The 121,854-nt window shown below is 43.9% G+C and overlaps 28 protein-coding genes across 28 annotated transcripts; 14 read left to right on the top strand and 14 right to left on the bottom strand.

Annotated features, from left to right (window-relative positions):
• Window positions 1–27,604: 27,604 nt before the first annotated feature.
• BDZ99DRAFT_466415 (uncharacterized protein) lies at window positions 27,605–28,644 on the bottom strand. The gene has a single exon (XM_033720765.1). The coding sequence runs from the start codon at window positions 28,337–28,339 to the stop codon at window positions 27,941–27,943; it is 399 nt and encodes a 132-aa protein (XP_033573112.1). The 5' UTR covers window positions 28,340–28,644; the 3' UTR covers window positions 27,605–27,940.
• A 1,094-nt stretch (window positions 28,645–29,738) lies between these two features.
• BDZ99DRAFT_395319 (uncharacterized protein) lies at window positions 29,739–31,069 on the top strand (the record flags this gene model as incomplete). Its single annotated transcript, XM_033715942.1, has 2 exons — window positions 29,739–30,368; window positions 30,452–31,069. 2 exons carry the CDS (start codon window positions 29,739–29,741, stop codon window positions 31,067–31,069), a joined length of 1,248 nt encoding a protein of 415 aa, XP_033573111.1.
• Window positions 31,070–31,127: 58 nt separating this feature from the next.
• On the bottom strand, window positions 31,128–32,416 carry BDZ99DRAFT_395153 (putative oxidoreductase; the record flags this gene model as incomplete). The annotated part of the gene is made up of 3 exons (XM_033715935.1): window positions 31,128–31,515; window positions 31,572–31,749; window positions 31,804–32,416. The coding sequence occupies 3 exons, from the start codon at window positions 32,414–32,416 to the stop codon at window positions 31,128–31,130; spliced, it is 1,179 nt and encodes a 392-aa protein (XP_033573110.1).
• Window positions 32,417–32,952: 536 nt separating this feature from the next.
• BDZ99DRAFT_395199 (putative lactonohydrolase) lies at window positions 32,953–34,392 on the bottom strand (the record flags this gene model as incomplete). Its single annotated transcript, XM_033715937.1, has 3 exons — window positions 32,953–33,210; window positions 33,272–33,591; window positions 33,645–34,392. 3 exons carry the CDS (start codon window positions 34,390–34,392, stop codon window positions 32,953–32,955), a joined length of 1,326 nt encoding a protein of 441 aa, XP_033573109.1.
• Window positions 34,393–34,995: 603 nt separating this feature from the next.
• BDZ99DRAFT_466411 (uncharacterized protein) lies at window positions 34,996–36,352 on the bottom strand. Its single transcript, XM_033720764.1, has 2 exons — window positions 35,962–36,352; window positions 34,996–35,909 (listed from the first exon to the last, which is right to left on the bottom strand). Exons 1-2 carry the CDS (start codon window positions 36,176–36,178, stop codon window positions 35,212–35,214), a joined length of 915 nt encoding a protein of 304 aa, XP_033573108.1. The 5' UTR covers window positions 36,179–36,352; the 3' UTR covers window positions 34,996–35,211.
• Window positions 36,353–36,490: 138 nt separating this feature from the next.
• BDZ99DRAFT_423609 (uncharacterized protein) lies at window positions 36,491–38,262 on the top strand. Its single transcript, XM_033717037.1, has 2 exons — window positions 36,491–36,534; window positions 36,601–38,262. The coding sequence occupies exon 2, from the start codon at window positions 36,605–36,607 to the stop codon at window positions 37,952–37,954; it is 1,350 nt and encodes a 449-aa protein (XP_033573107.1). The 5' UTR covers window positions 36,491–36,534; window positions 36,601–36,604; the 3' UTR covers window positions 37,955–38,262.
• A 20-nt stretch (window positions 38,263–38,282) lies between these two features.
• BDZ99DRAFT_423608 (uncharacterized protein) lies at window positions 38,283–42,710 on the top strand. The gene is made up of 8 exons (XM_033717036.1): window positions 38,283–38,911; window positions 38,961–39,931; window positions 39,983–40,783; window positions 40,833–41,041; window positions 41,099–41,313; window positions 41,364–41,783; window positions 41,841–42,264; window positions 42,320–42,710. The coding sequence occupies exons 1-8, from the start codon at window positions 38,349–38,351 to the stop codon at window positions 42,704–42,706; spliced, it is 3,990 nt and encodes a 1,329-aa protein (XP_033573106.1). The 5' UTR covers window positions 38,283–38,348; the 3' UTR covers window positions 42,707–42,710.
• BDZ99DRAFT_539676 (class II DAHP synthetase family protein) lies at window positions 42,286–44,165 on the bottom strand. Its single transcript, XM_033726680.1, has 2 exons — window positions 43,624–44,165; window positions 42,286–43,566 (listed from the first exon to the last, which is right to left on the bottom strand). The coding sequence occupies exons 1-2, from the start codon at window positions 44,145–44,147 to the stop codon at window positions 42,759–42,761; spliced, it is 1,332 nt and encodes a 443-aa protein (XP_033573105.1). The 5' UTR covers window positions 44,148–44,165; the 3' UTR covers window positions 42,286–42,758.
• Window positions 44,166–44,819: 654 nt separating this feature from the next.
• Window positions 44,820–46,803, top strand: BDZ99DRAFT_539668 (AMP-binding enzyme domain protein; the record flags this gene model as incomplete). Its single annotated transcript, XM_033726679.1, has 2 exons — window positions 44,820–45,125; window positions 45,265–46,803. 2 exons carry the CDS (start codon window positions 44,820–44,822, stop codon window positions 46,762–46,764), a joined length of 1,806 nt encoding a protein of 601 aa, XP_033573104.1. The 3' UTR covers window positions 46,765–46,803.
• A 425-nt stretch (window positions 46,804–47,228) lies between these two features.
• On the bottom strand, window positions 47,229–47,633 carry BDZ99DRAFT_524364 (uncharacterized protein; the record flags this gene model as incomplete). The annotated part of the gene is made up of 1 exon (XM_033725895.1): window positions 47,229–47,633. One exon carries the CDS (start codon window positions 47,631–47,633, stop codon window positions 47,229–47,231), a length of 405 nt encoding a protein of 134 aa, XP_033573103.1.
• Window positions 47,634–48,074: 441 nt separating this feature from the next.
• Window positions 48,075–50,000, bottom strand: BDZ99DRAFT_510987 (PTR2-domain-containing protein; the record flags this gene model as incomplete). The annotated part of the gene is made up of 3 exons (XM_033724512.1): window positions 48,075–49,206; window positions 49,260–49,694; window positions 49,742–50,000. 3 exons carry the CDS (start codon window positions 49,998–50,000, stop codon window positions 48,269–48,271), a joined length of 1,632 nt encoding a protein of 543 aa, XP_033573102.1. The 3' UTR covers window positions 48,075–48,268.
• Window positions 50,001–50,915: 915 nt separating this feature from the next.
• On the bottom strand, window positions 50,916–52,531 carry BDZ99DRAFT_490499 (alkanesulfonate monooxygenase; the record flags this gene model as incomplete). The annotated part of the gene is made up of 5 exons (XM_033723059.1): window positions 50,916–51,223; window positions 51,299–51,696; window positions 51,777–52,127; window positions 52,182–52,380; window positions 52,438–52,531. The coding sequence occupies 5 exons, from the start codon at window positions 52,529–52,531 to the stop codon at window positions 50,916–50,918; spliced, it is 1,350 nt and encodes a 449-aa protein (XP_033573101.1).
• Window positions 52,532–53,378: 847 nt separating this feature from the next.
• BDZ99DRAFT_490498 (SSS family solute:Na+ symporter) lies at window positions 53,379–55,648 on the top strand (the record flags this gene model as incomplete). Its single annotated transcript, XM_033723058.1, has 7 exons — window positions 53,379–53,472; window positions 53,521–53,584; window positions 53,642–53,734; window positions 53,792–54,429; window positions 54,489–54,557; window positions 54,609–54,915; window positions 54,979–55,648. 7 exons carry the CDS (start codon window positions 53,379–53,381, stop codon window positions 55,646–55,648), a joined length of 1,935 nt encoding a protein of 644 aa, XP_033573100.1.
• Window positions 55,649–57,811: 2,163 nt separating this feature from the next.
• Window positions 57,812–58,608, top strand: BDZ99DRAFT_539651 (uncharacterized protein; the record flags this gene model as incomplete). Its single annotated transcript, XM_033726678.1, has 1 exon — window positions 57,812–58,608. The coding sequence occupies one exon, from the start codon at window positions 57,812–57,814 to the stop codon at window positions 58,493–58,495; it is 684 nt and encodes a 227-aa protein (XP_033573099.1). The 3' UTR covers window positions 58,496–58,608.
• Window positions 58,609–59,337: 729 nt separating this feature from the next.
• BDZ99DRAFT_104613 (uncharacterized protein) lies at window positions 59,338–60,181 on the top strand. Its single transcript, XM_033712346.1, has one exon. The coding sequence runs from the start codon at window positions 59,396–59,398 to the stop codon at window positions 60,032–60,034; it is 639 nt and encodes a 212-aa protein (XP_033573098.1). The 5' UTR covers window positions 59,338–59,395; the 3' UTR covers window positions 60,035–60,181.
• A 2,582-nt stretch (window positions 60,182–62,763) lies between these two features.
• On the top strand, window positions 62,764–63,018 carry BDZ99DRAFT_372777 (uncharacterized protein; the record flags this gene model as incomplete). Its single annotated transcript, XM_033714844.1, has 1 exon — window positions 62,764–63,018. A coding segment is annotated over one exon (255 nt), but the record flags the coding sequence as incomplete, so codon positions are not given.
• A 654-nt stretch (window positions 63,019–63,672) lies between these two features.
• BDZ99DRAFT_466406 (uncharacterized protein) lies at window positions 63,673–67,664 on the top strand. Its single transcript, XM_033720763.1, has 7 exons — window positions 63,673–63,847; window positions 63,915–64,423; window positions 64,472–65,715; window positions 65,764–66,670; window positions 66,739–67,246; window positions 67,381–67,538; window positions 67,598–67,664. Exons 1-5 carry the CDS (start codon window positions 63,696–63,698, stop codon window positions 67,215–67,217), a joined length of 3,291 nt encoding a protein of 1,096 aa, XP_033573096.1. The 5' UTR covers window positions 63,673–63,695; the 3' UTR covers window positions 67,218–67,246; window positions 67,381–67,538; window positions 67,598–67,664.
• On the bottom strand, window positions 67,062–69,127 carry BDZ99DRAFT_466404 (uncharacterized protein). The gene is made up of 4 exons (XM_033720762.1): window positions 68,191–69,127; window positions 67,598–68,112; window positions 67,382–67,538; window positions 67,062–67,247 (listed from the first exon to the last, which is right to left on the bottom strand). Exons 1-3 carry the CDS (start codon window positions 68,921–68,923, stop codon window positions 67,509–67,511), a joined length of 1,278 nt encoding a protein of 425 aa, XP_033573095.1. The 5' UTR covers window positions 68,924–69,127; the 3' UTR covers window positions 67,062–67,247; window positions 67,382–67,508.
• Window positions 69,128–70,029: 902 nt separating this feature from the next.
• BDZ99DRAFT_466403 (dTDP-D-glucose 4,6-dehydratase) lies at window positions 70,030–71,853 on the bottom strand. Its single transcript, XM_033720761.1, has 6 exons — window positions 71,720–71,853; window positions 71,524–71,668; window positions 70,903–71,435; window positions 70,285–70,854; window positions 70,169–70,229; window positions 70,030–70,120 (listed from the first exon to the last, which is right to left on the bottom strand). The coding sequence occupies exons 1-5, from the start codon at window positions 71,778–71,780 to the stop codon at window positions 70,189–70,191; spliced, it is 1,350 nt and encodes a 449-aa protein (XP_033573094.1). The 5' UTR covers window positions 71,781–71,853; the 3' UTR covers window positions 70,030–70,120; window positions 70,169–70,188.
• Window positions 71,854–73,443: 1,590 nt separating this feature from the next.
• Window positions 73,444–74,175, top strand: BDZ99DRAFT_501636 (uncharacterized protein; the record flags this gene model as incomplete). The annotated part of the gene is made up of 3 exons (XM_033723836.1): window positions 73,444–73,841; window positions 73,907–74,040; window positions 74,091–74,175. A coding segment is annotated over one exon (319 nt), but the record flags the coding sequence as incomplete, so codon positions are not given.
• Window positions 74,176–75,369: 1,194 nt separating this feature from the next.
• BDZ99DRAFT_466402 (uncharacterized protein) lies at window positions 75,370–76,264 on the bottom strand. The gene is made up of 2 exons (XM_033720760.1): window positions 75,854–76,264; window positions 75,370–75,691 (listed from the first exon to the last, which is right to left on the bottom strand). The coding sequence occupies exons 1-2, from the start codon at window positions 75,860–75,862 to the stop codon at window positions 75,419–75,421; spliced, it is 282 nt and encodes a 93-aa protein (XP_033573092.1). The 5' UTR covers window positions 75,863–76,264; the 3' UTR covers window positions 75,370–75,418.
• A 1,394-nt stretch (window positions 76,265–77,658) lies between these two features.
• BDZ99DRAFT_539640 (uncharacterized protein) lies at window positions 77,659–79,193 on the top strand. Its single transcript, XM_033726677.1, has one exon. It carries the CDS (start codon window positions 77,776–77,778, stop codon window positions 78,736–78,738), a length of 963 nt encoding a protein of 320 aa, XP_033573091.1. The 5' UTR covers window positions 77,659–77,775; the 3' UTR covers window positions 78,739–79,193.
• BDZ99DRAFT_574335 (uncharacterized protein) lies at window positions 79,191–80,144 on the top strand (the record flags this gene model as incomplete). The annotated part of the gene is made up of 2 exons (XM_033728366.1): window positions 79,191–79,373; window positions 79,422–80,144. 2 exons carry the CDS (start codon window positions 79,191–79,193, stop codon window positions 80,142–80,144), a joined length of 906 nt encoding a protein of 301 aa, XP_033573090.1.
• A 278-nt stretch (window positions 80,145–80,422) lies between these two features.
• On the bottom strand, window positions 80,423–81,875 carry BDZ99DRAFT_524350 (uncharacterized protein; the record flags this gene model as incomplete). Its single annotated transcript, XM_033725894.1, has 4 exons — window positions 80,423–80,616; window positions 80,700–81,136; window positions 81,190–81,599; window positions 81,693–81,875. 4 exons carry the CDS (start codon window positions 81,873–81,875, stop codon window positions 80,423–80,425), a joined length of 1,224 nt encoding a protein of 407 aa, XP_033573089.1.
• A 5,051-nt stretch (window positions 81,876–86,926) lies between these two features.
• On the bottom strand, window positions 86,927–88,857 carry BDZ99DRAFT_490494 (uncharacterized protein; the record flags this gene model as incomplete). Its single annotated transcript, XM_033723057.1, has 5 exons — window positions 86,927–86,953; window positions 87,006–87,214; window positions 87,268–87,529; window positions 87,580–88,766; window positions 88,797–88,857. 5 exons carry the CDS (start codon window positions 88,855–88,857, stop codon window positions 86,927–86,929), a joined length of 1,746 nt encoding a protein of 581 aa, XP_033573088.1.
• Window positions 88,858–89,159: 302 nt separating this feature from the next.
• BDZ99DRAFT_423588 (DNA glycosylase) lies at window positions 89,160–90,664 on the top strand. The gene is made up of 3 exons (XM_033717035.1): window positions 89,160–89,286; window positions 89,339–90,117; window positions 90,167–90,664. Exons 1-3 carry the CDS (start codon window positions 89,192–89,194, stop codon window positions 90,535–90,537), a joined length of 1,245 nt encoding a protein of 414 aa, XP_033573087.1. The 5' UTR covers window positions 89,160–89,191; the 3' UTR covers window positions 90,538–90,664.
• A 370-nt stretch (window positions 90,665–91,034) lies between these two features.
• On the top strand, window positions 91,035–91,715 carry BDZ99DRAFT_466394 (uncharacterized protein; the record flags this gene model as incomplete). Its single annotated transcript, XM_033720759.1, has 1 exon — window positions 91,035–91,715. One exon carries the CDS (start codon window positions 91,035–91,037, stop codon window positions 91,314–91,316), a length of 282 nt encoding a protein of 93 aa, XP_033573086.1. The 3' UTR covers window positions 91,317–91,715.
• A 28,330-nt stretch (window positions 91,716–120,045) lies between these two features.
• On the bottom strand, window positions 120,046–120,329 carry BDZ99DRAFT_466393 (uncharacterized protein; the record flags this gene model as incomplete). The annotated part of the gene is made up of 2 exons (XM_033720758.1): window positions 120,046–120,156; window positions 120,280–120,329. Coding segments are annotated over 2 exons (161 nt in total), but the record flags the coding sequence as incomplete, so codon positions are not given.
• Window positions 120,330–121,854: the final 1,525 nt, after the last annotated feature.

Raw genomic sequence — 121,854 nt, 5'->3', positions numbered from 1 at the left:
ATACACCCGGTCTTCTATATATTACTACTAGAACCCGCACTACCTAACGCTAAGCTAGAAAATAATATAGAGGTCGACGATAATAATAAATATAAAGTTAAGTAAATCCTAGATTTCTAATAGCACGGTTAGTAAAAGAAGTACCTAATTAAGTAGAAAGGATACAGCACTTCTAAAAATATATAGGAACTGGTTAAAAGTTTAGTAAACTATTAGGAACTCCTGTAGCAGTTTTACCGCCAGAATCCGGAATAGTCTAGAAAAATAGTAATAGTGCACTATTTAACTAGAAAGGATTAAAGGGATCTAAAAATAGATTATAACTATTATATAATTAGAATACACGGCTTTAAAAGAGATAACTAGGAATACCTAGTACACCTAAAAAGAAAAAAGAGTACCTAATAACCTTTAAGGCAGAAGGTAAGCCTTTCTACTTAGTATGCTTTTATTTTTTCTACTTAGCCTTCTTTTAATCTACTTCCTTAAGTTCTTTAAAAAACTTTAGACTACGCTAAAGCATTTTATTACTATAATAATAGAGTAGCTCCTCCTAAAACTCTAAACGTTTAATCTTTGCTATAGCAGCCCGAAAAGCAGTATAAGCGGCGGATTTCTCCGCGCGCAACCGCTCTTCCTTATAAGATAGTTTCCGCCCTAGAAAACTTAGTAATAATAAAAATAGTAAGGAACTACACTAACTTATAATCCGCGGCCGAGGTACTATATACATTGCAACGCGCTTACTATACGCGCACGCACTCTAAATAACGGTTCGAGTTAGCTTGCAAAATAATATAAAAAAGGTTGTAAAACAGGTAATAAGAATAAGAAACTATTTTTATACTAACGTTGTTAATATAAAAGGCAAGGATAAAACAGTTTTCGCGTTTTTTAGCCTTTAATATATTAGATATAGTAAAGAAAAAAACAGAGTAGTATAATAACGGCCTAATAGATAAGGTATTGCTAGCTACTTATCTAAAACTCTACTACAGAAGTATTTTCGGGCCGAAAGCTTTAAAAGGGGAAGCGAGTATTATAACCTGTAATATAAACAACCTAAGCGTAGAGGTACTTACAGAGATAAGTAAGTAAATAAAACTAATTATATAGGACCAGGTTATAGGACTAAAAGGGTTATATATAGGATATATAGGGATCCTAGATTCCCCTATAGACTGCTAGTAGATAGGAATAATCTAAGAGCAGGATATTATAAAAATAGGGTTATATAATAGCTTATTAGGCTCCTAGTAAGCAGGGATAAGCTGGCTTAAGGAACTTATAGAAAAGCAGGTAAAGAGGATAAGCTCGCCCGGCTTAAAAATAAGTATATTAAGTATAGAGGTTTCTTAGAACAGAGCTTTTATATAAAGGGACGCTTCTTTATATAGATAAGAACCTTATATTTAACTTAAGACTTTAATACTACCTATTAGAAGTAATAACCCCGTCTTATACCTAAGATTAATTTTACCTTACCTTTTAAAAACTATTACACCCCGATAACAACTTGCCTATACCCTGCTGTAGTGTAAGACACTTAGAAGGTATAAAAGAGACGACCTGTTATAATACTATTACTCTATATCTGCGGATAGAATACTCTAATACTTATACGTTTTATAATAAGAATATATTTTAATATTTCCAGAAGTACTTAAAAAACGGAAATAGAGCGCAGGAGAGCAAGTAGTAAGTAAAACTAAAAGATTCCGAAAGTAAAGAGAAGGATATTAAAAAGTTAGTATTAAAAATATATTCCTTATATAATATATTTAACAACTTTTTCCTATTTATTAGCTTATAGGCAATACTTTAACTTAGCACTTTTTACTGCTATTTAATATTAAAATACAAATAGGTAGGCTTACCTAGATTTTAAAATAAGCTGCTTATATTATTTTTAGGAACTTATTTACTACCTATTATATATCCGTACTATATAGTTATTTATTTTTTTAGATAATATAAGGCTATTTGCACTACTAGACCTTTAAACTGTTTTCTTTTTAAAGCTTTTTTTACCTTTTTATTTATCCGCAGATTAGGTAGAAATTAAAAAGTTAATAGGTAGCTAGTACCTCTTTCTAGCAATTATAGACTAGGAAGTTAGAAATAATATTCTTCCTAAATTAAAGTTTTAAAGCCGAATTCTGTTATTATATACCTTTTCTAAGAATACTAAATACTTAGAGCCTTGTATAAAGGTTATAAAAGGGCTATTATAACTAAAGTTTAAAGAAAGTATTTTTCACGCCTTTAGAAAAGGTTTTAATCCCTCTCCCTAATTATCCGTGTAGTGCGCCGAAAAAGTATTTAAAAACACCTTAACTAACTTATAACCTAGGGTTTAATTTTAACTTAAATATTTTAAGGTTTAGCTTTTTTCTATACGCTATTTCCCAAAACTAATAAAGTATAATCCGCGTAAAGACTATAGTAAAATAAAGCCTAAAACGAAACTTTATAATATACTATAGAGTAATTTTAGTCTCTTAGTAGAGACTAAGGGCTTTAACTTACTAGAGGCTTTATAACTAGCAAATATAAACTATCTAGAAAATATAGTTAAAGATTTTATAGTTAGAGTCTATTTAGGTAATATCTATAATATTTAAAAGGCGGATATAAGGGCTGTAGTTAGGAGTATCTATAATAGTATTATTAGTATCGGCTTAACTTTGCGGATTATAATAAGCCCCCTGCTTACTATTAATAATATTTAATAATTAAAGTTACAGTAATATAGTTATCTATATAAGAAATCCTATCTATTAAATTAAAAGTTCCTATTTATTATAAATATAGGCAACCTTAGGCCGGAAAAAGTTAGAGAGTATATTACTTTATTTAGTATTAAAAAAGAGATATTTCAAGCGTTCTTTAATATTCCCTTATTCGAAATTATAGATAATAATTTATAATATTTCCTAGAGTTACCGGACTTAGGCCTATTTATAGTATACCTAATACTTTTTTAAGTAAGCTATAGTAAGGCTACGCAAAATTAAGGCGAAGATCCTAACCTAAGAAAGTAAAGTAGAATAAAATAGTAAGGCAAAAGTTCTAGAAAAGGTTTTTAGTAAAGAGATAGTAATATAGGTAGTATATTAAAGGAGCGGTATAGTATAGCATCTATCGGACCACTAATATACGGTCTATTAATAGTAAAAATAGAGGAAGACTATAAAGTATTTATATAGAGGATTATTTATAAACTTATTATACTTTATATTATTAAAAGTCGTAATATATATATATTTCTGTCCGCTAATCCTAATTTATAACGGCTTACTCTTTAATACCTTTTTAATTATAGAAAGTATACCTTTAGTATCCTAAATATAGAGGAAAAAAGTATTAATTAAAAAGGGATTTAGAACGTATTAACCGTAGAAAACGGTATTATTTTTGCTATAGCAAATCTTAGATTAGTATCTTTACTCTCTGCGCGTGCTAAGGTCGGCGTAGAAGTACTAGCTAATATACGACGACTATATAGATTAATTCTAAAAATAGATATAGAAATATTTTTAGCAATATTTCTATTTAACGGATAAATAGAAATCCTATTTTAAAATATAGCTATTTCTCCGAACTATATATATAAATATAAAGGCTAGTAAAAGGGTATAAATTTAAAATAACTTCTATATAAGCTAATAGGTTACTAAAAGCTTATATATACTAACTAGTAAATAGGGATTTAGCCCGGAAAAATTATACTAAGCCTACTAGCTTTAGTAGTTATAGTAGTACTATAATCGCTACTATTATAGTAGTTATTATTATCTTATTTATAGCTACTATTCTATACTTTTAATATCGGCTAAGCTAATACTAAAAGCTAAGAACCGAGAATATAAATAAAGGCAGTTCTATTAGGTAGTATAGTTAACGAGCTTAAAGCTAAAAATACTTTTAATAGTCCTATCTATAATCTATTTATAGATCTATATATATATATAAAGCTTATTCTTTCTTTTAATATTATCTATTACAATTTATTATAGCAGCGAGTAATAAACGTAATACGCTTTTCCCTTAGTCGGAAATTAGTATGCTAAGTCCTAAGCCCGAATTATCCTAGGGTTCTAATATACTATAAAAACGGAAATTTATTTATAAGCATGGCAACTCTACCTAGAAATTTCTAGTAAGAGCTTCTATAAATCCGGGACTATTTCCGCAATTTACTTCTTTTACTTTATTAAAAGGCTTACTATAAGTAAAGTATTAAAGAGTGCTTAAAAAGGATTAAAAAGGCCCGTCTACTGTTGCCTTTAAAAAGAACTTAATATTTCTAATTATAGTTATAAAGAGTTATCTCGCAACTAATTCTTCTAAAGTCTAAGACATTTTTAGAACTTAATATCTAAATATTATTAATATATTAGATGCTTTCTATAAAGATAATACTATATATATTATCTATAAATATATAACTAGATTAATTGCTAAGGTCTAGGCTACCCTATTAGGAAAATTTAAGAAGTTTAAAATTGCTGTAATATATAAAAAGGTATAAGTATTAAGTATAATTATTATTATATACTTATATATTGCAGGTTATTAAGGGACTTTTATTTCTACACGATCTAGATATTATTTATAGGTTCTTTACTAGTAGTATAGTACTTTTAAATAGAAAAGGAAATATAAAGATTAGTAAGCTCTTATATTCTATAATATATAAAATACTAAACAGAACTATAGCTAATATTAGAGAAAGTATCCTAATATCGAGCCTAATTAGCAAAGGTATAGATATTTAAGTATTAGGTCACTTTATCCTGCAATTAATAGAGCTAAGCTCTATTCTCTAGTAAACGTTAACTTTTAGCCTTAAATACCCTAAATATTAGTTTATTACTTTAAAAAAGTTTCTATTATAAGTAAAATCTAAAGTATTAATTAGTTTAAAAAATATGCGTATTTTTCCCCTTTTTATTATTTAGGTTAGACTAAGGAGATAAGTATAATTTTCTATAAATATTACCGGGTCCAGTATGCTTAAAACCTTACGTTTTAGTAGCAGAATAAGCTATAAGGCTAAACTGGAAAATCTTTAATACGCTATTTTAATAATAGTATTAAGGCTATATAAAAAGAATATTATATATAAGGGGCGGAAGGATTATAAAGTAAGGTTTCTATAAAAGGAAAGTGTATAGCAGGGAGCTTATAAATAAAATTAACTATATTTATATATTAAAAGACGAATTCTTAAGAAATTATAATATATAGCCTAGGGCTATATATACCCCGGCCTAAGCGAGTATATAACTTATAGAGGCCTTATAGGCTATACGCCTGCGCAGGCGGCTATATAATTTAGAAAAAATATATTTATATCCTATCCGATAGCTATATACTATAGGTGCTCTAGTTATCTTATACTACCTACCCCCTTTTTAAAAAGGGTTTAACCCTATTATAATAGTGCTATAAGCAGAAGTTTAAAAGCTTAGAAGAAAGCTTTAATTAGATACTAAATACGTTACTATATAGGGAATTAAGATATTATATAAGAAATAGGAAATCGAGAGCGCCGGCGAAGAAAATATGCTGGCGGAATATATATATAGTATAAGCTCGCGAGCTCTATATAAGATTAGGTAATAATACTATATAATTTAGTCTATAACCTAAACTATAACCTAGACTAGGTTATATAATCTAGATTAGGAGCTAGACTAGATATATAATTAGCGAATTATAGTAGGTAAGGTATTATAGGTAGTTACTATAATAGACCCTAAACCTATACAGCCTTATTAAATAAACTCTATAACTTTATAGGGAAAAAATAAAGGAACTAAAAGTAACGTTTATTAACCTATAGGTAAAATATATTATAAGATATCTTATATTATAATTTAAAAGTAAACTGTGCGGTTTAATAATATAATTTAGAAACGAAAATTAAACTATACTAACGTATTCTATAAGCGAGCCGTCTACCTAAGTAAGCCGTCTACTTTATTATAAAAACCGGCTTTAAACGTTAATTGCTCTACAACGCTAATAGATATTAACTATATATAACTTATAGCCTAATCTGCAGCAACCTTTGCATTATTTTTGCACGTATAAATATTATACCCTAGCTCGCCGCAGCGTCTATAGTACTGCGCGCTCCCGCTAGAATCTGCCCTGCTTTGCTGCCTTTTACTTTAGGCGTTCTTATTAAGCCTTTAAGCAGCTATTTAAGAGCCTGCTTCTATTATTAGAGTTCCTTTTCTCTAGATCCGCTTTTTTTTACGCGCCTTGCGCTTTATAGCGGCTTTATTTACCTTTTAAAGGCTAGTAACTATATTATATAGTAGTATAGCTTAATATATTATCGTTGCAGCACCTTTAGAAAGGCTGCTAAGCGCATTAAGAATTGCTATAGGCGAGCTATTTTAATACCTTTAAATACGATTATAAATTAAAGCTAATTAAGAGCCTAGCTTATAAGCGTTGCTTAGTATTTTTAATTCCTATTAAGCCTCTACTATAGCAAGAGGCAACAGCGTACGAAGCCGAATATTAAGCTTTAAAAGCACTGCCTTTGGATTAAGCAGTATAAGGCCTGCGCCTTAAAAGCCTGCGCAAATATTACTTTTTATAATTAAGTTATAGAAGGCTGCTTTAAATACTAGTAAAAACTCTAGCTTTATATCGTGGTTAATATAGTGGCGTATTAAGTCCTTAATTTAGCGCCTGTATACCTTTTTTAACGGCGCAAAGCAGCTAATATTAAGCGGCTGCAGCAGGTGCGATAAATACGCTGGCATGCAGAGAGTAATAATATTATTCTCCTTGCAAATCTTTTTAAATTTAAGCGAGCGGTAGCTCTTATAGCTATTAATAATTAGCAGCTAATACGTGCCTATAGTGCGATCCTTTATATACTTATTAAAATACTATAGCTAGGCAATACTAAGCTTATTCGTCGTCCAACTATTATTACTTACTACTATAACCTAGTCTAGTAGTATATTATTACCCTTATACTATATAGAAAAGTAGTACTTACCCGAAAAGATAATAAATAGCGGGATAGCCTATCTATAGGTATTAACTTCTTAGATTATCGTCGTCTATTCGCGATCGCCTGGCTGTATTAATTTTGGATAATTGCACCGCTTAGAGCCTATTATAACCACGCTAGTTAAGATAACGCTTATTTAGAAGCTAGCTTTATTAAAATTGTGTATATTTTTATTTAGGATGCTATACTTTGCTTTTATATTGCGTATAAGCTTAAACTAATCGCTAATTACCTTTAAATCCTCGTATAAAGCTTTCTAATAATTATACTTTCAATTAAATTATATTTTAAGCTTAGGTGTTTACTTAATAAAGTTTTTTAGCCAGTTCTTACTAACGTGGCCGGCGGCGCGCTTAGTAAGTAATTTATTGGCCATTTCTTATACAGTATATAGGTTAGGCGGAAATCCTTATAAATCTAGGTTAAGTATATATTAAATAACAACTAATTCCTCTAGCTTAGAAAGCTTCTTCAAATTAGGCTTAGAATCGCGTCGTGGGGTTATTCTAGCGCGTCGATTTTAAAGTATGCTTTTAGGTACGTTATATATCGTAATAGCGCGCCGTTTGCTTTTAAATTGCTGCTAATTAATTACTGCAATAGCTATATATATTCGACCTTTATTTTATATTAATTGCATATTATATTGTCGACGTATAGTAGTTAGAAGTTAACGCATCGCGTTTTTATAATAAAGTAGACGGCTTACTTAGGTAGATAGCTTACTTATAGAATACGTTATAGGGAACCCTAATAGATTTTGCTAGAAGCACTGCTGCAGGCAGGTTATTAACTATTGCGTATTTAATATACTATTTAGAATTAGTATACAACCGCAGTATAGTATTATTATTAGAGGTTAGGGTTATATTAGTAATATCGGTATTTATAGCCGTGCACAGCAGCCAGAATACTCTATAAAAGAAGGTTCTCCGTAAATCGGGCGCAAAAGCGATAATATAAACGTAATTTCTTAGTATAAGTTATTCTAAGTATTTAGGAGTAGCTAAATTACACGAGTTATATAGAACTATAGGAAATCTCGATATTTATATAGAGTTTAAGTTGTTTAAAGCTAATATACCCCTTATATTATACGGTATAGTAGGTTATATATAACCTAGAAACGGATATTAGAACAGCTTTTACGCTTTATATACTAAACTTAACACTAACCCGTTCCTTATTATAGACTAGACGCAAAGTAGAGCTAGAAAGTTAGTAAAGTTAGGATTAGAATTAAGGTTAAGTATATAAGTACTAAGTTATATAAGTTTTAAGCAGGAGTAATTTAGGCTAAGCTACTTAGATAGGTGCGTTAAGACTATAAAGCGTAGTTAGGAGGGTAATTATCTAGAAGTATACTAACTTATATATCTTTCTATACTATATTTCTATATTATTAAATACCTTTATATTACTTAGGGCTAAAACTCGCTATTAATTAATTTTATTCCTAAATCTTTATTCTTAAGTATAAAGTCCTAAATTTAGTTTTATATTAAGTTATTTGCAGATACTAATAGCAATTAGTGTAAATAATATAATAAAATCTCTCTAAACCTACTATTTACTACTATCCTCCTTTTATAGTTACCGCTTTATTCGGTTAGAAGCTCTTAAATATTAACAGCGCCTTTTTTAACTTTAAAAAAATCTTTTCTTTTTTCTTTTCTAGATTTGCTTATTAATAAACTGTTATAGAGTAAAACTTTTAAAATAAATATTTTATCGATTTTAATTATTTTATTTATCCAGTTCTTAATCTAATCTAGATTAGCTATATTAGCTAGTTAGTACCTATCTACTAAATTTCGAAAAAAAGAAAGTAACGTACTTTTATTGCAGAATTGCTAAATAAAAACCAACTTCCAGGTTAAGGTAGTATATTGCTGGCAAGCCTAAAAAATCTATTTTACGTAGGGCAGTTATATAGCTATACTAATATCCGAAGCAATTAAAAAAACGGTTCTAAATTTACTAAAATCCTGTAGTAATCTATATAGGCTATTAATCTAAGTTAAGAACTTAAACTTTTTTTAGTTTCTTATTTTTTAAATAAAACCTCTATAGCTTTACTTTTATAAAAGTAAATAGATTTTAGTCTATTTATAATTCCACTATAATACTATAAATAGATAACTTTATACGAAAGCTTAAAAACTTATACCTAGGGCCTAAAGCTAGATATATTAACCTGCGCTAATAGGTATATAATAAGAAAGGCGGATTATAAGTCTAGATACCTATAGGTAGTATTTTAATTCGAAGTTCCTCTAATTATTTAACCTAATATTTAGGTAAATAATTCTAAAAAGCCGATAAAAATTTATAGCTACTAGAAATCCTATAGTAACTAGAATATATATCTAGTTAAAGCCTTTAGTAGATTTTACGTGCTGCTATAAATATTTAGTAGCTAGAAGAGCAAGAGCGTAGTAGGTTTTTAGAAATATTTTATACTATATCTTCCTAAATAATAGTAGAAGTAAAAGTAGGCTAAGGCAGTAAGCTAAGAGAGCGCTTAAAGAGCTTAAGGCTATAAGCTAGAATAGAGCTTATAGGGCTTAAGGCTGCGAGCTAGATAAGTAGATAGATTTCTTAGGGCAGAGCTTTTATATATAAGGACGCTCTTTTATATAAATAGGAACCTTATATTTAACTTAAGACTTTAATACTACCTATTAGAAATAATAACCCTGTTTTATACCTAAGATTAATCTTATCTTACCTTTTAAAGACTATTACACCCTAATAATAACTTAACCTATACCCTGCCTTAGTATATAATAGAAGGAAGGTATAGAAGAAATAACCTATTATACTTTAAATATTGCTATATTAAAGGAGTTGCATATAAACAATTAATTAAAATAGCCCTACTAACCTTTTTAGGCAGTATAACTGCTAGACTAACTCTAACTATAACTAAAGTAGTAATATATATACAGGTATTGCTTACACGGCTATAAGTACTAGAAGAAGCTAGTAATACTAAAAATAAGGAGATTGCGGCCCTATAGGGAAATCTCTAGACTATTTAAAAAAAGCTTACTACTAGCAGAGCGGTTAGCTATAGAAGCTATAAAATAAATAAACCTAAAGAGTTTACTAGTAATAAAGGAACTTTGCAAGCGTTTATAATACAGATAAGGCTATACCTACGTATAAACTAGAGCAACCTTAAATTTAAATTAGATAAGGTCTATATAGCAGCTACCTTCTTAAAAAAAGAAGTATTTAACTAGTTTAACCTAATACTTATAGACTGGCTCGGCAACGCTAATATAAATAGTTGGAAACTAGAAACTAATATTATATTTAGCAATTATAAAAACTTTAAAGCAGTATTCTAGATAACCTTTAGAGATACTAATAAGAAACGGATAGCAGAATAAAAAATTGCAGTTCTAAAGCAGAAGGGCTTAACTAGCTGCTATACTTTAGAATTTATATAAATCGCGTCTAAGCTATTATAGAAAAATAAAGCTCTGCAAGTATAGTACTATAAAGGTCTTAAAGAAAACGTTAAAAGTAAAATTATATAAGGCGAGAGGCTTCTAATACTCTATAAACTTAAAAAAATAGCTATATAGATTAATAGTAATAGTATAAGCAATAACTAGAACAGGTAGATAAAAAAGGACTTTATTCCTACGCCCAACTAGCTAGACTAAAGCTAAAAGTAACTAACCGCAACTATAGAGATTATATAGAGATTAATATTATAAAATAACGTAATAACTAAAGAGGTAAACTAATTACTAATAAAAAGAGGTAAAATAGAAAGCGCAGCAGCGCATGCCTATTATATAGAGAATAGGGATACTTCGCGAATAAGTGCTCTAGAAACACCCGAATAGTAGCAGTTATAGTATAGCCGAATATAAACCGCTATAATTCTATATTATAGACCGCGTGCTATAATAATAACTGCTTTACCTATTAGTTAAATAAGCAGGTAATAGAGTACTATTTAACCTAAAGCAGGGGAAAACGCACTATTACTATAATAAGGAATAAAGAGTATAATAGCAATTCTATAGACAACTACTATATAGATATAAAAGTTAAAAGTATAGAAATTAATTACCTATTAGAAACGGATAAGGCGTTCTAAATAATTAAGCCGCGATTAGAACCCTAAACTAACGTACCCGAGCTATAAAATAATAGTAAAACCGAACTACTAGATATAGAAGTATAGGTTAACAGGGTTATAGCTATATATAAATAGAGCGTAAGAGAAATTCTTATACGCCTTAGTAAAGAATAAAAAGCGTAAAAGGCTAAAAACGCCACAGCGGGCGTAGAGCTAAGAGCACTAGCTAGTTACTAATTCCTAAAAGCTATAGAAAGAGTTATAGAACAGCTTACTAGAAAAAAGAAAGTAAAAATAGCTGCAGCCGCAGGAATATTAACAACAGCAACTATTAACACAGAAACCCGCGCGAGATTAGATATATTAGAAGGCTTAAGCCGTAATATCTAGTAAGAACTAGATAATAAATTACCTATTAAGAATAGTAAGAACTAGATAATAAATTACCTATTAAGAATAGTAAGGAGTACTATAATAGTAATAAAGATCGCGAACTAGAAAAATAGTCTAGTAACGGAGAATTTAGTATTAGACCTAAGTAAGAACCGCTAGAGCTATATAGAAAACAGACCAAGATTAAAATCTATAGGGTATTGCACCCTATCGGCAAAATAGGTGTCTATAATAAGGAAGATAAATAGCTAGATAGAAACTACCTACTTTATAGATAGATATTTTAGGTATTATATATTAAAGATAAATACGATAAGTATATAATATATAAGAAATATTAAGGATAGTACCCGTATTAGATAAAATATTATATTATTACGCAACTAGTACTATTTAAGGAAACAGAGCACTATATTATAGGTAAGAAAAATAAATTTATAGGGGTAGCTACTATAGTTCTAGACCCTTAGTACCTAATAGAATATAGAAAAAGTAAGAACTAGTAAATATACTACTAGGACTTATATTTAGTATATTACGAAATAAAATATATAAACTATTAGCTATAAAAACAGCTAAAAAACAAGCAGGCGCTTAAGTAATAAAACGGCTAGAGTAGCTAAGAATAAGGTTCTATAGAGCAGCTAAAGACAAAGGAATATAAACTACGACTATTACTACTCTAGTAGGAAAAGCCTATATTATAGAAAAAAAAAAAGCCCGGTAATATAGCCTAACTCTATTCCTATTTAGAACTATAGACACGTAATCCTATTAGTTAAAATTAGTAGAAACCTGGTAAAAGTACTGCTAAATAGTAGCGCGCAGGGAAATTTTATATTCTATAACTTTGTTAGGAAAAACCGGATTTCTAGTAATAGAAAAATAGACCTTATAGACTATATATAGTATAGAATATTATTGCCTAAAACCTATTACTTAGATAATATATTTAGCTTTATAAATACTTATAAAAAGTCTACTAAAATATATAGAGTTCTTTTATAATAGTTCTTTTATAATAGTTCTTTTATAATAGTTTTCGTTTAAAAAGAATAATAGAAAAATAAAATATACTTTAAGTAATAGTTATAAAAGCTATAGAGCTATATAGTTGCAGGTAGCTATAAATTAATACTTTAAGAATATTAGCAGCTATACTAAAAGAAGTAGCTAAGAGAAGTAGAATAAAGTTTATAATAGCTATAGTTCCAGCTCTATATTACAACCCGTAATATAAACCACCTAAGCGCAGAGGCACTTACGGAGATAAGTAAGTAGATAAGACTAATTACGCAGAACTAGGTTACGGGACTAAAAAAGTTATATATAGAACGGATAGAGATCCTAGATTCCCCTATAGACTGCTAGTAAATAGAAACGATCTAAAAATAGAATATTATAGGGACAGGGTTATATAATAGCTTAAGGAGCTTAGATAGTACACCTATATAATATAGTAATAGGTAGGTAACTATAAAAACTTAACTAGGTATTATATAGATTAAAAAATATAGAAAAACTATTAGTATAGATATAACTAATATAGTAAAATATAATATAATCTTAGGTATACTATAGCTAAAGCAGTATAACCCCTAAGTTAATTAGAAATCTAGTAAAGTAAGGATCTAAACGGAAAGCGGACTAAAAAGCACTCTATACTAGAACTAGCCTAAGTAAAAATAAGATATTAATATAGATACCTTATAAGGTAAGAATACTAAAAAAAAAGAAAGGGTAATAAGCTAATAGTAGCCTAGACCCCTAAACAGCCGGTAGGTAGCTAAAGTAATAAAAGCACTAAATATACTAGAAAAATATAATAAATTTAAAGGAATTTTTATAGAGAAGGTTTAGGATATACTACTAAAGCACTAACCTTAGGATTACTATATTCCCCTAGTACTAGGCGAATAACCGCAGTTTAGACTAATCTATTTACTAGCCTAGAGCGAGCTGGAAGTGCTGGAAAAATACCTGGAAAAAAACCTAAAGCGAGGATTTATTAGACTATTAAAATTGCCCGCAGGTTACCCTATAATATTTATCCTAAAACTAAATAGTAAGCTACGCCTTTATATAGACTATAGATAACTAAATAAAATTATAATTAAAAACCGCTATCTATTACCTTTAATTTCTAAACTTAAAAACTAACTATATAAGGCTAAGTACTTTACAAAAATAGACCTATATAAAGGGTACTACTTAATTAGAATAAGAAAAGGAGAAAAGTAGAAGACGGCTTTTAGAACTTAATATAGATACTTTAAATATATAGTAATGCTGTTTAGGCTTACTAACGCGCTAGCAATATTCTAGGCAGTAGTTAACTTAGCGCTAAAAGGCTATTTAGACCGGTTTATAGTAGTATACCTTAATAATATCCTTATATACTTAGAAACGCTAAGCGAATATAAAATATACGTGTAAAAGGTACTTAAAAAACTTAAAGAATATAACTTTATAGTAAACCCGGATAAGTATAAGTTCTATAGGCAGAAGGTTAGATTCCTAAAATGCGTTATTAGTCCAGGACAGATTAAAATAGAAGAAGGCAAGGTGTTTTCTATCTAAAAATAGCTAAAGCCTATAAATTTAAAGGAACTATAGTTATTTCTAGGGTTAGCTAATTACTATAGGTAGTTTATTAAAGGCTACTTAAAAATTATAGAGCTACTTATAGAACTTATAAAAAAGGATATTAAATACTAATAGACCTTAGAAGTGCAGAGCGTATTTAATAAGTTAAAGGTATAATTCGCCTTAAAACTAGTATTAGCAATTTTTAATCTATAGAAACCAGTTACTATTAAGAGTAATATATTAAATAAAGCATTAGGAGCATTACTTAACTAACTAGATAAATAAGGGAAGTTACATCCTATAGTATTCTACTTATAGAAGCTAAGCCTAGCTAAGCTAAACTATAATATCTATAATAAGGAATTGCTAGCTATAGTAGAAGTATTTAGTTAGTAAAAAGTTTACCTAAAAAAAGTAGTATATATAATACAGGTGTATATAGACTATAAGAATCTAATATACTATTATAGCTTAAACGGTAAAGCTTGCTGCACAGCGTAACACGTGATATTAGAACCCGGCGAGAGGCCTTATTGCAAGGGCCTATGCGAGCCTTAGCAGGAGTATACCTGCCGACCGCCGCCCTGCCTTCTTATAGCTCCTTAAGCTACGTTTTATTATTTAACCCGCCTACCTGCCGTGTATTATAGAACACGTAGTAAATTTAGTTATTACTTCTACCTACCTGCCTAAGCTAGCTAGGGCAATCCTGCCGCCTGAGACTGTAATATTATATAGCTTCTTACCCACCTAGCTATCTACCTGCACCGCCGACCTAATATCCTACTTTTTTCCCCTAGTTCTGCCGGATAGCGAATCCGCGTTCGCCGCCTATATTACTAACTATATATATAAATAGTACGAGTACTGCCGCCAAATATATAAATATATTAATACCGCCTAGGAAAGCCTTACTAAAAACCACTAAGCCGCACTCTATATATAAGCCCTGGAATTGGAAATTAAGGAATATAAATAATAGAGCGACTAACTAAAGGTATAATTATAAGCTGTCTATAAATACTAGAAGAAAGAAATAAAGGAGCTTACGAATAAACTAGCTTTAGCTCTTGCTAAGAGATAGAAAGCAATTAATATAGCTACACCTACCGTCCGCACCGCCCTATAAACCCCGATGCTGCAAGTACTAACTAAAGAAAATACAGCTAATACAGCATAAACGCCTCCGTCTACTTCTAATATATCTACCACCCTTGCCCGGCTTTCTAAGAAATAACCCGACCCTAATAAGTTTACAGGTAACCGAAAGAACCTCCGCCGCTTCCTTTCTTAAATCTATAAGAAAATAACTGTTAACTAAAACCGCTTTCCTAACCCCTAAAGCCGAATATTCTATATAAATAGTTGTCTAAGTAGAAACCTATACGCCTAAGTCCTGCTGTATATTATAAAAGGAAACTATTAACTACCCGATTTCGAAGCTATTCTAGAACTTTTAGAATAAGTATATAGAAACCCTAACTAAGTCCGCAACTCCTGCACTAAACTGTTCCGCCTCCGCCAGAATAATAAAGAATTTAGCGTCTTTCTTACTAAATTCCAACGCCTAGCTTTAAAAGGAGAGCTCTCTAAAAAAAGCTCTACTAACCCTCTTAAAAAAAGCTGTTAACCGCAAACTAAAGGAAATACTACTCTACTATAAACCCCCTAGCAGGAAGTACTACGTATTTGCAAAGTTCCTTTAAAACCTAGATAACCGCCGTAAATAATATAAAGTGTCTACTACTGCAACCCTAAAAATATACGCTAATATAAATTAAACCTGTTAGGAAACACCTGTTCCTGTAGGAACGCAAACTGCTATACCCTAGTTATTACTAAAAGCGTCCGGCGCTATAAGAATTATAGAAGTCTCCGGAGACCTAATAAATCTTTTAAGAGGTCGCTTAACTTAATATAAAAGGAAGGAATATTACTATTACAGATCTAAGAAATACTTTATCTATAACTACCCTAAGCCTAATAAACGCTCTATCCGCTCCCGCCCTGTTTATAAAAATATGTCCTCCCAGAGCCCCTTACCGCCCTCTACTAAATATAGAACCCGAATACTGCTAAAACCTGCTTCTCCCCTATTTTCTACTTTAATAAAAGGATTAAGCCTAATATAGGTTGCAGCTAGGCTTATATACTGTGCACTATATAAGTATCCGCCGCTGCTATCTAAGGAATAACTATTAAAGAGGAACAGGTTATAAAAGCTAACCTGTTAATTATACCTATATATTTAGAATACTAGGGCCAGAGTATTCTAGCGTATAGTATAATTAATAGTAGCTGCAAAAGGAAAGCGCTAGTTAATAAAGACTAGGTAAAGTATTACTATATCCTAATAATTCCGCTTAAGTACCCTTTTTACCTGGAACTAGCCGATAGAGGCAATTCTAAAGCAGGTAAAGTAACCCACACTGTTTAGGTTTAATTACGGATAAATAAATATTTAAAAACCGTTTAAATAGGGGTAACTAAACTAAGTTATCACCCGATTATTCTAGGAATCCTGTAGCTACGCCTGTATAATCCTATACCGGACTAGTCCCGTAATACGCTATAGTTTATAAGCTAGTACTGTTATAAATACTGTAATATACCGCAAAAAGCAACGCATATATAAGGAATTGCTAATATTCTAAAAAAAAACCGCCTGGAGTACCTGCCGCCTGCACTAAAAAACCTAGAAGGGAAGAATATAGCACCCGTTTCCTTACGCGTATATAGCGCCTACTTATAAAAAGGATATAAACTTTTTTCTATATTACTAGATAATATTAACTATATTCTATTTAAGAAGAAGGGCTTTAACCTAGACCGCCTGCCTAAAGAACTATAAGAGTTTACTAATATCTTTTCGCCTAAAAACGCCGACTGCCTGCCACTGCACCGCCCGTATAACTATAAGATTAAGTTAAAGAAAGGAAAAACGCCCTTTTTTAAACCCTTATACCTAATATCCCGCAATAAGCTAATAGCTTTAAGAGAATAGGTAGCAGATAATCTAAAAAAAGGATTTATCCGCCCTAGCTCTTCGCCTGCCGTATTACCTATATTATTTATAAAAAAGCCTAAAGAAGGCCTCCGCTTCTACGTTAACTACCGAGCGCTAAATACTATAATAGTTAAGAACCGCTACCCGCTACTATTAATAAAGGAAACCTTAAGTAACCTAAAGGGGATAAAGTACTTTATAAAGATTAATATTATATCTGCCTTTAATAACCTATATATAAAAAAGGGTTAAAAATAGCTTACTGCGTTCCGAACCTAACTAGAACTGTTTAAAACCTTAGTAATACTGTTTAGGCTTACCGGAGCCCCTGTAACATTCCAACAATTTATAAATAATACTCTATAAAAGCATCTCGACGTTTTCTATACTGCCTACCTGGATAATATTCTAATTTACAGCCGGAACTAAACTAAACACCTAGAGTATATCCGTACTATGCTAAAACTGCTATAAAAAGCAGAACTCTACGCAAAAATTAAGAAATACAAGTTCTTTACCAAAGAAATAATATTCCTAGGTATTATTATAGGAGCCAACGGCCTGTAAATAAACCTAGAGAAAATTAAAGCTGTAATAGACTAGGAGATACTAACTTACCTAACTAATATACAAGCTTTTATAGGATTTAGAAACTTCTACCGCCGATTTATTAGAGACTTTTTAAAGATTATTGCTCTGCTAATACGCCTAATAAAAAAGGGCGTTGCCTTTATATAGAATACTGCCTGTTAGAAAGCTTTTACTAAATTAAAAGAAGCCTTTACCTCTGCACCTATCCTAGCACTATTTAACTAGAATAAGCCTATTATTATAGAAATAGATGTATTTAATTATATCTTAGCTGGCGTCTTATTATAGTACGGAGACGACAGAATCCTGCGCCCTATTATATTCTTCTTAAAAAAGCACTTAGTTGCAGAATACAACTATAAGATATATAATAAGGAACTGCTTACTATTATCTAATACTTTAAAGAATAGAAACCAGAGCTTAAGGGCGCCGCCTTACCTATTAAAGTTATTACCAACTACTATAATCTGGAGTACTTTATAATAATAAAACTACTAAACCGCCGCCAGGCCCGCTGGTCTAAATTTCTGTCCCGTTTTAACTTTAAAATCACGTATTAACCCGGAAAACTTAGGGCAAAGCCGATTTTCTAACTAGAAGGTTAGAGGACCTACCTAAGGAAAAGGATAAATATCTCCGCTACTAGAGCTAGATAATTCTAAAGAAATTAAACTTTAAGAATAAAATAGAAAAGAAAACTATAAGAAAAGTAACCTTTAAGAATAAAGCTAAAATAATAGCTCTAGCACCTGTAAGAACCCGGTAAGAAGGCTTATTACTAACTTCCCTAGATAACGCCCCGCAAGATAAATAAGAAACCGAGGGAGATATAGAACTACCCCCTATAATTGCCGCCCTGCTAAGAACAGCATATAAAGAAAACCCTATCCTGCTATTAGTTCTAAAAGCCTTAGAAAAAGAACACCGCTGTTATATAAAGCTTATATTAGCTAAATACTAGAAGAAAAATAGATACCTATACTATCGGAACTGCCTATATATACCCGACTATAATAAACTAAAGGCAGAACTTCTGCGTATATACTACAGGAACGCTATTACCGGCTACTTTAGAAGATCTAAAATATATAGCCTAATAGCCCGCAGTTACTACTAGCCCGGAATACTACCTTACGTGGACTATTAGGTTAGGAACTGCTAGATATATAAGAGAACTACTCTATTATAAGAAGCCTACCAGGGTATTCTAAAGCCGCTGCCTATTCCTAAAAAAGCCTAGTGTAATATATTAATAGATTTTATCACGCACCTACCGCGTAGCGGAAAGCACGATGCAATTCTTATTATAGTAGACCGCCTAACTAAGATAAAATACTTCCTTGCCTGTAAAGGAACCTGCAACGCGGAAGATATTACAAAACTTTTCCTAAAAAATATCTGGAAACTATACAGCCTGCCTACCTCTATTATATCTAACTAAGGGCCCTAGTTTATAGCTAAATTCTAGAGACACCTAACTAGCCGCCTAAGGATTAACTACCTACTATTAACTATATACTACCCTAAAACTAATAGCTAGACTAAAAGAGCTAATACTGTTCTAGAATAGTACTTATAGGTATATATATCCTATTTACAGGATAACTAGGCTAAATAGCTGCTTTTAGCTAAACTATTAATTAATACTGTAAATTCTAAGAGCACCTATATCTCCCCCTTTTTTATAAACTACGGCTTCTACCTATATTTAGGTTTTAAGCCGGTTAAACTATTAACCCGCCCGCCTGCTAGAGACGCTGAGCGCTTTACTAAGTATATAGAAAAGATTCTAGAATATCTAAAGTCTAAACTTACTGCCTTCTATACCTAATATAAGGATAATATAAACTATAACCGTTGCCCTGCTTATAACTATTAAGTTAACAACTTAGTATAGTTAAATACTAAGAATATTAAAACCCTCTGCTTCTAGAAGAAGCTAAATTAGAAAAATCTTAGACTATTCCGCGTAAAAAAGGTTATTAGCCCTTATATATACCGCCTAACCTTACTAAAGAGTATATATAACTATAATATCTTCTATATTAGTTTACTAAAACCTGCTGCGAATAATCCGCTGCCCGGCTAGTATTAAGAACCACCGCTGCTAGTTAAAGTCGAAGGCTTAGAAAAGTAGGAAGTTAAGGAAGTTGTTAACTCTTAATAGGAGCGTCGTAGTTATAGCCGCCCCCGCCTAAAGTATATAGTAAAGTAGACCGGATATAACAAAGTTATAGAAGAGCCCGCTAACTATCTAGAATATGCTAAGGAAGCTATCCGGTTATTCTATTGCCGTTACCCTAAAAAGCCCGGTCCTTAGGCCTTAACAGAGTTCGGCCGTAAAAAGGGGAGTACTGTTACAGCTTAAACGGTGAAGCTTACTGTATAGTATAACACGTAATATTAGGACCCGGCGAGAGGCCTTATTATAAGGGCCTATGCGAGCCTTAGCAGGAGTATACCTGCCGACCGCCGCCCTGCCTTTTTATAGCTCCTTAAGCTATATCTTATTATTTAACCTGCCTACCTGCTGTATATTATAGAACACGTAGTAAATTTAGTTATTACTTCTACCTACCTGCCCGAGCTAGCTAGGGCAATCCTGCCGCCCGAGACTGTAATATATACTTTACTATAACTAAAAAGTTAAATAGAAAATAAGTAAAATAGTTAGAAAAACTAGAAACCTTTAATTTTAGGATTATATACTAAAAGGGATCTAAAAACGCTTATATAGATATACTTAGCTAAAGGCCGGACTATATAGAAGGAGCCGGAAAAGCCAGGTAATTTATACTTAGGAAGAAAAGTCTAGGAACTTTTAAATTCAACTATATATAAGTAGCAGCTACTTATTAGTTTAAGAATAATAAGTAGTATAGATAAATTAAGGCAGCACAGAAATTAGACTAAAAAAGCCGGGATTTAGCAGGTTATAACTAGTAAAGTTTGCGCCTAAAACCTGTAAACTAAAAATAAAAAGAAATCTAAAACAGTATTATTACCTTATAGAATAAGATATTTATACCTAAGACCTTATAAAAAGAGCTTATTAAGAAATTCTATAGTATACCGGCGTATAGGCACTAGGGAGTGGAAAGAACACAGGAAAAAATTGTAAGAATATTCTATTTTCCTAGACTCCGGAAACTAACGGAGAAAATTGTATATAAATATAAGTGCGCGAAGAATAAGTTAGTATAACACGCACTATACGGACTAATAAAGAGTCCCTCTATACTAGAAAGGGTATAGAAATCTATTATATAGAACTTTATAGTTAAGCTACTATAGTTTATTAAACCTATAACAGGTATAAAGTATAATATAATATTAGTAGTTACGGACTAATTAACTAAATATACCTACTTTATCCCCTATTAAAAAGTATTAACAGTAGAAAATCTGGCCTATATATTTTTAAAATACGTTATTAGCAACTATAGGCTACCCTAGGAGATAATTTTAGACCGAAATAAGCTCTTTATATTAAAATTCTGGTAGACCCTTACTGCATAACTAAAAACAAAGTATAAGCTTTCTACAGCGTTTTACCTTTAAACGGACGGGTAAACGGAAAGGCTTAATTAGACTTTAGAATAGTACCTATAATACTATATTAATTATAGGTAGGATAATTAGGTATTACTACTACTAATAGCCTAGTTCGCCTATAATAGCGCATCTACGGAAATAATAAAGGTATCGCCCTTTTTTATAAACTATAGTTTCGATCTAAAGGCGTATTAAAAACCCTAACTTAATAGTATAAGGGCCTAGAGGGCACTGCTATTAGTTAAAAATATTAAAGAGCTATAGAAACAGCTTTTAATAGATATCTAATTCCTAATACTAAGGTTAGCAAGATATTATAATTAACACCGGAGTATTACACTAACCTTTAAAAGGGGGGATAAAGTCTACCTACTCTATAAAAATATTAAAATAAAACAACTAAGTATAAAGTTAGACTATATTAAGATTAGACTATTTAAAATATAGAACGTTATTAGCCTAGTAAACTATAAGCTTAGGCTACCTAATAGAATAAAAATACACCCGGTTTTCTATATATTGCTACTAGAACCCGCACTACTAAACACTAAGCTAGAAAACAATATTAAGGTTAATAATAATAATAAATATAAGGTTAAGCAAATCCTAGATTCCTAATAGTATAGTTAGCAAAAAAAGTACCTAATTAAGTAGAAAAAATACAGCACTTCTAAGAATATATAGAAACTAGTTAAGAGTTTAGTAAACTATTAGGAACTCCTGCAGTAGTTTTACCGCTAGAATCCGGAATAGCCTAAAAAGACGGCAACAGCGCACCGTCTAACTAGGAAGAATTAAAGGAATCCGAAGGCGGATTATTACTGCTTTCTAATTAGAATATATAGCAGTAAAGGGGACAGCTATTAGTGCCCGGTATACTCTAAAAAAAAAAAAGAATACCTAACAGGCCCTAAGGCAGAAGGTAAGCCTTCTTGCTTAGCACGCTCTTGTTTTTTCTACTTAGCCTCTTTCTAATTATCTTCCTTAAGCTCTTCTAGAGTCTTAAAACTATAATATATTATTTTCTTACCACGCTTACACAGTAGTTCCTTTTAAGAATCTAGGTAATTAAGTTTTACTATAGCCGCTTTTAGAACCGTATAAGTTTCTAACTTTTTATAATAGAGTTTATTTTCTATATAGAACAGTTTTCGCCCTATAAAGGTTAGATAAAAAATAAATATATATAATAAGAAACTATACTAACCTATAGGCAGCCGCTAAAATACCGGTAATATTATAGTTTAATTGTTGCGCCTAAACGCAGGCTAAATAATAATTAGAGTTAGATATAAAAACTATATATAATAAACCCCGAGACTTATACCGGGAATAAGGTATAACTTTTAAACCAGACGCGTTAATATAATCCGCAAGCGTAAGATAACTTTCTTATTTCTTAGCTTTTAAGGCGTTAGATATTATAAAAGAAGAAATAGAGTAGTATAATAACAGCCTAGTAGATAGGGTATTACTAGCTACTTATTTAAAACCCTACTATAGAAATACTTTTAGGCTAAAAGCTTTAGAAAAGGGAGCAAGTATTATAACCTGTAATATAAACTACCTAAGCGCAGAGGCACTTATAGAGATAAATAAGTAGATAAAATTAATTATATAGAACTAGGTTATAGAACTAAAAAAGTTATATATAGAATAGATAGAAATCCTAGATTCCCCTATAGACTGCTAGTAGATAGGAATAATCTAAGAATAGAATATTATAGAAACAGGGTTATATAATAGCTTAAAAAGCTTAAGGCAGTAAGCTAAAAGAGCGCTTAAAAAGCTTAAGGCTATAAGCTAGAATAGAGCTTATAGAGCTTAAGGCTATAAGCTAGATAAGTAAATAGATTTTTTAGAGCGGAGCTTTTATATATAAGGACGCTTCTTTATATAAATAGAAACCTTATATTTAACTTAAGACTTTAATACTACCTATTAGAAGTAATAACCCCGTTTTATACCTAAGATTAATCTTACCTTACCTTTTAAAGACTATTACACCCCGATAATAACTTAACCTATACCCTACCTTAGTATATAATAGAAGGAAGGTATAGAAAAAACAACCTATTATACTCTAAGCCCTATATTAGAAATCGAATTCACCTAAATAAAATTAGTAATAAGCGTTCCTAACTAGTATATAGCCTAAACGGTTACTTAGTACTAAAAAATAGAATTAGTAAGGCGTAACCGATGCAGAAAGTAAAGAGAAATAAAATTCTTAAAAATAAATAGATAAATATCTTGGAATAGAAAAAATAATAAGGTGTAAAAAATTCGGAGTATAAAAAGTATAGTAAAAACGCTGCTAGTAGTAAGGGTATAAATTTTAGAGATTTATATATTAGCTAGAACTATTAAAGTTAAGTTTAATAAGTTCTAAATCGCATTTACTAGTATAAAGGTAGGTTAGTTTTATAGGCAGGTAGAGAGTTAATCTCTACTTTATATATTACGTAAGTAAAAATCTACTTTTAAATTTTTTTTAGTTTTACTATAATTTAAGGTTTTATAAAAGGTAAAATAATAATAATAATATATATAACTTAATATAATATATATAGCTATTTTATAGGGCATTAGCCTCTATATATATTAAAAGAATCTATTTTTAGTTTAATCTTTTTTTATCCTAAGTTCCTATATATAGCTAACTACTAGGTATCTTCCTATAATATACTCTATAAGCGAACGGCCTACCTAAGTAAGTAGTCTACCTTATTACCGGAACGCGCTTTGTTAACTTTTAACTACTATACCTTAATAATATAATACGCAATTAATTTAAAAAGAAGGCTAGATATATATAGCTATCTTAGCAATCGATAAAAAGTAGTTTAAAAGCGTGTAATGCGCTGTTGCAATATATAATATCCCCCGAACAACCCTATAATAACAACGCGACGGAATAACCGCCCGACGCGATTATAAGCCTAATTTAAAGAAGCTTATAAAGCTAGAGGAATTAGTTGTTATTTAATATATAATTAACCTAGATTTAAAAGGGTTTACACCGCAGCTAAGCGCTGTATAAAATATAGCTAATAAGCTGCTAAATAAGCGCGGTGCCGGCTAGGTTAGCAAGAACTAGCTATATAACTTTATTAAGCGGACTAATAAGCTTTAAACACGGTTTAATTAAAAGTATAATTACTAAAAAGCCCTATATAAAAATCTAAGAATTATTACGCTATAGTTTAAGCTTATACGTAATATAAAGGCGAAGTATAACGTAATTTATAAGTTAATAGCCCGCACAAGCTAGTAGCCTACCTAACCACGCTACTAAGGCTAAATATTCCGAATTACTCCACTATAAATAAATATATTTAATACAGCTATATACTAGCTAGCTGCCTGCCGCCTAGGGCACGTACGTGTATTATATTTTGTTGATTCGCACATGCTGCACCTAGGTTTTACTTGCTATAGCCGCTCGGCCGGTGGCTCTACTGCCTTCTCTGCTGCCCCTTCCTATATAGGTTATACACGATCGGCTGCTTTTTTACCTAATAGAATACCCTTTCTAGCTATATATATGCGCTTTCTTACCTTCTTTTATTTCTGGCGCTAATTCTCTATACGCAGCTTCTTATTTTCGCTTATAAGCAGCACGGCGTTTAATATTACTGTTTCGCACGCCTTAATAATTTAGCTAAAAGCCTATTCTGCTGGACTTTATAGGCTATATATACGCTGCTAGTAATAGCGCTTTAGCAGGGCTGTCTGCTTTTATAGCTCGGCGATATTATAGGGTGTTTCGGCTGTCTAGAATCTATTTAATTATAGCCGTAGAAAGGGGGGTAGCGGCGTGTAATATCCGGTATACAGCAATAATAGCACACGATCGGGGTTGTATAGAACTAGGCTAGTAGCTGTAAATCCCGCCCGTATATTGCCTGTATATAGTGCCTCCTGCCTGGCCTGCCTATATATAGGTAGGAATTTGTGTTTATCGATATAGTTAATACTATAGCCTATAATCTATTCAACTAGGCGTCTATAGAACCGCTTTAGCACGGAGAAATAGCTAATATCTAGGGGCTATAGTAGATGCGATAAATATGCAGGCATGCAGACAATAATAATATTATAATCTAGGTAGAATTAGTCGAATTCGGGGTTTATATAGCTATCGTGGCCGTCTAATACAAACATCCGATGCGTGCTAACTGTGCGATTTTTTGTATACTTATAGAATAGTTTTAGCCAGGCAAGGCTAATTTTATTTATTATCTAGCTATTTTTACTAACGCCGATTAACTATTCCTTTAGAATAACCTCGTACTAAGCGGCTTAGTATATTATTGCTTTAAAGATAACTAGGGGTGGAATTTTAACCCCTATTATATTAATATATTCGATAATTATAACCTATTCTCGATTGCCCGGCTGTATAGTTCTAGGCCGGCCGGCATAGTCTATTCTAGTAATAACCCGGGCAGTTGTAATAACACCTATTTAGCAGCCGGTCTTATTAAAATTCTAGGTGTCTTTATTAAAAATTCTATATTATATCTTAATATCTTGCACGCGTTTAAACTAGGCCCGGATAAGCACAGGATCTTCGTATTTAGCACGCTAATAGTCGTATTTGCGATTAAATTTGGATTTTAGGTTATTATAGCGGCTGATAAAATTTCGCACCCAGTTCTAGCCAATAGTAAAGGGGGTATTCTATACAACGCGTTGGCTAGCTAGAATACTAGCTATCTGCCGTACAGTAGTAATACAGGGCGGCATACTACGCTAGTCTATCGACAGAATCCTTTATATAAGAACCTCTTCTTATACAGGTGTAAAACGGCGATTTTTAGAGATAGCACCGCGTTATAGAAAAATACCACGGGCGCGACGCGTAACCGTTTTTCTGGGCATATTATATAGTTTCTTAACGCCTTAGAAGGATGTAATTTAGCCGGTTTTATAGGCTTAAACGCCTAGAATAACTCTGCCTTCTTAAAAAATAGCTTCTTATTATTATAGTGCTGCTATTAGGGTGGTTATTAGACAACGCGTCGCGTGTTAAGTTAGGTAGGCTACTAGCTTATACGGGCTACTAACTTATGGATTACGTTAGTATTATAAATAATAACTTTTATAACTTTAATAAAACTAGCTTTTAAATAGGTGTTATTTTAATAAAAGTAGTTATTATAGGCTTTAAGAAATAGAATTAACTAAAAGCTATATAACTAAGTAATCGCAAATAGGCTACTATAATTAAGGCTATTAATACTTATAGGTAGGTAATCCCGCCGTTTATTATCCTTGCAGGTAAATACTACCTTTTTATATAGTATAAGGGCAGTAATATACTACTAGACTAGGCTATAGTAATAAGTAATAATAGCTAAATAATAAATAAGCTTAGTATTATATAGCTGTAATATTTTAATATATATATAAAGGACTGCACTATAGGCGTATATTACTTACTTATTTTAGACGGTTATAAAAGCTATAACTCGCTTAAATTTAAAGAGCTTTATAAGAAGAATAATATTATTACGCTATATATACTGCTACACGCCTTATATTTATTATAGCCGCTTAATATAGGCTATTTTGCGCCGTTAAAAAAAGCGTATAGTTGCTAAATTAAGGATTTAGCGCGTAACTATATTAACTATATTATAAAGCTTAAGTTCCTACTAGCTTTTAAAGCAGTATTTAACAACTTATTTATAAAGAGTAATATTTGCGCAAGCTTTTAAGGCGCCGGTTTTATACTGCTTAATCTAGAGGCAGTACTTTTAAAGCTTAATATTATACTTTATACACCGTCGCCTCCCGCTGTAGAGGCTTAATAGGAATTAAAAACACTAAGTAATGCTCTTAAGCTAGGCTTTTAGTTAGCTTTAATTTATAATCGCATTTAAATGCATTAATATAGCTCTCCTACTGCAATTCTTAAGTTGCTTGATTCGCTCGTTAGAGGCGCTGAGATGCAGATGCATAGGGCTGTGTTATTGCGCGATCAGGTTACAAGCCTTCAAAAGGCGAATAAGGCCGCCACAAAGCGTAGAAAGCGCAAAAGAAAGCGAATTCAGAGGCAAGGAGTCCTAACAAAGGCACAGGGCTCTAATATAATCGCTTAAAAGGAAGCCAATGAACAAATTGAGGGGGAAATGCGTCAAAATAGGAGGCACCCGGGTGGAAGTGCACGGCAGCAGGCGCGCTGCAGGCGCTGCGGCGAGACAGGACATAACTCTCGTACGTGTCAAAAAGATAAGGAAATTGTTGTAGATTAGACTGCAGGTCGTATTAAGTTAATATCTATTGGCGTTGTGGAGCAATTTGCATTTAATGTTGCGATTTGCTTGTGAGGTGGGCCACTCGCTTGGGTGGGCCGCTCGCTTGTGGAGTACGTTATCATACTTCGAGAACCCAAAGCGGGGTCGACTGGAGGCGGACTCGGACGCGACTCAATCGCAGAGGGAATTGTCTGCTAACATTACTGTCCACAGCTACGTCCAGAGTCCTCCGGCATCATATACGCGCATACCTCGTCCACTAGCCGTTCCAAGGACTCATCTTCAACGTCATCGAATTGATTCTGCGCACCTCCCACATTGCGTAGGGCCTTAATATAAGATTGCTCACCGGGCTGTCTGAACACGGGAGGAAGCTTGGCGATTTCTTGGTTCAAGCGGTGGGCGTTGACACCATTCTTGTATACAAAACTTCTTTAGAAGTCGTCTCATAGGCCTTGTAATGCTCCTTCTTGCGGCATGTGTTCACGAAGAGCGCCCGACCAGAGGAACCGATCCAAACCTTCCCATAAATCTTCGTGCGCAGCGCCCTGAACTCCTTCCAAATGAAGTTGCCGTTTGCCCAATCGCGGGCCTTAACGGTCAGCGGCTTCGAGAAATCGCACGAGGCCTTTGAGTCCATGGCCCAGCAGTAGTCTTTCATCAATTCATAGATCTCGACAGCACGGTCGATGCCCGTGAAGTTGAGCACGCCGCGCATGAAGGCGTTGAAGACCAACGGCATTGGATAGCCTTTGGACGGCTTTGCCGCTCGGTCTCTGTTAGTCCCCATGGTTGTGTTTGGTTAAGTCGCTAACGTCGCCCACAGGGAGGGTCGTCGAGGTTTCGATCGTGAATGCCATTGCGAACTTGGTCGTGCGGCGGCATTCTACACCACGATGTCGACTGCTGCGCCCCGTGGAAGGTATAGAGGATCTTAGACGATGCGAGATGGAAGGTAAAGCCGATAACGATGGTTAGGATGGGCTCCGCGATGTGTACCGGCGTGGCGATAGCAAGAAAACTTGAGCTAGGTGCCATTCAAAGATGCAAAGGTACTTCGTAGCGTGGTCTAGGAGCGTTTCATTATTATGAGCTGCATATTCTAAGCGCTACTCCCAAGCCACTCGGCACCCGGGACCGAGGATCGGCCTCGTGTCGCGTAGGGTTTTCTCTTGTCAGCTTCAACGTCTTGTTGCAGCCACTTATCGCATCTGCATGACACCATCCGCGCGCGAATGGCAAAAGCCCCCCGTCCTCCATACACGCTCGCTCCCATCCCGCGTGGCCCTGGCGCTGACAGCACGGCCCCGGTGTTCCTGGGTACTTGATGGGCCCCGCCGCGTGTGCTCCCGTGTTCGTGGCGACCCGCTTCCACGACAGCTAGCTCTTAAAATGCTCCTTCTTGGCCCTCTCCAGGCTGCTGTGTAGCTGTCAGCCATGGAGGACCCCGCGCAGCATCCGCATCTGTGCCCCATTTGCTCGAAGCAGTTTACTAGGAGTGAGTTCTGTTTCCACGACTCGATCCCTTCAGTGACTAATGTCTGCTAGGGGACCTGAGAGACCGCCATCGACGCCGCTGTGAGAAATCCATCGGAAAGCAGAGGCCCACCAAAAAGCGAGCTTGTGAAAGCTGCATTGCTTCCAAGGTCAAGTGCGACCACGTCAAGCCAGCCTGTATGTTGTCTTTCCATGTGCATTCTTGCAATGGCCCGGTTGAGCCCTGTGTTGGCAAGCTTCGCCGAACTAGCTTAGCCATGATTCCTATCCCATGTCCTCTTTCCGTGGCGACTTGATTATGGCGATGCTGATTCGAGCTCATAGGTGACCGCTGTATTACTCGCTCTATCCAGTGCGAGTACAAACTAGATCCCCAGCCCGCGGTGCGAATACCACCACCCAGTCGTGCTGAGCCAGACGTCCAGACTGCCGTCTCCGAGCCAAATACCATGTCGGCCGAAGGCATTGACAGCCTCTTCCTTGAATTGATGGATCCTATTCCCGATACGGACTACGCCTTCCGAGTGCACCAACATATGCCGAACGGGAATCACATGCCGTTGGAGAGGATGTCAGATATATGGAGTCAGGGCGCCGCAAACTTATGGCACCACCCTTTCCATTCTCGACCTCACATGGAAATTCCTTTCTCCTATGAGGACGCAACTTCCGTGGAACAAAATTGGTCCTTCATGCCGGCCCCGCTCCCAGCAGACATCCAGCTGCATGATGGCCACACCAGCGAGATTCCTCGGACTGCATCGATCAGTACAAATCTTTCGAATTCGGAAAGTCATCATGTTCAGCAAGACTCGCCCCAGTACTCTCATAACCACTCTCCTACCGCCAATGCCATATTCCACTCAAGGCACTCATCGTCTGCTAACTCTGAGTCGAGTAACCACTCATCGCCTGCGCCATTATCTCCGCATTCTTCTCCCCCGCCGAACCCAAGGCCGTCCAGTAGTCTCTCCGGCCCACTTTCTATTGGGTATCGCTCCAAGTCGATAACAAAGCACTCCGATAGCCTATCCGAAGTTGCGAGAGCCGCGCTAAGCTCTCACAAGCCGCTACCTCCGGGCACCATCAGCGTTGAGGATGCAATCAAGATGATTACCGAGTATCCCACTCGGATGCTGGTGGATACCTTCCAATCACCTTTTGTCCACCCTAGACTCAATCGAGATTCGCCTAGAGGAATGCCAGAGCCCATCGCGGTTGCTCTTGCGTGTGTTGGAATGAAGATGCATGCGGAACAGTCGGGGCTCCCCTTCGTTTGCAACATATTCTGTGACCAGAGAGAAAAATTGCTCAAAGACTTGGTGAGTGAGAAGCAGAGACCTCCAATCAATGCTCAAGGCCACATGAGAGCAGTCTACTGGAGTATCGTACTGACAACTTGAAGCCATCCATGTGCGGCAAATATGAGGAGATCACTGCAGCTCTTCATGCCATGTGCATCTACCAAATCGAAGGACTTCTGTCCGAAAATCGATACGACTCGAAACTCTCGCCTGCTGTCTTACATCAAGAATACTTGATCCGAATGACTCGCCGCATCACCAAACAGCTCGAAAGAGATGCTCCGCAGTTCTTTGATTCGCCTACTGCCAGCAATATGCCTTGGGCGACGTGGACTATTCACGAATCACTTCGGCGTGTTCTCTTCTTGCTAATGATCATCCATCAGCTTCTCGGCGCAACTAAAATACTAGATCCAGTCTACTTTGAGCCACTTTTCTACGATCATATCTCCGACCGACTACTCTTGCCATGTCACGAGAGTTTGTGGAAGGCAAGTACCCAAGCAGAGTGGGAAGAGGCTAGGAAAGGGCTTGGAACCGGCGAACAAAGGTGTCTAAGTGATGCAGTTAAGCAGCTCAATGCGCAAGCTGACGGAAGAGACACTCTAATGAGTGGAATTAGTCTGGAGCGCGACGACGCTCTCAACTATTTCGAGCAACTCTCAGAGATCACAAAGTTGACAGTAAGCGTGGCACAGATCAAGGTAAAATATCTTTGATTCTTCGCTACGGTCATTAAAGGGAGCAAGACTACGGAGGTGACGGTCAAGGTGCCTTCTACCAACCACCCTCTTTCAACCAGCCCTCAATTTGCTCTGCCCGCCTCGCCGCATCCTCGATTCCAACCCAACCGTATCCTTCCCGCACCCCATCAGCAAACGCGTACAAGCAACTCAACACAGTCCTCGCTCTGATTGGCACTTCTTTTTGCAAACTGTTCCAATCCCATTCAATGTTCTCGACTTTCTCCGTATCGAAGTGGTGGAGCTGGATGGTCACCGGCTCATCGTATGCAGCTGCTTGCAGGGAGATGCCCGAGGGCGAGACAAGCCGAACTTCGCCGTCTTCGAAGTTGATGCGCCACTCGAGCGACGGAGTGCCCGGGAATGGCTGGCCTCGACGGAACTGGAAGAGTAGCGTCGCATTATCAGCTGTGTACTCAGATCTGAGGCGGCCTGAAGTAGTTCGTTAGCGACGGCTCCATTGTGCGGCTTCATGAACGCAGTAGGCCACAAACCATCTAAGGAGAGAAGGTCAGGCACATCCGAGCGAACTGTCTCGATGATCCTTCCACTTTTAGGGTCTCGAATTCGTATTTCGGGGCGTTGAAGCTCAAAGCGTGTATGCACGGTGCCTGGGATGAGCTCTCCGACCACAAATTGTACGAAGTCGATCACTGCTGCGAGTAAATATGCGCAATAATAGAACACATCCGCCGGTCTTGTTTACTCACCATGACCGAACCCGATCGTGATAGGGTTCCCGCCAACCTTCCTCTCCGCGAAGTATTTCAATCCCACTGGCAACACGCCTCGATGATTTGTTCCTCCGTATGCTCTCACTTCACTACTTAGAATCTTTCCTAGCCCCGCTTGCTCTACTATTTCTTTCAGCTTCAATACAGGCGGTGCCCACCTTCCTTGCAGCCCAACTGCAACCCTCGCATTCGACTCTTGTGACGCCACCACAAGCTCCCGGGCTTGCGCAATGTCTGATCCAATCGGCCACTCGATGTAGGCATCCTTTCCTGCCTTGATGCTCGCAAGCGTTGTCTCGTAATGCTTGTCAACGCGCGTGTTGCAAACCACGAAATCCACCTCCGGATCCTTGGCTAAATCACTTGGGTTCCCATACGGCTTCGTCGCTAAGGAGAGGTCGTATGTTTTGATTGCTTCTTGTGCGGCCTCGGTCGAAGAATTCAGGAGCGCGGTGATTGTGAACTTAGACCTTCCCGTGGCCGTAAGGAAATTGGGGAGGTGCGCAGTTGACGCCCACGAGGTGACGGCACTAGCGGAGAGCCCGATGAGCGCGGTACGCAGTGGTTTTTGCGGAGCTGGACGAGCCATGTTGAGTCCGAATTCGCCTATTCAAGGTCTCAATTAAGTCTTGACATACGGTACAAAGACCATAGATGAACGATCAATTTATGGGGGATCAGAAGATCAGCTATGGATTTGTAATGGAACCGTTGGTTTGTCTTGGCCGCAAGCTCTTAACCACAGCATCGAAGGACCTCCGCGATGATGACATAGTGCAATGTTGGTCCGAAGTGCTGTGCCTCATCGAAGCGCGTGCGAAGGCGGCAAGGTTTGGTCATTTCATCCATGGAGCACCGAGTTTCAAGTCTTTGTTTTCGGATTACGAGATATCACGTGTTTCAGCTAGCATTATTCCGAAGTCGTGCGTATCGTGAGATGCTATCAAGCTGTCCTTCAATTCTAGCAGTACGTTCCACTTCAATTTCATCTTCCAGCAAACTCATTCCCGTCGATCGGCCTTCTGTGCTAGCAGATCACGTGCACCCCTTGCTTTCTGTTCTTTCAGCATCCCCAAATATGCCGCAAGCTATGCTGTCGTCCCAAGCCCATCTTTAAAAGATCCCTTAGTCATAATTCAGTAACTCCTTCGGCCAGCCGTTGACCTTGCCGCCGGGCAAATTCAAATGCACCTTTTGAACACCTCCGACGCCAGTGATCCAGATGTCTTTGCTATCCTTCCCAGCCCAGGTGTTTCCAACCGCAACAAACTTAGTCTGAATCTTGACTAGGAGATCACCCTCTGGCGACAGGATATCAATGCCGTCTCCCACACCAACGAGGACGTAGCCATTGTCGGCGACACGGAGGCCGTCGGGCAACCACTTCAGACGAGTTAGCAAACGTAGTGCTTATGTGGCAATCAAAGCGGCGCAATTTACGAACCTTGTGCGTCACATGCCACGGGCGGGCATTTCCCAGTGCATTACCATGATCGATAACGTCGAATTTCCATACGACATGGGGATCAGTCACGTTGTAGGGGTTGTAAATGACCTGTCCGACGGCCGGTTCATGGTCTGGTACTGTTTCCGCACCTGAGTCCGCGACGTATAGCGTCTTGAAGTCTGGCGAAAATGCAATACCGTTGGGCTGCTTCAGGTGGCTGTCTGCGATTCGGACGGAGCCGGTCTTGGGGCTGAAGCGCCACACGGCGGGCGCGAGAATGGGATGGTGTGCGCTGACGCCATTACCGAATGAGTAGTCTTTTGGGGAGTTAGCTCTCGATAACAGGTGAGCTGTTGCGTAGAGGCATTACCGTCGTCAGTGAACCAGATGTTCCCCTCTCCATCCATAGCAATATCGTTGCACGTGCTGAACCAGTACCCAAAGTAGTTATTCAGCAGCACTTTCGACTCCCCGCTCGTAGCATTGAGTGTGTAAATCCCCGGTCTCGCCACCGTTCCATCCGGCCCCGGAACGCTATGGCTCGAGCCACCAACGCAGAAGTAAAACAGCCCATTGCGGTATATCCCACCCGTAGGCGAGTATAGCGGCGGATCAGCTTTTTTCCTAATCAACTTCGGCCCCTCGTCTCCATTCAAGTCAATCACTTTCTGCGTGATCTCGCCTCCGGAAAGTTGCGAGAAATAGACCTCATTTGTGTACGGATCGTAGACCGTCGCATCATGGAAGAGGGGTGTAATTTCAAAAGCGAACTCAGAAGTGGGTTTATCGCCCAAGATCTTCAGGCCTCGCTCTTTGTCGTAGACGATGAAGTCAGCGTCTTCGACCAACCCCCATGATTCGTCGGCGGGGATCTTGGTTTGGGCGTACGAGGGCTGATCCAACGGGTTGATGGATGCGGGCGGCGGTCCTCTGTAGAAGTTCCCGGGCATCACGGCGGAGTAGCCATTGATACAAACAATTTTGGCGGTGGAGGGGCCACATTTCTCGGCTAGGGAGCTCTCTGGCGGCGTCAGGGAGAGCGGCGCTTCGGCCTCGAGCACGGCTTGTACTGAGGGCTTAGTGAATGCGAGAAGAGCTTCTTGGAATGGAATATACATTGCTGCAGTGGATGAGGGGGCTGTGAATGTTGAGGATGCTGAGGTTGAGAGATAATGATGTTGACCGCTGCGGTAGGAAGTTTACACGAGCTACGAGCTATCGGCTATGCTACATGTCCATTGCCAGGGATCGGAACAGCTGTACCAGTGATTGAGGATCAGCGTCCACTGCACAAGTTCCTCAAACCTTCGGATTCGCATGGTGACGTTGGTGACTGCCTCGCAGCGTCGAACAATCGGTGACAGTTGACGCAATCGATGCTCATGGCCAGGCTGATACGAGATGCGAACAGCTGTCCCCACTGTATCTCGGTGTGTTGAGGGGATTTTCGCGGGGATCTGATGATCTTCTCGGGGTCAGTGGCCGTGGAGTCTGCATCGGAGACGTTTGGTCGTGCGAGTCACGTGATGTCCTCTCGGAGATGGATGGTCATGCAAGGTCGCTTGTTCCCGACCCGCCACCCCTTTCTTCCCGAAGAAGATCGACGGCGGGGTCTGCATCGCGTGCGAGGGGCGCTATCGTCGTTATCGATGTTAGTCGTTTGTCAGCTTGTCGGCACTCAACGTTCACTGCACACGGCCGAAGCAGGTGGATTGCGATGCGTGCAAGTTGTGGTAGCAGCTGCACACTGTTGGCATTATCTCACATTCCAGCTGAGTGAGTAGATCCCTGCCGTGTATTACGCAAGACGCGCGAAGCGTGAAGACGCGCGAAGCGTGCAGACGCGTAGCGTGTTGAGTAGCAAAGCCGGCTTCGTTGACAGTCTAGAGACGAAGGCCTCGGTGTCCATTTGAGAGCTTCTCTACGGCAAGTCTATTCTACAGCGGCTTCTGTCCAATAATGTAGCTTATTTTTGGCGCATACCCGACCTCCAACACCTCTTTCTTCAAGTCTTCTAAGAATTGGTAGAACTCCTCTTTCGTCTTCGCAACTCCCGGGATCCCGCCTTCGGGCCATCGCTCTCCAAAGCTGCTGAATGTGTTTACCCACAAATCAGCGGATGGAACTTTCCAACTCTCCTCTTTTGCTTTTGCGCCGTAGCCGAGCTCGAATTGCTGTTTGCTGACGTTTTGGAATCCAAGCTCTCTCAGATGATCCTCCAAATTGTACGCAATGAAGATGTCCATACCAAATGCATCGGTGCTCCATTTCTGGAGAGTAGTCTGTTTCGCGAGATTGGGATACTGAGCTGCGTCGAAAGGGTGATCACGATCTACCCATTGGCTCTCAACCAACTGGATCCAGCCTCCGGGCTTGAGGAGCGAAAGTTGATTTTTCAACACGGCAGGCCAATCTTTCTTCTGGAAGCCCCAAATCAGAAGACGCTGGTGGATGAGGTCAAAGGAGCCCTCCCATCCAAGACTGGGCGGCACTGGAGCTCTGGCATCGAGTTCATGGAGCTCGAGAGACTCGTAGGGACCGCTCTTTGGCGGAAAAAGTGCAGAGCCAATATCGACACCATGAAGAGACCATTCATGCTGCGGGTATAGCCTTCGAAGATTGAGCAACCAAGTACCTTGCTTTCAGTTAGCTCGGCCCAGTCGCTTAGCGGAGGCGGAGCAACATACCATCAGCTGCGCCCGAATCAAGCACACGAGGCTTGGGTTCTTTGATCGGTGCGGTGATCAGAGTGTTCCCGGTCGCTGAAAGAATGAGGTTATGCTGGGTCCTCAGCCTTTCGATTTCTTTGATGTGATGAGGAAGAAGATAGATTCCTTCCGTGCCTGTGAACGGATTCCCTTTCCCGCCTGACTGGAAGGACTGTTTGACTTGGGCCGCACTCATATTGCTCAGCAAGATGACCAGGGGTGCAGCTGGGGGGTAGAGAAACTTGCTTCGAAGAATCGTATAATGTCTGCAAACTGCGCTGAATGTATTTCTGTATCTTCTGGACTGGCACTGCTATCCTCTCTTGCGTGCTTTGACTACTGCAAGCAGAACGTCGGAGTTCGGAGGAGGTGAAGTCGCAAGTGGCGCTCTATTTTCCACTATGTGGATCACCTGACTTGTGGGATTGAGCGCTGTGCCGCACCACTCAACTTATACAAATGGTACAAGGGTCGGAATAACCGACCACACCAGCCTTGCTTTGAAATCCGTCACTATCACTGCTCAAAGAAACACATTCTACAGGACGGCCAGTGAGTACTCTCAACCCGGCCACCGCTGAGCCTGACCCCGATGCGAGGCCTAACGACTATCTCCAGGAACATGACTGCTACATACCAGGCCCCAGGTCTAGGAGGCCTCTTCTTGGGGCGTGCGATTAAGCCCGTGCGCTGCGAAGTTCAGGTTGGACCAGCCCCGTACAACCAGTCTTCTAATTGGAACTTTCGTCCTGGAATCTACACTGCCAAAGATGTCGTGCGAGAAATCGCAGTTCTCTTCGAATCGGTAATCGTCCAACTCGGCCCCGACCCACCTGGGACTCCTTCTACGCGCTCTATTCTCATGGATGGCCTGCGCTCGAGTCTTTCCCATGAAGGTCGGGAAGCTACGCTTCTCCTCTCAGACTGGAAGAGTGCCGAGCCGTGTGAAATCACCAAGCAAGCTCTCCGAGTTGGAGGTGCTCTCTACAGCTACGCCAGCGAAGTCAATCACAAGGTCCAAGGAGATCCGCATCTCACCGTTTACAGTCCTTGTGAAGGTCACAAATGGATTCCTCCGGCCGGGCGACTTTTGAGAAGCGCCAGAAGTTCGCCGATCCTCATGATGTTGTATAACGAGTGGCTCCACCAAATGACTTGCCTACGCGATGGGCTGTTGCCATACGCCAACTTTGAAGAGGTGCAGTTGAATCTGCAAGACACAAGCGCCAGAGGAACGCGACCTTTAGAAGAGATCCGAGAAAACTTCGTCCTCAAGATTAGAGGCGGTTCAGCAAATCGAGCTGATTTCGTCGATGTTGCAAAAGTCTTCACAGCCCCCAGCCTACCTAGTGGAGGATATGGGTTCCAGTATCAGAAAGGAACCGTCCTTCCGCAGTCGTTGTTTTCAGAAGGGCGCTCGAGCCTACTACGCTACATACCTACGGCACTCGTTGAAGCAGGAAACGAGCCGGTTCTATTCGATTTCGGGTCCGATCTTTTGACTTCATCGGAGACTATTGATACCTCGTCTCTTGCTTCTTCGTCGGCTGCTCCTAGCCGCCTAATCGAAACTGCAATCACTGCGGAAGGCACGAGGCGTGATAGCTTTGAAATTGGCGCATCACAGCAACTTAAACTTATTGGGACATTCGAGAAAGGCCAGAGTTTTGCCGTAGGTATTGGGCGTATCCTTCGAGGCTTGGATCAAGCACGTCACTTTGACTTAAGCGACGAGAAATGGCTCACTGGCAAGAAAGACAGTGGATTCCACGAGGCATCAGAAATTCTGTCAGTGAAGGGCACACTCTCCCAGACGAAACCTGTTCTTATCGTGGTTCATGCCAGCGATCCTGTCGTTCGACTAGCACTGATTGGAAAGCTGGAACCTGGAAGCGTGTATTTGGATGGAGCTCCTGATGGATTCGACACTCCCAGCATTCAGAAAGGTCGCTTTGTCATCGTAAAGGGTTAGAGATCTACTGCAAAAAATGGGATGGTATCCGTTCCTGCACTCTGTCAATTTGCGTGCAGATCAGATGCGGGGCTGCAATTAATAATTCGGAGGACTTTGGTCGTTGAACGAAACGTCCATGTGTCACGTGATCAAAGCCATTCCGGGCTCCACCTGAAGTCAATCTCGTGCCTGAGCATCCCTCTCTTTAGGGATAGCTTGTTAATGATCTCATTTCTTCAAAAATAATACATGTAGCGTTTGCATACATCAACACGCATCTATCATTCTTGCCTTGATTTTACTCGTAAATACCGGCACTATGAGCGACAGTACATTGAGCAAAGACGTGGAAACATTGCTTCAAAGTCTCGATGCGTCTGAAGATACTACAGCTGCTAAGCGTGTTGCCTTGATGTTGAAGGAAGTCTCCGTTGCAGCTCCTGATCTAGGTCGCGTTATGGTGAAGACCCTACCGCGAGCCATTATCAACACCTTTGGATACGACCAAGCTCAATGGCTTCGAAAACGCCTTCCGGCCTCTTTGTTTGGCGCCAAGACTGTCGCGCAAAAACGTATTCTTCACAATGTCAGCGGTATCGTGCAATCTGGGGAAATGCTTCTGGTGCTTGGGCGACCCGGGAGTGGTTGCTCGACTTTCCTCCGCACTACCGCGAACCGCTCGACCCTCGCTGTGAAGGGAGACCTTGAGTTCGCTGGAATTCCGCACAACAAGTTCTATGAGAAGCACCGTAGAGAGACGATCTATCTACCAGAAGAAGACAACCACATCCCTTCACTGACCGTTCGGCAAACTCTCGAATTTGCTTTGCGTATGAGTCTACCAAAGACAAAGCACGGCCGAGATGTTCCACCGTTGGCCATAACGCTTGCAAGCATGTTTGGGCTAGATGGCGTCCTGGACACTGCCGTGGGTGGGGGCTCAATTCCTGGAATATCCGGCGGGGAGCGCAAACGGTCAGTAAAGACGTCCATCATTAGTTATTTCCCCGCTGACAGTCAGTAGCGTTTCAATCGCCGAAGTGCTTGCATCCGGATCTTCTCTCCAATGTTTCGACAACAGTACCAAAGGACTAGATTCTTCCACTGCTTTAGACTTTGTAAAGGCATTGCGCACTCTCACCGATGTCGCTCAGAAGACAACTCTCGCAACTCTCTACCAAGCCGGAGAGAGCATATATCAGACATTCGACAAGGTCATTGTGCTTGACCAAGGTCATGAAGTCTTCTTTGGTCCGATCAATGCGGCAAAGGCATATTTCGAAGAGCTTGGTTATATCCACGAGCAGGGTCAAACAACGTCTGAGTGCCTCACAGCAGTGACAGACCCATTGCGAAGACGTTCCCGTCGAGGAACGCTGGCTGCGGAGATACGAACTCCTCAAGATCTAGCAGAGGCATTTCGTCGCTCTAGCGCATTCGCCAGTTTGCAGTCAGAAATAAGAGAGTTCGAAAAGACGAAAGGGGAGTCGAACTTAGTCGCGAGCTCCACCATCAATCGGTCATACCCTGCCCAAGTTTTCGAATGCCTACGTCGAGAATTTCAGCTCGTTAATGGCAAACGCAAGATCCAGTACCAGAAATGGATCAACACTACGGTTCTCTGCCTCATCGTTGGCAGCGAGTATTTTGACATCTCGACTGACTCTGTTGGCGCCTTCACACGAGAGGGAGTAGTTTTCTACACTATTATTGCGAACGCATGGATGCAGTATCCGGAACTGTTCGACGCTCACTCCAATCGGCCGGTGTTGGAACGTCAGTCGAGTCTGAACATGTACCGTGCAAGCGCAGTAGCAATTGCGAGAATCCTCGTTGATATACCTCTTATTGGAATTCAGCATGCGTGGTTCATGGTGGCTTTCTACTTTCTCACCCATCATTCTGTGCAATACACGGCGGGCGATTTCTTCTACTTCTACCTGGTCCTTTGGCTTTCGACCCTGAACTTTGCGAACTTGCTTCGCATGTTTGCATGTAAGTACTTTTCCACAATAGTCTTCTCCAATAGATACTAACATTTGGTAGACTATGTCCCCAGCATTGAGGATTGCTTTCGATTTGGAGGTATCGCGTCCACCACAACGGTATACTTCGCCGGTTTCCTCATCCCAATCAACAAGATGGAGCCTATATGGTCATGGATCCATTATATCAGTCCTGCGAGATATACTTACGAAGCGCTCATTACGAACGACTTCAGAACTGTGGATATTGCATGTTCCAATTCACTTATACCCAAACTATCGCAGCTGAAGTCCGCCAACCAAGTGTGTCCGATTCGAGGGGCGCAACCGGGGCAGGTCAACGTGCCCGGCCTTCAATATGTCGAGTCATTCGGATTTAGTTACTCCCATAAGTGGCGTAACGTCGGAATCCTGATTGCATTCTCGGTCGCGTATATGTTTGTCGGGGTCCTCGGAAGTGAGATTATGCACTTCAGCGCTCAAGGCGGAATACCAGTTGTTTATACCCGGAAAGAGAAAGATCCCGTTGATACTCCTATGCGGGAGAAAGACGTCGAGAAATCAGCTGCGGTTGTTGCTCTATCCCTAGAGAAAGAGGCTCCAGACTCCGCTAGTAACACATATACTGCGGGTCCAAGCTTGGTGTGGAAGAACTTGACTGTCAATCTTGGCGAAAAGACATTGCTCAACAGTGTCTCGGGCTATGTACGACCGGGAGATCTCATAGCCCTATGCGGCGCGAGTGGTGCTGGTAAAACAACACTCCTTACGCATCTGAGCCTGACGAATGGCGCGGGAAATCTTACTGGGGACCTCGAATTCGGTAACAAGCCTCTAGGGAAATACTTTAAGAAGATCTCAGGTACGTGTCTGTACTCATAAACCCACCGCAAAGCTGATATTGGTCCTAGGCTTTGCTCAGCAATCCGACATGCACGATGGATCTGCTACCATTCGTGAAGCTTTCGAGTTCTCTGCCTTATTGCGACAGTCATCAATATACTCTAACCAAGAGAAGCTGGCGCATGTGGATCATGTGCTCGAAGTTCTGGACTTGAAACATTTGCAGCATGCCGTGATTGAGTCGGGACTTGGGGTAGAACTTTCGAAGCGTATCACAGTAAGCCATTCTCAGACACTACATTCTATTGAGGAAACTGACATGAATATAATTCAGATTGGAGTCGAGTTAGCAGCTAGGCCCAAGATTCTCTTTGCAGATGAACCAACATCTGGGCTCGACTCTCAAGGAGCCGCAAGTATCATCAACTATCTCAAGCAACTATCAAGAGATGGACAAGCCGTACTCGTCACAGTTCATCAACCCTCTGCCTCCTTGTTCCGTCTCTTCGACAAAGTCCTTGCACTGTCATCAAATGGCGAAGAGATCTAGTAAGTACACTCCTCTGCAACCTCACCAGAAACTCTGCTAACCAAAACAGCTTCGGACCTATAAGAAACCTCATTTCGTACTTTGAGGTTCATGGAGCTGTTGCTCCACCGGATGTGAATCCTGCAGAGTTCGTGCTTGATACCATCGGTGCTGGCATTGGCGGCAAGTCGGGAACTCTGGCCGGTGACTGGTCTGAGAAATGGCGAAAGTCTTCCCATTCGCAACAATTACAGTCCGATATTGACCACATAAGAGCTGAGGGTGCTGTATGGGGCGACACCGATACCATGCGCGCGTTCAATACTTCTACACTGCTTCAAGTAATACTCGTCACCAAGCGCATGCTTTTCAATCAGTGGCGTAAACCTTCGTATATCTACAGTAAGATCTGGGTGCACGTTATTCAAGCCATTCTTATCGGCTTTACGTTCTTCAACTTGGGCACTTCCCCAGTAGACCTACAGAGTCGGTGAGCAGGGTCCAAATCTCAGTCCTCCGCAACGAGAACTAATTTGAATGTTTCCAGTTCATTCGGGGCATTCGCACTTATCTTTCTCGTGAACACCATCGTGAACCCTATTCTCGCTCGGTTCTTTGGGAATCGTCTTTTATGGCAGGTTCGCGAAGGACCATCCCGAGCATACGGCTGGGTGGCATTATGCACCTCATCAATCCTTGCCGAGTTGCCGGCCATTGTCCTCACTGGAACTGTATACTTCTTGTTATGGTACTTCTTGAGTGGGCTTCCATTTGGGGAGTCAGCCATCTACGTCTTCATCTTGATCATGACCTATGAGGTCTTTGAGATGACGTTCGGACTTTTAGTTACGGCCGCAAGTCCTGATTTGAAGTTTGCGGGTCTGGTGCTGGTTTTCCTGGTGACGACTTTCAATTGGTTCAATGGTGTGGTCGTGCCATATGCACAGATTCAAGTCGCATGGAGATATTGGGTCAGTAATTCCCCGCTGTATCCTCTATAAAAGAAAGTCTAATTTAATTCCCTAGGTCTATTATCTCAACCCTTTGACTTACCTCTTTGGAGGCCTCATCATCGCGGTCAATGCCAACCAGCACGTACTCTGCGACTCCGAAGACCTGTTCAGGTTTCCGCCACCGCCCGGCCAGACTTGTGGCAATTACGCTGGGGCGTGGGCTCGTCTTACGCAAGCTAATCTGACGAACCCGGAAGCTACCAACGAGTGCCAAGTATGCCAGTACATCAACGGCAACCAATACTTGGATGGCTTTAATCTGAATAGTGGCATGCTGGCAAACAACATCTGGGCTTATTGGGCTGTCTTCGTGCTGTTCACGGCGGCAAATGTTGGCTTCTTTTATTTCTTTACTTGGGCCAGGAGTGTGAAGAAGTGGAAAGTTTTCTATTTCTTGTAGCGAGTGCTGCACGGCTTCTATCCAAATCTTTTCATATCTGACCTCTACCACCTTAAACTCCCTTTGATTTGAATGAGCACTTATCAATACTAATTCTCCACAAACTTTTGGCCATTTGAATCCACGAGACGAAGAAAGTGGAGATCTGGTGGAAGATGAGAGTATTTTGTGAAAGAGACATGCCGTGATTCCCCTGTTCTAACTCGTTCCTTGAATCTCTACTTTCCACAACAATTTCTGCGACCCTTTCCACGAGCCACATAGCCTGCGTGCCAGATAGACGCGGGTCACATAGTGAAGTATAATGCTTCCCCAGGTCGTCGCTAACTAGGCTCTCTGGGCCAACGCACTCTGTCACTTCTTCACCCGTCTGCTCGAGATGTAAACCACCAAGATGAGCACCGAAGCGGTCAAGAATACGGATAGTCTGGGCTACCTCGCTCAACAGAGTCGTCGTTTTCCTCGTCTTCACCCCGCTCTTGGTGAAGCCGTTCCCATGGCAAGGATCACACATCCACACGGGACGGAAAGGTGATGCTCTTACAGCTTCTACGAGTGCTGGAAGGACTGCACCCACTTTCTCAGCTCCAAAGCGGGTGATGATGGTTACGCGACCTTCTTCTCCCTCTCGGTCGTAGCAAAGCCTCCCAAGTGTGTTGAGAAGGTCTGCGGGAGATGTAGAAGGACCAATCTTCACCCCTATTGGGTTACGTAGACCACGCACATACTCGAGATGGGCACCATCGAGCTGTCGTGTCCGCTCGCCAACCCAAAGGAAAGTCGCTGAAGTGTTGGAGCGATCTTTGGTCAGGGCGGCTTCCATCGGCAAATGCAAAGCTTCGTGGGCAGTATGAACTTTTCTCCTAGACACCACCAGTTAGCATTTTCTCTTTGTCATCGAAAGTCGTTCAACTTACTCCGCTGTGGATAGCACATGCATGATCGCCACCGAGTGCCAGTACCCAGGCAAAAGCCTCTGCGGATCCGGCTCTCGATCAGCGATATCAGGCCCATTGATATTGTGGCCACGGAAAGCGCTGACTCGACGACCATCTGCGAGCGTTTCAATAAGCTGCGATCGTGGTTTCGAGTACTGTCCTGCCATGCGGCCAGTCACGTGAACCGGGAGTCCCGTCACTGCTTCAATATGGTTGGCTTGGTTGGCCAAAAGCGACACTTTCTGGCTGATGATGTCCGTTTTGATGTCGTCGAAGCTCTCTGCACAGTCTCCACCGACGAGAAGAAACGCTTCGCCTCGAGCTGCTGCTGCATGCTGCTCGCGGGCACTCTCAATGGAGGCGGGCGAGACGAGTGGAGGGAGTTCGGCGAGTCGTTGAAGCACGTGATTGAGATGGGCCATGTCTGGGTATGCAATACCCTGCTCATGAATTGGCATCGACTTCCACGAATCTCTGCTCCACTCCTTGCTGTGTACCGACATGGTTGATTGAGTCGAAGTGTTGAAGACTTCGCGTAAGGTTGAAATCTGAATCTGAAGGCAGTGTGAGATGGCTAGACATGTGCACAGCGAATATGATGTACCCTGGTATTTACTATGATTTCCCAATTGGGACAGTTTGATGATGTCGGAGGTGTTGCATCATGTTCACTGATCTTCACTCCGCTAGCCGAATTACTCCTACCATTGGTCACATAGTCACGGCCCTAACTCGGTCCGAGCCGTGTGATAAGCCTTCGCGAGAATACACCACAGGCCTGCCATTCCGTAGTTCATCCTTCGGATATGCATGGCGCGCTCTGTGGAATGCATCCTAGTGGTGCGGGGCGTGGTCCAAAGAACTCCGATGCACGGCTTATCGCCCCCACGCTGACCCACTGCACCCTCTTGCATCATTTACCTTCCATATTCGTGCAGCCTCCAACCACAATAGGTTTCAAACACCGGATACTGGACTACACGCGTCGAAACAGCCTGGGGGACCGATCGTCACACCAGTAGCATGATCGAGCAGCAATCGAACTTCAGTTTACAGGCTCTCGGAGAGACAGGTACCGCCAGGGTCCAGCCATGGCTTCCAGCATATATTTGCTGAGTTGTACGCCTACGATCACTGCCATGATACGCAGAGTTACTATTCTTTGAATTTTCAAGATGGGTGTGTCTGCCTCAACGCAGCGAGCGCCACCGCTATGCAAATCCCCTCCAGCTTCAGCAAAAGAAGCACTCAAAACGACATCGACGACTGTTTTTGATTCCAAACTTGAAAAGCCCCCTCTGCCTTCCAATGACGTATTCAACTATGTCTTCCATACTGGCCGACGCCCGTATCCTTGGCATCGTGTCATCTATCGGGTTAATGGCACTGACGAGACGTTGACACTGGCTCAATTGGAAGAAAAGAGTCGCAGGTTTGCCGTGGCCATCCGAGATCAGTTCGGTATCAAACCGAACCATGTAGTCTCCATATATGCCAAAGACAAGGTATGTTGTACTTTTGGTTCCTCATGAAATTCGGCACCATTTACTTGCAGCTACTCCTCTCCGTAACACTCCTTATGGAAATCAGGTTGAATGGGAAGGCTAATTCTCGATCCAGATCCAGTACCCGATAGCTCTCTTTGGAGCATTAGCGGCCGGCGCCACCATCGCTCTCATTCCATATCAGCGGGGAATGTCTGCAGAGGACGTCGCCTCTCGCCTCGAGCAGGCTCGCTCCAAGCTCCTAGTCACAGATGCCGCTCTTCTTTCCCTCTCTGAATCAGCTTCAGTGCTGGCAGGATGTGTACCGATCGTGACTCTCGACGCAGCCGATCAGCACACGACCAACCTCGATGATCTACTATCAAGTTCATCCGCGGCTGAGTCTTTCTTCGAGCTGAACTCTCATCATGAAGCAGAGAGCCACTACGCCTTCATCAATCGCACAAGTGGCTCGACTGGCGCCATGAAGTCAGTCTTGACCTCGCACAGCCACTACATCGCCACTCTCGAGGGAACAGTCAGGACTGTACCTCCAAACACCGATGCCTCCACGGACGTCTGGCTCGCAAGCTCCTCCCTCGGCTTCTTCATCAATGCCAAGCTTTTCATGTCGCTCAACATTATCCTCGGGGTCCCCGTCGTCATCATGCCAGAGCCGCTTGACGAGACCTCCGTGTCAGTTCTCAGGCGTCATTCTATCACGTTCATCCTCGTCTTTCCGCCTCTTGTAGCCAAGCTTGCAAAATCGGAGCTCAATCCAGAGGATGTAAAGACGATCAAATGGCTGCTCTCTGCGGGTGCAACGATCCCCGACAATCTCCGCCAAGCCATGCGTGAGAAGTTCCCTGGTGTAGAGCTTACGCTCGAATGGGGGACTAGCGAGACGATGCTCATTGCGATTCAGACCAGTGATCCAAAATCACGACGGCAGGGATCGAGTGGCACGCTGGTGAATGGGATGCAAGGCCGCGTTATTTCCACTGAGACGGGCGTCGATTTGGGGCCTAATGAACGCGGTGAGATTTTGGTGCGGAATTCATTGGCTAAGTTTCATGGCTACAAGGATAATGAAGTGGCTAATCGCGACTTTGATGCTGATGGCTGGTTTCATACGGGTGATTACGGGTACATCGATGAAGATTGCAATGTTTACATTATTGACCGACTAAAGGAGTTACTACGGGTTGGAGAAGGTTATGGGAGCCGTATCAGCGCATCGGAACTGGAGAATGCGGTGTTCGAACATGAGGCAGTTCGGAGTGTGATTGTGGTTGGTATTTGGAACGACGCCACGGCAACTCATCTACCTACAGCTTTTGTAGTTCCAGCACAGCAGTACAAGAATAGGGCTGGAAGAGAGCTAGCAGAAGACATTGAAAGGACTGTTGCGAGAAAGCTGACGGGATTGAAGAGTTTGGCTGGCGGCTTGTATTTCCTTGACCAGTTCCCAACTACTGGCTTCAAGATAAACCGGAGAGCTTTGAAAGAGATGAAAAGGGACGAAAGGAGAAGAATTGTGATCCAGGAGGAGAAGAGCTTATTTGCGAGCGATTGGGATAATAACACCAAAGCTGTAGTCGTGCAGCAGAAACGGGACAGCGTTATTGCAGACTAGATAATGGAGACCAGTAAATACACACCCCCTTTTCCGTGGCCGCACACCCCTTTTTTGGTATATACTCTTGGCGCTTTACTGCCTTCCTATTGGCTCGGAGCAGCGCGGAGCTTCCTCCGGGCATTCGCCCTTACGTCTCTCTGCACGTGATGCTATATGTGAGGCCGTACGTGAGCTTGTATATAAGGCTGCACAAATCGGAAAGGATGAGCTGCAAAATGGAGGGGCTGTATAGCCATGCCCATTTTACATAGCCTCACGCATGAGCTCACGTACGAGCTTACGTATAAGCTCACGTACGAGCTCACATACAAGCTCACGTAGTCTAAGTCTATGTATAAGTATAGAATAGAATTCTATTCTAGAAGTGCCTACGTGCCTAACAGCATGCTAAACCTGTCAAAACCTCACCTTATTACGGCTCCTTTGCATCGAGCCTGGTCTTCTTCCATCGCCGCCTGCATCTACTCTTCGTGCTGATCCACATACGCCTCAGCCTCATCCTCATAGTCATACTCTGCAGGACCCAGAACGTTCCTACGGCTCTCCGGTCGGCTTGATAACTCCGCTATGCCTACAGCGACACCTGTTAGACGCTGAGAGCCTCCTAGACGTGCTTGTAGAGCTGCAATCTGTTGTAGGATGCCTGCACGGTCATCCTCTTGTTCCACTTGAGGTTGAGGCTGAGCGCTATCTTGCCTCTGAGCTCGTGCCTTTTTCCGTGGTACCTTATCCTTTGCACCAGGCGACCGGCCACGCTTCTTAGCTGCAGGTGCAGCCGTAGGCGCTGCTATATGCGCTGCTATATTGTAGAGGGAGAGGAAGAGGATGTAGTTGATTGTAATCAAGGCCGCATTTGGAGAGAGCATTCGGAATTAGTGGGCAAGTTAAGCGAGCGAATCGGAGGCTCCGGGGCGGCCCTCCGAGCCAATAGGAAGGCAGTGAAGCGCCAAGAGTCTAGGGGGTGTGTATTTACTGGTCCCCTAGATAATGCTCATTCACAATTCTAATGAATTACGCCATCAAATTCGCTCGGCTCGACTAGTCACGTCGTTCGTCCTCACTAGGAGCTACTCGCCACCGAGATTGGGGAAGCCTAGTGACTGTCAAATGCATACCAAGATGAAGCATTGAAGATGTTAAATATAGTGGTTCGCCTCTCTAAAGCCTCGCAGTAACTCTTCGTTACCTTGGCGATCGGTGATGGATGTGTGTGAGCCACACTGCGCTAGGGCCATGCTAACTTCCAAGGTTTCTATGGATCCCCATTTTCTAGGCCATGTGGCGCGGCCATGTCACATGTGGGAAGTGACGGTCATTTCTGCTTTCCTTGGTAATGAAATCTTGTATATGTGCGTAGAGAGAGGATGGAAGCCACATCCAAGGGAGGCTGAAAATAGTTAAAGCCATAGAGAAAGGCGAAGACATAGCTCCTCAATAAGGAGGAGTTTTCCTACCCAAATGTTACGGCGGTGCCTCCTCCGTTCCATGAGCACCCACGTTATCAACCGCTCTTCTTCTCCCGTGTAATCACCGCCTCCTGCCTATCCAAGTCATTCCACTTATCCTCCTCTCTATCCAAATACCCCAAATAGAGATACATCACCGTCCCGATAACAAAGACAGAAACCGCAATTCCCACATACATCCAAATAATCTTCGGATCACTACTAACAGACACCAATGCCTCGGCAAGCGCCGCTCCGAACGCAACGGTCAGGAGATACAGGCTCTGAATGAAGCTCTTGAGCGACGGCGGCGACTTGGTGTACGCATACTCAGGGCCAGTAACGTTGAGGAAGATAGACGCAAAGCCAAAGAATACGTAGAGCGGCGTCTGGATGGCCATGTGGACATGATTCGGCAACGGGTCAGCGCTGTGGCCTCCTGCTTTTGCGGCTTTGCAAGCCAGTGGGTGCTTCCAGCAAGGGCCCGCGTTGTAGATGAGATGCTGTACGATAGCTGCGTACGCGACTCCAAGACCAATGCAGTAGAATCCGGTCGTGATCCGCGCAATTGGCCGAAACAGGATCCTCCTCTTCCGCAGAAGGGGCATGATGACTTGATCAAGCAGCGGCAAGAAAAGAAGAATCACGATGCGCTCCAGACTCTGCATGAAGTCGTTCGGCAGTCCATGTCCGTCCATTTGTCCGGCTTGTGCAACGAGATTGGACGACATTTGGGTGAAGCAGACCCAGATGATGGGGAAGAAGGCGAAGACTTTGCACGCGTTAAGGGTGCGTTTGAGCTCCTCGACAAAGTGGTCGTCCCAGGGCACTCGAGTTGTTTTCCCTTTAATGGCACGGACGGAGGGTTTGGGGGCGTCGAGAGAGCGGCCGAGGATCATGAGGCCGACTGCTTTGAAAGCGGTTTGTATAATAGACCCTTGTGGGGGGCGGACGGTGTAGTATCGGCGGCCCAGGATGAGGATGGTGATACCCACTGTCCCAGTTTAGTCAATGGAGAAAAACGCTAAACGAAAAAGGGAAACATACCAACAAACATGCAAAAGGTCAGAAGGAACGGCGCCCAATGCCCGTAGTCCTTCTCCATGAAAGGGGTTCCAATGATAGACAGGGATCCAAGTTCGATGCATCCGTAGTACACGAGATAGATTCGATGGTATGTGATAGCTGGGTCGATAATCACCCGCTCGCCGGTCTTCGCAAGAGTTTTGATTGCCATCGTCTTTCGGTGGTACTGGTCGGCGATCAACGGCGCGACGTTAGATTTGATCCCTCCCGTTCCAAGTGCGATGGTGATGATGGCGGCGATGAATCCTCCGAAGCCAGCCCCGTGTTCAAGAGCCACAGGGAGTGCAGTGACCCAGAGTATCAGCAAGCCGATCGTATACACAACAGCAAATCCAAGAATCGTCTTGTATCTACCAAAGTACTGGTCTGCTAAGATGGCACCAAGGATCGGAGTTACTTTGACTTGTCAGCGTCGCCATCCCTCCGTACGACGGGTAACATACAGTACGAGAAGAAAGTGAAGAAGATGGTCAGAGCAGTAGCAGTCGTGCGCCCCTTTCCTAGTCCACTCTTCTTCGTTATATAATTCTGGAAAAGACCTTGGGCACCATAGTAGGAGAAGCGCTCGCACAGCTCTACAACCGCGACAATGTAGGCAGCTTTAGGCAGTTTCTCTCCAACGCGGCGCAAGGTGCGCTTCTCGTAGAGGGTAGGCTCGTCACCATCGACGGTCTGCGCCCCTTCATCTCCATCTACAGACATGGACGATTCCAGAGGGTTCAGAATATGAATGTCGGCATCCTTTGCATCGCCGACTAGATGTGATGTCGTACCCCTTGCAACAAGCCGTCAGCTGATGATCACGTGGTAAGAGCAAGACATAGGTAGCTTACCGTGTAGCAGGGACCTTCGTATCGGCAGCCATGTTTAGGATTCGAAGACAGTTAGCCGAGTTTCAGTCTCACCGTCGCCCTCGTCTAAAATACCTGCCAAAACAAACGTATAAGAATGATATCCGACTGCGTGGCACAGCAATCACCTCATGGACCATCGACTCGCGTCATGCGGGGCTTGAACTCCATCCAATGTTCAAAGACACCCGGAGTATTTGCTATGGTAATTTCGACGTTCGTGTAGAGTTTGTGTTGGCCCTGGCTCGCTAATGACCATTCTTCTCCGAAGGTCACGTGCTGTGGAGGTCCCTTTTGGTCCGAAGCTCTTCTCACGTCGCTTTGAAGCTTGACTTGTCGCTTTGAAGGATGCTTAGTAAAGGAATGTTTCGTGTAGAAATCTCAAAAAATCTTCGCGTAATAGCAGTATAATCCAACGACTGCTACCTTGCGGAGATGTGCAGAGTACGCGCTGACAAGATTGCTGCAGCTTCAAATTTACGCCCACAAAGAAAGACATTCTCTGTCGAAGAAAGCCCTTGAGCAAGAAGACGAGAAATAGGCGGGAAGCGCTCAGCACGATGGCATGGCTACTACTACGATAATACGAAGATATTTGCGGAGAACGACCAAAGAGTCTACCCAATATTGCAGTGAACGAGACCTTCCGACGGTGAAATTGAGTGGATCACGATGTGGGAGATACGCTCACGATACGTACCGAAGAGGCTGGCACCACTTTACTATTACCATTCCGAAGAAATTTCACAGCAAGAATCCTCAATTCTCAATTATCCCACTTAAACTTCGACCCTGGATGATCTGCTCTCAACCTCGGTCCCAACCCATCGTCCAAGTAATTCTCTCTCATCGACATCCCCTCCGCCCTCACCGGATCCCAAAAGACACCCCTTGTCTTCAACTCCGGAATCAACCACTTCACAATGGCCTCAAAGTCTCCCAGATTGACCGCATACGAGAGATTAAACCCATCTACACCCGCCTCCTTAATCCAGCGCTCCAGGATATCCGCTACAGTCTTCGAGCTCTTAATCACTTTTGCTTGAGGCTCTCCGAGCGCAAGTTCAGTAGCGACTCGCTTCTTAGTCTACTTGATGTTTTCGCCGTCGGGGACGGTAGCGGACTAGGACGAGATAATAGAGCGTATACCGCCATTGTCGCTGAACTTAAAGTCCTCATCATCGCCATGTTTGCCGAGATCCGTACCGGTCCAGCCACCAAAAAGCGCAAGGGAACCCTTTAGGTTGGCGTAGCTCAAATACTCTTCATACTTCTTCTGCGCAAGGTCATCAGTTTCATCCACGATAACGAGGATGCCGGGGATGAATTTGATAGAGTTGGCGTCGCGGCCGAGCTGGATCGCCTCGGCGCGGATTTCTTGGACTTGCTTCTTGACGGCCGCGACTTCCATGCCGGGGAGGAACATGGCTTTAGCATGTTTGATGGCGAAAGATTTACCAGCTTTGCTAGCGCCTGCTTGGAAGATGAAGGGGGTGCGTTGGCGGGAGGGCTCGATGAGGCGGGGGCCGGCAACGCTGAAGTACTTGCTGGGAGGAGTCAACGGGACGATCATGTGCGATGAGGGTGCACGACAGGGGAAGCTATGAGCCCATAGATGAATGCTTACCCTTTGTGATTTATTCTTCGGACGCGGTCAGGATCGGTGTACTCCCTTTTCTCCTTGTCAAGGACTACTGCATCAGTTCGCCAAGAACTCTCCAAGAGCTTGTACACAACTTCCATGTATTCTTCAGCGATAGCATAGCGTTCATCATGACTAATTTGCGTTTCTAGGCCTAGATTCTTCGCAGCACTTTCAAGGTAACTAGTTACTACATTCCAAGCAACGCGGCCATTTGTCAGATAGTCGAGCGTCGAGTACCGCCGGGCGAGGAGGAACGGGTTCTCATATGTCGTAGACGCGGTTATTCCGGAGGAGAGTGACTTCGTCACCGCTGCCATTGCGGCAATCGGAAGGCTTGGTCATGATCAGCATAGATTTGTCTCGAGTGGAAGCAATGGGAGATCTCACGAGGGATCTGATATCGGGAACCGAGCAGCGCCGGGAAGCGCGGGCTTCAAATTCCCAGGTACTTTGTAGACATCATAAACGCCTAGCATATCTGCGAGAAAGAGGCCGTGGAAGTTCCCATCGAGGATTTTGGCGAGGTCGATCCAGTACTGAATGTTCTTGTATTCATGGGTGCGATTGCGTGGATGTCTCCATAGTCCTGAAAATTAAGGCTATCAGTTCTCTGAATGCTGTAAAGAGCGCGTATATTATGTACCAGAAGCTACGTGGCCGGAGCTGCTCATAGAAAAAGCGTTCAAGATCCATTTCTTCCGAGGTTGCGGGTCTCCGAAGCCGTTGATGTCTCCCATTGTGAAAAGGAATACCCAACTGTTTAACGACCTAGCTCGAGCCGATCTTTTCTTGCTTTGAATACTGTGGGAGATGTAAACATACCATACGAAGTCCGAATATGGTATTGTCTGTGCATGACTCGTGTTTCTGATTGCCAACCACGCAACTGCGGATCAGCCTTATGAAAATGCTATTGCACAGCACGCCACTGTGGACCTCCCTTACGAAACGACATGCTTTCTCCCGTATTTCCGAGATAGTCTGGGCTTAGCTGCTGTTATTCCCGGTGAAATATGATAAGACCTTGATAAGACCTGAAGGTATCGAAATTTTTGGTGAAAAGAACGGCCCGAATAGCTGCTTGTCTAAGGAAAACAAGAGGCTATCGCTCACAGAAATTCATGGACGGGTCTTGGACTATGTCGTAATCGAGGAGGGGAATCGCAATTTCGATGCTAAAAGGACGTCACTTGTCGACTTCGCTGAACGTGGTATTGGGCCCGCTTCGCCTACCATCTTTGAGCCTGATTCAATCCAGCGGACCCAGCAGATAGAAATAATTTCTAATGAAAAGTGACCCAAAGAAATTGACGTGGTACCTTTCGTGCTTGTGATTGGGTTCTGGCAACAACGGGGCATCGGTAGACTGCTTCCTAGGAATTTCAAAAGTTTGACAGCTCCCTGACACCTGCAGGAAAGGCAGCCCAGCACGTCAACCGGCCGGCCGGCATCAGCTCGAGGGCTTCGAAGAGTGGGAGACATATGCATGAGCGATGATCTATAAAGCAAACCCAAATGACTGATAGCGAGTGTCTTGCATCGAAACCTCGTGTTCATCGTTACACCACAGTTGAACTACGAAGTATGAGTGAAGTTCTTCAACCACCGCTCTCCCAGGGCGCGGGGTACGGTGTCGTTGTTGGCCTAGGTGTCGCTTTTGCAATTGTTATGTTGTCTTGTCGATACCACTGACACTGTGATTTTCGAATATGCTGATGACACTCAGGTATGATCTTCGTTACTCGGGCCCTGAAAAATGCCTTCGGAGAGGATAACAAGTCGACTGAGACGTAAGGCTATCCCAATCTTTGCCATGGCGATGAAAGGCTGACGATTTCCTTCACCAGATTCATGGTTGCCAATCGGAGCGTGGGAACTGGCTTGACGGCCTCAGCAGTCATCTCTTCCTGGACTTTCACCTCCGCTCTTCTGAGAGCACCGTATCTCACATATCGCTACGGGATTGCGCTTCCCGTCTAGTGGGCCAACGGCCAGAGCACCACGATCTGCTTCTTTGCGTTTCTTGCAATACAAGCCAAACTGAAGGCGCCAAATGCCCATACTCTACTCGAGATCATCAAAGTCCAGTACAGAAACATTGCGCACATAGTCTGGATCACCCTTGCTCTGCTGAACAACATCTTCAACTTCACCTCGATGCTTGTTGGTGCCTCAACGGCAGTGTCCTCGTTGACCGGCGTGGACATTATCGCCTCCACGTACTTGCTACCGCTTGGTGTGGTAGTGTACACATATTGGGGAGGTCTTCGTGCCACGTTCCTGACCGATTACATCCATACCTTCATCATGATCGTGCTGGTCTGGTTTACGATCAAGATAATTGTCATGAACGAGATCGGGAATATCTCTGCACTTTACGACGCCATTCTTAAGCTTTCGGCATCCGGACCTGTGGAATGCAATTACCACGGCTCGTACTTATCAATGACGAGCAAAGAGTCGTTATTCTCCTGCATCATCCACATTACCACGAATTTCGGCATCGTGATTATGGACACGGGATTTTGGCAGAAAGGGTTCTCGGCCGATGTCGCGGCTGCTGTTCCTGGATATATCTTGGGTGGAAACGCCTACTTCGTCATTCCGTTTGCTTTTGGGACGATCGTGGGCCTTGGTGAGCTTCTTCACGCGAGTGGAAGTGGGATCGCAAGTAGAGTACTAACACACATCCAGGTGCACTCGCTTTGGAGCAGACGCCAGCCTTTCCCACATGGCCGAGGCTGATGACACAGGCGGTCTCCGGTACGTGCACATTGAAGTAAATTTGTGATACATCTGACTGATTATCCGCAGGTGGCCTGGTTCTGCCATATACGGCTTCTGCAGTAGCCGGAAAAGGTGGCGCTGCGGCTATCCTGCTAATATTGTTCATGGCCTGCACCAGTGTTGCTTCAGCGCAGCTCATTGCGGTCAGCTCGATCATATCTTTTGATGTATATGGAACCTACATCAACAAGAGCCCTACCGACAAGCAATTGATCAGGTGGTCGCATATCGGAGTCGTGGGGTGCTCGATCTTCATCTCCTCGTTCGCAACCGCCTTGCATAAGGGTGACGTGGACTTGAACTGGACGATCTACATGCTTGGAATTGTCGTTTGGTAAGAAGCAGCTCTTCTGTCGAGAAGCGTCCATTTGATGAAGGATTGCTGAGACTGGTATAGCCCAGGAACGTTCCCGACGTGCTTCACTCTTCTCTGGAGAGGCCAGAGCAAAGTAGCCGCAATCATCTCGCCCATCATCGGCATGCTCTGCGGCTTCGCCGTCTGGTTCGGAACGGCGTTCGAAATGTACAGTGAGATCACCATCACATCGACTGGGAAAACGTTGCCGTGTATGTATGGATGCTTGACGTCGTTCTTCGTCCCTCTTCCGATCACGTTGGCGATATCTTTATGGCGGCCACAGAACTTTGACTGGGACACGTTCTTGACAATAGGACGAGTGCAGTCGGAGCACTCGATCGGCCGAAAGTTCAACCGGGAAGAGTACTTTTCGCTTGAGCGAGTGCGGTACATGAAACGCGCGTCGAGGAATGCAGCGTTATGGGGTGCTGCAACGTTTGTCGGTCAGGTCTTGCTATGGCCATTGCCAATGTACGGCTTGAAAACCATTATGTCCAAGGGACTTTTCACGGCCTGGGTCGTCGTTGCCCTCCTCTGGCTATGGGTGGCTTTGATCATTGCTAACTTCCTCCCTCTTATCGACGGAGGGGCCGTCCAAATCTGGGCGATACTGAAGATTATAGCTGGAAAGCAAAAACGCGATGACTCGGGCACTTCGACGCCGTCAGAAGTCGTGGTAGAGGCGGTGCATGTAGAGGAGAAGTCATAGAAGGTAACAAATGGCGTTGGAACGTATCAAAAGGCACCGTATTCGCATTGCAGCAGCGCCTTTCAGGGGAAGATTTGCGGGATGCCGAGGATATGACGATGAGTGATGCGGGAGTGCCCAGCAGGCCAGGTGGTGATGATGGAGGAGACGAGGGACGGTTAAAGGTAACACCAGCATGACCAGAATGAGTAGCTTCCAATAGTAACTTCATCACCTATTTTCCGAGATCAACCAATTCAGATCCTCTACACCACGTCCAAACGATTGAACATGGAGCAAAGAAAAGAGAACGGTAGCCCTCATGAATCTGTATTCCTCAACGCATAGAGAGCCCGTTGGTGGCTGGCGTAGCCGTGAACGTGAGGACACGTCTCGCAGCCCCATGGGAACAATTGAGACATGCTTTAGAGGTCGTCAAGTGCATATTGGATCCCCCTTCGTAGACAAGCGCTAGGATTTGGTTTGACCTGGGAGTTGTTGAAGATGATCGGGCTCTCTGGACCCAGTCCTGTTCTCGCTTGACTGGAATAGCGGCACGCGCACCTGACTTCAACTCCGGAAAAGATGCGCGTCATAACTTGGGCCGGCAAGGATTCTTAAGAGGAGCACACGCTGAATCTATGCGGATGCGCGACAGGACTCTTCTCATCAACCATGCTTCAGCAGGGTATCGGCCGACCAGTTTCGTCGATTCGAGACTCATCACCGCGTCCCCGCGTATTTGAGTTCTTCTTTCTAAAGTGAACAATGGCGTTGGAATACACAGTGCCATTAGCGGATGTGTGTGGTTGGGTGCGGCGTTTGTTCGTGCCATGGAAGCTAGATGGATGACGGTCAGAAATGCCGGAGAAAGAAGGCGGCTTTGCAGAGGGCGGATTCTCGCATCACGTGATGCTTAAATCCATCGCTGCGCTGATATCCTGTTCGTTAGGGAGGATGTTAATATTAATACAGAAAAACCCTCAAATAGAAGGACATTGAAGAGTAAATGTAAGTTGAAAAGGGTTCGAGCCCTACAATAGCAGTGCCGACTTTAATTCGGAAGACATTAATTTGTAGCAATACCAACGTCCTAGCCTGACTACGCGGGGCCCGGAGCCTCCCTTATACACTTCCCCTTGCAATAAGTCTTCCCATCCTGGTTCGTAGTATCCTCCCATTGCTGCACGCCCCGCAGGCATTGCCTCATCACCTTGCAATCATCTTCGGGCCCAGTCCTCGACGTGCAATAACCATAGCAGACCCCGCCGCAGACGCCACAAGAACGCGGCTCTGGAGCCTCGTGGCTCGGTCAGGTCCAGGGCAGCAAAAGAGCAAAAGAGCAAAAGACGGGGGAAACAACGTGCAAGCGATCCGCTAGAACGTATCGAGGTTGACAGCATCCAGATCTGGAGGCGGAATCCCCGATGTTCCACTAGCGCGGATTGAAAGGGGGTCCTTGGCCCCTTCCTCTCTACCTCCTAGCAGGCTTACTCAGCACCTTGTGTAACTAACTAGTTAGTTATCTTTCCTCCTTCCGCTTAATAGCTAGCTTCCTCACCTTTATCAATATAACAGCTTTTGGCTACATGCCTTCTCTTGATCCGCTTCCCCTCTGATTGTCGCTCAGCGGACGCGGGACGGGCCTAGTCTAGCGCTAGCTCTATGGATGTGGCTTGATGCCAAGTTGCCGCTCACCTGTATGAGGGGGTCTTTGAATCTGATGCACAGTCATCAATTACATACCTCGGAATGCCAGTTATCGCAGGGAAAGTGTCGAAGTATCGAAGTACATACCTGTGCAGGCATCGAAGGCGCAAAGGGAGCTAGTGCGGACGGTGCCTCAATCTGTGCTTTCTTGTTTGCAGCCGTGAGAGCACTGCGTTGGTCTTCCTAGATATCGTCATGCATGTGCATGCAATCAATCAAAAAGGCAGATGGGTGGCCTGATCCAGGTGAAGCTCCAGAGCATACAAGTACAACAGACAGAAAAAGCACTAGCCATATTCAAGACCAGCTTGCATATTCATCTATCAGTCCGAGGCGCTTAGGTTCAGCCAGCAGTCTGGAAGCTTTCTCTTGCTACAATTTCCACGACAGTCTCACTTCTGGAGACTGTGATCAAGTCACATCGAGCTGAGCTACATTCATATCATCTACTCAAAGACCCCTTTCTCGTTGAGCATGGCAGAATCCCTGGCCCTCGTCGGCTTTGCGTCCGCGATAGTCCAGTTCGTCGACTTCAGCACCAAGGTCATTGCACGCCTCGACGACTATCATACAGCCATAGGAAAGGTTCCAAAAGCTTTTCTGGGCATTAAAACTGAGTTGCCGCTCGTGCTGAAGACCGTTGGACGCACACGAGAGCAAAGCCAGAGCGGCCTTGTCAGCAGCGAGACCCAGCAGGCGCTTATCCCCGTTGTCGATGGCTGCTGTGAACAGGTCAAGCTGCTTGACGCCATACTTGTCGAATTACTTCCGAAGCCTTGGGACAGCTCCTGGAAAGTGAGGATGAAGGCACTCTCCAGCGTCCGAAAAGAAAAAGAGACCAGAAACATTACCGCGACGTTGGATAGCTACGTCCAGAAGCTTACCTATTACGAAGTAGTAAATCAAGGGCATGCATCCAATGCAACGAGCCCGCGTCCCTCTGTGCCGGACAGCAAGACCAATGCGCCGAAACCAACATACTACATCCTGCCTCAGCTTGCGGTGTCCCAATCCATTCAACGAGACGACTTGATGAAACGAATGCAGGATGCTTTAGTACAGCCACAAGGGCCATCACCACCAGTGATTGTGCTCCTCGGGATAGGCGGCCAGGGCAAGTCGCAGCTTGCGATGGAGTATTGCAAGAAAGCTCGCTAGCACGCAGCATGGAGAAGATAGCATCTAACCTTTCTGAAGGCCGGTCCTTCTATGGCCTCGACTCACAGATTACGTTCTTCAGAGATACAATCGAGACTTGGACCTCTCCCTGGCTTTTGGTCTTTGACAATTACGACCTACCAGATGAGATGCGGCCCATATCTAGTTGCTTCCTACAACTAAAATATGGTAGCATTATTGTCACAAGCCGTCACGCAAATTCCGAGCGTCTTGGAAGCGTCATTAGGCTGACAGGAATGTCGGAGGACCAAAGTGTAGATCTTCTCTTTCATCGGTCTAAGCTCGAACGGACTGAGGACAACATTCAATAGAGCAGAACGGTTGTAAATCAATTAGGTCACCTTCCTCTCGCTATCAACCAGGCGGGATCTTACATCAATGCCAGATACCTCTCATTGATGCTCTTCATCGCTGAGTACGAGAGAAATAGGGCAAAGATTCTCAAGTACACCCCTGGGTTGACCGAGTACCGAAAGCGACTAAATGACACCAATAGAGAAACGGCTCTCAATGCTTTTACCACCATGGAATTATCCCTTCGCGGTATTCAAGGCACTTCTCAAGAATGCTCTGCAAGGAGCAGATTCTTACCATTTCCGCCTTTCTTGATGACCGCAATATCTTGTCCGCAGTACCTAGGCCGTATGTTGACTCCAATTTTCCTAACCTCGACGTACCCGACCATTGTTTTTTCGCTGGCTCTCCAAAATCAGATCTTGATGACATCCTCGTTGAGCTGAGGGCCCTCTCTTTACTAGAATCTCTGCAATTTTGCGACGACGGCACTGCATCGTATCAATTCATCCACTCATCATAGACTGGGCGAAATTACGTTTGGAATCCGAGAGCCGTCGCCAGTATACTCGACTGACGCTAGCTATGCTCTCGCAATTTCTGCCTCAATCGAAGCCGTTCGAAGGCCCATCGAAGTGGAAACTACAATTGCTTTCACAGCTCGGAGTCTGTTTGCAAAACTGCCAGGATTATTTACAGGCCGATGAGCTACCTGGCCTTGGAGCTTTGCATGGGCCCGGCAACAAGATTGCACACTTCTATCATAAGGAAGGTTACAAAAGTCCTGCATCACAGATCTACTCTAGATGTCTATCCTGGAGAGAGAAGGACTATCCCGGCACTGATGAGGCCACTCTGAGCTTGATCATCCATCTATCGACCGCGTATCACAGGTCTGTGCCGAAGGAGTTCGATGCTACAGTAAAACTTGCAGATCGAGCTCTCGCTGCTTCCAAGTTACTACCACCTGAACATATGCTTCGAGGGCTTACTCTCGTCCGCGTCGCCAGGGTTAGGCGAGAACAAGGGTCGCTTACAATAGCTATCGAAAACTTAGAGGAAGGCATGGCGATATTGAAAAAGAGCCTTGGGGTGGAGCATCACGCTATGCTCAGTAATTTTTACCGATTAGATTCCAAATTTTTTCACTACGAGCTAATTGATCATTTCCACACGATTCTCGGTCTGCTTCCATCGGCAGGCATAGAGTGGTGCTGCGGTTAATTACGGATGAGCAAACCGCCTAGCATTCAAGACAGAAACTATGGTCGCACACTCACTACTCATGCAAGACAAGTGTGCCAAAGCGGAACCGTTGCTAATTCAACTCGCTGCCCGCAGAACTGAGAGACTTAGCATCTCTAGCCGAGAGTCGCCTGTATCAGTAGGCGATATTGCTTCCTCTCAAACTTGCAAGGGAAATTTAAACTAGCCGAGGAGACCGCCTTTCACGCATTGCGAAGATTGGACGGAACAATCCCAGCTTCTGAGTGTAAGGATCAGACACAATCGCTTTTATGCTAAGCACATCAACATCAAGGACGCCACGAGTAGACAGAGACTTTGATAGAAGTGAGGATGCAAGCGGCGCCGCGCGAGGAGATGGTGATCGGAAATGCCATGCATGGTCGATGTGGCTGTCACGGTTCCTCTACACCGCAACCTCCACGAATCTCCGGGACGAGAAGTTGCGAAACTTAGGGTGCACCCTAGAATTTTCAAAACCTGAGGGACGATGTCAAGTTTCAAGTGGTCTAAATTAGACTGCCTCTTGAATCACTGGCTGCTTACTACCTGAGCTGCTCTTCACAGTGGTGCCGAGCGAGCAAAATTGAAGCCAAGCAGTGATAGATCCGTGTGCGCAGACTTGTGACCTACTTCTGTATCAACACCCGACACTGTGAATTGCGAAGCGAGCAATGACTACCACGGCCCGATGTGTCCCAAGGGTGTGCAGAATACGCAAACGGCACTTGCCTAACTTCAGCATGGGACGCTTTCAAGAAAGGGACATCTCAGACAAGCTCGCACACCTGTGGAGATCCTGGAATAAGGCCCGATTCGACACCTCGAGTTGCTTTTGGACACTTGGAAAACCAAATTCCAGATACGCTCCAATGCCACATCAGGGGGCCCTTGCTACGACGGTAACCCGAAGTAGGAGGTTAGCTGACCCAGACTTACTTTCGGCCAGTACCGGTGGCCCGAGTATAAAGGCCTCCCCGGCCGGCTGTCTGCGGGAGCAAATTCGGTCTCCGCTCTGGCAAGAGTGGACCAACCTACGGAGTAGTGCTGCGAGGATTGCTACATGTGGGGGTTGAAAAACTAACAGCAGCGTCGACAAATGGCTCGTCGCCAGTGCGGCTGGTTGGACGGTGTGGTGTCAACTTGAACCTGTTCATCAAATGTGCAGTCGAGGTGGGAAGCAATTGTAAGGCATTAAATGGCGATAAGCAGTATTCCCCGCTGACGACGATGACGGGTAGCCTGCCTGAGAACTGATATTCACAAGTTTCGAATCACGAAGCGTGAGAATCGTAGTTGGAGGTTGTCGGTGATCATCTTGTTCCTCTCGAGCGACTGCCGAGAGGGAGGCCCCCATATCGTCTTTTTCTCACCGACGACCTATTAACTGTGGGGTCATTCTAGGCGCTACTAACATTGAAGCCTTCTCTCCCGAGTTGACAAAGGCTATTGCGAAGGGAAGACGCTGCTTTGACTCTCCTCAAGAGCCCAATGTATGAATGGAGCTGTGTCACCACGAAACAGCTTAAGTACGTAGGATGAGGAGGTGCTTCCATGGAACAGTCAGGTAGCACGTGACCTTGACTTCGCAAGCGTCTATTGGCGGGAGAACTGTGGTGTCGTCAGCTCGATTCCCAGCCCTTCACGCTCTTAGCTAGATCTTCTCATCGTGAATTGGAGACAGCAATTTTTCCAGAAGTCGACAATGCAGTATGTCGCTCTGCTCCGCTCTACGAGTAACTATTGGCGTGAGGCTGCTGTAGAACATCCGCCACATCTGTATCTCCATAGGACGGCATTAGCCACACCTCGGAGTTGCATTCATGTCGCTGCGATACCCACTTGTATCTTCTCGTATTCAAGTTTTATCGAGAAGTGTAGAATGCTTGGACTTCCGTAGTACAAAAGGAGGATGATCGATGGACTGTGACCGAGACGTGAGATCATGAGCCGAGCACTGTTTGAGTGCTGGGATTAAGTGAGATATATCTGTGACTTGGTGCCACCATAGCGTGCAACTCACGCTCCCCGCTTTCTAGATATCATGACATCTTCAATTGACCTCTGAGAGAGTTGAATTGGAGACCTGGTAATGTAAGCAATGACGCTGCGGAACATCTTCTACGAAAAAAAATCTGAAGAATGCGATGCACCGAACTATCATTGAAATTGATATCTCTTTCTGCGTCAAACGTGAACACCTTGCAAAAACTGTGTTCATCTTCTAGAAAGATACTCGTTTGATCAGAGAGATGGGAGTGATCGTCAACCCTCTCCAGTTCCACGAAACACCCACTGCTGTCAAGTGAGCAGATAGCCGTCGTCTTGTGGCCGCCTCAAGCTCACACAGACACCAATCCTGCAGACATCCGGATTGCGCACGACCATTTCTACAACCCAAGTACTCCACTGCAACTTCGGGGAAGAGGCGACACAACGTAGCGATGCTCGGTTGATAGCTTACCTCCGAGCTTTTATATCTCTTCCCATCTGCTCTCGCTTTCATCTTCCGCCACATCAAGCTTCACAACTTGCTTGAAGCATCGGAAGCAACGCCATTTGCACGACAAATAACCATGCAACTTCTCTCCCTCCTCTCCCTCTTCCTCGGCCTCTGCGCCACCGCCCACGCGTGGCCCACCCCCGACGAGGGCGCCGTCGCCGTCACCACCCGCGACGCTCCCGACAGCACGATCCACTATATCAACGTTTACAACGCGACCCCGAAGCCCATCTACCTGTGGTCCATCTCCAGCGTCGCGGGCTCCATGCAAACCATCTACCCCTACACGCTCTACTACGAGGCCCAATACTACGACCCAAAGACCGGGATTGCGATTAAGATCACGAAGACACCGGATGCGCTGTACAACGGCGCCGGCACGTTTATCTTCGGCTACACGCTGAATGCGGCGGAGGGGAACATCTACTATAGCTTTGGGTCGGTCAACCAGGAGCCGTTTGGGTATGAGGAAGTCAGTGGGAACAATTGTCCGGGGATCAAGACGCCAGAGATGAATGTGACGAAGGCGTGTAAGATTACGGATTTGTTCCTGAGGATTGGGAGTTCGTAGATGAGAGGAGTGGGGCTTGAGGTTGGGTGTCATGGGAGGTAATGGGAAGGATATGAGACGAAAATTGAGTGTTGAGAGCGCGAGGTTTTCTTGGATGAATTGTGTAATGTCTTAATGGTGGATGATTGGACTGGTATTGAATCTAAATTGGAAGACTTCTTGCTATGATTTTGCACGCTTTGAGTAATGCAGCCCTGGAGCGTAACCCCCAGACAATGTTCAGATTACCGTTGAGATACAGAACGAGTGGAATACTGAAGCATCCGCAGCATTATTACCATGGCCGATGCTTGAAAAGTGGATGTCAAAGTGAGGGGAAGTGTGACGTTGGGGTGCTGTCTGCAAAAGCTTGCACAAGAGTTAGTATGCGGTACGACTATTGTCAAGCATAGCTTTTATCAGCTGCTATACTGTGAATATAGGAGTAGTGTTGAAGTGTTGAAGGGATGTCGAGGTGACGGAGCTCCCGCTTGGACCACCATCCCCGCCTCTTGCTGCAAGGCACGGAGCTGAGCTCCCATCACTGCATCATCCATCACCACATCAACCGCAACAACCAATACACCATGGGAGGAGAAACACATCTCAAGATGGGCCCCTCGCCCACATACCCGAAGCTTGCAGCTGGTCCTGTAGGCAAGAAGATCCACAACATCTACGCTGACCGGCTGCGTATGTTCATGAGCGACGGCCAGTACAGAGAGCAGAACCTCCCGCCGTGAGTATGGCTTTGAGCGACTTCCAACAACACAAATACATCAATCCTTCGCCTAACATCTATACAGGAAGATCATTGACGCTAGTGCCTCTGGCGCTGAATGGATCAAGCTCTCCGTATACTCCCCGCCCGACCTCTCGCGCCCGACCTTCAAAGAAGCCACCTCGCATGATTTCACACCCACGAGCGTCGGCAAAGCATTCGGCCCCAGTTGGTCGACGCATTGGTTCCGCATCCAATTGACCGTGCCGAAGGAGCTCAAGGACAAGGAGCATCTCGAGTTCCGGTGGGATGCGAACAACGAGGGCTTGATTTGGACCGAGTCTGGCGACGTTATCCACGGCCTAACTGGCGGTGGGGAGAGAGTGGAATGGGTGCTCCCGGAGTCATACAGAGATGGGAAGGAGCATGTCTTTTACATCGAGATGGCGTGCAACAAGATGTTTGGGAATGCGCCCGGCGGAGACTCGATTCAGCCTCCAAGTTCGGATACCTACTTCCAGCTGCATACGGCTGATATTGTGGCTATCAATCTTGAAGCTCGAGGACTTTACTTTGATTTCTGGGAGATCGGAGGTAAGCTTCTAGGAGCTCTAAACCGACTTCAATGCTAATTGCGAACAGATGCGTCTCGAGAGTTCCCAGGCGACTCATGGGAGTCCCACAAAGCTGGTGTGATTGGCAACTCCATTATGGACACTTTCATTGCTGGCAATGGAAGCAATGAAGCCATCAAGGAGTGCCGGAAGATCGCCCGGAAGTACTTGGGTGACAAAGTCGACTCTGAAAAGGTCTACGGCGGCGACCAAGAAGCTATCGTCAGCGGCATTGGACACTGCCACATCGATACCTGCTGGCTGTGGCCATGGGCGGAAACGAAGCGCAAAGTCGCACGCTCGTGGTCGAACCAATGCGACCTCATTGATCGGTACCCCGAGCTACGGTTCTGCGCTTCGCAGGCACAGCAGTACAAATGGCTGGAGACGCTGTACCCGGGAGTCTTTGACCGCGTGAAGCAAAAGGTCAAAGAAGGCACATTCCAACCTATTGGAGGCAGCTGGGTGGAGCACGACACGAACATGCCTAGCGGAGAATCGCTCGTCCGTCAATTCGTGGCTGGACAACGCTTCTTCGAGAGTCGTTTTGGCCAGCGATGCAAAACCTTCTGGCTTCCGGACACATTTGGGTACTCCACTCAGCTACCACAAATCTGCCAGCTGGCTGGTATGAGCAGGTTCTTCACACAGAAGCTGAGCTGGAACAACATCAACAACTTCCCCCACACGACCTTCAACTGGGTTGCTCTCGACGGTAGTCAGGTCATCTGCCATATGGCTCCATCCGAGACCTACACCGCAGAGGCTAACTTTGGGGATGTCAAGCGTAGTGTCACGCAGCACAAATCGCTAGACCAAGATCACACGTCGCTTCTTGTCTTTGGCAAGGGTGACGGTGGAGGAGGACCAACCTACCAGCACATTGAAAAGTTGCGACGATGCAGAGGCATCAGCGACAAGGTAGGCCTTTTGCCTCGCCTCAAGCTTGGCGGCTCTGTAGACGACTTCTTCGATAAGTTAGAAAAGAAGATTGAAGATGGTACTGATTTGGTCACCTGGTACGGAGAGCTCTATTTCGAGCTTCATCGTGGGACATACACCACACAGGCAAACAACAAGCGAAACAACCGATATTCGGAGATTTTGCTTCATGACCTTGAGTACCTAGGTACCCTTGCAAGCATCAAGGATTCAGAGTATAAATACCCGAAATCAGAGATCGATGAGATGTGGGAAAATGTCTTGCTCTGCCAATTCCACGATTGTCTACCGGGCAGTTCTATCGAAATGTGCTATGACGACTCAGATGAGGTACGTATTGTATCGTCTTGCATCTACGACGTACTAACGCCACGTTAGCTATACGCAAAGGTCTTCGCTACAGGTGAAAAACTCCTGAAGGGTGCCATGAAAGCGCTCGGCTTTGGCCATCCCAAAGAAACAACGACAGGAAAACTGATTGGACTAAACACCCTCCCCTGGTCTCGTACAGAGCTGGTCAAACCTGCGAACGTGCTCGAACCTTACCATCTCGTCAACGGCGACGGCATACTAGACGTCCGCCCCATGCTCTCCGCCTACCCCGCTACCTCCGCCTCCATCAAAGAAACTAGCCAGGGCGTTTATGAACTCTCTAACAGTCAATTCAAAGTCGAAGTCTCCGACGGCGTCATCACTTCCCTCTACGACCTCGCTGCCAAGCGCGAAGTCATCCCCAAAGGCAAAAAGGGCAACCAGCTGGTCATCTTCGACGACAAGCCGCTCTACTGGCAAGCATGGGACGTCGAAGTCTACCACCTCGACTCGCGGAAGGAACTACACGCCGCCAAAACCTCCATCACCGAGTCCGGCCCGCACCGCGCCTCCGTCGAGGTTGAAACGAAGATCAGCGAGCACAGCTGGATCAAAACCACCATCTCGCTCGCCGCAGCCATCGGCGACAACCCTAGCTACGTCGAAATGAGCAGCGAAGTCGAGTGGCGCGAGACAATGAAGTTCCTGAAAGTCGAGTTCCCAGTGGACATCGTGAACCAAGAAGCCTCTTACGAGACTCAATTCGGCATCGTGCGCCGCCCAACCCATTACAACACGACGTGGGACATGGCCAAGTTCGAGGTGTGCTGCCACAAGTGGGCGGATCTGAGCGAGGCCGGGTACGGCGTGAGTATCCTGAACGAGTCGAAGTACGGGTTTGCGACGTGTGGGGATTTGATGCGGTTGAGTTTGCTGCGAGCGCCGAAAGCTCCAGATGCGCATGCTGATATGGGTACGTTTACACTCCCCCTTTCCATTCCCCCCCTCCCTCTTACACAATGCTAATGATTTGATAATTAGGCCGCCACCACATCCGCTACGCTATCCTCCCGCACACCGGCCCCCTCTCCACCCTGACCATCCGCACCGCCCGTGCCTTCAACTCCCCGCTGCACCTCGGCACGCACGCCTCCCCCGCTAGCATCGCGCCGCTGCTCTCCTCCCTCCGTATCTCGGGCGCCGACAACCTCGTCCTCGATACCGTGAAGCGCGGAGAGGATGACAAAGATATGCCGTCTATCGGCCTACCGCTGCGGAAAGATCGCAGCGTTATTGTACGCATGTACGATGCGATGGGTGGGAAGAGCAGGGGCGTCCTGAGTTGGGGCGTGTTGGACGTGAAGAGGGTGGAGAAGTGTAATGTGCTTGAGGATGACGGCGAGGAGATCAGCATTGTGGAGACCGAGGTGCTGGTCGACGGGGAGAGGACGAGTAAGGGGGTTGAGATTGAGGTGAGAGCCTTTGAGGTGGCGACGTATCGGTTGGTTTTGGCGGATTAGGTTGTGCTGGGGGAGGGTGTAGATATGAGGTAAGTCTCCTACGCATGTGTAGTATGATAGTGAAAACGAAAACGCATGGTTCTTTTTGTATTCAGTCTGGTAAACGTGGTGATTGCAAACGCGAGTTTTGGCACAGTTAACCTTGATTAACGCATGAGATAAGGAAGCTAAACTCCGACCAATGTGCCATGCTACTCTATCACAACTACTTTGCAGCCTGGCCCAACCCGCCTATAATCGACCCCATACTATATCTACTTGAAACGCATATACAAGCCTCTCCGCCAACTTTTAACGAATACGGTCCAGCCTCGCACGGTTCTGCGACATGTTAGCCCCAACATCCGCACAACGATTAAGCGGAAGAGGAGTAAACTCACCATAGCAATCTGATCATCCACCTTATCCGTCTTCCCAATAATCCTCTCAATATGCCTATTCTGTGTATCCACCTCCTCACCCATGGCCCTCCCCAGGCCATTCAACCGCTTCGCGGCGCCATGCAACGCATCCAAATTCCCATCAATCTCATTCTCCATCTCGTCGTCCTCGCTATCCGCCTCAAACTGGTACTTTGCGCGATCGGCCAGCGTGCTGCCGCCCGGCGGCTTGCGGATCAGGTTGCCGTTGAGGTCGCGCCCCACGGCCTGCGCGCGGCTCTGCGACTCCCAGGCCGCCTTGCGCGTGGCGTCGCGCTGCTCGCGCTCGGTGCGGTGCGTTTCCATGAGCTGGGCGTCGCGGGCTTCGCGGCGCGAGGCCGATGTGAAGGGGTTGCCGACGTGGACGGCGAACATGGATTTGTTGAGGGTTTTGAGCTCGCGGGCTTTTTCCTCGGCGATGCGGTTTTGCGAGGAGGCGAGGTCGAGGTTGCGCTCGGTGTTGTGGATGCGCTCGCCTGGACACCGGTACTATTAGCATATTTGATTGACTCATTAGAAGCGGGGAAGGGGAATTGGGAATGTAGAGAGCGTACCCTGAGCGCCCAACCTAGCCAACGTATCTCGGCCTGTCTCTTCGGCCTGCTGAGCTAGCCGCAGCGCGTTCCGCGTCGAGCTCACGTCCTGCTGCTTGATGAACTTGATCTCCTGCTTTGACGCGTTTACGTCTTCCTCCTCCTGCTCCTCCTGTGTAAGCTCGCGGTCGCCGTAAGCGCCATACCCGCCCGACTGGCCGGCATCGTAGCCTCCAGCTCCGGGAGCACCGCCAGATGCACCTGGAGCGCCTCCATACCCGCCGTATTGTCCTGGGGGCGCACTCTGCTGCTGCTGAGCCCGCTGCGGCGCCGCGCCGAACAACTGGTCCCGCCCTGCATCTGTGGTCATGGTATCGTTGCTGTCCGCCCTCCCTAGCCCGCCATAGCCACCAGGCCGTCTCGCAGCCTGGGGCTCAGGCGCGCCTCCGCCGTACGGGCTGCGTCCGTAGCCCGCCTGCCCTTGACCGGGCTGGCCGCCGTACCCACCGCTGCCGCCGTAGGCACCGCCCTGGCTTGTGACAGCGGGCGATTTGTTGTCGCGGCGGAAGGAGTCCTGGGAGCCAGTGTAGGGGGGAGGAGCTGCGGCGTACGGGTCTGAGGGGGGTGGAGGGGCGGCATAGGGGTTTGAAGCAGCGGGCGATTTGGAGTCTTTCTTGGAGCGGGAGCCGAAGAGGGCGGAGCGGGCAGAGGAGTCGTCGTCGTCGCCCTTCTTGCCGAAGCCGAATTTCTTCATTGTGTGTGGTTGTGTTGTGAGGAGGTTGTGAGGATGGCGAGTGGTGGGCGGAGCTAGCTGACTCGAGGGCTGAGTCTAGAGTGTGTATTTGAGGTTTTCGAAGAAGTTGGAGGTGGTAATTGAAGTAGAGCAGTTGAGGAGAGTGCTGTCGAGGGGTTTCGTGGTGTAGCAGGGGCTGAAAGAGGGTGTGTCAGGGAGAGGGGCCTGGGGGCGTGTCTCAGGACAGCTGAAGCTGCGGTTGGGAGCGTCGTGGAAGTGTGGCGGAGCACGTGTTTACTCGGTTTGCACCGCGGTTTAGCCACCCATTCAGCCACCTTCACTACAATTAGGTGTCATAGATGCGAGTTTTGATTCTATCTTTGACAGAGCTGCCATAATCTATTCTCTTCTACAGACAAACATTGCCCGGCACTCTCCAACCTCCAACAACCCAAACATGCAATGACGCCCAAGACGGCTAGCGACATGCACAAAACGCTGACGGACCTCGATCCAAAGATAGACTTACCAGAAATCCCTGGACTAACGCAGCAGTACTATCAGCCGTGCCAGAACCGAGGCGGGAAGCCGTCGCAAGCAAACATACTCTACGAACAGGGTATCAAATCTCAAAGTGAATCCAGACCATTGTAAGTACCGAGTCGCGCTAGATATCTATTCTAAAACAAGGTATGCGGCTTCCCAGCACGTTTCACGAAATGTGAATATATTCTGGCCCCACACAATACGCAGCGCTATGGAGATGTACAGTACAGCTCCAACGCACTCGACAGAGTCAGGCGCGGTAACGATCGGGAGTACGGCGTTCAAGAATGAACTGCACAAACAGTCAGAGTGACGCGGTTCGCCATGACTATGAGAGCAACCGCCGCTCTGGATAAATGGTTTCTGTGGCTATCTGGCCAGGAAATATTTCATTGCAGCCATGTCTGAGATGAAGCTGATCCCGTGGTAATGGTGTACGAGAATTTTAGCAGAGAAAGCGGTCGTGAAGGCGTTCAGCCCTAAAGACTCGAGCGTTGAGAAGCTTAGACACTTTTGAGTTGCCTCAAGCAGCTATTATAAAAGCTTGTCCGGAAGCGGTCTTTGAAGCTCTAGACTCCATTACGACCATGTCTGGGAGATAGCAGACCTCGTGATAATGACATACGATCACCTTCGCGGACAGAGTGGTCGTGAAGCCGTTGGACCGAAGGACTGGAGCCGAGTTATGGCAGAGAACCCATGCAAGGACAAAGTGCTTATCTGGTGCTCTTCGTAGTCAGCTAAAGTGCAGCGTCGGGGCGGGTTCGTCGTTCGAACGTGTCTGGCAAAGGGCTCAGATAGTGGAGGATATTTGGGCGAATACACCTAAAGCGTACCGCTAGAAGCTTGGAGGTTATGCAGTGCCTTCTTCGTCCACGCTATTCGCTTCTCCTCTGGTCCTAGCTCCCCATCTGAGGGCAGCGCGTCATGTTCTTCTCTTGTCCAGACTTCATTTCCCTCAATGACCGGAAATGGAGTCAGGATTCGGCTGATGTCTCCCCACCACTGTTCGCCGAAACGTCGATACCAGTCTACAGTCATTTTCAATCCGTCATCAAAGTCCGTCTTAGGATACCATCCCAACAGCGCCAGCTTTGCACCGTCGGTGGCATACCGGTGGTCGTTGAACGGCCGGTCTTCGGTGTGCTCGACCCATTTTCCGAACTCTTCAGGCGTGCTGTGTGGCAAACCGAAGATGTCTAGTAGCTTGTGACATATTTCGGTGTTCGAAACTTCATCTTTGGACGCAATGTTGTAAATCTGACCAATTACACCCTTATGAAAAATCGTGTCCAAGGCGTCTACAATGTCCCCAGCGTACAGGTATCGTCGCGTTGGTGAGCCGTCGCCATGAACAAGTAGCTTGCTCCCCCGATGAAGCAACATTATGAACTTGGGTATGATTTCTGGGATTGTTAGAGTGAGTAGTGCGAGGACTAGCATGTAGTACTCACTCTCTGGAAACTGATGTGGCCCATACACGTTATTCGCTCGCACTGTAATGACTGGCAACTTGAAGCTCTTCCGATATGCATTGACCATCATCTCCGCCGCCGCCTTGCTCGCTGAATACGGATTCGTAGGCGCAAGCAAGCTCGTCTCGCTCAAATCGTCCGCGTCGTCCGCCACGTCCCCATAAACCTCATCAGTCGAAATGTGAATGAACCTCTTCACTCCATGCGCCCTCGCCCTCTCCAGCAGCACGTGCGTCCCATAAACATTTGTGTTGGTAAACTGGTACGAGTTCCCGAAACTGAGATCGACGTGTGATTGGGCAGCGAAGTGAAAAATAGTGTCGATCTTGTGTTTCCGTAGGCACTTCTTCACATCTGCGTCTGAGGTGATGTCGCCCTGCTCGAAAGCAAAATTTGGGTGATTGTCCAGAACGCGGGTGTTGTTGAGGGTTGCGCAGTAGTCTAGCTTGTCGAACGATACGACGTTGTACTCGGGGTACGTCAGGGTCAGGTGGCGGACGAACCAGCATGCTCTAGGTGGACAGGAAGATCAGCCTGTGCTCTTGTGTGGTGCGGGCAGCGTTTCACTGCGCAATGGACTCTGAGGCAGAGGGGGCGTACATGAAGCCTGCGCCACCAGTGACCATGATATTCTTAATGTTCGGCAAAGGCTCGAACTTGGTGGTGCCTGTCAACAAGGGTGCTTGCGTCCATACTTCAGGCGCAACGTAGGATTTGGGATTGAGAAGGGTCGAGTCTCTCCGGCCTGCGCTTGAGCTTAGCATATGCCGTGAGAAGGATGTAGTCGCAAAGTTACGTTTCATACCCCCACCATAGTGCTCGACAGGACTAATGGATCGCGTAGACCGGTCCGGCATGGTTGAGGATGGTGCGGGTGAGGAACCCCAGCAAAGTCGAGGATTCTCGAGCGAGGCATTTCGCGATCTCTGCGGAGCGTGCTTTCGTATATGCTGACTCAATGGTGAATGTCGCCAGGACAAGCGCAGAAACTCGGCTGGCCGTCGCATATCCCTGCTGAAATGTGAATATCCGCCTAGCCGTTACCAGCAACGTATCCGCCCACCCCGTTCACCTCTCACCTTGCCTCTCACCTCGACTTCATTGTCTTACGCTCCGAAGCGTCTTGCCATCACATGACTTCTCAAATAGGGTGTATCGCTACTCATCTCAAAATCTAACTTAAATGCACGAGGACGTCGTGGAAAGGCCCGCTCCGTTCAATTTCAAAATTCCGCATCCCACTTAGTCCGTGCCATTTCTCATGTGTATTCGATTCCCAAGTCCAAAGCTACCTACTATGGAGCAAATCACTCATACGCTGTACATGCTCTTTACCTCAATGCTCACTTCCTATATTTCCGAATATATGCCAACTCAATAGTAACCAACACAACCACGGTACCAACTTCAAGCTATCACAGCTATCACAGTTGGCTCCAATTGACATCCTCTCACTACCCTAAAGGAAACACGGCGTCCATAGGACCGTGACTCTGGAGGCGGAGGAAAAGATTTGATCTAACGGCCGCTGAAAAACACCAGCTGACATCTCCAGCAAAGAGAACTTGGACTTTTCGTGCCATTGTTCAAAAACATTCACTGCTTACATTCCTATACTATACTAAATATTGTGCATTTTACGTTTTGTACTTTCCCCGCAATTTTCAGATTGTGCCATTCCCTCCTAAATGTGCAGAATTCGCATTGTGACCGTACAACATCACTTGCAAAACATACATATTCAACAGCCCATCTCGGAGAGCTGATCTCCAAAACAACCATTTTCTACACCCAGATGGCTCAAATCAAACACCAAGACCCACTCTCGAAATGCCAGATCAAACAAACTCTGCTAATATTCCTGAGCCAAAGGCCACAATGAAGTACGAGGACGTACTCAAAGCCGGCGAGGGGATCTATGGGTGTACGCACTTTTCATTGCCCCAAAACTACTTCAAAGAAATAACTAACGGGGCAGTGTTTGTAAGCCTCTCTGAAGTCAAGGCACAGCTATGCGTCGTCAAGCGGTTGTTGAAGCAGGATGCGGATAGCAAGTGGGAAATCGAGCGCGAGGTGACGGCTTTGGACTCAAGCGAGCTTCACGACGCTACCAATACACCTTCGTACGCAATGGGCGCCATATTCGGTCCAGACTTACAAGATTTCGCATGGGTTGGATGTCTAGAAAAGTGTGGCTACATGTATTCCTTCAATTGTTCGAGGCCATAGCATTCTTGAACTACCACCACATCTTGCATGGCGACATACACTTGGGCAACGTTATGCTCAATCCGTCTCGGCAAGACTTTCCTGGACTCCCGGACATAGGCCTCATCGATTTTGGAATGTGCGCTATTGCTGGCAAGTACTATTCGGAGACACAAATCCTGAATGTTGTCCTTCAAGATGCTTCGCGTACCTACCTCGCGATTCTTGAACTCATCGAGGCAGGCAATTACGAGCCTGAATCGTCCGTCAGCACGGACCGGAGTGGAATGAGTTTTGCATTGCCATTGAAAGTATGGCGAACGAGCTCGCTCCTCCAGATGACCCTCCAGATGACGGTGCACTCTCTCCGTACCCGGCACTGAGATCTTCCGTGCTTCTCCAATCGCCAGAGCTACCAATGATCCCTTCCGCGAGTCCCGCATCCGTCTCTCCATCGGCTTCTCAGACGAGCATCTCCTTCAGTGAGACCGTGGCAAGCTTCGGCGCCTGGCCATGCTGCTCTACGAACTGGCAGCTTGAAGACTTCCTCAGCATGTTCGGCGAATTCGCAACCCAACGGCGAAGAGAAATGCCCCCCGCGACATGTTTGAGGACATTAAGAGCGTTATGAATGACTTCACGAAGGAATTTGACGACAAGCTCTAAGCTGCTGTTGAAAAACTCTCCTTCAACGAGAATGATGACGCAGCGTAGGTTTCTTCTTCTTTATTTCGATTGACTTCTTAGGAGCATACGAACACACTAACGAGTGCAGCATCTGTTCTAGTGTAGCCAATGTACAAAACGTTCACCGATATCAAAATACCTTCATACCTTCTTCGTCATTGAGCCGGATCATAGTTGCTACTCGTCCAATGTCCTTGCCAATCTGAAATGCTCAATGTCTATGTAAGTTCAAGACCGTATCAAACTCGTTTTGTATCTGACTATTGCACGAGAGACCTCCGTTTCCACCGTCTTGGCATCGGTTCTAGCATAGTACACTCCAAAAGGAACAAAAGCTCAATCAATGTCCGACGACAGACTCCAACCTGTGGAGTAAGCATTATTTCTCTCCTGTATCCCCGTGGACACTTCCCGAGTTCTTCTCACCATTGTACATAAGTATTTGCCAATTAAAATATTTCCACACTTTCATGATTGTTTAGATCCTTCATTGTAGAGATACTATTAATCATTATCTCACGATGTATAAATGATACGCTCGAGCTCCGGGACAAGGTCAGAAACGCCCCCGTCGAACTTTCATTTCTACATTCATATCAAACACTCGGATCAAACACAGATATACTATCTGAAGATTCAAGACCAGCACAACCCTTCTTCAAACACGCCCGGGTCAACAGCCAGGATTGAGTATGAAGATATATCGAAAGCGGGAAGCGGTGCATACGGATGCACCTACTTTGCCTTGCCCCCGGAATGATCTGCGTGAAATAGCCAGTAGGGAAGCCTTGTGAACCTATCCAACTTCAAGGCACGACTACGCGTCGTCAAGCAGATTGTCACCGTGAGGCAGAACGTCGATGACAGGGAGGACATCAAGAAAGAGGTGACGGCCCTGAAAGCCATTCAAGCCTTGGAAGGAGGACCTGTTCGAAATCGAGTCATCAGACTCCTATATAGCAGTGAGCTGCACGATGCTACTGCTGAACCGTGGTACGCAATGACTGCTGTATGCGGTCCCAGTATTGCGAAGTTTAAGACTGCGTGTCTTAGAAAACACTACTACATCCTTAAAGAACTCGTGTTAACTACACATTTTCCTTCATTTATTTGAAGCCACAGCTTTCCTAACCCGCAAGCAAATTCTCCATGGGGATATGCACCCGGATAACATCATGCTTGATCCGTCGAAACAAGATTTCCCTGGATTCCCTAATATCGTCATCATCGATTTCGGAAAGTCGCACGTTGTCGACAAGTCTAATCCTGTGGGTTTCTACGACCGCGTTATGAAGGATGCATGGTTTGCCTACTATGTCATATATGACATGACCAACAACGTAAACAGCCATAACCCCATGATGCCGCGCCCGAAAGATCATAGGTGGAGTGAGTTTACCAATGCCATCAAAAACAAGATGGATGACCTCAGTCGTGTGCGAGGTAATTATTCTTCGCGCGTCAAGAATTGGAAGCTCGAAATGTTCCTCCAGAGATTCGGCAGGTTTGCAACCTAGCGCCGGAAACAAACGCGGCCTGCAGTCTTTGAGAAGGTTGAGAGCGTTCTAAATGGCTTCACAGAAGATATCGACAACAGACTTCAAGCGGTTCTTGATAATATTTCCAACACCGCCTTCTCAGCCTCCTTATACTCAGCCTCGTCCGCTTCTGACTCCTCCGCTCCCGACTCCTCCGCCTCAGACTCCTCAGCCTCAGACTCCTCAGGCTCGCTGATAGAGCCACCAGCGTTCTGCGGATACTTCCCCTCATCATAGTCCTCCACGAAGGCTTGCACTCCCGCAGCAATTCGACACGGGAGGTTGAATCGCTCTAAATTCCTTCTCCGCCCGGCTTCTAGATACGAATGTTCGAGGTAAGTGCCCTGTTCACTTAGTCCAATACTCAGACGCAATCTTTAGTATCAATAGACTTCATACTCTATCATATTTGCCTGTGTCCGTATTCTGTGTTATCTTCGCAAAGCGTATGTTTCGCACTGTTTTTGTTTAACACAGCTGCCAACGTGTAATTCCAGTTGCGGCATTTCGAAGCCGTTTTAGAACTCGCCTCGCAAACCATCGTTTCACGCAAGACACCCGCCACCACCGCCTTTGAACTGGTCTCAATACATTGCAATCCTGGAACAGATGTTGGCTCAATCGGTCTCCGTCCATGCTCTCCGGTCAAGGGGACACGCTCTTCTTCTCAATCCCCAACATACCGTCATCAACCATGTAAGCTCTTTTCGCCATTGTACATACACACCAAATCAACGCTTTGCTATTGAAGAACTGTCTGTCGGTGTCCAGTATCTATCATTTTACACACATCGTTCAGTATCATTTCACTGTGTATAAGTTCTACGCTCCAGCGAAGGGGATGGGCCACAACCCCACCTCCGTAAATCTACGCAACGCGCCGTGAAACCGCCTTTCAAGATTCAGCGTATTGCCGCTCTTACGAACGCGAGACCAAACACAACACCGAGCACTAGTGCGCACCCAAAGATGGACATACGATCAGAAATGCCATTATTGCCAAAGGGCTACCTTGCCATCCACGAGGCTGTAACGGGTACGCCGTCTTTTCCCTTCCTACTCAGGCTCTTGAGTCGGCTCTTGAAGCAGCAAATGACGTTGAACTCGGGGGATTGAAGTTCCAACTTTGCGTTGTGAAGGTCGCAACTTCGCGCCCAAGACAATCACTTGTCAACGAAGTAACCGCGCTGAAAGCAATACAGGCTTCGAAGGGCCCTCTTGAAAGGCGCTTCGCTGGCCTTGTAGACGAAGGGGAAGTTGGCGAGACCGCAGGGCCGTGGTATGCCATGGCCCCAGTTCTTGGACTAAACTTGGATGAATTTGTTCAGCCCTACACCCAGGAGGAACGATTCATCCCTAGGGAATTCGTATTCCACATATTCCTTTAGCTCTTCGAGGGCCTCGCGTATCTCCACCGCCAAAATCCGCCAATCTTTCACAATGACATCTTCTCTGGTAACATAATGCTAGACTATTCGCGGCAAGACTTCCCTGGATTCCCGAACGTCCTACTTATTGACTTCAGGAATGCGCCACCAAGAGTATATAAGGTCCAGCTTGAAACGTTTGCGTCCAGCGATGCCCGGGGAGCTTACGATGTGCTCTAGAGACTCACATTACCACGGCATAACAAACCTGACCTTTCTGTCAAGACAGATAGTGAGTGGGTCGATTTCGTCGCCGGAGTCGCTGATAAGATGCGAGCCAGCGGTAACCCCAGATGGGAAACAAAGTGGTGGGAACCTCACTCCTTCCTCGGGAAGTTTGGAAAGGTTGCTGAAGAGTGCCGAGCCAAAACCCCGCCTGATGTATTTGTAGAAGTCCAGAGGCCCCTTCATATGCAGCATCTTGAAGAAATGCTTGATGATAGACTTCTTGCGGCGCTCGAATGGCACCTCATGGAGAAAGAAGTTGCTTCTTGAATTGATCCTCTCACTTCGATTTCGTTGGGAGCTACTTTCATTCGACTGTTTTCAATCTAGAAAGAAGTCAAACCCTTGAGTTGGCCGGAACCAGCTTCTCTCAATATCCAGCCTCACAATCGCATGTTCCTATGCTCTGAGTTTCTTCGTAAGTTAGTAACGATTATTGCGATGTCCCTCTTCCGCTCCTACTTCACCACCATCTTCGCAAATCCACCCTTCTCGAATGCATGAAGCTCACCGGTGATGCGTTGCGAATGTCGAATTCTCAAAATCCTACGCGTCAAATCGCGGCAAGCGCTAAAGTACCGTGAACATATCTGGTATTGTTCACGTAACTCAAGCTCCTCATCATTGTTCATAAATTATTCACATCGTAACCTCGCAATGTATAAGTTCAATGCGCCCGCAACAGGAGACCCCAAGACACCTTCACACAAGTCGGCAAGATAATCTCCAACGCTTCTTCAACCACCTCAGACAGCCACAGCATAGACATGACGGGCTACGAACTCCCCGAGGTGCCCTGCCCAGAAAACTACCTCCCCATCCACATGGCGGGCGAAGGCACAAACGGGTACGCATACTTCTGCATCCCCAAACGCTCCATAACCTCACCAACTAATCAATCAGACCTAAAGAAACTACGCTCAAAGATCTGCGTCGTGAAAGTCGCCACATCTCGTCGTTTTCGCAAAAGGGACGCGGTGAAGCGGGAGGTCGACTCACTCCTAGCTGTCCAGACGCAAGGCGGCTCCCTTTCGAAACGCGTCGTCCAGATAGTTGATATAGGAGGCATCAACGAGTTGGCCGGCCCATGGTATGCGATGGCTCCGATCTATGGCAAGAGCCTCGATGCATTTATGAGGCCGTACCTGATTGAGGACAAGTCTGTTCCCCAGGCGTTTGTGTGGCATGTATTTTTTCAGTTGTTTGAAGGGTTGGCGTATCTGCATAGCCCGCGAATGGTTCATGGGGATCTGTGTTCGGGCAGTGTTATGCTCGACTCCGCTCATCAGGATTATCCGGGCTTCCCTAATGTGGTCCTTATTGACTTTGGGAGTTACGAAGCTCCGACTGGAAATGAGGAGGAGCTTAAGGAGGCGGTGGCCTCCGACGCGTGGCAAGCGTATGATATCGTTCATAGGCTGACCTGGCGAGGTTATCAAGAGCCGAAGCTCGATCCTGAGAATGATCTTGATTGGGCTAACTTTATCAATGGCCTCAAAGATATGAAGCGGGCATCTGGTAATCTTGCTCGAAGATTACAGGGCTGGGATACACGAGAGTTCCTCAAAAGATTCGGGGATATCGCAGCTAATCGCAGGAAAGGCACGACTCCAGAAATTCTCCAAGAGATCCAGGAAGCTCTGAACCTAAAGGAGATCCACAAAACTCTGGACCAGAAGCTGCGAGCTGCCGTTGAGTGGCATTCTCTTGAACAGGTAGTCGAACCCTAGTTTGCTATTCTTTCTTCATCTGTCTCCCCTCCCCTCGATTTCTTCTCTCATAAATCTTCTGATATAGCGTAAACGCAAAAGGAGTCGGCCCGATCCGGCTTCTCTCTTTCCTAAATCCAGTGTCCAAACCCATTCGCGTTCTGGTGAAGCCGCATCCCAAGCACCTCTCATTGTTTATCCATGTACATACGTGACTTTGTTTACATATATTTACACGAACCATTCTCGTACATATAACTACACCTGTAGCGTTATTCACACATATTCACTGATCTCAACATTGTTCATAATCTGTTTCACTACTTTGATGATGCATAAAATCCCATCCCCAGTGAAGGGAGACCATCAGAGATCCCAATCCGAAGAAGAGCACACCACCTTGAACTAAATCTCCAAGTGTAACTCTTTACCCACGTTGCTTCGGACTTTCAATACACCCACCAGTCCTAGAGATGGTTCCCCAACGGCCTTCAAATCTATTGCCAAAAGGCTACATCGGCGTCATGAAAGCCGGCGAAGGTGGCAACGGGTATGCACATTTCTGCCTTCCAACGCAAGCTCTCGAATCCACCACTGACCAAAGGCCAGAAATAGAGACCCTGAAACCACAGCTCCGCGTCATCAAGACGACAAAAGTACACTTCAGCTTCTTTCTCAAACGCGGGCTCACCGCAATGAAGTAGATCATGTCGCTCTCAGACGCGCCCACCAGCCGCTTCATCACCCTTGTCAACGAAAGCGGGCTGGATGAAGCCGCCGGACCCTGGTTGGCCATCGCTCCTATCCTTGGGCGGACTTTAGAAAGGTTCGTGAAACCATACTCCAGCGGTGGAAAGCATCTTCCGATGGAGTTTGTGTGGCACGTCTTCCTGCAGGCGTTCGAGGGGATTGCCTTCCTCCATAGCCAAGAGATCATCCATGGCGACCTGTTTGATAGGAATGTCATGTTCGATCCCAGTCAACAAGATTTCCCTGGGTTCCCGAATGTGGTGATAATAGATTTCGGGTCTGCCAAGATTCTGAAATCGACGAAGTTCCTGGGGCAGCATAGCCCTGAGGAACATCTTGCTAACGATGCGTGGTCAGCCTATGATTTGATCTATAGGCTCACGTGGGAGGGCGTCGAGAACCGGAGGGTAGCTCCTGACGTAGAAGATCCGTGGAACAGGTTCACCAAAGATCTCGATGATATGAGGTTGGCCACCGGCAACGTATGGCAGGAGACCAAGGGGTGGGATACTTACCTCTTTCTCAGAAAGTGGGGGAAGGTCGCCGCTGAAGCTCGGGATAACACGCCCCCTAAAGTGTTCCAGGAGATCGCGAGCGCGTTGAATGTTGACAAGCTCCATAAGAAGATTGATGACAGCTTGCAGGCCGTTGTCAAGCGGCATGCAGGAACTCGTTAGGTTCCCCACTGCTTCTGAGTCGTGATTTTTTGCCTCGCGATGACCTTTCTAGTTTCGCCTAGATCTTCCTTCTCACTCTAAAATCTCTAGCGTAAAATAAATGAAAACTTTAAAGTCAGCTAAAGCCGACTTTGCCCAATCTCAAAACAAATCTAGAATATACGTGCATTTTCTATGCCAGTGACACCCCTACAAATAACTGAAACTCCCACGTTGTACCAATAGCCATCGATCTATCGTTTGCGAGTAGAGCACTTCACCCCGTATCTTTTATGGATCTATCGCAGCTCTTCCCGAGTCGCCTCCTTACACCAATACGTTGTTTGACCCGCCCAGTAATCTCGCAGATCCAACACAACCTTTCTCAGCTGCGGTGTCGCAATCTTGAATTCCTCGTCGAAGAAAGCCTTCAACAGTGCTATAAGCGGCTCTTTCATCCAGCTCTCGAAGGTAGGAATATCCCACAGGTCGTCTAAGATTTTCAGACATTTGAGCGCCGGGGGCAGGACGTCAGCAAGCCGCCGCACACGACAGCGTAGCGTTTTTTCGACCGACTATCGTCCGAATCGGATGTATCCCAATGGCACGGAGGCATGGGACCAAAGAGAATCGCCAAAGGAACGTGGAGACACGTCAAGGCAGTGAAGTCGCGCAAGAAGCCGACGGCGTCGATGGAATTCGAATCGGACACTTCGCTCTCAATAACGTCGAATTGATATGTGATTATGAGATATGAGAGAGTGTTGCGGAGGTGATGCAGCCTCCGCTGCAGCTGACCGAGCGCCAGACGGCCGGTCCCGTCTAGCTGGATGTTATATTCCAGCGTGGTGAGCTTGGGCGCTAGTTTCAGCAAGACGGCGGCACTTTCGATAGGTGCATGCCCTTCGCCGATGAGTTCTAGGGTAGCAAGATTAGTCCCGACTGGCGGATGATGGAGCGGCCAGAAGGGACGTTTGCCGTTAGCATAGCTTTCGGCAAGCTGCGCGGCAAGACTACGCCCGTCAGGTCGAGGTTGGCAAGCTTTGGCAAGTAGAAGAATAGCAACAGGTTCTCCTTGGGATATGGAAATGGTTGTAACCGGTCGCGACCGAGACTCGGACCCCACTCCACTACATTTACCAGGCGATTGAAATTTGACGACCTCTTCACTTCGCCAGGGACGATTATCGCATGCCGCAACATCGTAGTCGACCATTCGTACCCATAGAGAACATCGAGAGCGATCTTGAGAGACTGAAGGTCTGTGCATCGCGCCAGTAGCAGTGCTATCATAGCACCAACGTCGTTGTCCCGGGTAATCGCTTTCTTCCACCTCTCTTTCTGCGGCAATTCCATCTCTTCAATCGCTTTCTCAAACAAGGCTGCTTCTGTCTCACCATGCGCAGTTGGGCAGTGGCTCACGACCCGAAAGTTGTATGTTTTTATCATACGGGAGTTCGGGCCCCATCGTGCCCTCTATATATTCCAATGTCTCTCCGCGTTGAAGCTCAGATGTTTGATGAATGGCGTATATTCTGGATGCTCCAGTATTGTTCGCAGTAGGCATACAATCTTCGGCGTTTTGTCTACCTCTTCAACATCCCAGAACATGACGATTTTGTGGTAAAGAGCTGGAGTAGCCGTGGTGTGTAATTCTTTGCACGTTTCGGAGAGGCTAAGGACATCCCAACGGTCTACCTCAGTGAAAACTGCGTCTTTGAGCTCGTTGGGAATGCTGATCAAGTACGCCATTATCGCGGGTGGTTGTGCTGTGTGTGATATGGAAGCGATGGAACTAGAAGTCAGTGAACCCAGATACACCTACGTTGTTGTGTTCCTCAGATTCCGGAACGAACATCGTAGGTCTGAAGGCTGGTCACGTGTAAACAGCATGTAATCCAAATCATACATTGTATCCTTGCAGGAGAGTAGAGCAAGTTTCCGATTACGTAATTGAGTAAGAGGAGCTATTTTAATGGAAGCTTCAGTCCCGTTAGCTTCTTTTTGGACATGGCCACGGGCAATTAATATACTTTCGCAAACTTAAAGCGACCTAGCGTAGTCCCCAGAACACAAGGTTTCGCATCGTTCGAGATCGCTCAGCGAGGTGAGAGGTTTGTTTAGCGACAGACTAACACATCGTTCAGATATTCGAAATTACGCTAAGAAACTTCGAGCTGTGGCAAACATGTGCGCATGTACCAAGTTACAATCAAGTTGAGGAGCACGAAGAGAACTGTACTGAGAGTACTTTGCACGGAGGATTGTTGAGAGTTACACAAGGACCCATCTAGAGGCACCTAGTCCGACAAGTCCCAGGCTTCGCTCCTCACAATGTTGCCACTTTCCGAAGGTTTCCCAGTCCAATACTTCCATCATCACCCACGATATTTGCCCTCTGACCTAACGTCCATAGTGTGACATTTAAGTATTCGTGTTGGGCGAAGAGTCGTCGGATGCCTGACTGGGTCTCAACGGGTCTCCAGACATTGCCTTCGGGTCGAACAAGGCGAAATGATCTTCCTGCTCAGTCTCAAGCATCCCCGGAGCGTTGATACATTCCGCCACAGCTGCGTGAAAGCCCTTGTTGATCTTACAATCGTGGTGTGCGACCACCGTAAGAATCTCAAGCGAGTTGAGCTGGGAAACGAGGCCGGTAACGTCTGTCTAGTCTATTGGGGGGGGCGGCTGTTCTGGCCATAGTCGGAGCGGCCCTAGGCCTCTGAGTAAAGATCCGAAGGCCATACTATCACAAACCCTAGCCTGATGGGTGCTGGAATGGTTGTAATAGGTTGCTGTTCCGGAGAGAAGGCGAATGTAGTGGGAGAAGATGTCCATGATGGCCTTGAAGGTCTTGCGTATCCCGGAGATAGTTTTCGCTGCTATTTCATCAGCACGTATTCTCTATGGGAATATAAAAGGGACTAGAAAGATGATAGTCTCTCGGTTCCCAGAGCGAGACACTTAGCAAGCTGAACGGCATGTACTATATCTGAAGGGATGGTACTAAGCTCGTGGTGAAACACGATGCCCTGGATGCTGACATGACGCAAAAGAGCTTTGAAGGTTTCCGGATGTCCGAGGAACCATGCCATATACACCCAACGCAAATACCCCGGCTTGAACATGTGTTGAGTGTAAGATGAAGTCCAGAGTCGGACAAATGGCCGGACAAGCTCGATGGTTTCCTGATAGTATGCCAATTCAACAACTTCATAAACCTGAGGAAACGTGAGATCGTCTGGGACTTCCGAGAAGTTGGCGTGGGCAATGCGCAAAAGTAGCAACATGTTGGCTGAGTTTTTATGGGTGGCCACCTGCAGCGCTAGTTTTTTCCGCGCATAGCCCCAACGAATGCGGTTTCCCCGTATGCTACTTGCGCGAGAAACACACCTCTCCGATGCTAGGATGCTAGAGTAGTCGTCGTCCGAGCTGGAAGTATCGTAGTCGGCGTCGTCGAAGCTGTCGTCCTCGTAGCTGTGAATCGTAGCGGCGTGATAGTCATCGTAATCAACGTCGTCGACAAACTCCTCTAGACCAGTCTGAAGGTTTCTGCGATGATTCTTTTTGCCCGACTTCCCTATGATCTCGTTTGATTCGTCGCGTCTGCAGGAGAGGTCATTGATAGCGCCCCGCGATGGAGCTGTAGAAGGAGCGCGTCTGGAGCTCGCCGCAGGACAGCCTGTAGGTGGTGAAGGTGCGAAGAAGGTCGACAGAGATGAGCAAGCAGGTGAAGTAGGAAACGCTAATCCTCGGCAGGAAGTCATGCGCTCGTGGACTCCACTTGGTCGTGACCCGTGCGCGAACGGCGATTGGGGAGATCCTGTCTGAGATGGGACGGGACCCTGCTGCGGAGGCAAAAGGAGAACCGGAGTGAAAGATGTGAAGAGTCAGGAATGAATAGATAGTAGATGCAGTGTGTGATGTGGGACTGTACACGCTTTGCTGCCACTATTTTTGGTGGCTAGGTGAGGAGAGGAGCGGAGAAATGATGAGCGGAGGGCTTCGTTGGACTTCTGGCTGTGTAGCAGAACATCCGGCCAGCAGCAGATAGGCTGGTTCAGATTATGGTTCCATACTTGTATAGAAGAAATGAGGTTGATGAGAGGCATCTAGGGAAGCTTGAAGTAGATATGTAAAGCTAATGGAAAGACGGATGGAAACCAAGATGCCAACCTCTCAACGAAAAATTGAATCCACCTCTGATTACCTCTAATAAATCCTAGGGATACCACGCTTCCAACTCTTCATCCCATAAGTAGAGATGTTAAGAAGACATTCGAGTTGGGATCTTCGCCCGTCTACTTTGCCTCCGATTTCCATCCCGCGCCTTTTGCTGAGCGGATCGCCATCCGCATCCTACACATCCCGTTGAAGATGGAGCACCCTTGGGGCTTCCCATTGAGGCAGATTCTTCTCCGACTCTCTCAGCTTGAACATTGCGAAATGTCGACGCAGGTCGTCCGAATGAAAGTCAATGTTTTGCAAACAGCACTCGATATCCCGGTGAAACCTTTCGTTGGCATCACAACCACAGTAATTTGCATTGGGCATATTCTTGTACGTTAATATCTCGGCTCTGGCGAGGGACTTCATAATCTCTTCCACACTAGTCATACTATCGAGAGCAGCCGGCTTGGGAGACATGAGGCAATCCCGTCTCAAAACTATGAGAAAGGATCCTAAGGCGAAGGAATCGCATTCAAACGCTGAGTCTTCATCACCACCGACGCAATTGGCTTTGGGGTAGTTATGACTCGATAGAGAGTCGACGTATCGGTCGCAGGTGGATTGGATTGCGAGGAGTTCTCTCCAGACGTGCTCTAGATGATCTGTTCAAGGAAACAAAAAGATTAGGACGAATCTCAGACACAGTATGTGCAGGGTGTTGGAGCCGCAATTATATTGTTCAATCAGCGTCCAGACGGGCACTGTTGGTGTTGAGGAGGGGAGTCTCACGGGAAAGCGCTATCATTGGTGTCGACAATGACAAGACTTGGTAAATGCCCATAAGTCTCCCAGGTTGTAGCCAGGTGAGCTCCAGTCCGACATGATAGCTGGTTGCGAATGCCCTTGAGTAAGATTCAAAAGCATCCTGGTATCCGATGGCCCAAAATACGAAAGACCACATCTCGCTATTTTGCCAATGGTAGGCACGAGGCAGAAAGGGGGAGGATCCAGCCTCGAAGGAATGGCCGGATTAGCTCTACCATGTTGTACTTGTAGCACAAGAGTGCAAGAGACCAAATTTCGATAGGTTGAAGGGCTTCTGGAAGCGAATCGAAACTAGCGTGAGCAATCTTGAGAAGAAGCAAAATCATTTCGTTTACCTACAGTAAAGCCACATCGTATTCTTCGTCCTTACCGAAATCCTCGACGTGATCCAGGGGCAAAGACAGCTTCAAATCCAACGGGAGCCAATGAGCATGGATCTCCACACTGAGCTTGCACGGCGGAGGCATGTAGCTGAGACTAGATATGTTGCTTCTTCTTTATCGCCCTGATCAGAATTACAGAGTGACACACGGAGATCCCCTTCCGGATCCACGATATAATCTTACTCCAGTGGTGTATGGGAATGGTGGCCATCCATGGTAGATGCATCTGAGCTATTATCCTGGTCCATGGCTTCTTTGCCTGTAGCCAAGGTCCGATCCTAGGAGTCTTGGAGGTGGAGTAGTAGGCTGGTATAATGAATCTGTGAATATTTAGACAAGCAGACGGAAGGCAGAAGGCAGAAGATAAATAGATGAACGCCTCGTACCCTCATTCCACTGCTGTGCCGTAGTGGCTGAGCCCACCAGACGTCATCACCTGTTTCGACACCGCATGAATTCCTAAGCGCCGGCCACGCAGCCCTCGCAGCCCGCCCATCGCAAAGGGGCCATCGACGACCGATGATTGGCAGGAGTGTCAAAGCCTCAATGAAAGTCCTCCCGTGGCGTAGTAACCATGGGTCTGTGCGTCGGAAAATCACGTTGCCGAAAATTTGGGAGAATGGCTAATAATGAAGCCTTCACTCAAGGGTGACCATGGCTGTGTTGGAGGACGTACTTCAAGGAAGGGATACGGGACTAAGACTGACAACTAAGAAACATATAATTGTTCAAATGAGATGTGAGATGATACCATGGTAGAAAGACGACTTGACAAATGGAAAGGTAGCACAGTCAAGGGAGCAGATACACGGGAAAAAGAGAAGAACCCAGCCTGACTTTCAAGGTTGGACTTTGAATTCAAGTCTCTGTGCCATAGTAGCTACTGCACAGAGATCGTAATTTGGAGTACTTCACTGCGCCGTGTTATACCGCCCACCTTCACACACACATGACACCCCTTCCAGCACATGTGGTCACACCTGCCCGCTCACTCGCATGTATCAGACCACACCTCCAGTTCCAAAGCTCCAAGAATCATACAATTAGCCCGTTCGCTTCGATTTTCCATCCAAGCCGGAGAAAGGTGCACTACTTTTTTCAATACCTAGAGTCCCAGTGATCAGCAACTGCTCCAATCAGCAACCATCAACCTCCATTCCCGTCGCCGGTAAGCGCCAGAACCAAAGATTTTTGGTTTTATGAGCTTCCCGACCATTCCACCAAAATATAATTACAGACTAGAAAAGGAAAATGCCGGTGTTCTTCGGAGTAAAGACAAAGCCAGCGCTAAGACTGGGAAAATCATGGTATCCTGCCAAAAATGGCGAGGCGCATCTCTGGAGGTTGGCAGATGGCAGGGAGGGAGATGGAGAAATGGGGGTAGGAAGTGCAAAAGGAGACCATGAGAGGTCCAAAAGGATACAATTACCAAGCATCAACGTCGAAGTACTCCTGAAAACCATTTAGCAACTGTCATCATCTGATAGAGAAAGGGACAACGTACTTCTCCGAAGTAAGTAACGACAACGGTACGATCGGCGAACTTGCGGCCGGCAAGAGCATTGAGTGCCTTCTGGGCATATTCGTTCTCTGCATACTTGACGTAGATTTTGCCAACGCCGGGGTTGGTACGGGGACCGCTCGGGCGGGGGATCTTGAAGCCGATGATCGGACCATACTTTTCACATTCTTCACGGACGTCTTCCACAATTTCTGAAAGGTTATGTTAGTACCCGGCGTTCAGAGAAAGGCTTTTGAAGTCATACCTTGGTAGTCTTGGTCATCCATGAGCTCCTCGGCGGTGACCATGTTGAGCAACTGGAGAACACGGCCTTTCTCCGAGTCGGTCGAAGTGGTCGCTGCGAGGACTGACATCGCATTAACACCCATCTCCATCCCAGCAACCTGTTTCACGCCGACGCAAGCGCGTTGGACCTTCAGATGGTCATCGCCAAGCTCCATGCCGTTGAGACCCTCGAGAGCAATCTCAGCAACCAGTGGATCAACGTATTCGCAGAAAGCGATGCCCTGAAACAGACTGTTAGCAAAACCTCGATCTCTTGACAAGCGCAACTTGCCCTAGACTGATCAGTATGAATATCCTTGGCCAAAATGAAAGATTTGACCTCTCCAAAAGCGACTAGAAGCTCCGAGACTTGGGTATCCTCCAGATAGGTGGGAATATGAGAGATGCTGATCTTGTCGCCCGAGTCTTTGACGACGTTTGAGATCACACCTGGCACCGGCTCTTCCTCATTGTCAACTGCAGGGACAATGTAGTCCTTCGGCCTCCGGATCTTCAAGCCGCTCTGGTCTCCATTATGCATGCCGTTTGATGTCTCCATGTCGTTGTCCTCCATTGTGATTCCGTCCATTGCCAGCGCGAAAGTGGCATCCTCGGCAGTCTTGAACTCGACGAGAGAGAAGACTCGGTCGTTGGAGATGTGGGAGGAAAGGCAAGGGTCCGGGCCGGACACAACATTCAAGTTGTTAAGCTGGAGATTGAGGAAATCGACGAGCGACTGGTTGGTGGCCGAGGCGGGCAGGTTCTTCACGATCAATCGCTTGGCCTGGCGAGCGTTGGACGGCTTGAGCGCGGATGCAGTCGCAGAGCCGGCGGGCTGGTTCATGAAGGCCTGGAGACGACTCGGGTCCATGGGCTGCGTGCGAGGAGCGCCGGGGAGAGGGAACATGCCCGAGAGCTTGGCCTGCTCGGCGGTGACATTGTCGTAGCCGCTTGGCTTAATGTCCCACTGGGTGAGGCGGCGCTTGCGCAGGAGGACATTGGTGACGTTGGTCAGATCGGGTGTTGGCTCTCTCTTCTTCGGGGGCGGCGATGCGCTCTTCTTCCTGTCGCGTCCTCCAAAGCCGCCGTCGCGGTCACCGCGGTCACGTCGTCCACCCCGCCCTCGGTCGCCTCTGTCATCGAACGGGTCGGGTCGTCGGGCCCGCGGCTCGTCGTCGTCTCTACGGGGGTCTCGGCGCGACGAGGTACGGTCGCGGTCCCAGGCACGCTCGGGGCGTTCAGGACGCTCGGGGCGGTCCTCGCGCCTGTCTCTGCCGGCGTACCTGTCCTCGCGCTCTCGCTCTCTATAGTCGCGGCTGGAGGAGTACGAGTCTACTTCGTATTCGCGCCGAGAGCTTCGGTGGGGGGACCGGGAGCGACGACGGCTGTCGCGATCTCCGCCGCGACGGTCTCCTCGACGGTCGTCTCGGTCACCGCGGCCGGACTGGTGGGAGCGCGAAGACGAGTGGCGTCCGCTTTCTGTTGGAGCCTGTTAGCACGACCGCGGACGCAGGTTAGTGGACGTTGCGAGAGAAATTAGGATACCTCGCGGCCAGGCGTCGCCGTTCATGTTGACTGTTTTCTACGCGTGCAAGCACCGCAAGTCAGTGCGCAAGCGAATGATGCGTGGGAGCTCCTTGTCGGACAGAGCGCGAATCCAGCAGAGCGTGCAGAGCTGTGCGGAAGCGCGGGCGATGGATGGGGGACGACTGGTGGTGGTGGTCGAGTCTTGGTGGTGAGTGAGGCTCAAGCCGGACGAGAAACGACCTGAGCGTGCTGAGCTTCTGAAATTTGGAGCCAAGCCGCTAGCGACGCTACCCCTGCATGCCCTGCTCAACACCAGAACGCGCATCGCCACTCTCCAGCCCAGCACGCGTCGCGAATCTGCCTCTCTGCAGGGCGAAATGCCTTCCCTACGCGCATCCGAGTGGCAGAACCTGCCTGTCAGCTTGAAGGAGCTCTGCATCAATACCACATTGCGCTGCGGCCAATCTTTCCGGTGCGCCCTATCCTGACCTCTGCAATCGCCCCAGCTGACCCCCCGTGTGTAGGTGGAGGAAGTCTGCAGAGGACGAATGGTCTCTCGCACTCCACGGGCGCATCCTCTCACTCCGACAAGACTCTGAACGTCTACACTACCGCGCATCCTTCCCCAGCGCCGCCCTGGCACCCCCTACTCCTCCCGCCTCTACTGTCCCGTCTGCTGCCGAATCGGTAAATCAAGACGACGATGACACCCTCGCCCTCGTCAAGCACTACTTCAACCTCACCCCGAATCTCGCCCAGCTCTACGACCAGTGGGCGCTGGCCGACCCCAATTTCAGGAAGAGAGCGCCCAAGTTCACAGGGGTGCGCATACTGCAGCAAGACGCGTGGGAAGCTCTCATAGGCTTCATCTGCAGCAGTAACAACAACATATCGCGCATCTCCCAGATGGTCCACAATCTCTGCCTGCACTATGGTCCGCTGATAGGCCATGTTGGAGCCACTCCCTACCACGACTTTCCTACCCCCAAGGCGTTGACCGGACCGAAAGTGGAGCAACATTTGCAGAAGCTGGGATTTGGATACAGGGCGAAATATATCTACAAGACTGCGGTAATGGTGGAAGAGAAGGGTCTGGACTGGCTCCAGGATCTGTGTAACCCGGAGAACCCTCCGCTTGGTGTGGATCCTAAGCCTGCGGGCGAGCTTGTTGAAGGAGGGCGTGGGGGTTACAGGAGAGCGCACGAGGAACTGTTGGCATTGCATGGAGTAGGGCCCAAGGTGGCAGACTGTGTTTGCTTGATGGGCCTCGGTTGGTCCGAGTCGGTGCCCGTCGACACTCATGGTAAGTAGCCATCTACTCGTGAGGATGACTGCCGCTAATTGTGCTTCAGTCTGGCAAATCGCGCAGCGAGACTACAAGTTCGGTAAAGGCAAGCACAGCAGTCTCACCAAGGCAACCTACGATGCGGTCGCGAATCGCTTTCGAAGTCTGTGGGGCAAGGAAGCTGGCTGGGCACATTCAGTACTATTCACCGCCGATCTCAAGACCTTCTCAGAGCGGTTGGTAGCCAAAGTGGAAGTGAAGGAGGAAACCGTCGTCAAGATCGAGGTCGATGGCATCAAGCAAGAAGCAGATATGGTTCGGATGGAGACGATTACCGAGAAACGGGTGAAGCGACCGTTCGTGAAAGAGGAACATCAAGTTCTAGAAGTCAAAGAGGAGAAGGTTACTCGGAAGAGGGCGAAGAGAACGAAAACCTAATTGCATCACATTGACATGTATAATCATCGTGTAAGTATGAAAGGTAACGGGGTCACCAATTCAAAATAATCTCAGCAATGTTATCGCGATCATCGATCTAGTTGCATCAAACTCAATTATCTGCGCGATATTCGAATTGCTTTTCATCGCTTGCGGTGTGGCCAACTTCATTGTCTAGTCCGCATGGCCATATTAGCGGTCCCACGACAATGAATTGTGGATGTTCCTTTGTTCTCCATCCTTTGTCGAATTCTTTCTACTATCACGGCGACCAATAGCCCTATACAGCACCGCACCATTACCATCGCAGAAACATGATATAGCTTCTCCAAACTCTTTACTTTCGACGACATCTATATACAATGGCGAAAACAATAGTCCCGCACCACCCCCTCGCTGGGCGCGCATCAGATCCCAATCGCACACTATACAACGTCTACCTCGACCGCCAGATCGACCCCCTCTCACATCTCCCAGAGCTCTCAAAACATGGTTGCATGGACGTTCCCGGCCTTCCCGAAGACGATCTGGACACCGCCGAAGCAGATCTCCACCCTCTCCTCCAGTTCTCAAATTTTTATGGCATCACGAAACGGGAGTATAGGCAGTTAGCTTCAGCCCTGCAGCTGGCTAACAAGTTCCTCACGGAAGATGCGATGCTCGGATGGTGGGCGCATACGAAGTTCGGCGTTCCGATGATACAGAGGAAATCAGGAAAAAAGTACCTTGAAAAAGGACCGGAAGAAGCTGATCGCGAGTCAGCTCTGTGGGAGATCTAGAAGACACTGGTAGAGCTTGCGGAGAGCATTGAATTTGTGTTCCAGGATCCGGCGACGTGGTGGCATAAGCGTGGGGAGGATAATACGGACCGTGAGTGTGTGCCTATTCCTATGCGCCCGGCTCATCCACAGGATAGCACGGATGGTGACCGTACTCCTGTTCTACCTCGCCTAGATAGCCCCAGAGAGGAACTAATGGGCCTGAGGGGCCATTTGGATAATTTGGAAAAGGAGTTAAACAGCTTCCAGGAGGATTTGAAAAAGCATAGAGAGCAGCTGGAACGACAAAAGAACGAATGGGATGACCTGTTGAAGCGCCTGAGTAGGGTTCAAGCCAAGTTATCCAACCTCGGGAAGTTAAACGGAGAACCCATCACTTAGTCTGAATACAAGAGCAACAACAATCCAAACGATGACTGGGTCGACTGTTCCTCCTTAACCTCCAACAACCCCTCCACTCCCTCCCCTCCTACCACCACCACTACCTCCCCATTCGGCCCTAACACTAAGTGGCGCTACGAAATCCAAATCAACCCCCTCTACGGCGCCCACCTCCGCCGCCTCGCCTGCGGCTACTCCCCCTCCCCCTTGGCCCTCCAACGCCTCGATTTCTTCCTCGCCACCCTCCTTACCCACGAGCTCGCCCACGCGTTTTGGAAACACTTCCGCGGCAATGTCACAGAACCATACCACTCTCTCCACGAACTCATCTCCGACCTCCACCCCTTAAAGAAAACCACCGCTATGGGCCTAGAGCTCGGCTGGTTGTGGGCGAAATGGGCCACGGGGACCCAGGTCGCGCTGCTCCACCACCCGAGGGAGGTTTACCAACTCGGCAAGTCGAGGACGAGCTTTTTAAGGAGGGGGCTGCCGACGGGGTTTGAGATGAGGATGGTGCATGATCCGGGGTGGGAAAGGGGGCATGGCGCGGGGTGTGATACATGTGTAGAGAATCTGGGGATGCTGCCGCTGCTAACGACGCATGCGTCGGATGGCGGATGGTCGAGGAGGATTGCGTGTCCCGCGCGGGTGAGGAGTGAGGGGAATGAGAGATGGGTTGCGAGCCGTGGGAGACCCGAAACGGGACGACACCGGGGGGCGAAGAGGATCCCGTACAAGAGAAGAGTCTTCCAGGATCGTAGAGCAAAAGTTACACCATGTGAGCGTGATCTTGGTTATGAAGAGCTTTGGGTGTATGTGACGAGTCAGTGGGTGGGTAGTTGGTTCCTAGAGGAGACGAGGAGGATTAGGGATGAGGGGAGGAGGATGTGGCATAAAACGTTGGAGGGAAGCGGGATGAGGGTCGGGGTGGCGTATAGGGAGGTTCTGGGATGCCCAGGGTGGGATGTGAGGCCGCTGAAGGGGTCGAAGGAGGGGAGGGGGAGGGGTATTGGGAAGATATGGTGAGGGTGAGTAAAGCCGCCCCGGTCTGAAATCTTGTTTTGAGAGATGTGGGAATATATACATATAGCTACACGTCCACGGATCATACCATATTGACATGGGTTTTCCTAAATCTTTGGAGGCATGTCGAGGCACCTCAAGCGGCGGTAGAAAAGTACACACACCGTATCTGTACACACTCGTCGGTGCACCCTCGTCTGCCGTTGCATATCGGATTATGAGATCGTTTCAAGACTTGAGTACCTCTACCCAGCATATTGAGATCACGTGATTGTATTTGGAACGGCCCGGACATCTTCCGTCAGGACCAACTCACGAAGTCAACACAACTTCGATCCTCGATCCTTTCCCCTCATCAAATTATCTTCTACAATGCTAGGGTCCTAGCCTCTAGAGAAAGAGATGGAAGTTGAGGGAGTGCATAGGCGGCGATGCGGCCGCGGGAAACGCAAGAGATCGCCCAGCGAGTGTTCATACGGCCATATATTTACCAGTTCAAATCTTGTACGTGTTTATTTTATGCATTAAAATAAATCTCAAACAATTATTATATTTCCTGTTTTGTATTATATCTTTTTGAGCCCAGTTCCGGGCTAGGGTCCAAACGTCCGACTTTTCAGGACTCGGGTAGACTTGCCCTTCGATATCTCGGCCAAAGGCTGGCAACTACGCCACTTTGTCATCCTTAGAGCCACTAACCAGTAGCTGACGGGTTCCGAGGCTCCAGAAGCTGTATCGGCACCATACACTATCATAATCAAAGCCGTGCCGTAGTTTTCTCTGACACTTTCTAATAAAATCGCCTGCAGCTGTTGCTGTTCCACTTCTATTTCTTCAAGCCCATCTACGGATACGGCAATGCTTTCACACCACGAATCGTTGAGAACAATCGGGTATGGCTCTGCCACAATACACTCACAAAGAACCTTTCACAGGGTTTGGCCTGACAGAGGAGCAAGGGCGGGGCTGGCTTATCGAATACCCGATGGAAGAGGAATGATGCGAGCCTGACTGCCGCAAAAGACTAACGGTCAAACAGCTGAGACTTCTTTGGAGCACCCACGGATGTACTTTGATTGAATAATGGCAACACTATCGTCACATTAAGTGACCGGCGGATTATACGAGGGGCTGGTATTCTATGAAATACGTCTGTAGGATGTGAGTTCCTTCCTGGCTGCCGCAGCACAGCCTGGTTACTCCCTAACCATCCAGGCAACCGTAACCCTAAAGTGGAGGGTGATATAGATGCAACATGCAGCCGCCCCACATGCATCCCCCGGATTCCTGTTATCAAAACCGGGAATAAGAGGCTGTGTCCATGATTCTTAGCCTCCGTCTCACGATTCAGACACCCATCCTGTCCATCTTGGACCAGTTCGCCGCGGATCTTTCAACCGGCACTACTTCTGTTCATGCCGTCCTTGATTCATTCAACATAGCCACTCAGCTGCTCAGATCTATTAACAGCCACGATAATCTACAATCCTGTTACAGAACTTATAGCTGCAGCTCCTTATTCACAAGGGCTCGTGGCGAAGCAACTGTGGCAGTGATGTTTGAATAAGGTTCTTTACTTGTGGTTCCGTGATTCTATAGACACCGCTAATGTGGATGGATTACCGCTGTGAAGCCAAACTCCAGAGCGTGATTGCTCTCGTGGAGGAGACCAAGCGTTCTAGTCCGATCTTTCACTCTTAGCATCGACATTGTAGCGCCGAACATTCGTCAGAGGTTGAGGATCGATGCATAGGCGAGTAATCACAGCAGTATCGCCTCGCAATAGCGAGAATAGAACTCCTACCATTCTCGTGATCCTCCAGCGGTCTCATCATGTCACTGGCCGCTTCAGCCACAACAGCAATGTGATAGTTTACGCCTCTAAGGGGGGGGCAGGATACTATTATACCGGCCTTCTAGGTCTACAGCTTTAGCTAGAGCTGAGGGAATCCAGACTGGAGTCTGCTGGACGCATAATACGTTCTCGTTTTGCAGTGTTAGGGCGATAGACTGACTCTACCAACTCCATCGCCACCACTACACTCGGGTTGCAGCACTACAACCTAGGATCAACAACTCATATGCCAGTGACGTATCAGGGTAGCATGCTGATACAGGAGGAAGCAACAGGTAGTGCAACAGCAGTGCTGCAGCACGGTATTAGTACTGCATCAAGTAATAGGATGTAACCAGCAACGTATCAAGAGAGCTGCCACGTTAAGCCCCCGGGGGTGGGCCCCCTTCCTTCCCCTAGTATATAAACAACGAGCTAGACACCTATAGAAATCAGAGTTCACATCAATTTCAACCTGAGTACTACGGCTCTACTCAGGTTGCAGCACCACAACCTAGGATCAACAACTCATATGCTAGAAAGCTACTCCGAACATCAGCTGTAGAGAACACAGCTGAGATCTCAGCTGTGGAGAGCCCAGCTGAAAACTCAGTTGTGCAGTGTTCAGCTGAACTTACTAGCGCGCCACCCAGGGGTGGCCCCCCTTCCTTCCCCTAGTATATATACAACTAGCTAGACGTCTATAGAAATCAGAGTTCACATCAATTTAACCTGAGTGCTCTACTAGGGCTCACAACGAAGCGACCAAGCCTCCACTGCCTCAAATCCTTGCATTTGGGTGTATATAGTCTCATTCTCACCCCACAGCAGGTCTAAAGGTCTCTCAATCGAGTCGTTCACTGATATCCTTTGTATCCTCGACGTCGTTACGTCCACCTTAGCTCTATCATTCCGCTTGTCGCAATGGCCGAATCCTTCAGTGGGATAGCTAGTTCTATCGCTTCTAATGCTCAGTCCTCGATGCCACTTGACGGTTGCTCTTCCGATGAACGGCGACCATCTAGAGTTAGACCTCGCCCGTTGCCACCGGGAGGAGTTTCTGACATCGCCGAAATATTTGGAGATTCCATAGCTTCCGAGCTTATCCAAGCATCGAGCCCTGCGGTTTTCGAGCAGCTCTGCTCTACGATGTGGCCTGACTCTGCTGCTGGCGGTCGATCCGCTGCCGCTTGAGGGCTCTCAGCCTATCGTGGAGAGGGATTTCCCAGCACTCGCACATGAGCCGCCTTTTGACAACTGTGTCAGCATTCCCATGGACCATAGTGCCTTTCCGCTGATGGAGGGTCTATCAGCTGTCGCACCAGTCGACGGCTTCATGTAGACTGACCCACTGCCACAGCAGGTCAGTATGCCGTTTATCCCACCAGTCAAGACTCTCCTGGTAATTGGTCCTCAGATACAGGGGAATAGTCCGTCCAGTGCGGTGCTTGAAGGCCTCACTAGAATTCATCATGTAAGGGCAGACATTTCATTGCCTAGCAAACCGTTTGGAGATTTCATGAGCTGGAGCGCATGGCCTACTACACAATGCATCAACAATCCGGACATTTATGAACTAGCAACAGAGAGTGGCACTGGCAGATACCATCAGAGAATCTTTCCAACCCTATCAACAGCCAGTCGAATACCTGTAATTGTAATGCGAAGAAATGACGCACTGTTCAACCTCGAGCGGCCCGAGCCTGCAATTCGTGTAGAGTGCCGAACATCCGATGCAATATCGACCTGGCCAGTGGACAGCTATGTACGCAATGTGTCAAAGCAGATGTGTCGTGTGTTATCGTGCCCCGAAAGCTGCAGAGGAAATCCCATGGAGTGGTGGAATCTCTAGTGAGGAGTTAGTGGAAACAGGCGTCGGGTATGACAGAGACAATATTCAGCAAGGGCTACAATATTGATACCAAGGTTCAGCGTAGAATAAGCCGGGAGGTAGATTCGTTGAATGTGTTACACGGTTTCTTTCGGCAAACTATTATCAATACTAGTTCTTCAAAGACAGCTTTCTGTTGCTTCTGTTACGTACGCTAAATTCAAAGTTAGCCTCGATTAGGTCGCTTTACTAAGATATCATGGCATATCAAAAGAGAGACTCACATGCCTATGTAGCCGGGCGTCTCTCGGAGGTGCATGCCTGTTTCTTGCACCTAGCACACCTGCTAGCATGTTACCTTTCCAGGACATGCATAATACTATTAATGCGACGACTCTATTAGATAGTTTCAAGTGTTCTAATTATTTTACCCAGCGAAGTTTTAATATTGTCGGAACCCGTTTTTGAACCCCCTCTGTGGTCCGGTCTTCGGCCCCTTATGCAAGGCCATTTTCGGTCCTTCTTCTCCGTTGTTTTATAATGCCTAGAATCCAGAAAGAGAAGGTGGAGGGTTTCCTCATCAAGACCCCGTTTTAAAAGAGCTTTTTAGCATTGAGGGAGACCACCAATACCCTATAGGCTCCAGTTTCCGCACATATAGGAGTCCTGACAGCTTCAAAGCAATAGATTTTGGCGACCAGGGGCCTTGTGGGCAAATCAGGTGCGGCGAATCGTGAGATGGTGTTGCAATTGGCTTTGCCAGAGGGTTGCTGGCGTTGCCAGCACCTACCTTGCCCACAAGGGAGGCCCAGGAAGACTCCCTCCTATAAGGTTCGGAGATTTATATGGCTACTATGAAGAGTAGTTATATACATTGATTAGGCGTGGATACAAAGAGATGGGAGGGAGAAATCGAGCCGATCCGTGCAGCTGACAAGAGATGAGTGAAGGCGGAAGAGAAGGATGCAGACGGCAAGATATATGAGACGTCGTGCACGGATCTCCTATAGCAGAACCCTATCATTTCTTGGCGCATTCTCGAGCATGGTCCCGTCCGGAGTGCGAGCTAGGAGTCAGAAAGAAAAGTATACGACAGATTACCACTACGCAGAAGGTCTTGGGACCGTTTTAATTGCTGCTAAAGAGGGGGTAGGGGCGCCACTCTTTAATTTGGAGCGTGGCCCCAGCATTGCGAATCGCTATTAAGAACCCTCATTCATGGCGATCAAGGCCTAAGCGGCGGTAGCTCCAAATGGGCTGGGTCTGAATAGGGTGGTTCTGGGCAAAGGGGGTCCGATTTCGGTGAGGCTGGCTGGCATAACGAAACGGTGCCACATATTTTAAAAGCCGCTCATCCCGGAAATAGCATGTCCGCAATAATCATGGAGTCCTATCGCACCCTTGACTGCTCAAAAGAGTACTTTAAGTGTCGTTGCCCCTAAGTGAAATCTTCGCAAATAAAGACACCACGGACTGACTACGAAATACATCTCCCGATAAAATTATTCATTATTAACACCTGCTCTTCTAAAAAGTAAAGGAAGGACTAATAGAACGAAGTGGGTTTCTGTATATTGCGCTAGAATATACCGGCTGATCCGTTGTTCCTTACAGAGATAAGACGATAAAGTCTAGTTAGATTCCTTCCTTTGTAGGATTGATATGTGGGGATAGAGTCGATTGCGAAATGCACGCGCCCACCCCCTATAGCCGATATTTTTTTTTTCCCCGCTCAACACACCCAAAATCAAAGGGAACACCCCCTTCCCCCCCAACCACGCAGCCGTATACGTGTCAAATACCTTAATAAGTAACTGCCCTGCCCTCTATAATATGCTCTATACCTAATTAGGCCAATTGTATAGCCTTTATTTGGTTGCAATGACAAATACACACCACCAAAAGCGAAGTGCGCCCGGGGATCCGCCTGGGGATCCTGATGCTACACCCCCTCCACCCCCTCCTGCCCAAAAAGGACGCCGGAAAGCACCAGTAGTGAATGCTAAGAGGGCTAGGAAGCCCTCCCAGAAGGCGGCAGAGTCTGCAATTACTGCACGCCAGCGTAAAGAGAAGGAGAAGAAGCAGCAGAAAGCTCCACGAGTTGTACCCAAGATTATTGCTCCGCCTGCCCCAAGTTCTCCGCCACTTCCATAAACCTAAAGCAATTTTGTGCATATTAGCGATAAGGAAGACGCATTCCTATAGCAACTAGAAGCTATACGCAACAGGCAGGTAGAGGTAACGCCCTTATCGCCACCTTTACTACCTAGTGTAGAGATTAGAAGTATATAGGAAGTTTAGATTAAAGGAGAGAAAGAACCAGAGTCTAACCGCTCTGCTACTTATCTACTTAGCAATTTACTATTCCTAGCCTTTATAGAATAGGTTAGAGAGGAAACTATTAGCTTCCCTCCACTACTTATAGGCTAGGTGTATAAAATTGTTATAATATAGGGCCGGGCGTTATATAAAAAGCTTTTAAAGGCCTAGGTTATAAGTTCTAAAGTAAAGGGCGAACAGCAGGTATTAGAGCTAGAAAACTTAATTAAAAGCTAGTTAACTAAATAGCCTAAGCGACTATATTATCTAGATCTAACAGCTATTATATATATACAGCTAGATAAAACTATCTATATAAGTATAGAAGGAACCCTTTAGGTAACACCCGGTTCTTAATATACATCTTATTATTTATCTATTACTCTATCTATACCTTAAACTAGCCGGCGTACTACTATATAAATATAGGCCTTAGTTATAGGTAATAGAGTAGTAGCAGAGAAGGCTACTAGTAACTTTATTATTACTATTACTTAGCGGTGGAGCTGTATAAATATAAACTGCGGTAATAATACCTATATATACTAGTTTACTAGCTTAGATCTTCTATAGAATTACTATAAAGTTAATAAAGATTTTTTATAAGCTTAGAACCTAGAAATCTATAGTAGAAGCTTTATAGTTAATAAGCTATTATATTAAATTATTCTATAGCTAGCTAATAATAAGGCTAGAAAGAAAAAGAGAAAAAGGCGCCTATACTGCTGCAGCAGGTGCAGCCCTTTTAGCTAGCAGCTGCGCAGCTAACTATAGTATTCTAAATTCTATAAGCACCTGCCTTAGTGCAGTACCTGTATTACTATAGGCAGGCACCGCCCTATAGTTAGTTTCCACCGCTGTACTAAACGCTCTACCCACTTTAATACTATAGCTATAGCCCTGGCCCTAGCCCTGGCCTTAGCCCTAGTAAAAGGTTATTACCTACCTATAATAATCTAGAGGATATAATAAGTAAGTTCTTTAATATTTAGTTAGTTAGGCGGTGTAGATAGTTATCTAAAGATAAAAATCTATTTCTAAAGTATAGAAATAAAATAGCAGAGTATAGCTATTATATAGATAATCTAAGGGATAAAAGCAGTATTACTATAGAGAGCTGGATAAGTTAGGGTTTTAAAAAAGGGCACCTTTAATAGCTTTAAATAGATTTACAGGCGTTTAAAATTAAGCGATAAGCAGGGTAGCTATAAAAATAGGGGGCATATTTTAGTTAATTTTAGGCGGTTCCTATTAATATTTTAATACCTTATAGTCCTATTAATACCTGCAGGTGTTACGGAAATTTACTAATTATATAAACCTTTAAATAAGTGCGTAAGCTTACTCTCTTTATTTACTACTATAGTATATAAGCTTACTTCCTTTCTTTACTACTATAGCCTGTATATCTAGCATGCTAAATAAAGTTAACAGCCACCTTATAAAGGCGTAGTTGCCCTAAAGTAAACTATAAAAAAGGTCCTAAAGTTATTAAACTTAGTAGCTAGCTTATTATTCCTTTTTATCTAACTTTTAAGCATGCTAAAGGTCTTTTTAATTAGGTTTATATCTGGCGAATACGGCGGTAAGTAGGAGAGCTTAACGCCGTGCAATTTATATAGATTCTTTACCTTCTTTAAACGGTGGATAGATGCGTTATTAAGAATAATCCGTGGCTGGCGTCTAGGCCCAAAATCTAGCTGTGGAATAACAAAGAACTCTAGCTAAGTTATAAAGAGATTACTATTCACTCCACCCTAATAAATAAGGGTGTATCTAGGTAACCCTTATGCGTTAGGGCCGGCAGTATACTCTATCTTTTAGACCTCTGGAGAGGTATAAAATTAATAGGTGAAAGGCTAAGGGGTACCTAGCCCCGTTTCCGATCGCCCGTTCTCTTATTGCTGGCGCTCTTGTCGACAAAGCATAGGTCCTCTATAGCCCACTCCAACTGGCGTCCTCTCTATGTAGCCCGGAGGAGAGCTAATTGCTAAGCAGCTCGCTGCTAAGTGATCTTTCTAGACCACTGATTGCGCTCAAGAACGCGATAAATCGTCCACTCAGAGGCCTCGACGACAAACTTATTAAATACTACCTGGCGTACTTCATCAAGATACGCAGTAGGTTGGTCTTGTAGGTAAGAGAGAACAAACGCCTCTTGCGTAGGCGTAAGGGTCCTTGGCCGGCCGAGCTTCATAGAGGGCGGAGCATAGAGTTCCCCCCAGAGTTCGAGGTTGAGGCGCATTCTCGCGATAGTTTTCCGGCTCACTTTGGTGCATTTGCTAATGTATCTAACGCTCTCATCTTGTTCTAGGCGTATACGGATCTCGTTGGCTACGTGAGGGCTAATGCGCTGCCCCATGGCATCAAAATAGTGAATAGAAATTGACGTTTCGTGGAGAAATGGGGGGGGAGGGGGGTGATCCCTGTGATTTTGGGTGTGTTGAGCGGGGAAAAAAATTTTTGGGTTCCGGGGGGGGGGCGCGCGCATTTTGCACAAGACTCTAAGCGATTAGTATTCAAATATAACTTCAACAGATATAAAGATTTTAAAGCATAATAACTATACGGTGTTGTGGATAATAAAATAACTAGAAGAAAACCAGGGAAAGCTAACGAATAGGGGATGTCGCCACATCCTTTACATTCAATAATATAATGTCCGTCCCTAGAAGGAAAGACGCACCCCGTGCCGAGACGAACTCGCGATTCAAACCTCTCAAGTTTTTCCCTCGTGAGTTTTTGAAGTTATGGTCAATGTGTCAGTGTTCTTCAGCCATTTCTCCATCCGGAAACTAGTCTGCAGCGAGAAAATTACCGCGGTTGGTTATGATGTCGCTCGTTTCGTTCACGGCGTCGAGTGCTGCTTCAGCCGTTTTCCCCTGCTCCATCGCAACTATCGGCCTGTCTGTGAGTTTTGGAACCCTAGTATAATAGGTCCATTAAGAAAGAGTATAACGTCCGTTACTGCGGGTCGAGAAACACCCCGCGCCGAGAAATATAAGGGGTACTTCAACTTTAAGCAACTCAAAATCTGTGTATTCGTTCAAATTCGCGACAACTTCTTATAGGTTATTTACTGTAGCTATTCCTTAATATCTATAACCCCTTCTAACTAAAAAATACGTCACGCATCGTCGCCTCCCTGCCGATTTATACAGAGCCTTCTTTTCTAGCAAAACAGAGTTCCTTCTATACAACACCACTATTAAGCTTTTGCTACCCTATAATGCAAACAAACAGTGTTATCTAACCCGTAGAAGCTTACTAAAATTCCAGAATGTCACTATCAGCCTTATGTCTGCTGTGGCGAGCAATTCCATGCAAGATTGCCACCCTGTTAGTACTTCGGATCTAAGCGATTTCCAATTCTAGTTAGTATATAACAATTCTGTATATCTTATATTAAGATCACAATGTAATTTACATATAATGTAATAAGCTAAGCTTATAGCTGTCCGGGCGGCCGGTTACGCCTGTGGCTGGGCCTCTTAACTTTAAACCCAACGTTGACGCTGCAGCCTTCAGCCGCTGCAGCCTTCTTAGCCCCGCCGCGCTTAAGATGAACAGCGACATCTTTGACACCAACGGCACGGCCTCGCCGCCTTGCGAATCGACGCTGCAGCCTCTACCAAACCACCACGTCCGCTACCCCTCCGACCGCGCGCTATATTATGGATGGCCTTTCCGGAGCAGCAAGCGTAATAGCTGTTGTTAACATGTCCGCCAAGGTTGCGTTGCTCTACTTCCAGTACTCGGTTAAGGTTAAGCATACAAAGGGCGATATCAAGCGCTTCTATTAAAAGGTTAATAAAATTAAGAATATCCTTAAAAAGCTTTAACAGCTTCTTACGCAGGACGAGTTGCAGCTCTCTACTATATGCATATTACTAGACCCGCTCCATAGATATTCCCAGGAGCTAAAAAACCTTAAGGATAAACTTAAGGCCAAACTCGAGCCTGGCCTTAGCTGTAAGGTAATGCAGTAATTTGGTATACGGGCCTTAAAATAGCTATTAATAAGTAAGGAGGTAGAGAAGGCAGTTTAAAATCTTAAGAAATATAGGAACACTTTTAGCCTTACGCTTTAAGTAGATTAGATATAAGTAGTATATGCTTTTTAGTGTAAGCAAATGCTAATAAAAAGATATACAGGGCCCTTATTCTTCGCGTTAACTAGAAGACTAACACGCTTTTATTACCTACCGCTAAAGGCGCTTCCTTTAACTTTTATATAGAAGAATATAATTTAATATACCTTTTAAACACCCGTACTAAGTTACTGTATTATATATAAGAATAGGCAAATAATAAAAATAGCAAACCTATATTCTAGCTAAATAGTATAGTAGGAATAGGAAAGTCTATAATTGCTTATATAGTTGCCCGGACCTTTACTAAATAATAATATCTAGGAGCTAGCTTTTTCTTTAAAAAAGGCGAGAGGGAGCGTAGGAATACTACTTAATTCTTTACTACTATTACTATACAGCTAGCTTATTATATATTAAGGTTAGGATCTAGAATTAAAAAGGCGATTAAAGCTAATCTAGCTATATCTAAGAAGACTCTAAAGGATTAGTTTAAGAAGCTAATTTTTTATCCGCTATTACGGTGGTGCTATAAGCAGGAGTTTAAGAGCTTAGGAGGAAGCTTTAATTAGATGCTAAATACGTTACTATATGGGGAATTAAGACGTTGTGTAAGGAACAGGAAATCGAGAGCGCCGGCGGAGAAGATATGCCGGCGGAACGTGCGTATAGCATAAGCTCGCGAGCTCCGTGCGAGATTAGGTAACAACGCTACGTAATCTAGTCTATAACCTAGACTACGACCTAGACTAGGTCACGTGATCTAGGCTATGTTCTAGGATATAATCTAGACTAGGAGCTAGACTAAACACGTGATCGGCGAATTATAGTAGGTAAGGTGTTACAGGTGGTTACTGTAACAGTACCCCTCTCCTAAACCTAAGTCTCTTAGGCGTTAAAGTTGTGTTATATAGCCCTAGGGTAGTTAGCAGAAGCTTTCTGCGCAGGGCCCTTATAATTATATAATTATATATTAGATGGCTTAGGTATATTAGGGTGCCGGCGATAATAATTAGCGGCAGCTATTATATCTTTAAGCTCTAAAGCAGGCTCCCAGGATAACTTATTATAGCTAGTCTATTTAATAAGGTATTTATATCGCTTCCGGCGTTGGTTAAAGCAGAGGTTTTTAATGCGGTTAATATAGTACTCCGGTTTGCTATTAACCTTAACAGGTTTAGGAGGAGAGTTTTCTTAGCTAGGAAGGTAATCCGAGGACGGGGCGGCAGGCCGTAGAAGGAAGATATAGAAGACAGGGTAGATCTTTATTATATTAGGCAGGCCCAATTAATAGGCGTATAGTAAAACCACTTATATAATTAGAAACTTTCTAAGGTTCTTCTAGTTAAGCTTCTTAGACTTTTGTTTTATACGGATATTTCGGGCGTCTAGCTAAACTTTATTGCCAACGCGGTAGAACGGTGCACCGGTGCGCCGACGGTTAGTAAACTCTTCCTGCATTGCTTATGCCCAAGTTATTTCTTTACGGATAAATTGTTCGATATTAGTTATCTTATTAATTATCTAGTTAGCCTTGCAGGCTTATAGTATTTAATAGAAAGGGCGCTGTATTCCTGTAGAGGGTTTAAAGCCTATTTAAGGGTTCTATCCTGTAATAGCAATAAATAGTATTACTATAGTTAATTCGGATCTTATATTATTTGCTTTAAATTAAGCCGACGGCAGCTAAGTTACCTAGTTATCTTGCTAGTAATTTGTGTAGGCCCGGAGGACTTATTCTAGTACAGAATTTGCCTTCTCCGTCTAGCTATCCGTTTCGGGGTAGAAAGCTAATAATAGTCGGGCTTTAATTTGTAGTTATCTATATAGTTTATCCTAAAATGCGGAAATAAACTGCAATCCTCGGTTAGAAATACATATATTAGAAAGGCTATAGTGCACCTAAATATGCCGGTAGAACAGGTTAGCGGTGGCTTAAGCTGTAATTGTTTTGTAAGGAATAATATATTAATACTTGCTTAAACAATCTACTATAACTATAATATTAGTATAGCCTTTAGATTCGGGTAGATCTATAATAAAATCGACTAAAACATCCTGCCAGCAGCGCAGCAGAACCGGTAGTAGCTTTAGGAAGCTGTTATACTTTTCTTTTAAAGCCTTTATATAGCAACAGGTGTAATAATAGGCTATATATTAGCGGATTATCTTAAATATCCGGGGCTAGTAGTATTCTCTCTAGAGGATTTTAAGGGGTTTTCCGCGCCCTAAATAGCCGCCTACAGGTAAATTGTGTATATACTAAAGAAGCTTAATCTTTAGTTTATTATAGTTAGGAATTGCGAGGCGGTTACAGTAAAATAGTTTATTATCGCGGACTTTGCATTTGCTTAAGGTAATCTTCTTTAAATATTAGGTTCCAGATTATATTAGCTCCAGGACTTCTTATATAAATTTATTATTTAGGTACTCTTCCTTAATAATTTCTTAAATTATGCGATTAGTTTCTATAAAGTTTAACTCGGTAAATAACTTAAGGCGTAATAAGGTCTGGTTTCGGGCTGCTTAGGCTTCTTCCTGTGCGGGTATATCCTGTATATAGTAGGTTAAGGCGTCTAGCTTTTCTCTAAACTTACCAGGTTAATATATAATTGTAAAGTTAAAGCGGGACAAGTACTCTGCCTAACGGGCTTACCGGTAGCTAAGCTGTTTTATAGTAGTAAAGTACTGCAGGTTTTTATAATTGCTAAGAACCTAGATTAGAAGTACAGCACCTTCTAGCTTAGGGCGCTATTATTTAAAATATTAGATAATTGCTAGGAGTTCCTTATTATAAATCTTGTAGTTGTTTTTAGCTAGGTTTAGCCGCTTAGAGAAGTAGGCTATAGGTTATAGAACTCTATATTTATCTATCTATAATAGGATTCCGGCGTTTATATAGTTAGATAAGTCGGCTTTAAAAGTTATTAGTAGATCCGGGTTAAAGTGGCGGAGAATTAGGGCAGTTGTAAAAGCTGTTTTAAGGCGTTTAAATGCTTCCTTATAGGTATTATTAAATTAGAATTATATGCCCTTTTTTATAAGGGTAATTAAGGGTGCAGCTAACCTAGAGAAATTGTTAATAAATTATTAGTAGAAGTTGGCAAATCCTATAAAGGCTTATACGTTCTTTATATTATAAAGGGTCTCCTAGTTATAGATATTATTAATCTTATTCGGGTCTATACTAATTCCGTTAGTTGTTATTATATACCCTAGGTATATAATACTGCTCTAGTAGAATTTGTATTTATTAATATTAAGTTGCAGTCCTGTATTTTCTAAGGCCTTAAGAACTAGCCTTATATAGTGCTGGTGTTCTTTAAAGCTTTTACTATATATTAGGATGTTATTAATATACGCGGTGCAGAATACGTTTAGGTATAGGCGGAGTATATTATTTATATAGTGCTGGAATATACTAGGGGCGTTAGCTAGTCTAAAGGGTATAACTAGGTATTTAAATAGGCTATATTATGTCCGGAAGGCTGTTAGCTATTTATTTCCTTTTGCGATCTATAAGCAATTAAACGCTAAGATAATATTAAGCTTAGTATAGTACTTAGCCTTACTAAATTAGGCTAGAGTTTCTTAGATTAGAGGAATTAGATAACAGTTCTTAATAGTTACCGCATTTAGCGCTTAGTAGTTAACGCAGAATTATAAACCTTTTTCTAGTTTTTTAATAAAGATAATAGGAAAGGCAACGGGCGATAAGCTGGCGCAAATAAACCCTTTCGCGAGGTTGTTATTAAGGTACTTTCGGAGCACCTTTAGTTTATTCTAGGATATACTATATAGCGGGCCAAATCTAAGTTGCTTTCCTTTTTCTAGGACAATTTTATAATTATATATACAGTAATTAGGCAGCTTATTAGCCTTTTAGCAGGAGAAGTTCTTTAAGAACAGGTAGTATTCCACAGGGACCTTTATTGCTAGGTTAGTATACTTCTTCTTAGCTAAGGCCTTATTAATATTAGTAATAGTAATAGCGAAGATTTTATAATCAGGTTATCAGGCTAATTAGGTTAATATCTCTGCCTTAAGCAGATAGATATCTAGCTCCGCATCGGGTTCTATATTAGGTTCTAATTCTAATTCGGGTTTAGGTTTAGGTTTAGGTTTAGGTTCAGGTTCGGGTTTATTTAGCTGGCGGTTTATCTTAGAAAGCTAGTAGTCGTGTCGGTGTTATATACGCAGGCTTAACTATTAAGAACGGAAGTGTTTAGTTATTAAGTAAGGGGCTTTGCTATAAGCCTTCTGGCCAGGGTTTTTATTATTATTATATTAGAATATATTAGCAGGTTTGCGCAGGTAATAAGCCTAGTAATAGAAGGAGCGGAAGAGCAGCCGTTGGTTATTATAATTAATTCCAACGCGGTGCTTATATAGCTATAGCTATCCTAGTATTAGGTTATATTTTCCAATCTCTAGTATATAGAGGCGGATTAGTTCTATATAGTTTAGATGGCGGAGGGTCACGCGTATAGAGTGCGTAATTCTTTCTTTTTTTAGTTATTTTCCGTTAAATCTAGTTAGGCGTAAGATAATTAGTAGTAGTTTAAGATAAAGGTTTTATGCGCGCGCTAGAGATCTGTAAATATAACCTATACCTGTAGCTCCGCTATTAATTAGGGCTCGGGTATTTAGTTATATAGAACCTTACTGCAGGGAGAATAGGGTAAAAATCTATTATTTCTAGGAGTTAGCTACAGGTTCTTTAAATAGGTTTACAGAAATCCAGGGTTGGAATAGTCCCGGGGGGCGACTTAAGCCCGGGACCGGGCTTTTAACAGCTTTTTTATGCGGGACTAGCGTTTTCCTCTAAAATAATTAGAGCTAGAGGACAAGTTTATAGATATAGATAAACGGCAGACAGGTAAAAATTAAGGAGGACTTATAGCTTATATATATATATAAGGGCTTATAGGCCTATCTAGGCTAAAGGATTAGACTTATAGTAGCAGTATAGAGCAGTTGCAGAAGATATAGCTATACTTACGGCACTTATAGCAGAGCCCCTTTCGGCGGCATTTTTCTTATTTAGCAGATCTAACCGGCGCATAATTAGATGTATTAATTTCTATCGCGTTTAGGTTCTTCTAAGTTAGGGCTTAATATTAGGAAAAGCGGTTAGTTAGAAGGAATTAAAGATTATTATTATATACTAAGATAAGGTTAGTATAGCTATTTAAGTTATCCGGGATAGCAACACTAACTATAGCTCGACGGAGTTTATTAGAGAGCAAATACCGGAGTTAGGTTATTAGGCCAATTTTATTTAAACCTATATTAGCCGTAAGGCGTCGGAATTTAGCAAAGTATAATATAAAACTCCGCTTTCCTTATTTTAATAAATATAACCTGCTTAGAGCCGTAAGTTTCTTATTTAGGTTGCCGTATATAGCCTATAGGAATTGGATAAGTAGCTTAATAGTATATATATCTTAATCTATTAAGGGAGCTACTAATATTAACAGGTTGCGTTTAAGTCGAGAATAGGTATAGAGCAGCCGGGCTTATTTAGTAAGGTATTGGTCTATATTCTATTCTAGTTTATACTAAAGTTTCTAGATAAAAATAGGGAGATCCTTACAGCGTCTATTAAATATTAGAGGGTTAGGTAGGCGGTCGGATTTTATAGTACACGTATTAGGACGCATTAGAGAGGTATTAGAGGAAGAAAGGGGCGTAATTTTAATAGTTGGCGTCTATATATAGTTTATAGGAGTAACAGGCTTTAAGCTATTATTTAATTTATAATAGTATTCCCGGATTATTAAAATTTCCTTTTATAACGCTGCTATCTCTTCTATAAAGGCAGATTATTAGTTTTATAGGGCTCCTATAAATAAGGATTATACTGCGGTAAGCTATTCTTTTATAGAGGTAACTAGCTCTAGAAGTATAGCGGTCGGGTTATTTAGGGTTATTATAAGGGTAAAGGTTAACATAATATAATATTACGGTGGTGCTATAAGCAGGAGTTTAAGAGCTTAGAAGAAAGCTTTAATTAGATGCTAAATATGTTACTATATAGGGAATTAAGACGTTGTATAAGGAATAGGAAATCGAGAGCGCCGGCGGAGAAGATATGCCGGCGGAACGTGCGTATAGTATAAGCTCGCGAGCTCCGTGCGAGATTAGGTAACGACGCTATATAATCTAGTCTATAACCTAGACTACAACCTAGACTAGGTTATATAATTTAGGCTACGTTCTAGGATATAATCTAGACTAGGAGCTAGACTAGACACGTAATTAGTAAATTATAGTAGGTAAGGTATTACAGGTGGTTACTGTAACATCCGCTTTTAAATATAGTATATTTACTAGATTTAGTACTACTTATTATAATAAACGCGTTAGATAAATACAAGTAAGATAGTAATATATAAATAACTCTTTAGCTCCTTTTATAAATAAGGGATTTTAAGTTAGTATTATTACGGGTTTTTATAATAAGCTAACTAGAACTATATATCCGCCTAGGATTTAAATAATTGCCTAATAGTATGTTTAAAGACCTTATCCTGTATAAAGTTGCAAAATAAATAATTTAATATAATATCCGCGTGTATTTTAAGCATAAACTAGGATAAGTATAGGAAGAATAATTACTATTTTTAGGCTAGCTAAAAAGAGATTAAGTTAAGGCGCTAGTTAAATAAGCAGTCCCTTTATTTATCTTTACTGCTACTGTATATTAATATATTAGCAATTAGTGTTATAATCCTAAAAAGCGCCTAGAGATTATCTTAGAGTATTAGAAGGTAAAAGTTTTAAAACTTAATACAATAACGTATTCTATAAGCGAGCCGTCTACCTAAGCGAGCCGTCTACTTTATTATAAAAACCTGCCTTAAACGTTAATTGCTCTATAACGCTAATAGATATTAACTATATACAACTTATAGCCTAATCTGCAGCAACTTCTGCATCGTTTTTGCACGTATAAATATTGTGCCCTAACTTGCCGCAGCGCCTACAGCGCTGCACGATTCTATTAGAGCCTGCTCTACCTTACTGCTTTTTACTTTAAGCGTCCTTCTTAAGCCGTTAAGCAGCTATTTAAGAGCCTGCTTCTATTATTAGAGTTCCTTCCCTCTAAATACGCTTTTTTTTGCGCGCCTTGCACTTTATAGCAGCTTTATTTACCTTTTAAAGGCTGGTAACAGTATTACGCAGCAGCGCAGCTTAATATATTATGCTTTTAGCACCTTTAGAAAGGCTATTAAGCGAGTTAAAAATAGCTATAGGCGAGCTATTTTAATATATTTAAATACGCTTATAAATTAAAGCTAATTAAGAGCTTAGCTTAAAAGCGTTGCTTAGTATTTTTAATTCCTATAGAGCCTCTATAGTAGCAGGCGAAGGCAATAGTATACAGAGCCTAATATTAAGCTTTAATAGCACTGCTTCTAGATTAAGTAGTATAAGGCCTGCGCTTTAAAAGCCTGCGTAAATATTGCTCTTTATAATTAAGCTATAGAAAGCTACTTTAAATGCTGGCAGGAACTTTAGCTTAGTAATATAGTTAATATAGTAGCGTACTAAGTCCTTAATTTAGCGCCTATACGCCTTTTTTATTAGCGCAAAGCAGCTAATATTAAGCGGCTATAGTAGGTGCGATAAATACGCTGGTATATAGAGAGTAATAATATTATTCTCCTTATAAATCTATTAGAATTCGAGCGAGATATAGCTCTCGTGGCTATTAATAATTAGCAGCCGGTGCGTGCCTATCGTGCGATCTTTTATATGCGTATTAAAATAGTATAGCTAGGTAATACTAAGCTTATTTATTGTCTAGCTATTATTACTTACTACTATAACCTAATCTAGTGGTATATTATTACCCTTATACTATATAGAAAGGTGGTATATACCTGTAAAGATAATAAATAGTAGAATAGCCTATTTATAGGTATTAACACCTTAGATTATTATTATCTATTTGCGATTGCCTAGCTATATAGATTTTAGATAATTATAGCGCTTAGAGCCTATTATAACTACACCTGTTAAGATAACACCTATTTAGAAGCCGGCTTTATTAAAGTTATATATATTTTTATCTAGAATACTATACTTTGCTTTTATATTGCGCATAAGCTTAAACTAATTACTAATAGCTTTTAGATCCTTATATAGAGCTTTTTAATAGTTGTACTTTTAATTAAATTATGTTTTAAGCTTAGGTGTTTGCTTAATAAAGTTTTCTAGCTAGTTCTTGCTAACTTAGCCGGCAGCGCGCTTAGTAAGCAATTTGTTGGCCATCTCTTGTACAGTATATAAGCTAGGCGGAAATCCTTGTAAATTTAGGTCGAGTATATATTAAGTAATAACTAATTCCTCTAGCTTTAAAAGCTTCTTTAAATTAGGCTTAGAATCGCGTTATAGGGTTATTCCAGCGCGTTAATCTTAAAGTATGCTTCTAGGGACGTTATATATTATAATAGCGCGCCGTTCGCTTGTAAATTGCTGCCGATTAATTGCTGCAATAGCTATGCATATTCGACCTTTATTTTGTATTAATTGCACGTTATATTATCGACGTATAGTAGTTGGAAGTTAACGTGTTATATTTTTATAATAAAGTAGACGGCTTGCTTAGGTAGATGGCTTACTTATAAAATACGTTATATCTTTCTATTCTTAATTAGCTATTTAATAAAGAGGATAAGGAAAATAAAAAAAGGTAGGTATATAAGTTTCGGGATATTATAGGAAGTATAGTAGTTTTAGAAACTCTACTTTCTACTATATTACTTGCTCGCCTCTTTTATATATCTAAGGATAATATTACTTGCTAACTAGATTTCCTATACTCTATTCTAAGTATACTAAACCGCGATAATATACCTATATAGCTCCTGTACTTATTATTCCGCAAATTTCTTATTAATACGTTAAAGAAGGAGAAGAGCCTATTTTAGGTAGATAAGAAAGCAAGATATAAAAGGTTAGCGTTTTATTACCTTTAATTTATATCCGGCCCTAATAGCCTATAATAGAATATATACTACTTATAGCTTAGGACTTTAAGTAGTAAAGTTAATAAAGGAAAAATTATAACCTACCTATTGCCTAAGTTATAGTATACTTATTATTACTAGGTATATTACCTTTTTAAGCAGAGCTAGCATTTTATTAGTAATAAGGCTACTATAGATATATTTCTCTAGAAATATTTTCTTTACTAGCTTAAAGCGATAAGTCTAATTAGAAATATAAATAAATATATTTCCTTATTAAAAACACTTTCTACGCTAGTTAAGGTAAGGCTTCTACTTTTTTCTAATATTATATTATACTAATATATAATACAGGTATTAAATAGTGCTTTTTCTATATTTCTCTATAACGCTTAATAATTTACTTTTTAATTCTAATATATACTCTAAAATACTCCTTTATAAATATATTCCTCGGCTCTTATATTTGCCCTAGAAGCAAGTATAGTATAGAAAGTTTTTATAGATAAAATACCGGGGTGGATTAAGTTATTATTAAAACGGGAAAACGACTGGAATACTTACTGCAGCGTGCTTAAGGGCTATACCTCCAGCGTTAATGCCGTCGCCTTCTTACCAGACGGCCAGCTAGTTGCGTCCGCCTTAGATAACTATACAGTACGGGTGTAGGAGGCGGCCACAGGATTATACTGCAGCGTGCTCGAGGGCTATACCTCCAGGGTTAACGCCGTCGCCTTCTCGCCAGACGGCCAGCTAGTTGCGTCCGCCTTAGACAACTACACGGTGCGGGTGTAGGAGGCGGCCACGGAATTGTGCCGCAGTGTGCTTAAGGGCTATACCTACAGCGTTAAGGCCGTCGCCTTCTCGCCAGACAGCTAGCTGGTCGCGTCCGCCTCTTAGGACTACACGGTGCGGGTGTAGGAGGCGGCCACAGGGTCGTGCCGCAGCGTGCTTAAGGGCTATACCGACAGCATTAAGGCCGTCGCCTTCTCGCCAGACAGCTAGCTGGTCGCGTCCGCCTCTTGGGACAACACGGTGCGGGTGTAGGAGGCGGCCACGGGGTTGTGCCGCAGCGTGCTCGAGGGCTATACCTACAGCGTTAACGCCGTCGCCTTCTCGCCAGACAGCTAGCTGGTCGCGTCCGCCTTAGACAACAACACGGTGCGGGTGTAGGAGGCGGCCACAGGGTTGTGCCGCAGTGTGCTTAAGGGCTATACCTATAGCGTTAAGGCCGTCGCCTTTTCGCTAGACGGCCAGTATATCCAAACAGATTGCGGTGATATTCGCTTGCATGTTCCTACTACGCCATCGACCTCGTCCTAAAAAGTGCAGCTATTTTATATCTTTATATAAGACTAATAGATTTCTTTAAACTAACAGTAGTTGCTATAGCTTCCTTCTAAATATCGACCGACTTGCGCTATAGTTAATAGAAACGCAGTTTTTTTAGGGTATTTTTTAGGTTGTACTATATTCCTTAAATTTTATATATAGGCCTTATATATACTTTCTTTATCTTATTATATATTTCTTTTCTAATCTCTATTTTATAGGGGGCTACTAATCGCATACCCTATTTTTACTAATCGCACACCCCTTTTTCACTAATCGCATACCTTTTCCCCCCTTCTATTGCTTCACCACCTTCTAATTAGCTCGGATTAACGCGGAGCTTTCTCCAGGTATTTACTTATACGTTTATCTATACGTAATACTATACGTAAAGCCGTACGGCCTTATATACGGCTATATATATAGCTATATAAATTGGAAAAAATATATACCGATTTATATAGCCTTATATATAAGCCTAAGTCTAAGTATAGAATAGAAGTTCTATTCTAGAAGTGCCTATATACCTATAAGTATACTAAACCTATTAAAACCTTACCTTATTACAGCTCCTTTATATTAAGCTTAGCCCCTTTATATTACTACCTGCACCTACTCTATATACTAATCTATATACTTCTTAGCCTTCTTTTTATAGTTATACTCTGCAGGCGCTGTAATATTCCTACGGCTTAGCGGCCGGCTTAATAACTTAGCAGTGCCCTTTTTAACACCTACTAAACGCTAAAACCCTTCTAAACGTGCTTATAGAGCTGTAATCTGTTATAGAATATCTATATAGTTATTCTCTTATTCTATATAAGGTTAAGGCTAAGTACTATCTTACCTTTAAGCTCCTACCTTTTTCTATAGTACTTTATCCTTTGCACTAAGCGGCCGGCCGCGTTTTTTAGCTATAGGTGCAGCTATATACGCTACTATATACGCTACTATATACGCTGCTATATACGCTGCTATATACGCTACTATATACGCTACTATATACGCTGCCGTATACGCTGTTATAGGTGCTGCCGTATACGCTGTTATAGGTGCTGCCGTAGGCTTAAAAAGGGCAGGATTAATTTAAGAAATATTAATACTAGTTTTAGTAGGTGCAGCCGTCGACTAAGGGGTATTCTAACGGACAGGAATAGCTAGATTTTGCTGTAGAGAAGCGGGCAGGTGTTGTAGAGCTATACCTTATTATCCGTCCTATTTACCTCCACGCCGAGCCGCTAAACCTATACCTATAGCAACCTTAAACCGTAATATATTTCTCTAGGTATTATTATATATATAGTGGCCGCTCCTTTTAATAGAAGGGCGGCCTTATTAACGCTTAATAATAGCAGGATTAAGTATATTTTTAAATAGTCTAAAAGGAATAGCCGGTTATTATATACCTAGCCGAATAAACTACTAATAGTAATCTATCTCTTCCGGTTATATATAGAGCACCGGGTTTAAAGAAGTAGTAGTAAGCGCTTAGTATAGATGTTTATAAAGCTTATAAGCGTATAGTATACTATAGATTAATATAAACGTATAAGTATAGTTATTCGGGTTATATTTATTTAATTTTACCTGCTTAAGTTGCTTCTTAAGGAGAGCAAGCGCCTGCGGTATAACCTTTTAATATAGATTACGGAATTCAGCCTTTTTAATATAATACGGAGTATAAGTATAAAACCTAGCTACCTAGTTCTTATACTTAGACTTTATATTAAGAATAAGGTTCTAAATATTAAAAAGAACGTTAAATAGATAGCTAGTTAACACCTAGAGAAATCCTTTAAGCAGGCTATACGCGCCTTTATTCCGTAATATAATACTATAAAAACTTGGTTAGTAACCTAAATTTATATCTGCTTAACCTAAATCTTAATACTAAAACATGCGAATTCGAAGCCTAAATTTTACAAGGGGTTTACTAGTATACAGGATAACTAGCGCTAAAAAGGGCAAGAATAGAGCTTAAATATTAATCGAGAAATAGGATATAAGCAGATACTTATATAGTTCTAAAATGCCAAGCTATTTAAGTGTAGTAAGTTGCCTATTTCTATCTATACAGCTACTACTTTTCCTTTATATACTCTATAAGGCTAGGCCTCTTCTTATAGTTATTAAGTAGCTTATTTTAGGCCTTATTAAATTAATTAAAAAGTTCTAGCTTTTTTATAGCAGTCCAACGGATAATAAATTCACTTTTTTTCTCTTTTTACCTCTTTTCCTTAGCCGCCTTCTGCTCTTCCGTATTATTCTCTATTAGCGTATTAGTATAGCCTACAGGGAATATCGGTTTATTTTTATATACCTTAGCTAGCTTAGTATTAATATTCTTCTTAATATGCTATATATATAAGAGGCGTGGGATAGTAGGCTACTATTAATATAGTGCGTTCCTTAGAGCTTATTCCTTATCTATTAGGAAAACGCGTGGTGTAATAGAATAGCGTTAAAAGAGCTTAAAGAGCTGCTATACCGCCTAGTTATAGTTTACCTTCTTCTTTTTTAGAATAAAATAATAGCTAATCTTAAAGTTGTTATATATATATATAATACTAGTTATATATAAAAACAGTATGCTAAATCTATTAGTTTTATAGGTGTAGTCTAATAGTATAATATTATAGTTAGACTGTAGAATCTCGATAGAATCTAGATAAGTAAAGAAAAGGTAATTAATCCGGTTCTTCTAGTCCTTTATATAGCTATATATATACTTCCTCTTTTAGCCGTTAGGTAAAGGAAATATAGATATTTCTAGTATACTAAGGAGAGCTTATATAGGCGTAAGGCTACTAAAAAGCTCCTTGCGGTACCGTGTTCGCTTATTCCTAATATCCTGCACAGTAATAGTAACCCCCTTTTTTAATAGCTTTATATACATCTTATTAGGCTTTATTCCGCTGGATATATCCGTTTAAATAAGGCGATTTATTAAGGCTAAGCGCTTCCTATTATATGCGGCTGCTATAGGTTTAAGTATAGGATAATAGTTATTATAAGCCGCCTCTTCTATCTTCTATAGCTATAGACGTTTATTATTATAGCTAAAAGGCTGCTAAGTAAGCGTACTATACATTATATAGTTTCCTTTTTTAGTAGCTATACAGCGTACACGTGTAGTAGAATCTAGATTGCTATTAAAGCAGTACTTAAACTATATTTTCCTTATTTCCTTTGCTTTCTTATTACTTTTAGAGCGGTACTTTATAAGCCCGTAGCCTTATACCTTTATATACTCTATAAGCGCTTTCTCGGCTTCCTCTATAGTATTATAGAACCGTGTTAGTAGCAGCTAGAAGGCTATAGCAAGTGTATTATAGAGGTGGAGGATAAGGATATAATTGCTTATATACACGCTGTATTTAGAGAAAGCACTTAGAATTAGCGAGCGAGCTTAATAAGTGAATCGGAGGCTCCGGAGCTGCCCTCCGAGCTAATTAGAAGGTGGTGAAGCGATAGAAGGGGGAAAAGGTGTGCAATTAGTGAAAAAGGGGTGTGTAATTAGTAAAAAGGGGGTGTGCGATTAGTGGCCCCTATTTTATAGAGGGGGCCGGGGAGCAGCAAGTATTTATCTTTTAAAAGGAATATCTAGAATCTTCTATACTTATTAATATAACTTCTTTAACTATAAATATAGCAACAGAAAATACACGAGATATATTTAGAAAAGTGCTATATACTTAGGCATAGTATTAAATATAATATAAATCGCTTATTATCTAGCGTATTATTATATAAGCACGCTAACTTCTTATACTAAAATATTTTTAAGGCTACTTTATACGGATAAATTTAGAGCGTATATTTCTAATAGCTAAGCTTTTTTAAATTATAGAACTATCTTCTCTTATAATAGAACTATTATTTACGTACTCTAAAATTTAAAAAGGTGTTAATAGCTGTTATATAGTAGGGGTGCAAACCTAAAATCGATCTAGACGTTGTAAACGGAACGATTAACAGTATAACTAAAACTATTGTATTTTTCGTACTATAGACTAGTTCCTAAAAGGAAAGTATCCTAAGAAAAATAATATACTAACTATAGCTTAATAGAGTTGCAAGGAAAAAAGTTAAAATGCTTAAATAACAGGTTTATCTCGGCGCAGGGTGTTTTTCGACCCGTAGTAAAAAACGTTAGCTCTAAGCTTTAAAAACGCGGTGTAAAGAGAAATTAAAATACTAAGTTTATCTAAATAAAAGGAGAAGGAGTATATAAAACGCTACACGTCTGCCCGTTTATAAGTTTTAGAACCTTTATATAATAGGTCTATTAATAAAAAGTATTCCTTAACCCGTCGAGGCGCAACGCTCAGGCTAACGCTAAGCGAATATTATTCTTAGATATATAAACAAATATTATCAGGCATAATAATTAACTAAAACCCACCTAAAAAGACAGTAATTAATGCCTAATTATACCTAGAATATTAAATAATATTAACTATGTTAAATAGAAGGATTCTTATATAAAATAAGTAAAAACACCCCCCCTAAAGCCGGCGCCGCTGCCCGAGTTCTCTCTGCTCTGTATTAACAATTAGTATGCTCTAGGAAAAGCTTTTATACTTTTTAGTCTTAATCGGCATAATTCTATAGCTATTTTTAAGCTATTCTTTACTAATAAAATAATAGAGAAGATAGTATAGTAGATAAATAAGTATATAGAATAGCACCGGCCTACTAACGTGTGCCTGCCACAGCTATAGAAGCCAACTATAAGGCACGAGCTCTATACCTATTTTAGAATACTTATTTATATAGGAGTTACTATAGAAAAGCGCGTTAAGAATTATTAGGGCCCTAGATTATATAGTGCTAGCTATATAGTAAAAGACTATATTTTAAAGACCCGGTTTAAGCAGATTAATTAGTACTTTTAGTGCTTTTCTATACCCTAAAATAGATTCTATTTAATATTTAAGCGTATAGATAAGCTCTTTAAGTATCTATAAATACGTAGCCGTATATACTAGACCCTAGGCCCTTACCTTACTATTAATAAAATAATACAGAGGTTTATAGAACGGGCTAGTAAAATTATTAATATTCTATCTAAACTAACGCCGAAGGGGTTTAAAATATAGGTTTTTACTAATTAAGGCTATATTCTTAATTAGCTATAGCATGCTAAGGGAGATAAAAAAGGCCCTATTAACCTTAATAAATTATTTCTTATAAAGGGCTTTACTAAAATATAAGCTATTATACTTAATTTTTTAATATAATATAATTCTATTATAAATTAACCCCTTTATCTACCTTATAAGTATATAGTTTAGCTAGATAATCTTTTCTCTAATATAAAGCTATTTAAGAGGCTCCGTAAGCTTAGAATAGAAGCAGCTAGCACCGTGTATATAACTAAAATAAAGAAAAAAGAGATAAAAGGAATTAAGATAAATATTATTACTATTAAGGAATAATCTAGCGCTTTACAACGCTAGATAAAAAGAAAGAAAATTAAGCCTATAGAGAGCTTCTTTCTATTACTTATAGACCTTAAGTTAAGCTATAATAGGTAAATTCCGTAGGGTATACTATATAGCGAGTTGTTAAAAAGTTATAAAGTAATAGAATTCGCCTAGAAAGATATAATAATAGGAAGGATTATATTACTAAGCTACGGAAATAACCTATAAAAATAGCTACAGGATATTATTAAACGGTAAAGATATTTAGTAAAAAGGCGTAGGTGTAGCTTAATATTCTAGTAATAATCGATAAGTATAACCTTTAGATATACGGCGTAGATATAGTAGACTAGATACGCAGCTATTATAATATAAATCGTGTTTATAGAAAGATATAGAAGCTATTATAGAGTTTTCTATTAGATATAGTTATAGGTAATAGCTATATACTCTTATTATACAGGCCCGAGCCGGGCTTAGGCAAGCGCGTATTACGCTAAAATACTTATCTATAATTCTGTTAAAACCTATAAAATAAGCTCCTATATTATTATTATTATTATTAGGTTCTATTAGGCCGATTTAGCTCCCGTTAGGGTCTATACGGCAGTGCTATCTAGGTTTTATTTACAAGGGGAAACCGTTCGCTCTATAGCGGTCGGGTGAAAACCTTATTTTCTACAGTATATAACACCTTACGTTCCTTTTATTTCTGCGCGGCTGTGGGGGATGCGTGGCAGCTCTGTAAGCATTACCACGGAGTAAGCTATCTTAATATATTCTCTAGGATCGATCCGGTGTCCGTAGGCCCTAGCGGGTACAGATTATATTGCATGCTGTCTACACTACAACAAGAGGGCGCGACCCCTCTCACACGCTTTCCAGCCTGGCTGGAGGACTCTTGCCTAAGCTCACCTCCTAACCCGGCCTCGAGGACTCGGGTGGACAAAGCCCTCCTCCTACGCCCCTGCACCAGTTTGCTCCTTAAGCCTATATTATCCTCCTCTCCTTGCCTGTTTATAGACCGACACGCACATCTATCCTCTTGGGCTATACAGACAGTATCTACTGTTGCTGCTATTACACACCTCGCCTTATAGCTAATACTGCTTTACGATACTTTATAGAGTCTCCCCTTTATAAGGCCGACCGTGTCTTGCAGGGGTTGTTATCTATATACCCCTAGCCAGGCAGCATACTTCGACGTTTCCCTCCCACTAACTAAGATGGAGCATCCATCTTCCTCCTCCTATCTGCCTGCTATGCCCGTCCTTAAGTATATCCAGCTGCTGCCCCAGCACTCGTGTCCACCCTGCGTGTTGTAGCCGGGTCGGTTAGGCGTTGTTGCCTCGCAGCGCGTTATCGGGATTGCATCTGCTTAGAAATCATCCGGTCTGTCGTCCTTCCTCCCTCTGCCTGTCCGGCGGACGGCTCTATTACCCCTACTATGCTGGCTGTAACCATTTCCCTTTAGGAGCTTTAGGCTTTCTCGCGTGCCAATGGGCGCTTACAGGTATTGTCGATAGCTGCGAGCACTACGCTGTTTAAGGTCCTCCACTTAACTGCTATAAGAATGCTGTCCCCTAGGCAAAGGCTGCAAGCACTATGCTGTTTAAGGTCCTCTAATTAACCGCTAATAACTTTAGTAACGCTGTAGGCACTGTAGACACTATTAGTTAACGAGAGCTATAATAGAGGGGAGGGTGAAAACTCTGCATCGCCACCCTAGAGGTGTTCTATTGTACGCCTAGGCATCGGCTCCACGTTTGGCTTGCTTCCTACACAAGTAGACATATATCGGATGGTTTTTATACCTATTTTAATGGTTGTTCCTCTGTTCTAGTAATGCGGTTTATTATTATTATTATCCGGTAGAAGGCCTTTAAACGGCTATAACACTATTACTAGCTCTATTATGCCTTAAGCATCTGCTCTGCTTACTATAATATAGGAGCAGGTTTATAGCACCGCCTTATACAGGCTACTTATTAGGCTTGCGGTGCTAAAGCCTCTATATTTTTAATATTAACTATATCTATATTATAAAGTAAGGTAAACTTCTTCTACTTAACTTTATATATTTTAAACTTGCCTTATCCTATTTTCTAATAGTATTTTTAGATAATATCCTTAATTTTATACTCTATTTTACCTTTAATTTTAATAGAAGGAGGTTATAAATTATCTATTTCTTAGCTAGAAAGGGGATTTTAAGCTGCGAGGCGGAGTTAGTTAATATAAAATATAGGTTCTATTCTAGGAGGTATATTAAGGCGTATAGTATATAAGCCTATAACCTTTATAATAGTATACTTAATATTTATCTAGTTAAGCTTTTTAAATAGTTTACTAAGTAATTAATACTTACTAAGCTTAAGCTATACCTTATTACTAACCTATAGTTATAGAGCAGGTGTTAGGTCTATAGCCGGAAAAAGGTTGTATTGCTATTAATAAAGTTGCGTGGAAAAAAAAGAGGCTCCGGCTATAAGCCTGCTATATAGTTAAGCGCGCGCCGGCAGAACCCCGGGCGGCGGAAGAACCCTCGGCCCGCGATTACGTGACGTCCGTGCACGTAATAACCTGCGGCTTTAATAACTACTAAGAAAATGCTAAGGAATAATATAATAGCAGGTATATAAGTTTTATTAGCTTACTTCTCTTATTTTTATTAGGCTGCGGCTATTACTACTTAAGTAAGCTTAATTCCTTTTTTTAGTATATAAGCTAAGTTTTATTCTAATTATATAGGTAGTAAGGGAACCTTAGGTAGTTCTAGATTAAGTTCTAGAACTTTAAAATTATATCTATTACGGTATTAATTATAGCCTTCCTCTAAGTATTAATCCCCTAATACCTTATTCCCGTATATATACGCACGCATGCGCTACGCGCCTGCCACCTAATTCCCGATTCTATTAGGGCCACGCGCTATATACGAGCCCCTTTTCTCGTCTTATATATAGCCTAGCTCCTGTCCCTAATTTAACTTAGATCTTAATATTTTATAACTAACTATAGTAATAGTATATAGTTATCCTTTTTTAAATCTAATACTTGTCTATCTCGCGTTTAAATGCCCGATATATTATTACTGTGATATTACGTTAAGATCCTTATAAGGGCGTGCTAGAGCCTAAGATAAGTACCGACCTAGACGCCTGCAATAATACTGCTAAACCTAGACACAACGCCCGCAATAATACTGCGACCGATCGCTAGCACCGTACTACTGCCCCGATTGCTAGCACTATACTGCTGTCCCGATTGCTAGCACCATACTGCTGCCCCGATCGCTAGCACCGTACTGCTGCCCCGAT

The sequence above is a fragment of the Mytilinidion resinicola genome (genome assembly GCF_010093595.1).
Source record: "Mytilinidion resinicola strain CBS 304.34 unplaced genomic scaffold BDZ99scaffold_17, whole genome shotgun sequence".
NCBI classification, from domain to species: domain Eukaryota; kingdom Fungi; phylum Ascomycota; class Dothideomycetes; order Mytilinidiales; family Mytilinidiaceae; genus Mytilinidion; species Mytilinidion resinicola.
This window is presented reverse-complemented; position numbering and strand designations above follow the sequence as displayed.

Excerpts from the sequence above, each read along its gene's own strand:
- BDZ99DRAFT_466415 (XM_033720765.1), bottom strand. The coding sequence starts at position 28,339 with ATGGGGACTAACAGAGACCGAGCGGCAAAGCCGTCCAAAGGCTATCCA.
- BDZ99DRAFT_466411 (XM_033720764.1), bottom strand. The coding sequence starts at position 36,178 with ATGAGTGCGGCCCAAGTCAAACAGTCCTTCCAGTCAGGCGGGAAAGGG. Across the intron at positions 35,910-35,961 it reads TGATTCGGGCGCAGCTGATG|GTACTTGGTTGCTCAATCTT; the intron begins GTATGTTGCTCC and ends ACTGAAAGCAAG.
- BDZ99DRAFT_423609 (XM_033717037.1), top strand. The coding sequence starts at position 36,605 with ATGACTGCTACATACCAGGCCCCAGGTCTAGGAGGCCTCTTCTTGGGG.
- BDZ99DRAFT_423608 (XM_033717036.1), top strand. The coding sequence starts at position 38,349 with ATGTTGAAGGAAGTCTCCGTTGCAGCTCCTGATCTAGGTCGCGTTATG. Across the intron at positions 38,912-38,960 it reads TCCGGCGGGGAGCGCAAACG|CGTTTCAATCGCCGAAGTGC; the intron begins GTCAGTAAAGAC and ends GACAGTCAGTAG. Across the intron at positions 42,265-42,319 it reads AAGTCGCATGGAGATATTGG|GTCTATTATCTCAACCCTTT; the intron begins GTCAGTAATTCC and ends TTAATTCCCTAG.
- BDZ99DRAFT_539676 (XM_033726680.1), bottom strand. The coding sequence starts at position 44,147 with ATGTCGGTACACAGCAAGGAGTGGAGCAGAGATTCGTGGAAGTCGATG. Across the intron at positions 43,567-43,623 it reads CATGTGCTATCCACAGCGGA|AAAAGTTCATACTGCCCACG; the intron begins GTAAGTTGAACG and ends GGTGTCTAGGAG.
- BDZ99DRAFT_104613 (XM_033712346.1), top strand. The coding sequence starts at position 59,396 with ATGCTCTCGCAATTTCTGCCTCAATCGAAGCCGTTCGAAGGCCCATCG.
- BDZ99DRAFT_466406 (XM_033720763.1), top strand. The coding sequence starts at position 63,696 with ATGGGAGGAGAAACACATCTCAAGATGGGCCCCTCGCCCACATACCCG. Across the intron at positions 63,848-63,914 it reads AGAGAGCAGAACCTCCCGCC|GAAGATCATTGACGCTAGTG; the intron begins GTGAGTATGGCT and ends ACATCTATACAG. Across the intron at positions 66,671-66,738 it reads AGATGCGCATGCTGATATGG|GCCGCCACCACATCCGCTAC; the intron begins GTACGTTTACAC and ends TTTGATAATTAG.
- BDZ99DRAFT_466404 (XM_033720762.1), bottom strand. The coding sequence starts at position 68,923 with ATGAAGAAATTCGGCTTCGGCAAGAAGGGCGACGACGACGACTCCTCT. Across the intron at positions 68,113-68,190 it reads GGCTAGGTTGGGCGCTCAGG|GCGAGCGCATCCACAACACC; the intron begins GTACGCTCTCTA and ends ACCGGTGTCCAG. Across the intron at positions 67,539-67,597 it reads TGGATGATCAGATTGCTATG|AACCGTGCGAGGCTGGACCG; the intron begins GTGAGTTTACTC and ends AACATGTCGCAG.
- BDZ99DRAFT_466403 (XM_033720761.1), bottom strand. The coding sequence starts at position 71,780 with ATGCCGGACCGGTCTACGCGATCCATTAGTCCTGTCGAGCACTATGGT. Across the intron at positions 71,669-71,719 it reads CTATGGTGGGGGTATGAAAC|GCCGGAGAGACTCGACCCTT; the intron begins GTAACTTTGCGA and ends GCTCAAGCGCAG. Across the intron at positions 71,436-71,523 it reads ACTGGTGGCGCAGGCTTCAT|AGCATGCTGGTTCGTCCGCC; the intron begins GTACGCCCCCTC and ends CTGTCCACCTAG.
- BDZ99DRAFT_539640 (XM_033726677.1), top strand. The coding sequence starts at position 77,776 with ATGACGGGCTACGAACTCCCCGAGGTGCCCTGCCCAGAAAACTACCTC.
- BDZ99DRAFT_423588 (XM_033717035.1), top strand. The coding sequence starts at position 89,192 with ATGCCTTCCCTACGCGCATCCGAGTGGCAGAACCTGCCTGTCAGCTTG. Across the intron at positions 89,287-89,338 it reads CGCTGCGGCCAATCTTTCCG|GTGGAGGAAGTCTGCAGAGG; the intron begins GTGCGCCCTATC and ends CCCCGTGTGTAG. Across the intron at positions 90,118-90,166 it reads GGTGCCCGTCGACACTCATG|TCTGGCAAATCGCGCAGCGA; the intron begins GTAAGTAGCCAT and ends ATTGTGCTTCAG.